This window comes from Homo sapiens, chromosome 1, assembly GCF_000001405.40.
Source record: "Homo sapiens chromosome 1, GRCh38.p14 Primary Assembly".
NCBI classification, from domain to species: domain Eukaryota; kingdom Metazoa; phylum Chordata; class Mammalia; order Primates; family Hominidae; genus Homo; species Homo sapiens.
The window spans coordinates 100,623,962-100,768,140 of record NC_000001.11 but is presented as its reverse complement, the minus strand read 5'-3'; the positions used below and the strand labels follow the sequence as shown (position 1 = coordinate 100,768,140).

At 37.9% G+C, this 144,179-nt stretch overlaps 1 protein-coding gene, 2 long non-coding RNA genes and 1 pseudogene across 5 annotated transcripts, besides 4 other annotated features; 1 reads left to right on the top strand and 3 right to left on the bottom strand.

The window, feature by feature from the left end:
* Positions 21,946–21,995: an enhancer, noted in NCBI's record as "active region_1386". NCBI's record gives its function as "activates an Ori minimal core promoter by ATAC-STARR-seq in GM12878 lymphoblastoid cells {active_cell/tissue: GM12878}" and the evidence as "EXISTENCE:reporter gene assay evidence [ECO:0000049][PMID:35858748]".
* Positions 22,086–22,175: an enhancer, noted in NCBI's record as "active region_1385". NCBI's record gives its function as "activates an Ori minimal core promoter by ATAC-STARR-seq in GM12878 lymphoblastoid cells {active_cell/tissue: GM12878}" and the evidence as "EXISTENCE:reporter gene assay evidence [ECO:0000049][PMID:35858748]".
* On the bottom strand, positions 29,096–48,399 carry VCAM1 (vascular cell adhesion molecule 1). 3 transcript variants are annotated; one of them, NM_001078.4, is made up of 9 exons: positions 48,217–48,399; positions 47,390–47,665; positions 44,801–45,121; positions 43,251–43,517; positions 38,759–39,034; positions 36,623–36,943; positions 35,457–35,723; positions 33,373–33,639; positions 29,096–30,018 (listed from the first exon to the last, which is right to left on the bottom strand). In NM_001078.4, the coding sequence occupies exons 1-9, from the start codon at positions 48,278–48,280 to the stop codon at positions 29,858–29,860; spliced, it is 2,220 nt and encodes a 739-aa protein (NP_001069.1). In that variant the 5' UTR covers positions 48,281–48,399; the 3' UTR covers positions 29,096–29,857. The 3 variants fall into 3 exon arrangements, with proteins under 3 accessions (NP_001069.1, NP_001186763.1, NP_542413.1); NM_001199834.2 differs by having other exon boundaries at positions 47,576–47,665; NM_080682.3 differs by lacking the exon at positions 38,759–39,034.
* Positions 54,673–55,872: an enhancer, noted in NCBI's record as "BRD4-independent group 4 enhancer chr1:101177825-101179024 (GRCh37/hg19 assembly coordinates)". NCBI's record gives its function as "activates an origin of replication core promoter dependent on BRD2, P300/CBP, MED14 and CDK7 cofactors, and independent of BRD4, by STARR-seq in HCT116 cells {active_cell/tissue: HCT116}" and the evidence as "EXISTENCE:reporter gene assay evidence [ECO:0000049][PMID:35650434]".
* On the bottom strand, positions 61,984–111,896 carry LOC124904231 (uncharacterized). Its single transcript, XR_007066256.1, has 2 exons — positions 111,337–111,896; positions 61,984–63,856 (listed from the first exon to the last, which is right to left on the bottom strand). It is a non-coding gene; the product is annotated as an uncharacterized LOC124904231 (long non-coding RNA).
* Positions 111,880–112,055: a silencer, noted in NCBI's record as "fragment chr1:101121642-101121817 (GRCh37/hg19 assembly coordinates)". NCBI's record gives its function as "represses an EF-1alpha promoter that drives an FKBP-Casp9 reporter gene in an ReSE screen in K562 erythroleukemia cells {active_cell/tissue: K562}" and the evidence as "EXISTENCE:reporter gene assay evidence [ECO:0000049][PMID:32094911]".
* Positions 115,824–116,227, bottom strand: RPL36AP12 (ribosomal protein L36a pseudogene 12; annotated as a pseudogene).
* LINC01349 (long intergenic non-protein coding RNA 1349) lies at positions 121,137–141,092 on the top strand. The gene is made up of 5 exons (NR_038914.1): positions 121,137–121,238; positions 122,906–122,971; positions 127,369–127,652; positions 139,199–139,316; positions 140,839–141,092. It is a non-coding gene; the product is annotated as a long intergenic non-protein coding RNA 1349 (long non-coding RNA).
* Positions 141,093–144,179: the final 3,087 nt, after the last annotated feature.

Here is a 144,179-nt window from a genome sequence, read left to right as displayed (position 1 = left end):
GTGAGTGAGACCATGTGGTGTTCAACTTTCTGTTTGTGGCTTATTTCATTTAATATGTCTTCCAGTTCCATCCATGTTGTTACAAATGGCAGAATTTCATTCTTTTTATGACTGAATAGTATTCCATTTTGTATATATACTACATTTTCTTCATCCATTCATCTACTTTTGGACACCTAGGTTGATTCCATATCTTGGCTATTGTGAATAGTGCTGCAATAAACATAGATGTGCAGATGTCTCTTTGATATAATGATTTCCTTTCCTTTGGATAAATGCCCAGTAGTAGAATGGCTGGATCATATGGTAGTTCTTTATATATTTATATATTTTTTGAGGAAACTCCATACTGTTCTACATAGTGGCTGTACTAATTTACATTCCCACCAACAGTATGTCAGAGTTCCTTTTTCTCTGCATACTCACAGTTTTATTTTTTTGTCTTTTTGATAATAGCCATCTTAACTGGGGTAAGATGATACCTCATTGTGGTTTTGATTTGCATTTCTCTGATGATTAATGATGTTGAGCATAGTCTCATATATTTGTTAGTCATTTTTATGTCTTCTCTTGAGGAACATCTGTTTAGATCATTTGCACATTTTTTAATCAGATTTTTTTTTTTGCTGTTGAGATAGTTCAGTTCCTCATATATTCTAGATATTCATATACTGTTGCATGAATAGCAAACAAATATTTTCTCCAATCTTTTAGGTTATCTTTTCACTCTGTTGATTATTTCTTTTACCATGCAGAAGCTTTTTAGTGTGACATAATCCCATTTGTTTACTTTTGCATGTGTTACCTATGCTTTTGAGGAAATGATTCATAAAATCATTTCCCAGACCAATGTTCCTGAATTATTTCCCCTATGTTTTCTTCCAGTAGTTTTATAGTTTGGGGTCTTACATTTAGGTATTTGATCCATTTTGAGTTGACTTTTGTATAGAGGGAGAGTTGGTGGTCTAGTTTCATTCTTCTGCATATAGATATCCAGTTTTCCTAGCATCATTTATTGAAGAACTTGTCCTTTTACCAGTGAGTGTTCCTGACATCCATCCTTTTTTCTTAAGTTAGAACTCCTGATTAGAGGAAGTTGGAATAACAATCAGCCATCTTTCGGGAATCAACCCAGATGTCACCACCTCTGCAACCCTTTGTCTAAAATCCCTGGTGGTTCCTTAACATCAGATACAATTTGCTGAATATATCAAGAGGTAATGAATGAATTGGTCTCATACCAGCTCCTTATATAATTAAGAATGCGTCAGGAGCTAACATTGCATTCATTAAATTAGTTACTATCCACTTTGTACTCATCCAAATATTCTCCATAATCTCTTCTGTCTTTAGGTCCATAGATATCTACTCAGCCATATATCTTCTTGGCAAGTTTCCCCTCTTCTTCCCTATTAATGAAGTTTTGCTTCCCTATTAAGTAGTCTCTTACAATGTTTAAAAATATCCTTCCTTTATTATATTCTAATTTTGAATTCTCTCTCTCCAAATCTCAGTAATGATTACAAGACTTTATTTACCACCATATATTAAAAAGTTTACATCATTTCCTATAATCTTGGTATTAATATATGAATCTGTAGGATGTGCCTTGAATCTAAATACGTGGCCACTTTTCAATTCTTGCATTACTACTCTGTAGCACCTGAAACAGTAGAACACTCCATCCTTGACACTCCCTCTTCCTTTAGCTTCTGTGAGAAAATGTTTTTCTCCCCCATTGCTTCTAGGCCTTCTTGTTTGTTAACTAACCTGATCAGCTCAGATTCAAGTAGAAGTTTAAATTTAACTTTCTTCTATCATCAACTTGAATGAAGAAAGAAACCATGAAAAGAACCAAAGCCTTACATTTCAAGTGCTTGAAATTTTATAGTTATTAAGGAGTTTCTCTTGGTTTCAGATCAGCTGGGGTGAGTTTAATGGGGTTAGTTGTTCTCAACCTGTTCTGTCATATCCTAAATAAGGATAACTACCTGATGTTCCATCTTTTATTTCCCATTTTGGCTCTATACACAGCCAGCTCCATGATTCGATTAGGTAATATGTCCTTAAGTTCCCACTTTGGGTTCTTACTCAGATCCCCTACTCCTAACCTACCACCACTCCCATTAAGGCCAACATTAATTCCTTTTTTATTTTTTCAAGAAGCCTTAACTAATGGCTTTCTTCCTCTCCTGTAATACCTATCTACTCTTCACAATGCTGAATGAATAATGCTTCTAAAGCATATCCCAACTCAAATAACTTCGTATGCTTCTTTTTACCTGCAGAATGACATCCATAATCCTTAGGGTGGCATTCAAGGCCCTTCATCATCTGGTCCTGACTGAGGTTGCCCCAGTCATTTTAAATACCTCATTTTAACTCAGCTGATCAGGACAAAAGTTACAAATAATAATAGCTTATGTTTCTTGAGTGATTACTCTGTGCCAAGCACAAATCATCCTTAATGTGGTGGCCACCAGATTTGACCTAAACTGACTCTTGCTATGTCACTCTGTCATCCCATCCCAACAACCAGCTTTATTATTTTATTTCCCTTCTGCTCCAGTCCCTCTGGTTGTGACAGCCTGATTTTTTTGCTTCTCCAGTTGCCTGTGCCACATTCTTTTTTGGAGTTCTGTCTTCCCATCATCGTGGCATTTCTCCAACCTTCCTGTTTGTTAACTAACCCTTTGGCTTGTCCCCTGGATGCCCTCCTTAGAATTACTACTGAAGGAAGTCCTGCTGGCAATGGACCCATTTGGGCTCTACTCTGTTCTTTGGCTTTGATACCCGAGGCCCTGGGTATCAAACATAGCCTTCCTGATTTATCATAAAATCATACTCTAGGTTTCCCAGAATCTCAAGTTTAAAAGGAATCCTGAAGTCCTTAACAGCACAACCCCTATCTCCGTAAAAAGTTCCATATTCTTCCTATTATTTTGCCATTTTTAATAATAGCAGTTCATATATTTGAAGGCAGATTTCATATCCTCAAGTCTTCTCTTTCTAATCTAAACATCCGAGTTCCTTACCTTAATCACTGTCTCCAGCCTGATTGATTTCCTCTTGATTAGCTTCATTTAATTACTGCCCCTTTTACAATGGTTGATGAACAGGATTTTAAAACAATGTTCCAATTATGCTCTGACCAGTTTGGACTAGAATCGGATTTTATATTATCTGCAATTAACTTTTTCCTATTCTTTTTCATGATGCTGGTTGGGATCTTTAAAAATCCTTGTTCAACTATTTCCAATTTCTGCCTCATCTCAGATCCAGATCATGACACTGGGATCACAGAAAGCCATGCTTCTAACCATGAAGCCAGCAGCTTTCTCTGTAGCAATGCACAGACACACAACACATTGCCGTGGGTACCCCCAGATGCTTTAAGGGCATTTGAGGGTTGTCTTCATTTTATCCTGCTGATTGCAAATCCCATACCTTGTATCTTATTCACCTAAACCATCTGAATGTCAATGAGTGAGACATTTATTAGAGGGAAAACTTTTAATATATGTTAATTTACTTTTCAACATTAGTAACAGATTCCTTATTACACACAACTGATTAACACACATCTGTGCGCCTGTCTACTCTAGCTGAGATTCCCCCACATAAGAAACTTAAGCAACTGACCCGTTCACCCAGGGCACATTGTGCAGACATTTACTCAGTCATTGTAACTGTTCCACATCTGCCCCAAAGATTCTGATTTCATCATGTCTACCACATTCCCCTTATTTAGAGACTTAATGAGAAATTAAAATTATTTAGTTTGCTAGAACTCTTTCACCTTTCAAAGCCTGGTTAGTACACATCAATTTTTATTTTAAAAGTGTTAGGATCTTAACAAAGGTCCATGCTAAGCTCCCTATTCTATGCTGTTTGGCAATCTGTCTCCACTCACTAGGACTGCTCAAGAATTAGCAATTATTTTTTTCTTAATATGCGGGATGTGATTCTCTTCTCTGGTGGGATCACTCACCATCCCCAGAACACACCGTATCTTTTCTGTCCCCTTTGCCTTTGCTTACAGGTCCTCTGTCTGAAATATCCTGCTTGGTACTGTTGCGTGTGTATGCCTTGACTTCTCAGCTATAACCAGGGTTCTCTAAGGTGGGAGCCCATTATTATACTTCATAGTATCTACTGCGGAACAAAACACCTCATGGAAGTTCAGTAAAGACATATTTCTTTTTTTGAGGCAGAGTCTCCCTCTGTCGCCCAGGCTGGATTGTAGTGGCGTGATCTCAGCTCACTGCAACCTCCGCCTCCTGGGTTCAAGCAATTCTCCTGCCTCAGCCTCCCCAGTAGTTGGGATTATGGGCATGCACCACCATGACTGGCTAATTTTTTTTATTTTTAGTAGAGATGGGGTTTTACCATGTTGGCTAGGCTGGTCTTGAACTCCTGGCCTCAAGTGATCCACCTGCCTCAGCCTCCCAAAGTGCTGGGATTACAGACGTGAGCCACTGCCTCTGGCCAAGACATACTTTCTTAATGAATGGATGAGAACACATTAAATTTATTTTAGTTTTTTCTGTCGTGAATGCTACCAAACAAATATCTTAGCATATATGCCCTATATACTGGTGCCTTCAGTTCTATGGTAGAGAGTCCCTAGAATGAAATTAATTGTATTTTAAATAATAGATGTTGCTAGATTCCTTTCCCAAAAGGCTATAATACACATTTCTCCTAATCAAATATGAGAATACTGCTTATCTCACATCTCCTCCAGCAGTAGGCATTTTGTGTCTCATTGTAATCTTTGACAGTCTATATATTTAAAGTAATACCACACTATTTCATAATTCATTATCCTTACTTTCATATATTTTAAAATCTTTTTAGTTTTCACTTCTGTGAATTTGCTCATGTGAATTTTCACACATCTTGCTCATTTTTCTGTTCAGTTGCTTATCTTTTCCTATCAGTTTATAAGATTTTTGTATATTATTCATGTTTATTATCTGACATTAGCATTGCAAATACTCTTGCCAAATGTAGTTTGTCCATTGACTTTGTTTATTGCATACTCTCTAATTTTACATATAAAATAAAATTATCATTAAAATTTAAATTACATTTACATACAAAATAAAATTTTTTGTCTTTCGATGAGATTTTATAATTTTCCTTTTAAATCTTATTGGCGAATTTATCTCTAATTATTTTGTAGTGTTTCTCATTATTGGGAAAAAGATACTTTTCTCATTTCCATTTCCTGGCCCTTATTACCATCATAAAGAAAAGCTATTGATGTTTCAAGGTTTTACTTGTATCGAACTATTTTACTATTACTGCTTTTTGTTGTTGTCACTCAAATTTGTTGATTTTACAGGTTTTCAGTCATACCATGAAAGCAAAAGGAGATAACTTGATTCATCTTTTTTCAAAAGTTTTTTCCTGTTCTATGTTCTCATTGTTTTGCATTCTCTAGAACTTCTAAGACAATATTTACTAATAATGATGACAATGCATATGCTTGCCTAGTCACTTAATGTTACTTACGGATGTTATAAAGTGCCTTTTCCACAACTATTTGATCATAATTTTTTCTCATTCAAAATGTTTGTGTAATAGATTATATTGATAGATTTCCTGATTTGAGCCACCCATCAATTCTCAAATTTTTGGGATACATCATATTTTGTTATGAAGTATTCTTTTCATTTTTTTGCTGAATTCTACATGACATTTTACTTAGACATTTTACATTTTAATAAATGAGATTAGCTTATAATTTTCTTTTTTGTAGTAATTATTAAGTTTTGTTATGAAACCACCTTTATTAGCTTTATAAAATGAACTAGAGGAGCCTTTTATATGTTTTTTTATAACCTGGAACAATTTAAATCGTGGTTCATGAACTCGGCCTTATATTAGAAAGACAGGAGAGATTTAACAACATATGCGTATTTGAGTTTCTATTATAGTTTAGCCTCGGTTAGAGCTTGGGAACTGAGTCACTTAAAAATTTCACAGATGGCCGGGCGCGGTGGCTCACGCTTGTAATCCCAGAACTTTGGGAGGCCGAGGCGGGCGGATCATAAGGTCAGGAGATCGAGACCATCCTGGCTAACACGGTGAAACCCCGCCTCTACTAAAAAAAAATACAAAAAATTAGCCAGGCGTGGTGGCGGGCGCCTGTAGTCCCAGCTACTCGGGAGGCTGAGGCAGGAGAATGGCGTGAACCCGGGAGGTGGGACTTGCAGTCAGCCGAGATTGTGCCACTGCACTCCAGCCTGGTCCACAGAGCAAGACTCCGCCTCAAAGAAAAAAAAAAAAAAATTTCACAGGTGATTCTCACTTGCAGTCAACTTGAGAACAACTGATTTAAATAACATCAGAATTAACTGTTTTTTACAAGTCCTTTGAACTCAGCCAAGAACCCATCCGATGCTAGTGACTTTCAGTTTTAGATCTTGAATCACATTTTCAATCTTGTCTTCTTGAGTCAAATTTATAATTTATATTTTGATACAAAATCATGTATTTCCTTCAGGTTTTAAGATTTGTTGCCTGTAATATTCTTTTCAAATGACTTTAACCTTTTCTATTATTATGCTGAAATCTTCATTCTTAATCTTTTATACTTTTGCAATATCTCTTTTCTCCTTAATCGGGCTCACAGGGGGCTTCTCTATTTTAATTGTTCTTTATAAATAAGTAGCTTTCTACATTTTTGTTTGCTCTTGCATCAATTTAAGCTTTTAAAAATTAATTTCATCTTTTTAATTTTTTCCTTTAAATTCTTAACATGTATATTAAATTCTTCATTTTCTCTCTGGTCTCTGTAACAATAAAGACATTTAAGACATTTTCCCCTGACAACAGTGTTTGCTATGCCCTATGGGTTTTGGTAGAATGTCTCTCTAGGTAGGTATTCTTTTCATTTGTGATTTCCAATTGATCCAAGAATTAGCTAAGAGCAGCATCCTTAATTTGTGCATAATTCCAAATTTTTGTTCATGTTTTAATATTTATTTCTAATTTATTGGATTATGTTCAGCGATTGTGCCCTATAAATCTGAAATTAAGATTTTCTTTGTGGCAAAATATACAGTCAATTTAGTAAATATTCTACTAAATATGTCCTCTCTATTTGAGGTATTCTAAGTTTATTTCTATCTTTTTCAACAAAATTATTCAATTTCTCTATTATGTTACAGATAACCAATTCTGAGAGTGGTATATTAATGTTTTCCACTGTAATTGTATTTTTATAGGGCTCATTTTGCATTTCTAGTTTAGCAGAGGTTGTAATAGTAGCACAGGCCTGGAGGCTGGACAGAATGGAGTGAATTGAAGGGTTATAGTTGTGTCATGGTTGAAGATGATAAGAAACTGGAAGGATAGAGGGTTTGGTATGTTATTGTGAAGAGCTGGGACTTTTTATCTTTAAGTAACATGTATCCAACAAAGGTTTTGGTAGAAACACTTATAAATGTGAAGCCAGGCAATGGGTGTGGGACACACTCTAATTAGCATGGAAGGAATGGGGACAATAACCAGGAGACAGCTGTTTGAAGTCACTCAAGTGTGAAAGATGAGGACCAGCAGAGACCAAGTGGGAAAGAAAGATGCTCAGGAAGGCAGGAAGAGTAGGTAGTTCTGGGGGATAGACTAGATATTAGAGTGAGGAATAAAATGACTAGAGGAGGTATTTTTTTGCATTGTGAATCCTTAGAATTCTCTGAACTGTATGTATTCCATTAGTTTCCTATTTTTGCTTTAGCAAATTATCACAAAATAAGTGGCTTGAAAAATATCTATTATCTTTCAGTTCTGGAGGTAAGAAGTATAAAATGAGTTTTATGAGGCTTAAGTCAAGGTGTCTGCATGGCTGCATTGCTTCTGGGGGTTCCAAAGGAGATTTCATTTCCCTGCTATTTTCAGCTTCTAGAGGCCACTTGCATTCCTTGACTCGCCTCCTGTCTCCATCTTTAAAATGTGTCACTTTGCTTCTGCTGTCACATCTCCTTTTCTGACTGTCCCTCCCAATTTCCTCTATTAAGTACCTTTTTGATTACGTTGGACCCACTTTAGTAATGCAATAGAATCTCCTCATCTCAAGATTCTTAATTTGATCACATTTGCAAAGTCAGTTTTACCACATAAATTAACGTAGCCCCAGGTTCCGGGGATAATTCTTTGAGGGGCCATTATTCAGCCTACCATGCATAAAATTTGAATGATCCTTCTCTTTTCTAAAGTGATTAATTTCAGCTAAGTTTTCTTTACTATCCTATGGCCTTCTCTCTTTGTTTGGTGTTAATACCGCTGATTTGGTGTCAGGCTGTGTCTATTTGGGCAGCTTTATTTTTTCTCTTTCTCTCACGAGTACAAAATACCACAAAACACTTGTTTTGCCTTTTAAGACAATCCCCCTTTTTTCTTTTTTTTCATTTTCTTTCTCACTCCCCTTTTTACCTCTTTCTTTCAAAGTTTCCAAATTGAAAAAGTACAAATATACACAAAGATCGAACGTATGTTGTACTTTAGGTCCCAAGCAATTTCCTCAAGAATTCGCTCATGATGGCAGATGGCTGTTTAAACATTGTAACTCATACGTTTCTTTTAATTCAACAGATATAAGGTAAGTGTCCAGTGCACAGTCCTGGATGTTTAGCATAAGTACTCTGGGATTCGTATGCTCTTCAGGCAAATACGAAGCAAAAACTTATCTGAGCAATATTATCAGCCCTTCTTCCTTCCCATAACAAACTGAGGACTTAAGATAAATTTCTTTTTTAGGACTACTTACCATCTGTCCTTCAAAGATGTCTAAGCCTGTGGAAGTTTATTTCATGTATATGAATTAAAGATAGCACAGCATAGAGAATAATAGTGCAGGCTTTGAAATCAGACAAACTGTGGTCAGCCATAGCTCTATCATGTCCCAACCTTGGAAAAATTACTTAAGAGCTAGAGTTTAGTTTTCCTATCAGTCAGATAAAGAAAATAATTCATGCAAAGCACTTAATCCAGGATAACTATGTAGCAGATTCTTAATAAATACCAGCTAACAGTTCTTTGTATCAAAACCATTAAAAATGTTCCAGATGCATCAAACAGAGATTTTTGTTCCTCAGCTTTGGTCAGCCCGAAGAACTATTGCAACAGGGTCAACCCCGGAGCAATGGGATCACTGAATGAAAGAAAACTTTCAAGGCCCTTATTCTCCCCACCTCTTTCATTATGTTGGTCACAACCTCATCTATTGATTGAAAAGAAACAAGTTGGCTTATGTTTTCATTATCCTAAGATGCTGACGATATCTTTCTTCAAGAGGAAATAGGAAAAAGAAAGATCTAGTTCTCTAGAATTCCCTTGCTACTGTTAGTCACATTTCTCCTTTCTTTTTCTGGGAAAGCTCTAAAAATACCTGTAAAAGCCTTCTAAAGTTTCTTGACTTGGTTTGGAGAATTTGAAAAACTAAGACTCCAGCTATTCAGCTAAGCCATCGAAGAGCCCGTGTTCCCTTGGGATGGCAGAAAGAGGGGTCAAAAAGCAGACCTCAGTTAGGAAGAGTAAATCTGGGAGAGACAGATAGGAGGACAATTTTCTCATGTCAAAGACATAGACAAAATTTCAGAGCTACTTGGTTGAAATTTCTGAGCAAATCAATGAATTAATAAATCTTGTTGTTCACATATGATGATTTAGAATAACTATATGACACTTTTTCTCCTTTCCCTGGATTTCCATAAGTCCTCCTTAATCTGCTTCTGTCTAAGCAGATTCGCATAGTATAATAATATACTATTCAAGACTGGAAAAGAGGGAACAAAAGATGCTTGAGGGATAAAAATCAAAATTTGCATAAGGTACCATTTCGAGGCTGGATAGCTGGTGAAATGATCGTGCCTGGCAGTTTCAACCTCCATATTTCCCTTCAGTGTAACATTTTTACCAAATGGTTATGGCTGGGTCGCCCAACTGCAAGCCTTATGAGAGTGCGGAGTGATGGTGTGCAGGCTCCTCATGTTATCTTCCCTCCACTCAAGGCTTTATTTAGAAATTCAGAGGCAGCTTGGTGGTGAAAGATTATTCAAGTACTTTCCTCTCCTTTCTATTCTCTTTGGAGCAAACATTCAAATACTCCATCAAAGCAGCTGTCTCACCCCATATCTGGATCTCAAAGCCCTGAATATTTATGGGTCTTTGAGGATTCCAATTCCCAGGTTCAGGTATGATGCTATTTTTACTTGGTTTCTGTTTGAAGACTTACTTGCTGTGATTAGTGCAAAAAAAAAAAAAAAAACCTTTTCTGACTATAACTGTAAATATATTCTAATACCCTTAATGCCACTATCAATTTTAACACTTTGATTTCTTCTTCTCTCTATATATGTACATGAAGTTTCTCAGCTTCAGATTTTTATGATGCATTCAAATTATATATATAATTTTAATCTGCTTTTTTTTCTTTTTTTTCCTGAGACTGAGTTTCGCTCTTGTTGCCCAGGCTGGAGTGCAATTGCGTGATCTCGGCTCACTGGCAACCTCTGCCTCTCAGGTTCAAGCGATTCACCTGCCTCAGCCTCCTGAGGAGCTGGGATTACAGGCATGCACCACCACGCCCGTCTAATTTTTTGTATTTTTAGTAGAGACGGGGTCTCTCCATGTTGGTCAGGCTGGTCTCAAACTCCCAACCTCAGGTGATCTGCCCGCCTCAGTCTCCCAAAGTGATTGGATTACAGGCATAAGCCACCACACCAGGACTTTTCTGCTTTTATTAATTTATTAACATAAGCATTTCCTGATGTCCATAAATAATTTTGGAGAATGTCATTTAATAGTTATATAATATCCTGTTGCATACATGTATAACATAAGAAAACTGGTTCTCCTGTTTCTCAGTAATGTGGCAGCCCTGGCATTAAATAACAAAAAGGTAATTACCAGTAGAGGGAGGAATCTGGGAGGAGAGTCTGTGGGAATAGTCAGGGAGTAGAGGTATGGATAGAAAATACAAGCCCAACATGAGGTGCCAGCCTCCTTAAGACTTGTTCTGATCTTGTTAGTCCCATTCAATGGCTTTCACTGCTGAACAAGGCCCAACCCTGAAGTCTGCCATTCAAGGCCTTCAATTCATTACCACTCAGTTTTCCAACCTTGGTTCTCACTGTACGCTTTTACGCACCCTCATGTTTTTGCCAAATAGACCAATATACTCTTCTCTACATAGACATCCAAGACTTTGCTACCTTCACACCTTTGCTGAATCTTTCCCCTTTACTTTGAATATCTCTGCCATTCCTCATATTAACTTGTCTAAATCTTATCCCTTGATTCATGACACAGATCAAATAACACCTCCTCCATGGACCCATGCTTGATTACTTCAGTCCCTCCTGGCCAGAGCTAGTGTTTGCCCCCCTTTCACTTTTTATCTCTACCTATTAATCAGTCTTTACTCGAATTATGGCAATCTTATCACTCCACTTAGATTATGAATCAGTGTTTGTGGACATTTTCATGTCACAGTACCCTTTTGAGTATAATTTGTATTAGCACACTCTAAGGAATAAATAGCATCCACAATGATACTACTCACTTGTCACATTGTGTCTTTGTTTGAATAGAACTGCCCTGACTCATCTCTCTGATATTCATCAAAGAAATGTTTTTGTGGTACCTGGCCAACAAACATGGTTCCCAACAATTCCTTTCCAATCTGTAGATGCATGCTCCCACACACATCAAGACGTGGAGCTACCTTCAGCCCCCAAAACTCAGAATCATTAGACATGGTAAACCGTCTGTTGTTTAAGCCACTGAATTTTGGGGTGGTTTGTTGCACAGCAGGTGACCCTAACACTAACATACAAGTCAAATCATGTGAATTACTGATATTGGACAGTTTCTGACTGGCAATTTCATGTAGTTCCACCTAACACAAACAATGCCTTGATATTACTCTGTCCTTCTAAGCTCTTATTCCAAGCAAGTTATAACCTTCTTGTCTTAGAACCCACTCAGCAAAGAGTGGTTGAAAGTCATCACTGTAACAGTAAGTAATAATAACAAATAAAAACAAAGAAATGTTATGTGTTGTTCAAAATTTAGCAGTCCAACAAAGAAGGAGAACCACTCTCAAGTTCAGCTTTTCCAAACTTTACTTCTTTACATACACCCTCATGACTTGGGGCACATCTTCACACACACTGCATGAGTATCTAAATTGTTTTTACTCAAACAAATTCATTCTAATGAAACACTTTATCTCTCTCCTAAATGGAAAGCCAGTGTACCTACCAAAAATATAAGGTAAAATAAAATATCTAACTATCGACATTAAAATTTTTTTCCTATGTCCACATTTTGAATGACAGTTTGGAGATCTTGACCTGTGTTTTTAATTTCCTGAGTCTAGATCAGTCGAGATTCTATCACATTTCTCATTCTTCACTGCATATACAAAGGTGCCTTAAATATAGAAGAATTGCATAATTACACATTATTAACGCTAGAAGAGATGTCAACAGTCATCAGCAAGAACTTGAATCCAGGACTCTGACTCTTAGCATGGTGTATTTCCAACTACTCTATGCCATGTCATTTTCTAGCTATGTGATCTTGTGCAGGCTACTTGGCTTCTCTGTACTTTAATTCCTTATCTGTGAAATGGAAACAATAATGGTATGCACATAATAATGTTAGGAGAATTAAATTTGAAAATGCTTAGAACAGTCCTCAATAAATGTTGGTTATTCTCAGAAGATATTGATTCATCATATTTACAGAATGACTGTTTATGAGAAGCCTGATGTCAGTCTGATGTCTATATGATTTTTCTTTCCCCATATAGATAATTTTGGGTTTGTCTTTGGTAATAGTGGAAGATTTTCCTCTCTATTAAGATATTCAAAATTTTGCTGCAATATATCTAGATTTGGGATTTTATAAATGTTTATCCTTATTGGTTCTGGTATTTCCTTCCATCTTCTGCAGCATCATTATAAGCATTATAGATTACGGAGTCTGTGTGTTTTTCATCTTTCATAAGCCTCCCAGAATTCTTATCCTGTTAATTATTAACCTTTATGTTTTTTATTGAAGCTATGCATATATTTGCAAACTTAATGTTTTTAACATTTCTGGGGATTTGTAGCATGAGTGAAGATATAGTACTAAACAACTAAAAATGGATGTTTACTCTATTTTCTTTGACCTATCCCTTATTAACATTTCAGAGAAAGAACCTATTTAAATTTTTAGTACTGTTGTGTTCAAAGTAAAAGAATGTTCCTGGCCCTCTTTGGAGCTTATGTATTAAGCTAGACACATTTATATATGCTCATATTCTAGTTAGACTGTCAGACATAGAGGCATCATAGCATGTATGATCCCACACAAAAGATCAGTGATTTTTCTTGGCAACATTGTGAACTAGACAAAGCTTGCCTTCAGCTCCAATTGCTCTTTTTTAGTATACTCAGCTCCCTCCAAACCCCGATCTGAAGTGCCCAGACCCTTCCACTGGCACACATGTTTTTGGTCTACACTATGACATTTTATCTAGGCCTCTATTCATTGGACAGCACTTAGGCTCTAGAGATTTCTTGTTGTCCTTTTCAACCACATTTATCTTATTCACCAACTCCGTGGGCCTTCTCTAAGATACAGCAGTGAGCTAATATAAAAACTTCATCTATACTATTTTATTTATGCTTATGCTTCCAAGGTACCATGTAAGTACAACTATTTTATTTGTTGGTTTACTTCTCTATATTCTGGCCTTTTCATAAAATGTTTGAAGTAACTAATAAAAATGTTTTTAATAAAATGTACACATAAAGAAAAAAACACATTGAGACAAAAAATGCAAATTCAAACTTGTATACAAATGTAAACAAGGGAGAAATAGTAAACAAACAAAATAGGCCGTAAAATAGTACACAGATGCTACAGTTAAGTTCTAAATTTGGCTAACAATATTTCGGTGATCAATGGAATTCAGAAAACAGTGGAACGTTTTCATAGGACTGAAAGGAAAAAAAACTGTCAACTTAGAATATATTTTGATACCAATAAAAGTACCGTTCAAAATGAAACACACACACAAAAGGCTTTCTCATACATAAAACACTGAAAGAATTAGTGATAAGCAAACATATACTGTGAGAAATGATAATGGAAGGTCTTCAGATGGAAAGAGATATCAGAGGAAAATTTAAATCTACAGAAAAGAATAATGAGTACTGAAAACGGTAAATATGTGGTTAACTATAAAGTTTTTCTTAATTTTCAGATACCTTTAAGAGACAATTGATTGCCTATAGTAAAAATGAAAACAATATATTTTTGGGTTGAATACATCTCTAGAATTAAAATGTCCTACAGCACAAAGGCTGAAAGGGAACAGGAAGTGTAAAGAAGTTCTGTTGTAAAGTTCTTCTATGTGAAGTGGCATAATATCATTTGAAGGTAAATTGTGATAAATTAAAGGCATGCACGATAACCCCTAAAGCAATTACTAAAAACCAAAACATAAAATAATAACAATTAAGCTAACAAAGAAGATAAAATAGAATTGTAAAAAATATACACTATCTATCCAAAAGAAGGCAGAGAAAAGAGGAAATATGGAGTAAAGAACAGATGGGATTCATCCTACACCATAAACAAAAATCAACTCAAAATGGATTAAAGACTTAAATGTAAGCCTTGAAAGTATAAAACTCCTAGAAGAAAAGATTGGGGAAAAAATTCATGGCATTGGTCCTGGCAATGAATTTATAATTATAACACCAAAAACACAAGCAGAAATTGAAAATAGACAAGTGGGACTATATCACATTAAAAGGTTTCCACACAGTAAAGAACACAAACAACAAAATGAAAAGGCACCTATGGAATTGGAGAAAATATTTGCAAACCAAATATCTGATAATGGGTTAATTTCCAAAAGATATTAGAAACTCTTACAACTCAATAGCAAAGGAAACTATCAACCCGGTTTAAAAACTAAGCTCTGGACTTGAACAGACATTTTTTCCAAAGAAGACATAGAAATGGACAACGCATATGTAAAAAGATGCTCAATGGCGCTAATCATCAAGGAAATGAAAATCAAAACCACAATGAGATATTGCCTCACTCCCGTTAGAATATATATGACAGTAAGTGTTGGCAAGGGTGCGGAGAAACTGGAATCTTTGCATACTGCTGATAAGAATGCAAAATGATACAGTCATTATGGAAAACAGTACAGAGGTTCCTCAAAAAATTAAAAATAGAATTCCCACATGATCCAGCAATTCTACTTCTGGGTATTTATTCAGAAGAATTGAAATCAGAATCTCAAGGAAAATTAGCACTCTCATGTTCATTGCAGCACTATTCAAAATAGCCAAGATGTAGGAACAACCTAAACGCCCACTGATGGATGAATGAATAAAGAAAATGTGACACATACATGTAACGGAATATTAGCCTTAAAAAAGAAGGAAATCCTGCAATATGTGACAGCATGGAGGACATTATGCTAAGTGAAAGAAATCAGTCCGATACAAATACCACATGACTCCACTATATAAGTATCTAAAATAGTCTGATAGAAGCAGAATAGAATGGTGGTTTTCAGGGGCTGGAGTAAAGGAGAAATGGGGAGTTGCTAATCAGTAGTATGATGCTTCAATAATGCAAAATAAATAAGCTCTAGAGATCTCCTTTACAAAATTGTACCTCTGGTTAACAATGTTGTATTGTACACTTAAAGATCTATTAAGAAGGTAGATTCATATTAACTGTTCTTGCCACAATAAAGTAAGAATAAAACAACAAAAGGACACATATAAAACAAATAACATAATGATAGATTTAAACTCAACTAACCATATCAATAACAATAAATACAAATGTCTAAAGATTTCAATTAAAAGGGAAAGATTGTCATGTTAGCAAGAAAAGCAAGTTCCAATTATATTATGTCGGCAATAAATCCACTCTAAATATAAATGCACAAATAGGTTGACACTCAATGGATAGAAAATTGTAACATGCTAATACTAACTAAAAGACAGCTTGAGTGACTATATTCATATGACACAAATTAGGTTTCAGAGCAAAAATTCTTACAAGGAAATAGGTTTTTACATAATTATGAAAATTAATCAATTTTCATAATTCATCAAGAGGATATAAAAATCATAAACAACTATTTACCTAATAAGAGAACTTAGAAGTACATGAAGCAAAATTGATAGAACAGAGAGGAGAAACAAATAAATCTAAAAATATAGTTGGAGATTTCAAGATCCCTCTCTAATTAATTGATATAAAAATTGGACAAAACTGTAAAGACTTGAACAATACTATCAACCAATTTAATACACATTTATGGGACAATCCACCCACAGCAGCAAACTACACATTCTTTTCATGCACATGGAACATTTATTAAGATATGTCATATTCTGGCCATAGAACAAGTCTCAATAAATGTAAAATGATTACATTCATACATTATATGTTCTCTGACAAAAACTGAATTAAACTGGATATCATTAATCAAAAGATATATAGAAAACCATAAAATGTACAATTACCAAGTAATACTTCTAAATAACCCATGAATAAAAAAGCAATTCAAATGGAAATCAGAAAGCACATTGAATTGAATGAAATATCATATCAAAATGTCTGGAATACAACTAAAGTAGTCTTCAGGGAGAACTATTTAGTACTAACAGCCTACATAAGAAAAGAAAGGTCTGAAACAAATGGCCTCCACGTTAAATTTAAGAAACTTAAAAAAAAAAAAAAAAAGCAAATCCAAAGAAAACAGAAAGGTAATAAAGGTAATAAAAATTAGAGCAGAAATCAATAAATTTGTCAACATATAAATAAAAGAGAAAATCAGTGAAATCAAAGCTGATTCTTTGGGAGCACTAATAATATTTGTAACTCTCTAGCCAATCTGGTCAGGCAAAAAGAAGAAACATCACTATAGACATTACAAACATTAAAATAGTAATAAGGGAATATCAGGAACAACTTAATGCCAATAAATGTTAAAACTTAGATGGGATAGACAATTGTCTTGAAAGTCACAACTACCAAAGCTCACTTAAAAAGAAATTGATAGACTAAATAGCCCTGTATATGTTTTTAAAATTAAATTTTTGGTTAATAATCTTCCACCAAAAAACTTTAGATCAAGATTGTTTACTGATAAATTCTACAAAGCATTTAAGGAAGAAATATTACTAATTCTCCAGAAAATGTTACAGAAAATTGAACAGGAAAGAACACTTTCCAGCTCATTCTGTGAACAACTAGGGGAACAGTTTGAGGCAGATGGAAATTGAGATGCTTATGAGATATCTATGGAGATGACCAATAGATCTCAGGAAGCAGAGAGGCTGAGTCTTAGAATGTATATTTGAAATTATGACCATTGAAACCGTAAGAAAGATGAGGTCATCAGGGGAGAGTATCTAAAATGAAAGGAGAACTGAGTATGGAATCCATGGTACAACATTCAAAGAATACATGAAAGAAGGTTGTGAGGGAAGTAAGAGCCAGAGAAACAAGAGAAAAACTAGTATAATGTGATGTAATAAAAATAGATTTAAGGATTACGGAGTGGTCAACTATCAACGCTGAAAACAGGACGAATAAAAACAGATTGCATTTGGTGCTATGACAGGCTGAAATTTTCACACTACAATTCAGATGTGCAAAAAAACCTTTATTACCTAGCATTGATTTGCTCTTGCCATGACTCATCATTTCTGTTGATACCAGAAAAAGTACTTCAATTAATTGAAAGCATTTCTTTCACTTTAAAAGCATTTTTTCATATTTACCGATCCTTTCAATATTCCTTCCCTGCCCTCCTTTCCTCCTCCCGGGTGCCATGGGGCATATGGAGGCAGTGGGAGTCTTGTGCTCCCCAAGCTGTTGCTGGCGCATTCTGACCTCTGCTGGATAACCATTGTCCTGTGCAGTGTTGCCAGTGTAGCTGGTCCCGCCTAATCTTGGCATCACATTATTAACTACTGAGAACTGTAGACCTTGCCATTTTGTCTGGTCATAATGTTCCCACACTTTGTGGTTTTCTAATTCCAGTTCCAGGTCACTTCTTGTCCGCTAACCTCCTCAGGCCTCTTTTCCTATGCTTCTCTATTGCTCCCATGCTGCATTAGAAAATGCAAGTCTTCTTTGAGAAGCTTCCACTTGTGGGGAAGGGGAGTACTAATTCCAATGCTTCTTTAGTTCCCTCAAAAATATTTAAATGATTCTACTCCATTGCCCCTCCCATATTTGATCCCAAAGCAGAGAGCAGCAAGGACATTTGTGTTTAATATCTTGTCACTTTTTTCTTTCTTGGCTTCTCTTCCCAGTAGTAGAAGAGCTTTCTCCCCATCTGTGTATCAGGGGCCTACTGTACATTTTTCATCTTCTCTATATTCTGGTTTATTACACTATATCTTGAAGCTCTTACTATATTAGAAGAATTTCTGGAATGTAGAAAAGTGTCTTACTTTCTATATAGTCTTCCTTATAAAGCCATTGTATTCCTGTGGATTTAAATAAATCTGGTTGAAATCTCAAACTGAGCAATGATTCTTTCTCACCTGGCTTCTCTCTGCCTCCATGAAACAATGAATGGCTGAGTGGAGAAACTGTGGGACAAGCAGAAATTAGAGATTATCAGAAATGAAAATAGCTTTACATTTCAAAATTATCCCCATTTTATTAGTTAAGAAAATATTACTAGTGAACTAGTCTTATAAGGGCTGGTAGAGATAGGGGTTGAAGACAGGAAAAAGTGTTTGAATGAGAGACTGTTTCCAGAAAATATAAGAAGAGGCAGTTGTAAATTTGAAAGAAAGTTTAATGGCTGAGTGTGGTGGCTCAAGCCTGTAATTCCAGCACTTTGGGAGGCTGAGGTGGGCGGATCACCTGAGGTCAGGAGTTTGAGACCAGCCTGGCCAACACAGTGAAACCCTGTCTCTACAAAAGATACAAAAAATAACTGGGTGTAGTGGTGGGCACCTGTAGTCCAGGCTACTCGGGAGGCTGAGGCAGGAGAATTGCTTGAACCCGGGAGTTGGAGGTTGCAGTGAGCCAAGATCGCACCACTGTACTCCAGTCTGGGCAACAGAGTGAGGTTCTCTCTCAAAAAAAAAAAAAAAAAAAAAAAAAAAGCTTAGCCTTAGACAGGAAAGGTCTTTTCAAAACTCAAGGTTCAATTAATACCTTCTAGGGTAAACACTTACTTTTATTAGAACAGTGTTTCCCAAATATAGGCATAAAAATCACTGCGGATATTTTTAAAAATTTAATTTCCAGGCCCCACCTAACGGAGTCTATAACAGTAGGTTTGGAATAGTGCACAAGACTCTCTATTTTTAATGAGTACCCCATGAAATTCTCATGATGAGGAGAGTTGGGAAATACTGCCAGGACACTAGTAAATGGCAAGTGTGTAACATTAAGAGTTAACTCAAAAATGACTAGACCATTTAAATAAGAGGAACTCAAACAAATAAGAAGCAAGGCTTTATGAGATTGTCACAAGGCAAAATAAACTGGCTTTTTCAGTTTTCTGCCTGGGAGCATGAAATTATTTTCACAAAAATGTCGAGTGTCCATAAAACTTGGCAAGACAACGACAGAAATCCCAGTGAAAAGCAACTCCTTGAGTCTGCTGCTTTTTAAGTAGGATTCATGTGAATATTTCTAAATTTCTAAGTACCAGATATGACCCCAAGCCAAAGTAATAATGTTCATTTTTATCATGCATTCAAGGTTCTATATTTAATAGTCCTTCTTGTTAGATTTAGCATAATAATATTCAATGTCCTGGTAATTGAATGAATTGTAATTGCATGCAGGCTGGATTAAAGAAAAGAAGAAAAGTAGTCATAACAGTCTTAATTACAAATTCTGATTTTAAAAATCTTTTTACATAGACTAAAACTTTCATTTGAGAAAGTTAGTTAAAATTCATCACAATACAATTCAATTTAGTGGTGATTCACCATGCCCGCCTTACCCACAAAATCAATGTCGTCTCCTCATTCTTCTTCTTTTCAAGACTGAAACATTGCCTTTGCAATGTTTTACTGCTCCATAATGCCCCCAAAGTCCCTTTCAATGAGAAAAGAACTAAAAACAATAAAATGCTCTCTCCTGATAGCATTGTTCTTCACTAAAAAACCCAGACATTTGGTTCCATTCAATTTGTTATACTCTTCTCAAGCAAGCCTTGCAGATTAGCCCCTTTTGAGAGAAACCATGCTCTTCAATAGCAGCAAAGCCTGAAAAGCCAGGGCACACTTTTTTTTTTCTTTTTTTTTTTTTTCAGAAGTGAAATTTTCACTATCATTGTGACTAAAACAAAAGCTTTTCCCAAGAGCATTACAAATGTTCCTTTTCTCTCTGCAGGGAAGCCTGGCCATTATGAATCCATAGCAGAAATTACTTGTTAGTGTTAGGATTAGTTTAAATATTTTATTTTTCTCCTCAAGACTCCATTGAAGTTGATTAAGCAAAGGATACAAAAAAGATTCCCTAGGCCTCTGTTTGGCTAAATGTAAGAAAACTTTATCTAAAATAAAGTGAGGGGAAAAAGTTACCCATTGGAAGGGATCTTAAAGTTTATCTGGCCAAAACTCTTAATTTTACACAAAAGAAAACTGAAGCTCCTTAATATATAAGATGATTGACCCCAGTTATTGCCTTCCCCAGTAATTTTAGTGGTCACTTTGATTGGTACTAGCATATTCCCCAAATCTGCAATTAGCAGAGCAAAAGAGACATTTCTGAGGATTCAATATGGGAAACAGACTTTAAAAAATTTCTTTGTTAGATCATTATTTGAACATGCATTTCCTCAAGAAATGTTTGTGAGCCTGTATAGACTTTTCTTTATTTGTAAGCAATCTTGATTTCTGTCTGATAATTTTCCTACATTATTCATCCAGAGCAGAAAAGGTGATGGTGATGGTTACATGATGTAGACTGCCATGAATTTTTTCAACCTGTTATTTAGTCATGGTTTGACTACCACAAAATCAGAATAAGAGATTGCAAGTTTCCCATAAATTCAGAAAATATTCTAGCAGCTGAGAACCAATACTATCAAAAGTCTACAGTGAGATTTGAATCCATTTCTAAGAAAACCAGACAATGAAATCTATGAGGTTACTAAAAGTTTACTGATATAATATTATAATATTATGAAAGTGCTAGTGTATCTCCACTGAAATCAACCATTTACTTCCTTCCCAGTAGAATATTGGACAAATAAATGAGATAGTTTCATATTCCGATTTATAAACAATATCTGCTGCAGAGGGAAAGCCCTGGCAAGTATCTTCTATGCTTCACTTTAATGGCAGTCAGCCAGAGAAGGTGATTGCATCCAACAGCAATCACTCCCACTTCAGAGACCAGGAGAGTCAGGGAAAAAAGTTTTCTTCTTCCCCAAAGTTGTCAGCTACCATCCAGGTCTAAGACTTGCCTGCCTTCCTTTACCCATCTCATTTCTGTGACGTCCCTTTAAAGGCTCGCTTTCTTTCTTTCCCTCCCTTCCTTCCTTCCTCCCTCCCTCTTTCTTTCTCTTTCTTTCCTTCTTTCTTTCTTTCTTTCTTTCTTTCTCTTTCTTTCCTTCTTTTCTTTCCTTTTTCTTTCTTTCTAGACAGGGTCTCACTCTGTCACCCAGGCTGAAGTGCAGTGGTGTGATCACAGCTTACCACAGCCTCGACTTCCTGGGCTCATGTGGTTCTCCCACCTCAGCCTCTTGGGTAGCTGCGAGTACAGGTATGAGCCATCACTCCTTGCAAATTTTTTGGTACTTTTTGGTAGAGATGGGGTTTCGTCATGTTGCCCAGGCTGGTCTCAAACGCCTGGGCTCAAGTGATCTGCCTGCCTTGGCCTCCTAAAGTGCTGAGATTACAGGTGGTGAGCCACCGCGCCCAGCCTAAAGCCCCTCCTAACCAAAATCAGCAAGAATAAAGAATCTAACCCTGTCCTTAAGGGGACTTTATAGTGCCCTGGGTTATTGACAAGGGCTAGGACTCAGCAAAACTTCAGGTCATGTACAGCATCTTACTCGAAAATGAAAAGGGTTTATAGGCAGCTGTTTACTAGGCATCCATCTCTAGGCAGTGATGAGCACAGCTGACTTGGCTTCCCTGCAAAGATGTGATGGTTTCTAGTGTAAGGCAAGTATGGTCTCTCTGAATGCCTTGGCTCAGCTTGCAGGAGTCTTCCTCGTGTTTGCCATTCTCTCTGTGTTGAAATCTCTCCTTTATCTGAGGCCTCTCTATGCCACGTTATCCCTTTGAACACAAGTTATACTGTCTCCTATAAAGTCTTATCACATAACTCTCCTTCTCATTACCCAGGATAGATGAAAAGTGGGAGGGAGGTGGGCAAGGTAATTTGCTTCTCTCTTTGCTCTCTTTCCAATGCATACACTCTAATCCCCCCATCCGTCTAGGCTCTTGATTTTCAAGAATTTGCCTATGAAATGTAAATTTTTATTAAAAATTCCACCACCCAGATCAAGCAACAGAACAAAAACAGAACCCAAAAGGAGCTCTTCTACTCCTTCTAGTCACTGTAACCAAAGGAGTAACTAATATCCTGACTTTTAACACCATGTATTAGTTTTGCCTGCTTTTGAGCTACATATAAATGAAATTATATAGTATGGTCTCTTTTACCAATTGTTTCTTTTACTTCTTTTTGTGAGAGTCACCCATGTTGTTGTATGTAGTCATAGTTCAAGAAACTACCTTTGAAGTCTAAAAAGAGTTCATTAACTGTTCTATTTGCATTTTTTGTACCGATCTGAAATCTTCCATAGCAATGTGGATATTTGTGGTAAAGAGGGGACAGATTGGAAAAGTCAAAGAAATAAAAGAACAAAACTTAACATTTCCAGATCTTATTGTCAAAAAAGGTACAATTTTTAAAATACTAGTTTAATGTATTTGGGGATATATCCACAGTATACATAATTCTATTTTATGTATTAAATGTGTATATATGATATCATAGATTCTTTTTTTTTTTTTTTTTGAGACGGAGTCTCGTTCTGTCACCCAGCCTGGATTGTAGTGACACGATCTCAGCTCACTACAAGCTCTGCCTCCCGGGTTCACGCCATTCTTCCGCCTCAGCCTCCTGAGTAGCTGGGACTACAAGCGCCCGCCACCACGCCCAGATAATTTTGTTTTTGTATTTTTAGTAGAGACGGGGTTTCACCGTGTTAGCCAGGATGGTCTCGATCTTCTGACCTCGTGATCTGCCCGCCTTGGCTTCCCAAAGTGCGGGGATTACAGGTGTAAGCCACCGCACCTGGCGATTCTTTTTAAATATTTTATTTTTTACAGCTTTATAGAGGTATGATTGATATATAATAAACAGCACATACTAAACTATACGATTTGATGTCTGACATATGTGAAATCCATGAAACTATCACCACAATTAGTATTATAAAATATCCATCATTCAAAAATTTTCTTTGTGCTCCTTTGCAATTTATCCCTCGCTACCTCCCATCCTGCCCCAAAGCAACCACTGATCTGTTGCCTTTTGTTACTCCGGATTAGTTTGTAGGTGGGCTTCATTTAATCAGTTGAAGTCCTGATATTAAAAAAAGGCCCTCGTTTTCCATTTTCAGGAAGAATTTATGTAAGATTGGTAATATTTCATCTTTAAATGTTTGGTAGAATTCACCAATGAAGTCACCTGGGCCTGGAGTTTTCTTTTGAGACCACACATTTAACTTCTTTATTAGATATAGAGCTATTCACATTGTCTATTCCATTTCAATGAGCTTTGATAATTTGTTTCTTTCAAGGAATCTGTCCATTGTTGTCAAATTTATTGGCATAAACTTGTTTATAATTTTCTTATTTTCCTGCAAATGTCTACATGATCTGGAGTGATGTGTTCTCTCTCATTCCCAATATCAGTCTGGCTAGAGGTTTATGAATTTTGCTATTTTTCTCAAATAACCAGTTTTGGGTTTTATTGAATCACTGTTTGCCTGTTTATTATTTTTAATGTTATCTTTAAATTTTCCTTTTCCCTGATTACTTTGAGTTTTATTTTATCTCCTTTCTCTAGTTTCCTATGTACAACTATAGATCATTGATTTGAGACCTTGTTTACAATGTAGACATTTAGTGCTATACATTACACTCTAAGCATTGCTTTAGCTGTATATCACAGATTTTTAATGGGATGTGTTCCCCCTTTCCTTTAGATCAAAATGCTTTGTAAAGATCTTTCAGTTATTAAAGGCATAATAATGTTTTATATTATAAACAACTTAATGGCAGTAAACCCAACTGAAATGAAATGGATAAATTTCCTGAAAGACACCAACTACCACAACTTGCTCAACAAGAATAGGAAACTGAAATAGTCAGTGGTCAAGCGAAAAAAAATTTGAATTTTTTTTTTTTTTTTTTTTTTTGAGACAGTCTTGCTCTGTTGCCCAGGCTGGAGTGCAGTGGCGCAATCTTGGCTCACTGCAAGCTCCACCTCCTGGATTCACGCCATGCTCCTGCCTCAGCCTCCCGAGTAGCTGGGACTACAGGCACCTGCCACCACACCTGGCTAATTTTTTTTTAGTAGAAACAAGGTTTCACCACATTAGCCAGGATGATCTCAATCTCTTGACCTCGTGATCCGCCCACCTCAGCCTCCCAAAGTGCTGGGATTACAGGCGTAAGCCACCGCGCCCAGCCAAAAAATTGGATTTGTAGCTAATATCTTTCCCAGGAAGAATACTCCAGGCCCAGATGGCTTCACTAGTGAATCCTATTAAATGTTTAAGGAAGCAATAAGGCCAATTTTACAGAAAATGTCCCTAAAAATGAAATAGGAGGAAATATTTTCCAACTCATTCTATGAGGCTAGCATTACTTATACCAAAACTAGACAAAAGATATTACAAGAAAAAAAAACTGCAGATCAACTTTCTTCATTAACACAGGTGCAACCAAATGAGCTAACCTCAGTAATGAAAAAAAGTTCATTCAATATTTAACAGTTAATGCCGTTTTCTATATTAACAGACACAAAAAGAAACAAGAAAAACCACATGATCATCTCAATAGATGTATACCAAGTATTTGACAAAATTCAATATCTATTTATTATAAAAATCTCTCAACAACAAAGAATAGAAGGGAATTTTCAACCTGATATAGCATCTAAGATAATTCACAGTTAACATCACAGTTAAAATACATTTTACATCATAACATTTACATCATACATGTAAATGACCTAATGCCTTTTTTCCTAAGATTAGGACTAAAGCACAAATATCTGCTTTATCTACCTTTATTCAACGTATTACTGGAAGTTCTAGCCAGTGAAATAAATAAAGGTAACAGAATATAAGTTGAAAAGAAAGAAGTAAAACTGTCTATATTCTCAGAAGATATGATCATCTATGTAGAAAATCTTAAAGAATCTACGAAAAACTACTAGAACTGAAGTAGGGAGTTTAGCAAGGTTGAAGAATACCCAATCAGTATACAAAATTGATTGCATATTCATATATTAGGAACAAACAACTGGAAATTGAAATTTAAAAACCAATATCATTTATAACCACATCAAAAACAATGATATACTTAAAGATAAATTTAGCCAAGAATGTATAAGACTTGCACACTGAAAACAGTAAGACATTGGTGAAAAAAAACTAAAGAAGACCTAAGAAGATGAAATTATACATATGTGTGTTGGAAGACTCAATATTTTTAAGATGATAATTCTTCCCAAATTAACGTATAGATTCAATGAATCCTAATCAAAAATACTTGCAGGATTTTTTACAGAAGTTGACAAGCAGATTCTAAAATTCATATGGAAAGGCAAAGGATCTAATCTAGCCAAAAATTTTTGAAGAAGTTTAAAATTGGAAATCTCACACTATCTGATTTCAAGGCTTATAATATAATGCTACAGTAGTCATGATAGTGTCATATTGTGTATGAAGAGATATATCAATCTATGGAACACAAAAGAAAGTTCAGAAATAGCCCCACACACACTGCCTGTAGTCCCAGCTACTCAGGAGGCTGAGGCAGGAGAATTGCTTGAACCCGGGAGGCAGAGGTTGCAGTGAGCCAAGATCATGCCACTGCACTCCAGATCATGCCACTGCACTCCAGCCTGGTGACAGCGCAAGACTCTGTCTCAAAAAAAAAAAAAAAAAGCCCCACATAAATATGGCCAATCGATTCTTTGCAAAAATGTCAAGGTAATTCATGAGAGAAAAAGTCCTTTCAACAAAATGTGCTATAATGGTTGAATACACATATGCAAAAATGACTTTCACCATGGCCTCACATCATACACAAAATTAATTTGGATTGGGTCATAGACATAAATGTAAAACTAAAAGTATGATGCCTCTAGAAAAAAATGAATGAGAAAATCTTTGTTGCCTTGGGATAGGCAAAGCCACTGTTAAAAAAAAAAATGAAAACGCAAGCCACTGCAATTACTGAAAGAAAACATTTGCTAAATGTATATTCCATAAAGAATTTCTATTCAGAATATATAAGAGAACTCTTAGAATTCAATAAGAAGACAAACAACCTGATAAAAATTTGGGTGATGGGTTTTAATAGATGTTTCCCCAAATAAGATATATAAAAATGATAAATATATGAAAAGATGATCAATCTAGTTATTGGGAAATTAAAACTACAGTAAGATACCATGACCCAACACTAGAATGGCAAAAATTTAAAATACAAATGCCAAGTGTTTATGTAGATGTAGAGTAACTGGGACCAAAATCCTAGGTCTCTCTCTTTCTTTCTCTCCCTCTCTCCATATATATATATATATATATATATATATATATTCACATATCCACATAAATATCTGCATTTAAATATTTATACCAGACTTATTAACAATAGCCAAAAATCATAAACAACCCAATTGTCTACTGATGACTAGATAAATAAGCTTTACCATAAGCATTCAGTGGTATGCTCTAACAATAAAAAATAACAAACCGTTGATATACATAATGACATAAATAAACCTCAGGAGAGTCAAGCTAAGTGAAGGAAGACAGACATAAAAGACTATATACTGTACAATCTCATTTATATAAAATTCTAGAATAGGCAAGAGTATAGTGACAGAAAACAGATTGATTTTTGCCAAGGGCCAGAGGAGGTGGTGGGTGGGGAGATTCACTGCAGTGGAGCCTGATGGAAATCTTAAAGTGATAAAAAAAAAGTTGCATTTCTTGATTGTGGTGGTAGTTAATGAATTTTATTGTATGAAAGTTATACCCCAAATAAATATAATTTTAAAGATACTGTGAATAATAGTATAAAAATCCAAACTCCATAGAAATAAATTTTTAAAAGGAATAAGGCGTTTATGAAATTAAAAAAAACATTTCTGTAAGACATCAAAGATAGTCTAAAAATAATAACTATGTTCATGGATTAGAAGACTCAATGCTTTAAAAATATCAGTTCTATTCAAAGTGATCTATATATTCAATATAAGTTGAGTTAAAAATCCTAATTTTTTGTTCTATATCTTAACAAAATGACTTTAAAATTTATATGGAAGTTCAAAAACTAGAATAATCAAGAGACATTTATAAAAAGAAATATATATTAATTTATGAATATAAATATATATATTCATATATATAATTAGCTTTTCAATAAATGGTATAGGGACAATTGTTTCATACCCACCCTGCGTTGTATAAAAAAATCCATTCCAACTATACAGCCATAAAAAAGAATGAGATCATGTTCTTTGCAGAGATATGGATGAAGCTGGAGGCCATTATCCTTAGCAAACTAACACAGAAAACCAAATGCCACATGTTCTCACTCATGAGTGGGAGCTAAATGATGAGAACACATGGACACATACAGGGGAACACACACACTGGAGCCTTTTGGAGGAAGGAGGGTGGGAAGAGGGAGAGGATCAAGAAAATCAGCTAATGGGTACTAGGGTTAATACTTGGGTAATAAAATAATCTGTACAACACAGACCCCCATGACACAAGTTTACCCATGTAACAAACTTAAACTTGTACCCCTTAACTTAAAAGTTAAAAAAAATCCATTCCAAGTGGAGAAAAATGAATGACCTATAACTACACAAATGTATTATGAAAAACATAACTTTGAGTGAAAGAATAGTTACAAGGCAAATGTATAATTGGATTGTATTTATATAAAATGCAAAATCTGGCAAAACTAAGTAATGTACTACTTAGGGATACATAGACAGGTATAAAACCTCCAAAGGGGCGAGGCGCGGTGGCTCACACCTGTAATCCCAGCACTTTGGGAGGCCGAGGCGGGCGGATCACGAGGTCAGGAGATCGAGGCCATCCTGGCTAACACAGTGAAACCCCGTCTCTACTAAAAATACAAAAAAATTAGCCAGGCGTGGTGGCGGGCGCCTGTAGTCCCAGCTACTAGGGAGACTGAGGCAGGAGAATGGCGTGAACCCAGGAGGCGGAGCTTGCAGCCAGCCGAGATGCGAGGTGGCGCCACTGCACTCCAGCCTGGGCGACAGAGCGAGACTCCGTCTCAAAAAAAAAAAAAAAAAAAAAAACTCCAAAGGAAGCATGGAAATGATCAATGTATGATTCACAATATTTATGGGTTACTGCTCAGTGAGGGAAGAGTGCTGCCATCACTATGTGGTATATAAAAGGCTCTGAAGAATAGTTTTACTATCTCTTGCTCTTAATGTTCTGTACACAGGTGTTCATTTGTTGCCCATTAACATGTGCATGTTCATCTGCATTAAATCTTTTTATGTATATTTTTCTAAATTAAAAAATTGCAGATTCCAAGGACCAAAAACTAGACACTTCTATTCAATATCTTAGTCTGGCACCAAGAAATCTACATTTTTATCAAGTTCCTACAGTAATTTTAATAATAGTAGTCTAAGGGTCACATTTTGAGTATCCGTATTATTTCCATAGTTTGAATATTTTACTCTTATAACTTAGCACTTCAGAAAGAGCTACAATGTGACTAAAGGAGGCAGTTTATAATAAATAAACATACAACCATTCTAATTCCAGAAATTATCACTTTACTATACAAAAAAACCTAAACATTTACAAAAGAAAATAAAAAGAAGTTGCATTTTTAGGCCACATTGGGAAAGTTGCACAGGAGTCTGATGAACAAACTTCGTGAAACATCTCCGTACCATGCCAGTACTATACAGAGAAACCCAGTCAACCATTATACCATAGGTTGAGGTATTTAGTACCTGAAAGTCAACCCAGTGCTCCCTTTGCTTATTATTTGTCTATAAAAATATAAAACCCGGCATCTTTACAAAACCTGAAATTATTGTCAATAAACTATATAGGAATAAAATTTTGTGAAAGGGAATAAAATAGAAGAAAGATGACAAAGGTCAGCTGTCAGCAAATATTAATGTGAAATTTTCCTAACATGCATTAAATTATAATAGTCCAAGCAACACTAGTTATTTTAACAATCTAAATATAGAGTGTTGCTATTTTAAGCAATCTTGCTATGGCATAATTTTATTTTACATATGTACAAATTATGTTATTGTATATACAGATCAAGGAACTCCTCCAGTTCTCTCATCTTGATGGCAGTTACTGTTCTTCAGGCAGCAAGTTTTACTTTGACTTCTTGCTCACAGCAAGGGACATAGATGGGCATTTCTTTCCAAGTTCAATACATTCAGGGAAGTCTGCCTCTCAGCTCATTGTTTTTCTCAAGGAATGATGAGCAGTATCAAGGATTTGCACAGATAAATAGTGTCTCCAGTTGAACATATCAAGCATTAGCTACACTTTTGACTTCTGTGCTTCTACAAGACTATATGACCCCTTCATGTTGGCTTTTCTTGCAAAGTAAATTATCATTCCAATGGCAGGTATTATTAAGGAGGATGCAAAATAGAGCACGAGAAGCTCAGGAGAAAAATAGTCTTTGTTGTTTTCTCTTCCTGGAAAATAACAAAATGGATGCAATTAATGTCTAGTACAAAAAGATAGCATTTAATAACAACAGTTACATGTTTATTATAACAGTACAACTAGTTCTCCAAAGAGAAGGGAATCAAAGCAGTGATAAGGACCATCAGGACCCAAGATGCATGTTTGTCTGAATTATCCAAATAATCAGTTGGTGGTTGCTATGGTCATGATGGATCTAAAGATGATAGTTGTTGGCTTCCACAAACTTGGATTCAAATAGATTCAGGTTCAGTTGTAAAATGGAAGGGAGGGTACAAGTTTTTAACAAGAACAGGAATTGGAGAGAGGCAAGAACAGGAATTGGAGAGAGGCACTTGCTTGGGGAAATAAAAATATCTACTAAAGAACTGGGACTCTGATGACCATGAATTGAAATGACTAACCAGTTCTCTAAGAAAATCCTTATAATATTCAGAGTGTGACCATTATAGCTAAATGCCACAAATAAGATCGTAAGAGAAAAAAAAAATCTTGCCAATGGCTTTCTCAGAGATATACAGAAGTTTCTATGTTTTTTATGTCAGAAATAGGGCATATTAATACATTTTTCCTCTTCAGCATTTATATCATCTTTTGATAAACTAGAGTTCTTTGGACAGTGTTATGTTACAGCTTAAATGTTTCTTAGAGGCATTCTCTAATCTATATCTCCCTCATTCTAAATTAAGAACCTCAATATATTTTCAAAACCCACTCGTTTTCCCTTCAAAACCCTTATTACAGCTTTTAATTAAACATTTATCCATGTAATTACTTATTAAGTTTAGTTTCCTCCCCTAAGCTAAAAATTACATCAAGACATGTATATCTATTTTCTTTTTAGTCCATCACTGAACAGCCAGCACCTGACTCACTGCTTGGCCTAGTTGGCACCAAAAACAATATTTTTTAAACACTAATAACATTTTTTTCTCTCTACATTTTGCTTTTGCCACTTAGTTGTAAATGGAGTACAGTAGGTAACAGCATACAAAAACTTTAAAATTAGTATTCTTTCTAATCTGCTAAAAAATCATCTGACAGCTGCTATACTGCTTAACATCTTAACTTTATAAGAGCAGCTGAAGAAGATAGTGTGTCATTTACTGAAGACTCACTCCTGTTTATACTTTGCACAGCATCATGTGACCACACAAGTATTAAGTTTCACTAAGTGGCATATACATTGTCTCAGTCCTGGCAGAAACTAGAGATCTGACTTTGGTGATTACTACATTCTTTCCAGAGCTTTCTAATCACTGGAGGTCAACCAAGTAAAAAGAATCACGAGCATCAGATAATGTGAAGTCACTTTTTCAAATTATTGAAGAAAAACAGTTCACCCTAAGCATAATGATAATTGTCTCACTTTTTGACTTTCCCTTGCTAGAGCTGAGCTAGTCAAAGTATAAAGGTAATATTTGAATGGGATGTCCATCAACATGATTATGGATAGGCATCAATATTGATGACATGCTGAGAAACAGAAATACTATTTCTATTTCTTTTCTTTCTTTCTTTTCAATGTAATATACATTATCTTTTGCCTTTCAGTCTTCCCCACAGGCATTGGCAGAAAAATACAAATTTGCTGCCAAGGTAGTTGCCAGGGCAACCTTCAAATACAATTTTCTATTTGTCATATAAACACTGAATATCTTTTAAAAATCCTGATGATTTCTATTAATGGAATACGTTCAAGCTAAGACAAAATGAAACAAATAAAAAATCCAGCCAAATGCAAAAGAAATCTAGTTCAAAATACCCAGAAAAATATCCATTTTTTGGTCTTCATTAAAATTTAGCTAGTTTAAACTATATTCAGTTTGGGGGCATGAGTTTCTAGCTGAGCGCTTAATATTCTTTGATTGTTCATTTAAATAATGAGTAAAAAGTAGCAACTGTGTAAGTGGCTAATTTGATAAAGCAATTAGAAAATAAAGCAATGTGTGTGAGACAGAGTCAAAAAGTAGAGAAGCAGGTTTGATGTGTCTTTAAAAGGTCACAATTAATTAACAAAAGAATTACAGAAATGTTAGGGGACCAATTTCCCAGGGCTAGGCTTAATTAAAGGTGGCCCAGAGGCATTAAGGATTAAAGAAAATAGGGATGAGTAAATTCAACCTACTCATAACTGAGATTGCAATCTGTCCAGAATCATCCCCAACCTCATTGGAAGCACTGATTACATATACCCCTGAATCATTTTGAGTGACATGATACAAAGTAAATGTTCCCTTCTTTGAACACATAGTAACTTCATTGGCTAGATCAATTCTTTTCAGGATAATCACTGCAGGTGGATGACTAGAAGTTTCATATATAATCGTGATGTTTTCCCCTTCTTTAACATTTCTAGATGGATGTATAGCTATACAGCTATTCTCATGTTTTGAGGAGGTACTGTGAAGATGGAAAACATACATACGGTAAGGCTTGCCATTTTGAGAAATTTGGGTAGACGAACAAAAATTTTACCTGTTTCTGATGTAGATTCAAATTTTCTCTGCATTGACAAGTGATTGCTCACTCCAATAGCCAAGTGCCAGACCTCTTAAGACTTGGCATTTGTTTGCAGTCCTGTTTGCACTCCACCGCCAAGTATGGCCTCCATTACACAATAGCAGCTAATTGGTGTGCAAGGGGTGTGATACTGATCAGCCAAGGCTGATGTATTTTGTTTACACCAATAAGATCAGCAGATCCTACCTACTGTGCATTCACAAGAGGGCTTAGGAGATTAAGGGGCCCCTGAAGTTTCTCCAATGAGGATACTGCTCCTCTCTTTCTCTGTCCACCAGAATAGAGTAGGATGGCAAGTGGGTTGGAATTTTAATGAGGCTTTTCGATAGTCGAGAGATTTTTTTATGTTGTTCAGGATCAAGTTTACTATTCCCAATTATTATCCTGAAAAGAGTCAATCCAGAAAATTGCAGTTACTCCATGTTCAGAAAATAGTGTTTCCTTCTGGTAGAAAGGAAGAGGGTCTGGATAGAACCCTTCTTTTTCAATGTGCCAATCCTACTTCTTTAGTTTCCTTATAACCTCCCGGGAAAAGGTTTGAAAATATGGTTAAACATTTAGCAACTGCAAGACCTCAGAGACAAATGATAAATTGTAAACTGAAAAAAGCAAGCAGGAATTCCTCAGTCACGAATGATTAATGTCAACTTCCTGGCTAAACTTTATAGGATAAAGCAGCTGTGCTTGATTTTTCCAAGAATCCTTAAGAAATAAACCACAGCTCCATTTTGCCAACTCATTCATCAAATATTGGAAACTCTTAGTAATCCTTGGAACCTCTGAACTATTACCAAGAAAACAAAAACTCAAAACAAACTCACCTTGAACATCAAGTGTTAAACTTCTTAATTGTGAGCCAACTTTGTTTTTAGATTCACATTCATATACTCCCGCATCCTTCAACTGGGCCTTTCGGATGGTATAGGCGCCATCTATAGATTTTAGTACTGTGTCTCCTGTCTCCGCTTTTTTCTTCAGGATTATCCATGTTTCTGGAACATTTCCACATGTACAAGAGATGATGACAGTGTCTCCTTCTTTGACACTCTCAGAAGGAAAAGCTGTAAGTTTTATGTCTTTTGGAGTAACTGTAAAGAGAATTTAAAAGACATCCCTGATTGAGTGAAATATAAACCAACTCCATATTAATTTAGCGACATCAACAATAGCTTCCCTGGAGCTATTTGTGCTTAGCGTTTGCATTAAATGTTAAGAAGGGCAAGTAAAGAAGTCAAGCATTGCTGGATTGTTGGAAATGATCATGTTTTAACTAAGAGAGTACATGGCTTATGCTTCTTTCATGTTCCTTAATATAATTATTTACCCAGCCTAGCACAAAGAATAGGTGTTTGATATGGTTTGGCTCTGTGTCCCCATCCAGGTCTCAACTTGAATTGTAATCCTCACGTTTTGAGGGAGGAACCTGGTGAGAGGTGACTGGATCATGGGGGCTGTTTCCCCCATGCTGTTCTCATGATAGTTAATGAGTTTTTACGAGAACTTTTGGTTTTAAAGTGTGGCACTTCCTCACTCTCTCTTGCCTGCCGCCATGTTAAGGTGTGCCTTGCTTCCCTTTCTCCTCTGCCATGATTGCACATTTTGTGAGGTCTTCCCAGCCATGTGGAACTGTATTAAACCTCTTTTATAAATTACCAATCTCAAGTAGTATCTTTATAGCAGTGTGAAAATTGACAAATACAGTGTTTGATAAAGAGCTATAGAATTCAGATGTGAAATAGAAACTTAATTTTTTGTAATACTGTTTTGAAAAAATTTCCTTGAAGTACAAAGGCCTTTACAGGTTTCTGAGTTTTGAGTTGGATTCTTCAATCAAGAAGTTAAGCTGTACAGATGTGGCTTTTTCACTATCCTTAACAATACTACTGCCATTTATTAAGTTCCAAGCACTGAGCTAAGTACTTGACATATAACATCTCTATTAATGCAACAACCACTGGAGGCAGGTACCATATCACCAATTTTTAATCCCTATTAAGGTCTTCTATTTTGTAAGTTGATTTGAAATTCTTTCCCCATCCAAGGTCATGACAACCATCCAAAAGGTTTTTTTGTTTGTTTGTCTGTTTTTTAAGGATGTGTATTGTCTTTCCAATATTCTTCTTCTAAAATACAAATCTTATTGAGTTGAGATAACAAGAAAGTCACTAATATCTTAGTGGGAATAATGCCAAGGGGTAATAGACAAAATGACAACCCTGGCAAAGAAAAGAACCCTGATACCCAAAAGGGATGGGATAGAGGAAATCCACATTGATCACCTGATGATTTTGCTCATAACTCCGTATGGCTTCAACCTGCGAACTAATAATTGTCTTGTTCTCAATCTTGGGTCTCCATCCTAAAGAGAAGGGGCCTAGATCTGTTGACTTAATCTACTTTAGTGCTTCCATGCTCTCAGGCTGATGAACCAAAGGACGGAGTCATGGCTACTCATAATCTCAGAATTTGCAAAAGACTTAAGTGCCAGCTTAGGCTTCTAAGCAAATACTACTGGCCATCTTGTGAGATTGCCACTCAGAGTTCAATTCAGCCAGATATGGTAGCTTTAATCCTACATAATCCCAAATGCAGATATTCCTCTTCCTATTCTTATTTCAATACCATAACCATTGCCTCATAAGTGTAACTGGAACTTCTGACACAGGTCCTGAAGGCTTGCATTTCACTTGAGTTTAAAAGAATCTCAGGATAAGAAACTTGTAACAATTCATGAGAAAAGACAATTTCAGGAGATTTCTCCATACATTGGAAACATCATAAACTCTTCAAAACCCTCATCACACTTTTGTAGTAAAAATTTTGTTTTCAAAGACTTTACTCATAATCAGTAACATAACCAAAAACATTACTAGCAAGGATAACTCATTACTCACACTCTGCTCACCTTGGATAATTAATTCCACTTCCTTTCTGCTTCTTCCAGCCTGGTTAATTCCTTCACATAAATAAACCCCAGAATCTTCCATTTTTGTAGAAATTAAGGTGAGAGTTGCATTCTCAGAAAGAGGCTGTAGCTCCCCGTTAGGGAGCTGCCTGCTCCACAGGATTTTCGGAGCAGGAAAGCCCTGGCTCAAGCATGTCATATTCACAGAACTGCCTTCCTCCAGGATGGAGGAAGGGCTGACCAAGACGGTTGTATCTCTGGGGGCAACTGAAAAGGCAGAGACGCTTGTTAGCTTGACCTATTATGCCCTGAGTTCCAAAGAGTTTTAATAATGTTGCAAAACTGGGCTATGGATTCAGCAGACTCAAAGAGTTTGTAAACCTTGATAATTCACCACAAGAGGTTTTGGTCCTCATTTACTTTAGCTGATACCAAATGATAGAGTAGAACATGGACACGTCATGGTGTTTTCTAATGGAAGTAAGTTCAGTATACACTTCCTTGCAACCAAAGAATGACGAGGGTCAATGATAGTGTGTACTGCCATTTATGGTAGAGTCAACATGACTGTGAATTATTTGAATCTCCTTCTGTGAAAAGATGTGGTCTATTTTTCCACCCCTTGAATCTCTAGGCTGGCCTCATGACTCACTTTGACCAATTGAATGTGGAAGAAGAAGTAACACTGTAGGACTTCCAAACCCAGGCCTTGAAGAGGCTGCTTTCATTTACACCTTCTTGAAACACTGAGCTCTGGAGAGTAAATCTAGGCTACTGTTCCTCAGGGTGACACCACATAAAGAAAGAGAGGCCAAGTCATCCAAGATATGGCTCCAGACATGTGGGTGAAGTCATCTGAGACCAGCCAGCCCTGCTAACCTTACTGAAAATGCACGAGTGAGCTCAGCTAATACCATATTGAACAGAATAACTGCCTAGCTGGTCCCTTCCTAAATTGCCTACTCAAAGCATCATAAGCCAGTAAATAGTTACTATTTTAAGTTTAGGGAGGGTGATTTGTTACAATCATCATTATTTTGAAATTTCTTTTCAGTAACGTTTTTTCTCCACAGAGGTTTTAACGATTAACCTTATGTTAACTATTGCCTGGCAAACACGATAAAGAGACAGGTATTAAACTGTAGATACCTCACATATGTACTTACCATTGACATAAAGTGTTTGCGTACTCTGCCTTTGTTTGGGTTCGAATTCCATGTCATCAATATGTAACTTAGCCTGACAAACAAGAGCTTTTCCAGTATCTTCAATGGTAGGGATGAAGGTCATTTCCAAACTTTTGTTCTCTAGAGATTTCATATCCGTATCCTCCAAAAACTCTATATTCTCCAGAATAGTCTCCCCCTTAAGTAATTCAATCTCCAGCCGGTCAAGGGGGTACACGCTAGGAACCTTGCAGCTTACAGTGACAGAGCTCCCATTCACGAGGCCACCACTCATCTCGATTTCTGGATCTCTAGGGAATGCTGCAAATCGCAAGCAAAAACGATTTTTATTCTTGATATTCAAGGAAAAATTGAGCTAAGCTTTATTAAATGTAAAGGCCTAAAAATGACAGCTTTAAGTCACCTGGGATAGAATGACTGTCAATATATAAGTAATGACAGTATTTATAAATGACATATTTATGATATTATATATGAATAATGTTAGAAACAAAAACTACTTAGTATATCCAGTCATTGAGTAATAAATTTTCACTTATTTCTTTTCTTCTTAATATGCAATCTTGCTGTGTGCCATGGCTTGACCTTTTCTAAGTATACATCAGTTTCCACCATCTTATTTAGTAAGTATATATTTCACATTTTAAAATTTGCCATGTTATGTTGAATACTTATTGTAAACTAGTCCCCTAATATTCATTATCTCAGTCTTCAAAGCAGCTGTGTAAAATGAGTATTACTTATTTTACAGCCAGGAATACTGAAACATATAGAGGCTAAGAGACTTTCTTCACACATTATACCTAGTAAGTCACTGAGATGGGCTGCAAATCCATATTTCTCTGACCTCAGAGCCCAGCTTTGGTTTTACAGAGCTGTGCAGTCTCTCAGTATCAAATAAGACAAACAAGGAAGTTCTCAACTTAGTTTAAATTTTAATGACCAAATTTAGGCAGCAAGTTTTAAATATTTCTCAGATAATACTTGTAATCAAGAACTGCCTTAACTGTATTCTTTATAATACAGTACAAATCAGTAAAATGAGACTAAGATAGCTATCAAGGGCAAGAATAATGCTTAAACATTTTTTTCCTTAACCAAAATGTTGTTAAAGTGATACATGCTCAAATATTTCTATGTTGCAATAAGACCCCACTGCTGGTTCTCATTTCTGCTGGGAATGTGCCTATCTCAGCAGATCATGGACTCTGGGTAATATGATAATGCAAATAAAATTTATCTTTCTTTGGAGAGACCCAAATCCCTTTACAGGCATACTCTAACTCATTCTGAACAAAATCCTGAAGGGTAACACAAGTTTGGGCAGGGTTTCTGGTAGAAAATCTCTACGATATGTTCTCTTGAGTTCTACTGAATAAAACAAGGCAGAGTGACCCCCTCAAAAAAAAATAACTTTATGGTCACTTTGCATATTTTGTTCTTCATTCAATATGGACTGAGGAACTCCAGCAATGTCAAGTTCATAGAGATTTGAGGTTGCAAAGAATGTTTATTAAGACAAAAGAAGAGTGAGAGAAAGTGTAGTATATGTAGGTGGCATAAATCAACATTAAGATCTAGCGCTGCTTCCTGATTCTGCTTTTCACCTGAGCCACTGACACTGACCATCCCCATCCCCAATCTAACTTCTTATCTTTAATTTTGGCTTCCTTCTGCTTCCTATTCCCTTATTTTTTTCCCATCCTGCAGACAGCTCATCAAATGTGCCTTTAAAACAGTGCCTTAAAACAGTTTAAAACTACTCATTCCCAACTGGAGTAGCTGAACAGTAGTCACCTCCACCCAGTCCTCTGAATGGGCACTGACCCCAATGCACTCACCTCCAGCATGGAGTGTGTTCAAGTGCATGATGAGAGAGTATTGACAAGGCATAAACCAAGGATTGTGGGTGCTGTGTACATATGTAATATATATTTAAGATTTAAGCTAATTATATTGCATCAAACCATTCTGATTCAGATTTAGGAACAAAATTCACAAGGCTAAATTCCTTTTCTAAACATAAGGATTTCATTGCACTTCACAGACTTGCATTCTTTTTCTTCCAATAGAACTGAAAAAAAAAAACAGTAAACAATTCTGAAAACCACTTACAGTAGAGCTCCACCTGGATTCCCTTTTCCAGTTTCTTATGTCCACAAGTCACTGTGCACAGATAAGAGTGTTCGTTCTCAAAACTCACAGGGCTCAGGGTCAGCGTGGAATTGGTCCCCTCACTCCTCACCTTCCCGCTCAGAGGGCTGTCTATCTGGGTTCTCCAGGAGAAAGATGGGGATTCACAGCCCATGACACTACATGTCAACATGACTGAGTCTCCAATCTGAGCAGCAATCCGGGGTCCAGGGGAGATCTCAACAGTAAATGGTTTCTCTGGGACACAGGTGGAAAACAAGATGAAAAGAACATAAGATTCTTTTCTTTTTTCATCACATTCTGACATATGATCTTTATTTTTCCTGATCTCCTTTCAGCTAATATCCATGCCAAGAAGAAATTACTCTTTTCCACCTTGGGACCATCAGAAATGAGCCCACATCTTTTAAGAATGAAACCACGATAGTTTGTTGATTCATTCATTTAACAAATTGAATAGATAAAAATTTGTCAAGAGAGGTTGCTATCTCTTCACAGCAATAATAGAGTATCTGCTCAAATGTAGTTTATCAAATCACTGTAAGAGTGGACAATCACTCAAATAATTTAAGTGGTTCTTGTGTGTCAAGCACTATCTAAATTACTATATATATATATATATATATATTCTCATTTAATCCTCACAACAATTTTGTACACTAGTACTATTCTTTCTTCTTTGCCTTCTCTTTCTGCTTCTACTCTTTCTCTTCCTCCTTTTCCCCCTCCTTTTTCTTCTTGAGGAAATTTAGGCTCAGAAATGCTAAATAACTTTGCCCAGTTTGCAAGTAGCAAAATTAGGACTTGATGCCAGGTGGGTCTGATTCAAGATCCCAGCTTTTCAGTTGCTACAACAACTAAATCAAGTCATCCTCATATGGTGATAAAATGGTCTAAAAGAGGTACTGGAAAAAGCTACAAAAAATGTCTTCTAATTAGATATAATGCCCACAGTGGACAAGCATTTAGAGCTTCTGTTCCAATAATACAGTTATACCACTGAAAGTCACATAGCATCATCCTGAAATCAAAGTCAAAATCTAAGCATTAAAATGATACATAAGTCACCTCCAAAATTTGCCTGATGCAATATAAAAATACTTTACAATTAATTCAGGGTCTGAAAGCCGAGATGTGAGGGCAAACTCCTAAGACTCAAATATCCAGGAATGCTCTTTGGCCATCAGCGCTATCCCGGCTGGGTGCATGGGCTTCTTTTGGATGACTGCTATTTAGGGAGAAAGGGAACACCACATCTTGGCTCTGTTTCCCTGAAGAAACTGGGAGTGTTTGGGCAACTTTTAAAGCAACAGATAAGACCCCCCCATAAAAATCACTGAAATCTTACTTGTAAATTACAGGCTTAAGGTAAAAGAAAGAAATCTCAATATATAAATAATCCAAACATATTATATTTTGCATGGTTCTCATCTATGCCATAAGTTATTTTTCTCAATAGGTTTGTCTAATTATGACATCTTAGTATTTTCTGAAGAAGATTCTCCTCAATAAACTGATATGCTATTAGATTTTGAAAGAGAGCTCATTCACAAAAACAACCAGAGCTTCTGAATTTTTTATATGCTAGTGTGAGAATGAGGAACTTTAAAAAACAGATCGACTGCCTGTCTGTGAACATTTCTCAAGTCATTCTTTACAGTGGCCACATGTATTGCCATGTGAACTTGGAACCATTGGAGGAGTAACTCTTTTAGGTAGCTGAAGGTTTCTCTGAAAGTACTTTCAGTACTTTAGGCCAGTAGTATCCCATGTGATGCAAAGTGCAAAACAACTCTCCCCAGCCCCAAAATACATGTCCTTTGTACATTTAAATAGGATACAGTTTATTATGGAGTGACATTATTCCAGGGTGAATGATTAGCTTTACACACTTTTATTAGTATAATATCTTTCCTGGTCACTTGAGAATGCTAACCTAACATCCAACCGAGATAATCCACTTAGGGTGAGTTTGATTTTTATTTTAATCATCCAAGTTTAAATACCATGTTTTCACATTTTAAAAATTTGTGTTGAGCTGGGTGTAGTGGCACGTGCCTATAATCCCAGCTACTCAGGCAGCTAGGGTGGGAGGATCACTTGAGCCTAGGAGTTTGACTTCAGTGTGGGCAACATAGCAAGATCTCATTTCCTAAAACAAACAAAAGACTATGCTGCCCATGTTTATAATCTATTCATTAATTCAGCAAATATTTACTGAACATTTATTATGTGTTAGGTACTGTGCTAAGAATCCAAACATTCACACACACACACACACACACACACACACACACACAGAATTCCTGATTTTAAGGAGTTTACAGATTTTTTAAAAATTAAATAGAAACAGGAGGTCTCACTATATTGCCGAGGCTGGTCTTGTACTCCTGGCCTCAAGCAATCCTTCCACCTAAGCCTCCCAAAGTGCTGGGATTATAGGCTTGAGCCATTGTGCCCGGAGCAGGAATTTACAGTTTAGTGGAAAGACACATTTAAAAAGATATATTATTTTGGCTCTTACTAAGGAATATTTGCGTTACCTATTTATATGCCTGTCCTTCCTTCCTAGTTTGTATGCTCCCCTAGGGCAGTTGTCATATCTTTTTCATATCTGTACCCCCAGTACCAAGTACAATTCTTGGATTCTTGGACAAGGGCTCTTAATATTTGTTGAACTGAACAGAATAGCATACATGACTATAAGGAGTGTTGAGTGTACACGAAAGAAAGAATATGTAGTTTGGTCTGACACAGTCTGGAACTGGGAGGCTGACATGAGCTTCATATTGGAGAATGGCTAAGATTTTGCCAGATGAAGGAAGGAGAAAGGCCATTTCAGGCAGAAGGAACAGCGTAAGCAGAGGCACTGAGTCATCAACAGATCTGCAAAGGTAGTTTCTGACCAGATCATAAAGAGTTCTGTGTGACAGTTTTAAGAAATGTGATGGAAGTTATAGAAAATGAGCACCTTTTTGTTTAAGGTAATAAACCCTGGGAGCAGTGCATAAGATTGATTATATTAGGGACAGAATCTTAGCAGGGAGACTATTTAAAGATAATTAGCCATAAAATATGTGAAATATTATTCAGCCTTAAAAAACAAAAGAGGAAATTCTGTCATTTGCAACAAAAGGGATGAACCCAGAGGACACTATGCTAAGTGAAACAAGCCAGGCACAGAGAAGCCAGTACCTCCTGATCTCACTTATATGTGGGATCTACTTCTAAAGTCATAGAAGTAGAGAGTAGAATGGTGGTTACCAGAGGCTGGGGCGAGGAGTGGAAGGGAACAAGGAGATGTTGGTCAATGGATACAAAGGTTCAGTTAGACAGGAGAGTAAGTTGTTTAGATCTATTGTACATCATGATGACTATAGTTAATGATAATATATTGTATATTTAAAAATAGCTAAGAAAGTGAATTTCAAATGTATCACCACAAAAGAGCAAGTGAGGCAATGGATTTGTTGACTTGACTTAATCATTCTACATTGTATACCTATACCAAACATCACATTGTAATCTATAAATGTATACAATCATGATTTATCAATTAAAAATATTTTAAAAAAGAAATAATAAAGACAATTAGCTATAAAATTAAAAAGGCAAAGGGGTTTTCATTAAAATGAACCTGCATCAAAATCATAGTAAATGCAACTAAAGAGCTATTTAGCCCCAGGAAAAGTATGAACTATGCTGAGCCTGGGTTTTTAATAGTGTTGTGGTAAAGATTAATGAGATAAAATATATAAAGCAGAATACAGAATTCCTGGGAAATATTAGGTGTACAATCAATAGGTGGTGTCATTATTAATCTCTGGGAGATTCCACTCTCTCATCTGTAAAATGAATACAAAATACTTACTTTTTAGTTATTTCTTGAGGATGGCATATGGAAAGTGCCAGAAACCTATCTGGTGTTTAGCGAATGCTGTTATGTAAGAATATCTTGCAGGAGCCCAAGTGAGAGATGATAAACTAAGGCAATGGCAAGTGGGGTGAAGAAGAGGTCATATTCCAGGGAGCATTTTGAGGTAGAACTGACAGGATTTAACAGCATGGAATTGGAACATGAATTTGGGAGTAATCAACATATTGTAGTCCAATTCCTGGGAATCTAGTGTGAGAACAGAAGAGGACCCAGGGGTGTAAACTTGAAAATACCAATATCCAAGGGGAAGGAGGAAGAGAGAAAGTGAGGGAATGAAGCAGAGAAAAAGTGATATGAGATGAAAAAGAATCAGAAAAGCAGAGCCATGGAAACTCTGGGAGGGAAGACTTCCACAGAGTACTAGTAAGATAAACATATATTTGTGCTAAAGGATATGGCAATCAGATAGGTCATCAGTGAAACTAAGGGAAGCAATTTCAGCATTGAAGCTGTGTTGACTATTGCTCAAATCCCACTGACAGCACCTTTATCATTCCTTTTTCACATTCTACTCACCTTGAACAATTAATTCCACCTCTTTTCTGTTTTTCCCAATCAAATTAACTCCTTCACACACATAAATTCCAGAATCTTCCATCCTCATAGCAATTAAGGTGAGAGTTGCATTTCCAGAAAGGTGCTGTAGATTCCCATTATCTAATTTCTTACTCCAGAAAATCTCTGGAGCTGGTAGACCCTCGCTGGAACAGGTCATGGTCACAGAGCCACCTTCTTGCAGCTTTGTGGATGGATTCACAGAAATAACTGTATTCTTGGGTGATACTGAAAGGGCAAAAAATAATATTAGCAATTGCTAAGCATCATCCCAGTGCAACAGAGGTAATGTATTTCTCTTAGTATTTATGTGCTTCCACCAATTTGATGAAATTACTCTGCCAAATTAGTATAAAGAACTGCTGAATCATTCAAAATAGTCTATCCAGTTTCTGACTAAACTGATCAAGTTTAGTTGATGTTTCATATTTTTCAGATGGTTGTAGATACTCAGAAATTAAGAAAAACCATGTGGCTTAACCTCCCACTTAAGGGTAAGAGTCCCATTTAAGCATTCTTGCCAAGTGCCCATTCAAGTCAGCTTCAACATTTACTGAGAGAATCAACCCACTGCTTTCCAAAAGAGTCAATTTGATTTTTGGACAGCTCTACATATTAGCACATTTCTCCCTATTGAGCTGAAATCTTCTCTCTATACTATTTTAAACATATTGGCCATAATTCAGCCCTGTGCTGTTACAGAATAAGGTAAATCACTCTTTCATATAACTGTCTTTCAAATGCTTAATTAGATGTCTTTTCCAGCCAGGTTTTGTTTTCTCTTCAGAAAAATATCCTCTATCTTGACTATTCTTCTCAAAATATTGTTAAAAGCCTTCCCAGCTCATTCTCTTTCAGCTAAACATGCCGTAGTTGGCAATACTCCCTTTAAATGTGGTACCCAGTGCAGAACATAGCATTTTAGTCCAGAACAGAGCACAGTGAGGCCACTCCTACACAACGCTGGGACTACAAGACTCCCACAAATCCCCTGGCAGTATCAGGGAGATTGGAGGCAATCAAACCCCGTCATTTTTCCCCTGTCCAGTGCACCTATGTATGTATGTGCATATGCATACACACACACACATACACACACAGAATAAGTGATCACCTTGTCAAGTTTCTGTACCTGTGCAACTAATAGTTCAAGGCATACTATAAGAGTTTACAAAACAATATTAAAATGTTTTATCATTTGAGCCTATTTCCCACTACCCAATCAGGTGGTATTACTATTCCCCTTTTATACACTGGGAAATAGAGAAATTAAGTAACCCAAACTCACACAGTTAATAGAGCCAGAAATTAAGCTCAAGCCTTCTCAGTCCAAATCCAGTGTTCTTTTCACTGAATTATACTATTGACAAACATTATGTTGTGAATGAATACAAATGGAATACAAACTATATACAAGTTTTTTTTTTTTTTACTTTTCTGCTAAGTTTATTGCTATACACAACCAAGGTGGGATTCCCACAAAGACTGGAACACATCGCACAAGTACTTACTGTAGACTTGCAATTCTTTTACAGCCTGCCTTACTGTGGGCACAGAATCCATTTCATCAATGTGTAATTTAGCTCGGCAAACAAGAACTTTTCCAATATCCTCAATGACAGGAGTAAAGGTTACTTCCAAACTCTTGGTTTCCAGGGACTTCCTGTCTGCATCCTCCAGAAATTCCTGACTCTTCATGAGATGATCTCCTTTCAGTAAGTCTATCTCCAGCCTGTCAAATGGGTATACATCAGCAACTGAACACTTGACTGTGATCGGCTTCCCAGCCTCCAGAGGGCCACTCAAATGAATCTCTGGATCCTTAGGAAAAGCTGAAAAGGCCAAACAAATACATGGATGGGCTTTTTGCTAATGTGATATAAGGTCTCTTACCACTTTAACACAATACAAATCAAGTCTAGCGTTTTTGTTAATACAGTCTTAATACGACAGAACTGTTTGAATAGCCTTTCATGATTTGGGGTGAGTTCAAGGCACAAGAATTGGAAGCAAACATTTTTTACAACATTATTCAATTCTGATCCTGTATATATTAAGAGTTGCATGTTATTACAGTAAAAGAAAGAAGAAAAAATAATGTTTATATTGAACCTTACATGTGGCTGTCACTGTGCTATAGATTTAACATGAATGATTTCATTTTATCCTCACAATAACTCTAGGAGATAGAGATCACATTTCACAGAAAAGAAGACCTGGACTTAGTACATTTACATAACTTGTCTAAGGTCACACACCTAGTAAATGGTAAAGCTGGGATTTAAACTCAGGATTTCCATTATTGTGTTTTGCTACTACAGATTTACATTATGTTACATCACATTTTCTTATTATAGTCAGGGCAGATATATTTCCATTTTACAGATAATGACTGTAAGCCTTGGAATGTCATTGCAAAGAATAGTTATTGTCAAGATATTCTAAGAAATGAGAAGACCAACTTTAAGTAATTAGCTTCTGAAAATGGTGCCTCTGACAGGAATTCATCCACCAGAAAGATACATTTGTGCAATCTTTATGTTCTGGAACACATATTTGCCTCCTGAAATGCCTAACTCACTATCCCAACAAGTGTTCCATTGAAGCTTCTAGTACAAGGAAATACACTACTTCACGTGGCCATTGCCTCCTTTGCAAGAGTTACCTTTTTCATTATGCATTATGATGAAGTAACATATTGGTGGATTCAAAACTGTGTAGCAAAAAGAATACAAAGGTCTCAACTCTAACCACTATTACAATCAAATGCGGAAAGGAGACAGAACTGTTATACATAATGAGAAACAGACACTCTTGGAGAAAAACCTCAGGCAAGATAATTAAAACCAGAAGCGTCTTCATTTCTCTTTCTTAAATCTTCAACTATTTGGTACTAGTGGGCAAAAGACAAAGGAGCTGGAAATTCTTTCCTATGTGAAGAAACATGGTATTTTTCATTTTTCCAGCAATAATTTCTGTCCCTCATATTCTGTAAGAAATGTTCCTCTAATCCACACAGTTCGATGTCAGGTAACATAAGAACTTGCTACTTTTCCCTGTATTTACATAAGGGAAGCTTTCAAGGAGCTCGGGAGGCTGCACAGACATAAACTATGCACATACAACCAGCATAATTGAAAGCAGCCGGCCAAGCACAGTTTCTTGGGAAGCTTGAGCAACACATGCGGTTTGTTGCAGAATCAATTAAGGTTACTGGGAAAAGTTGAGCTCCGGTACAATAAAACGAAACCAAAGTAATTATAATCAAATGAGGTCTTCATGAAGACATGACCGTAAATGGGTTCAGTTTTTTAGAAAGAGAGGCCATCAGTAACAAAAGGCAAATGATTTATGTCTGGTTAGTTTTTTACTCCTCTTGCTAACTTTGTTTGCTGAATGGAGAATGGAGTGGGATGCATTTTGTCAGGCTGGTAAACTAGGGACATCCACTCACTTTCATGAGGCAAATCTAGTTCATTATATAAATATCTTTGAAGTTGAGCGGTTGAGCACCAAGGCTTCATGGCACCAAAAAAACCAAAAAAAAATCCTAAATGTGTCAACACCAAAGTCAAATGATTGAAATGTTTCCAGATATTAACAATTATGTCTAAGAAGAACACTTTTATACTAATACATATTACTAATTATAGATCTACTTAATGTTTAAACTAATTTTAAGCATCAAATTGCATAAGAATAAATGAATAGAAAATCCCTGAAGGATGGAATTCATAAATCAATCAGACACATAAGCAAGTAAACATGTAAGGATGTAATCAAATGGAAATATTTTTTAATAAAACAAAAAGAAACTTAGAAATGATCATTTTACAGCTAAGGAAACCAGAGCCCAGAGAGGTTGAGTCTTATACATGGTCACTGTGTTTGTGGCAGAGGTAGAAATAGAAGCCAAGATTTGGATTCCTGCTCTCTCTCATGTTGGCCTTAGCTGTCCCTAGCTTTCCTGATGTTGTATGTTCTTTAGCCAAGAATCTGTACATGAATATCCATTTTAAAACTTTTTTTAAAATATCATTTTTAAAAAGTGATTTTAAAGTAAAATTGAGAGAAAAACAAAGATTTTCTAAAGCACTCACAGTAGATCTCCACCTGGATTCCTTTTTCCAATTTCCTAGATTCACAAGTTGCTGTGCACAGGTAAGAGTGTTCGTTCCCAAAACTAACAGGATTCATTGTCAGCGTAGATGTGGTCCCCTCATTCGTCACCTTCCCATTCAGTGGACTATCTATCTGGGTTCTCCAAGAGAAAAATGGGGACTCACAGCCTGTGGTGCTGCAAGTCAATGAGACGGAGTCACCAATCTGAGCAAGATATCTAGATTCTGGGGTGGTCTCGATTTTAAAAGCTTGAGCTGCAAAAGCAAAAAAAGACAGAAGCAAATTTACCACTAGTTTGTCTAGTATTCTCCTCCTTCTTCTCTGTATAATGTCTAAAATATGATCAGACTGATCTCTTTCCTAAGCTGCTTCAAACTAACTGCAAGGTAGCCAAAAAGCACCGAAGTCACTGCCAAAAAAGTTTATGGAATCATCTTCAGTAGAGAGAATTCTCAGTTCCAACCTTGATGCCCATTTATCAAAGCTGTTTTGTTATTTGCTAAGTTTGACCTCATTGTCAAGTATAGGAAACTAAAGAGACAGACCGACTAGAGACAGAATCCAAATTACTCAATTGCCTTTGGAAAAAAAGATACCAAAAACATCAATTTTCAGCTCTAACTATGACAGTACAATGGTATATAGCAAAACTCAATTGCATATTAAAAGTTAGACTAAATTAACTTTTCCTACTGTTTAAAATCCTAGTGTCTTTACTTCACTACTATCGCAAAACTGACTGAAGCCAAAACCAGGGCTAAAATTGAATGCTAACATTTGAAACAGATGAAGGGAAATAACTTACAAGCTGCAAACATTATCCAAAGTATATTTGAGGCTCCAAGGATCACGACCATCTTCCCAGGCATTTTAAGTTGCTGTCGTGATGAGAAAATAGTGGTTCCAAAACCCTTATTTGTGTCCCACCTGTGTGTGCCTGGGAGGGTATTCAGCTCCTGAAGCCAGTGAGGCCCGATGCAGATACCGCGGAGTGAAATAGAAAGTCTGTGCTTTATAAAGGGTCTTGTTGCAGAGGCGGAGGGAAATCCCTTCAAGGGGAAACCCAGGGCAGAGCCAGGGAAAAAAGTTTAACAGACACCCAGCCAAGTTCCACTATTAACCCCTTCAGTTGCTCTCACTGCTGAAGCTCCTCTCTCTGTCCTGGCAAAAGAAGACACTTCCAAGACTATAAAATACAGGCTTTTCCTCATCTTCGACTCCAAAAGGCTATCTTTACTGGAAAGATAAAGGACAATGCTGATTGCAGAATGAAGCTTTCTGAATCCAATGTGGGTTAAGGGGGTGGGGAGAGAAAAAATGGAGACAGAGTAGTAAATTCTACTCTGGTTTTTGAACTGGATAAATAACGACTATGCCATGTGAATTGATTTTCTCCATCAAGGAAATATGTTTGCAATTCTAAAAGAGATTAATTTTTTTCTCTTACAAGAGAAAGGAAAAAGTTATTTCTTTTGATGAGTCATTTTTTAAAAAAGGGACACCATAACTTCTTAGTTTTATATTTATTCATAAAAATAGTTCTTTTAGCAACAAACATCAACTTTTTGAAACTATTTTCTTGAGTAGAAAGTAAAGGACTGTAACTGAAATTGCTGCCAAAACAAGGGAAACAATTTTTTTTTGTTTTAGAAAAGTTACCAATAATTTGGTTAAATTGCTGGATAATTGGAATTTTTTTGCATACTTAAATGCAAGTGTATGGAATCCATCTGAAGTGGCAAATCTCTTGGGCTGTGAGATTTAACCGCAAACCCAGTTAAAAAATTAAAAATAATAGGTTTTTATTATAGGCAAGGGGACAATAACCAACTCTATGTTCCTTTTCCCCCCAGTGAAGTGCCTTTTTAAAAAAATCCCAATTAACTAACTGGCTTAGCCTTGCACACACATAGCCCAAGGCCTTGCAAAATGCTTGCCCATCAAAAAGAAACCGGAATAGCCACTTCCTTTTATTAAACACGTGCAGGTCTATCTCCCCCATTGGATCATCAGTTCCTCTCATGGTCAGGACCAGTTCTTGTTCATTGTTGTATCTACTTCTACAATATCTAATGCATGATTTTCCACTTAGTGGATACAAAAAATGCAATAATAAACGTTATACATTTGGAGAAGAAAATTCTAAATACTAGCAATAATATGTAAATACGGCATGAAAAAACTGTTAAATTCTACAAGAAAATTCTAAAGCTCAGAGACTCAATGGGATGTGTACAATAAACTTGTACTATATAACATTTGTACTCTGTAACAAAGGCCATAGCTGAGGTCTGGAATCTATAACTGTCCCTACCTGGTTGGAGAGGCTTCTGGATCTCCTCTTGGATACTGATGTGGCTCCCACTAAAAGACAAGGAGGGAAAAATAAGTTGGAGATGCTGTTCTAGGGTGTGGGGATATATAGGTATGACTTCACCTACCAAATATCTAGGGATCAGAAAAATTGATTCAGGAAATACTAGCTTATAAACAAGTAACCCAGAGGTCCTTTACAGTGTTTGTGTCATCATCATGTAAATTCACTACTTAACTTCAGAATAGATCAAAAGGGTATTATGGAGTTTTAATATGTTCCTTTGAGGCTCAAAGACAATGGCCAATAGGATCCTTGGGATCATTATGACCAAGCTATGTTGTTCTGAGTTTGGATATGATTCGAAGCTTGCAACATTGGAGAAATGCCTAATCTATTCATTTAACTCATAGTGGTCTTGGCAAATGTTTGATCAAGTCCCTCACTATATCTTTGAGTTGGATGACATCTGAAGTCCTACCTGCTCCTCCCAGGTTGAGAGGATTGCACCCTCCTCGGTGGCCTCACTACAACAAGTGCATATTGATGGAGCATTTATCATTCTGCATTTACTGATTAATATGCCTATATTTTCTACTTTGCTAACTCATATGGTTTCATTTTTTCATCTCAGCATTTAGCTTAAAATAAAGCATTTATTAAAATTTGCAGAATTAATGAATGATCAGAGTTGCAAGTATAAGGTTAACAGATTTAGACTAACCTGTCTGAATAAAGTACTACTGAGTTTTGTCTTTGAACTTGTTCGGTTTAACCTTTTTATTAGTAGCATAAAGCACATAATATGGTTTGGCCTTGTCCCCACTGAAATATCATTTTGAATTCCCATGTGTTGTGGGAGGGACCCTGTGGGAGGTAACTGAATCATGGAGGCAAATCTTTCCCGTGCTGTTCTCATGATCGTGAGTAAGTCTCACAAGAGCTGACGGTTTTAAAAAGAGCAGTTCCCCATACAGAAGCTCTCTCTCTTTGCCTGCCACCATCCATGTAAGACGTGACTTGCTCCTCCTTGCCTTCCACCATGACTGTGAGGCTTCCCCAGCCAGGTGGAACTATAAGTCCATTAAACCTCTTTTTCTTCCTGGTTTTGGGTATGTCTTTATCAGCGTGTGAAAACAAACTAATACAGCACGTGATTATCTAACCTATTAATAATGCAAAACTGGGAAAGACAACCTTAGAGATGAGAGAAGCAAGATAAAGAAGACCTCAAGGTATGTAATAATATTCCAGATGACGAAGTAAAATTTAATAGGAATGCATTAAAGGTCAGCATTTAAATGTTTCCAATGTTTGAGTACAGTATGGGAGAGATCTGACTTGGTCACAATTCACAGAAAGAAGGTCTTGTGATTTTACGAACCATAAAAATGAACACTGCCATGAGAAATCAAAATAGCTGTGATGAGTCCAGGTTGCACTCCTAGTAATTCAACCTTCAAGTCTTCTGAGGCCACAGTCTCTGAGCACTACACACCCACCAGATCATACTGGGAGCCTGGGTGTCTAATTCAGAATGCCACTCCTTAAGAAAGATGCTGACGAAATTAAGGGTGTCCAGAGAAAAGTAATAGCTCCTATGTTGAAGAAAAAGGACATATTTTGTCTAGAGAAGAGGCACCCATGAAGCAATGTGATAACTGAATGATTAATGCACAGGGGAAGGAATTTACTTATTACTCTGTGCTATACCAAAAGCTAAAAGTACAACTCATATGTAGGCAATTACCAGATTATTAGCTCTAGAGGAACCAAGAATGTCTATGTCTTGTTCACCATTAGTGCTTCAGCACTTTTAACATAGTAACCAGTAGATACTAGGAGCTCAGTAAATCCCTACTGATTGAATATATAACAATTTAAAGGAGATCTGGACTCAGAGTCTAATAGTCTTGTCTTCAAGTCCAGGTATTCTACCTAGGAATTGTGAAACCTTGTACAACTATATGTAGCCTCTCAGAGCAGATTTACAAATGCTCAGATAGTATTATTTCAAGTGATTCATATCATTTTATGACTATCAATCAACACTGATCATATGAAATCTCTTAAAATAAATATAGTAAAATGCTATATAAATGGTATATGGTAATAATTAGAGTAGGGGGCTGGGGGAGGGATAGCATTAGGAGAAATGCCTAATGTAAATGACAAGTTGATGGGTGTAGCAAACCAACATGGCACATGTATACCTATGTAACAAACCTGCACATTGTGCACATGTACCCTAGAACTTAAAGTATAATAATTAAAAAAAGATACAATCATATTAAGTTGATTGTAAAAAGGACTTTCCAGTTAAATCTTTTCAATAATGCAATAGATCACCTTTTGAATTCACTAGCTATTAATCACTGGAGTATTCAAGCAAAGGTTGGATGACATCTGTGAACAATATGGTAGAAGTCAAGTTTTGCCTTGAGACATAGAACTGGATGGCCATTAAGTTGCCCTCCAATGCTAAGATTCTGTTATCAGGGTCAGCACTCTCCATTGTTTCTAGTCTAGCTTCACCAACCCCTTCACTGTCCACATCAAAATTATAATCATCTTCTGATGCTGCTGTATCAGTTGGTATCTCAATCGGGCTCTGAGATACTTCAGGCATACTTCTTTCCACTTATTTAATAACTACTGAATGCATTGCAACTCCAACACTTTCAGGACTTCCAATTAGTCAATTTATTATGAGCCTCCCTGAAGCAGAGATGATTCTGAACCTTTTTTCTTGGGTGGCCTAACACATCTTAGGGAAGTGACATTCTTAGCAGTAACTGTGGCTCACTGTGGAAGCAATTCTTTCTTTTATTTTTTTATTTTTTATTTTTATCCTTGCAAGAATATGGCAGCAATTCTTACCCAGATGAGAGGAGTATTTTTTTTTGCAGGGCATTATCAGAATGGGGTAGAAAAAGTGAAAAACCATCTCAGTAGATTCTATAATGTCAACTACTTCCCCACTAAGCTAGACAGAGTCAAAGGATCTATATCTATGACTCCATTTGCCTTTATGTAACAGAAACCTTTCACAGTGGCTTAATTAAATAGAGGTCTACGGGTACACAGTTCAAGGCTGGACCAACTACCAGAGAGAAACATCAAGGACCAAGATTGATTTCAGATCCAGTTTTATCATCTTTTACGTGTAACAAACCCTCATAATTCTAAGATGGCTTTGTCATCAAACAGTACATCTGCATTTCAGTCAGCAAAGCAAGGAAAAAAGTGAGGGGCAAGAAGTCAAAGCCAGTGGAGTTTGTCTCCTTTTAAATAACTTTCTAAGAAGTCAAAGGCAGTGATTTCCACTCATATCTCACTGAAAAAGTAGGAGATTCAATATTTTAGCTGAATACATGGTGGCCTCCAAATAAATTAGGATTCTGTTTATAAGAAAAAAGGAAGAGTGGATGATGAGTAGGCAGGCAATTAGCAGCATCTGTCACAATTTCCTAATTCAGTTCAATTCATAGAATGTTTATTGAGAGACTGCTATGCTGACACCTTTCTAGCACTGAAATATACAGATGAGGACATGCACACAGTTCCTATATCAGAATGGAAAAGATCTGTGTGGTATTAGTAAAGAACTTTCACATAGTTCAACTCAGAAGAGTTGAACTTTGTGACTCAGAAGTGTCACTTTATTTCCTGATTGCAGATAAATAAATGGCACCTATTCCGAGTCACCAGAATAGGTGCCATTTATTTATCTGCAATCAGGAAATAAAATATATTTGAGTAAGCTGATAGAAGTGTGAGATTTTTCTGGAAAGTAAACTACAGGAAAGATCATTATCTGGTAGGAATCTTGCTTAACCATAAATTTATTGTGACCTTTTGTAATTTTGAAAAAAAAGATTATTTCTTATTAAGAGTAAAACTTCTATTTAATAAAACGTACACACAAGATGTGAGAGATTTACTGAATTTTAATATCACACTAAATGATTACATAAAATAATAATAGGAAGAAGACTGCCAATATGAAAATTATTACTCCCTTCCCTCTTCTAAATTTACTTAATGGAATTCAGAATTTGATTATTTATGCTTTTACTATCCCATGTGTTTAAATTTGGCATTTCAGGTGGACAGAGGATCCTTTGTATATTCCAGTTCTCCTGTTTGGGATGAACTTCCCTCTTTGCAAATCTGTCTCTGGCCTTCTTAAAAAGCATTTTGCCTTGTATTTGTTTTATTACTTACTATGTCCAGATGGGGCTTTATTTTCTCGACATATTTAACCTCTTTAAGTAGAGAAGTCTTACTCATTTTTACATATTACCTGATCTGATGCTCTGTCCACCCCAAGTGCCTATGAATTTATATGAAATAAATAAACATGTTTTTGAGGCAATAACTCAGTACACTTCTTTCAGTTACTAATAACACTTCACATTTGTGAAACTCTCTGTTGTTTTTTGTTTGCTTGCCTTTTGTTTTGAGACAAAGTCTTGCCCTTTCACCCAGGCTGGAATGTGGTGGCACGATCATGACTCACTGCAGCTTTAGGACTACAGGCGCAGGCCACCATGCCCAGCTAATTTTTATATATGCGTGTAAAGACAGAGTCTTACCATGTTACCCAGACTGGTCTCAAACTCCCACCCCAAGAGATCCTCCCACATCAGCCTCTCAAAGCACTGGGATTACAGGCATGAGACACTGTGCCCAGCCTCACATTTGTGTAACTCTTTATCTAAAGCAAGCTTGTCCAATCTGTGGCCCAGAACAGCTTGGAATGTGGCCCAACATAAATTTGTAAACTTTCTTAAAACATTTTGACATGTTTTGGCAATTTTTTAAGCTCATCAGCTATCATTAGTGTTAGTGTCTTTTATGTGTGGCTCAAGACAATTCTTCTTCTTCCAATGTGGCCCAGGGAAGCCAAAAGATTGGACACCCTTGATCTAAAGAGTTGTCCAAATGTGTCCGGAAGTGGTTCCTTCTGGTGGGTTCTTGGTCTCACTGACTTCAAGAATGAAGCCACAGACCCTCGTGGTGAGTGTTACAGTTCTTAAAGATGGTGTGTCTGGAGTTTCTTTTTTCTGGTGGGTTCGTGGTCTTGCTGACTTCAGAAGTGAAGCTGCAGACCTTCGCAGTGAGTGTTACAGCTCTCAAAGGTGGTGCGTCCAGAGTTGTTCGTTCCTCGCAGTGGGTTTGTGGTCTCGCTGACGTCATCTCGCTGACTTCAGGGGTGAAGCCACAGACCTTTGCAGTGAGTGTTAACAGCTCTTAAAGGTGGCGCGTCCGGAGTTGTGTGTTCCTCCTCGTGGGTTCGTGGTCATTCTGGCTTCAGGAGTGAAGCTGCAGACCTTCGCAGTGAGTGTTAAAGGTAGTGCAGACCCAAAGAGTGAGTAGCAAGATTTATTGCAAAGAGTGAAACAACAAAGCTTCCACAGGTGGAAGCAGACCCAAGCAGGTTGCTGCTGCTGGCTCTGGTGGTCAGCTTTTATTACCTTATTTGGCCCTGCCGACATTCTGCTGATTGATCCATTTTACAGAGTGCTGATTGGTCCGTTTTTACAGAGTGCTGATTGGTGCTTTTACAAACCTTTAGCTAGACAGAGTGCTGATTGGTACGTTTTTACAGAGTGCTGATTGGTGTGTTTACAAACCTTTAGCTAGACACAGAGCACTGATTGGTGTGTTTACAATCCTTTAGCTAGACAGAAAAGTTCTCCAAGTCCCCACCCAACCCAGAAGCCCAGCCTCTTCACCTCTTACAAAGTGCCTCAGGATTATGGCCTGTGAGCCTCACAGCAACCCTATGCGAGAGGTAATGTGGATGCTCTTATCTTCACAGTGTTGATCAGGAAACAGAGGCCCAAAGAAATTTGGTTACTTGAGCAAGCTCACGCAGCTAGTGGCAAGAATTGGATCTTTACCCCAGCTCATCTCATTCTCACTTCTCTACTTGGTGCACTATGCCAAATCACCTCAGTGTTTGTGGGAGAGATGCACCTTCCCTTCAAGTATTAATGCTGTCACTTAGAGAACCCAGATGCCCATAAGGTCTCATTCCAATCTGACACTTTGAATATGACAATGACCCAGGAGACTGCATCCACTTCTCCTCAACTTGATGACTATAAGCTTCTTATCACAACTTTCAGGGCGATTTTTGAATATTAAATACCGGGACATTTTATGATGAGCGTTCAGAATCTGCTTTAGGAGTCCAAGAAGGAAAGGGATGAGTAGACAATATGGAAACACCTTGTCCAAATTCACTCTAGGGGCCTAAGACTGTAACTCCAAAAAGGGAATTCCCTGTGCCACTCGCTGGTGCTTAGAAGGAACATTAATGGAGCCTGATATGGTCTGGCTTTGTGTCCCCACTCAAATCTCATCTTAAATTGTAATCGTAATTGTAATCCCCACATGTTGGGGGAGGGACCTTGTGAGAGGTGATTAGATCATGGGGGTGGTCCTCCCATGCTGTTCTCATGACACTGTTTTTACAAGATCTGACGGTTTTATAAGGAACTTTTACCCCCTTCACTCTGCACTTCTCCTTCCTGCCACCATGCAAAGAAGCATGTGTTTGCTTCCCCTTCTGCCATGATTGTAAATTTCCTGAGGCCTCCCCAGCCTTGTAAAACTGAGTCAATTAAACCTCTTTTCTTTATAAATTACCCAGTTTCAGGTATTTCTTCATAGCGGTGTGAAAATGGACTAATACAGAGCCCTGAGTACCAAAACATTCCTCCTCTTCATGTTCTTATGGATGCCTTCATTCAGTCCAAGTGCAATATCCTTGGAAAACAGCCCTATATGCCCATCCCACCATACTTTCTGGCCCCACATGGATTCACCTCTATAACTCATTTGCAACACAAAAGAGCTGAGGAGGTTAAAAAGTATTCAGGCCCCTCCCATTCTAAAATGATTGCAAAACATCTGTTTACATTTTTGAGAGAAGACTTGGACATTTCATGAGCTTTTGGTAGATAGGGAACAAGTAAATACATGAGGAAGAAAAGGAGCAAAGAACATGATAGAAAATTACTCTAAACAAATGTATTATATTTATTTATAAATGACTCGTAATTTGGGAATTATCTCATAATGTACAAAGCTCAGAGTTTGGTATGTCAAACAAGTAAAATAAATACTTTTCCCATTTGACTATAACATAAACATGATGATTTTTTAGTTATATGTTAAATTAAAATTACAATTTTCATAAGCAACACATAAGATTTCCTTTTGGAACCTAGAAGCCTTTCAAGAATTGTAGGTCAGCATTGTACTGTTAAACTGTTTAAGACATTTTGACACTTGCAGGGTACCATTAAGAAAGCAGAAGTAGGCCAGACATGGTGGCTCATGACTGTAATCCTAGTACTTTGGGAGGCTGAAGCAGGCAGATCACTTGAGGTCAGGAATTCAACACCAGCCTGGTGAAACCCTGTCTCTTGTATACACACAGACACACACACACACACACACAAAATTAGCTGGGCATGGTGGTGTGCACCTGTAGTACCAGCTACTCAGGTGGCTGAGTCATGAGAATCACTTGAACCCAAGAAGCGGAGGTTGCAGTGAGCTGAAATCATGTCACTACACTCCAGCCTGAGTGACAGAGTAAGGCTCTGTCTCAAAAAAAATGAAAAGAAAAAGAAAACAGAAGTAGTCAGAAGTAAAGGAACCTAGGTTCTTATCTCTATTCTGTAAATAAAAGGGTAATCTGAGGTAAAACTCTTTACTTTTAGGGTTTAAGTTTTCTCACCTGCAAAGCAGAAGAAGGCAGGCTAGATGGTCACTAAAGTCCTTCCCTTGAATCAGTATTATTTCTGAGCTAATAATGAGTAATTGAAGAACCATAGACAAATTGGCCAAATATCTGTGAAGCCAGGTATTATAACTACAAGAAAACGAACACAGGTGTTCTAACAAAGCACCTGTTCTTAGTAGGAGCTTCATGGAAATCTTATTTCATGTCTTCAGGTCATTGCTATTTGCTTTTTTATGCTTTAGACAGACTTTCTGCTGTTGGCTGCAGGATCTAGCCTCTTGAATTTACTTTGTATGTTCCAGTGTTTCTATCTGAGTCCCTAGACATGGACATGTCTATTTCCCTCTATGTTAAGGTTGGTGACAAAATGAATATTTTTTTAGTACCTCCTGTGTGCCAACCACTGCTAGGTGCTCAGGAATACAATGATGACAAAGCAAACAATATTCCAGCTTTCATGGAGTTCACATTCTAGTGAAACTGAACAGAGAAACATTGGGAGCAAAGGAACTAGCAGAGGGAGGGTAAATTGGAAAGGAGAGGGAAACAAACCCCGGGTGGAAGTACAAAATGGTTGAACAAGAAGACGACAAGCCTCTTTCAGAACCTCCCCCTCCTCAGTCTATTAAAAGAAAGAGGCAGGACGTAGTTAGTAGCCTACAATAAACAATATGGATGGTGCGAAATAAATAGTCATTAAAGAATGATGTAGTGTCACCAGAAGATACCAGGAGGCTAACGGAGATAAGATTTGGACAGCAGTGGAGCGGGAAAATGTTTTGGAAGTGGCCACAAGAAGAAGGATTCCTAATCTGACTTCCAGGCTCTGTGGCATGTAGGGTCACCATCTGACGAGTCTCAGATATAGTGTTATTTACCAACCCAGTCTTCCATTAGGATAAAAAGATAAAGGCTTAATGAAGGTAGACAATATCAGGGATTTTGCAGACGATTCTAGAGGGCACAATGAAAGTCTTGAGAGACCCAGAATTGGCTCAGAATAAGGAACGTATGGAGATATATTGATAATGAATCCAGAAGTTTGGACTTATTGAGAGAGATGTGAAGAAAGATGGGATTAGTCCTGATCATCTGTTAGAGAATGATCTGAGAGCAGATCACCATCTTCTGGGTATGGCTTCATAGGCAAATTCACAGGCAATTTGCAGTGGTAAGACCAGCAGTGGAGGGGTGATCTTTCCAGGAGCTCACTGAGCTTTGGAAGAAGAGCAGAAGACAGGAGGGTAGTCTTAACAGAAATAACAGGAACTCAGTAAGCTCCTCTTACATCCTATAGCAGAACCTACTCCAAAAAGCTAGTAAGATAGACTTATTAGAGTATAAATAAATTGTTATGATATAAACACCACCATGTCCTGACAAAGAAAAATGTCCCAGTTAATCTTGCCATTATATCCAATTTAAACATTGGGTGTTCAAAGATTAACTGAATTATAGAAAGATGTTATAAAGATATCTCACATCAGTAATGTGCTTCATAACTTTAAAAATTATTTAATATAGTTTATCGTATGTGAGCCTTTTAACAATCCTAGGAAATATGCCAGGTGAGTATTTTTTTTAATTGTCATTAAAAGGATGAGGAAACTGAGGGTCAGAAAGGTTAATTGACCTACTCGAAGCCACACAGCTAGGTAATAAGAAAACTAGGACTAGAGGTTAAGTTTCCTGATTCTACATTGAGTGCTCTTTCCATTCTAGCACACTGACTACTTTCAAAACAGTCTCAACTCAGCTCAACCCCAGACCTTTTTGAGTCTTCCTGTACTGGTGGTTGTCCAGGAAAGCTTTGTACTTAACTTAGGCATCGTCATTTCCTTTGATATGGTATCATCAATGCAAACTATTTTTACCATTTTTTCCTCTGAATTTATAAAAACCAACTTTCCATTCCCAAATCATACTTAAAATTCATTGCCCTGTTAAGCAAATATATCTGCAAAAAAAGTAATGTTGTGAAGTAAGCCAACTAGATTCAAAAATTCCCTGCTTTCTATCTCTGTATATTTTTGTTGGCTCAGAACATAAGCTGTGGAAATTCCAAGACTTCCATATAAAAAATTCTAAAAGCTTGCTTGCAATTTGCCACTTTACAGTTAAAATGGGACTTAAGGAAAATATCCTGTTTTTGAAGCCTTTGAGCCAGGATAAATAGGATAAATACTAAGTGATTAAAATGCTCAAAAAGGAAATTGTAACACAAATATTGCGTTGTACTTATGGACATTCCAAATATTTTCTAAAATTTCCCCAGGCAGGCTTTTTAAAATCCGAAAGGAAAAAAATAAATAAGGAGAAGTGCTGGATGTTAACATGTAAGTAAACAGTTTAACTTAAAAGATTTCCCCATTTGATGGATTCAGGCATCTACCATTCAGGGGGTTCTATTGTCTTCTCCATCCCAGGGCTGAGGTCATCTTTGTTTGAGATGACAATGATCTTCACAAGCCAGCAGGTACCACACAGCCTGACATTTTCCATGTCTCTTGAGATTCTGCAGGAGAAATGACGGAGTCTAGTCATTTTGTTTTCTTCTCATTGTTGCTCTCAAGTGTTTTCAAATAATAACCACTGCACCTTGTTTTCAGATTAGCACACTGGACAAAAACTGAGAAATAATTGCACCATGTAACTCATCTTCCAAGCAGTGAATCCGGAAAGACTATCATGAGGTCTGCTGGGTAAAAGTCCAAGGCTGTAAATGAGATGTTTGTGTAGGAAGGGATCTGAAAAATCACTGTCTTGTAATTCCAACCACAGAGTGGTAATCAGGTGTGAGTACTATCATCAATAACTTTTTGTTAATAATAGTGTGCTGCCTTTTGGAAATGTTCTTGATCCAGAGAATTAGAAAATGAGGGCAATCAGGGGCGTCATATTGTAGGGTCTCATTGTAGTTTGTTTATTTCCTCTAGGTTTAATAGGCTAATAGTTTTTGAACTGGGCAATATCTTGGCCTTTGTCTATCCATCTAAAGCCCAGAGTAGTTATCATGTTCCCAAATATGTATGGTTATTTGCAGCAGAGAGGGCAGCTTGAGCCCAGGCCTCTGGCCTACAATTAGCTCACTGTTTTTCCAGTAAACTAATATACTCTCCTACTTTTTGAAAAATAAAAATATCATGGCAATTGAGGGAACCTACAAGAATTTTTTTTTCTAAAATCCTAATCTGTCCCCTCAGTTAAGTCAGTTTCCTAATACTTGTTTTACAAAGTCTGTAAAGACATTTGCTCAAGTAGCTGGTGACATTGCCATTGTCTGTAAGGCTGATTGTCCTAAAAGTCACAGGATGAGGTGGAGGGCAGTTGTAACAAAATTCACTGGGGGAGGGGATCAGTATCTTTTAGGTAAAAGCTTACAGTATGAAAATCTCCCACTTCCCAAACACACATACTTTAAGAAGAGTTTTCTTTCCCTTTTCCTAAGTTAAGATCAATCATTGCTCTTTACGAAACTAGTTTCCATCCTGATTAACAGGATGCATTCTCCCTTGTAAGCAGATTCTTTGATTCAGCATCAAAGTTCAAGGCCCTTGTAAAAGACAGAAATGTCTGTATGAGAATGTCTGGAATGACTGTATCAGGTTTTCTCAAGGACTGAGAACCTTGTGTTGATAAGAGAGATATCACAATGTGGCCCTGAGGCTGCTATGTGACAGTATCAGAAGAATGTAGGGGCTTTATCTGGAATAATATTAAAAACAAACAAAACAAAGCTTATATGATGATTATGTGAACTACAAAATATGATTGTTTTAGTTCTCATATTGGTTATCATTGAATGTTTATCGAATATTTTTGAGGAATCATTATAAGGTGTCTTTACCTCATTTTCTTTTCCCAGCAGATTGAAACCTACTCTCCCCTTTCAGAAGCCCATAGTCATTTTTTCAGGCCTCCATATGTCAGACATACAAGAGATATGAATTAAAAAGCTGTATTGCCCTTGCTTTAATGGACCTGCAGGAACCAGTCATCTTGGAAATATACCTGTATGTCCTGTGCTAATAGGTTGCAGGCATTTGCTTGCCCTTGATTTCAATGCAGAGGTACTATTTCTGGTTCACCAGAAAACAGTTAAATGAGGCCACCAGAGTTGCTGTCAGCCAACAGGGAACTTGTATCTCCCACATCATTAGCTTAGCTCTGTGAGTAGCTACTTATACCATATTCCCAAAGGCGAATGTTAGCCCCCAGGAAAACAATGCAATTAATCTAATCTCAACATTTCTCAATTTCAGGGTAAGACAAGTTTGTGGAGACAATGTGATGTGGTATAAACAGTGAAGAATGCTGTAGTCAGAAAAGTAAAGTATATACCTAGGGTCTACTCTGTATTCACTGAGTGACTGTAGTATCTCACTTAATGTGTGACCCTTCCGTTTATTCACTTACAAAATGTGATGATAATAATAATAATGACAGCCTCACATATATTTCATCTATAAGAAAAAGTGGAACAAAAACTAGAATAGTTTAAGTGTATTTTAACTTTATTAACAGCAATTTTGCTCTTGCACATAGAGTTCAAAGTAATTCTCACACAGTTCCATAAGGGTCATGTACATGTATATTGGTTTCAGCATCATTTGGGGTGCGATAACTGGAGGTAATATTGGTCAACATCACTGGGAGAGTATGTAGGGAAAATGTGCACATTGTGTAGTGGTTAGAGGCAAGGGATTATATGTACACACAGCAACATGCATGGCTCTTAAAATATGGTCCAAGGAAAATAAAATCTAAAATGGATTGAATTTTATGATGTGATATTATTTATGTAAATTTGATGTACACAAAAATATGCATTTTGCAAGAACACATGCAAACAAAAAGGTACACATTTAATATATTAGAAGAGCTACCTGTGGGGAGGTGGAATGGGAATGAGGAACGGAAATAAAATGGAAAAAAATTTTTACAAATAAAGCCTTGCTGCGGCCAGTGATGATAATGACCCACGAATTGAATCACGAACTCAATTATCTGCATCTGATGTCCAGAAGGGAAAAAGAATTATAATATAAAAATGTTTGTTAAGATAATTGTTTTCTCTCACTACAAATTCTTCAGCTTTCTTTCAATGTTTCATTGAAGGATTTTCCTTCCTCTGATCCTTAATCAACTATTGCATTTCCTCTAGTAGAGAAACTGATATGAATAATTAATTTGTGTTACGTTATTTCGAATCCCACTATCTTATTTCCTCTATCTTTTATTATTAGATAAAAAGAAATGCTTAAAATAAAAGACTCCCCCTTCATGGTGGAATTTAAGGCCAAGGCAAATGGGGGGACTATTTGGAAGAATGGAAGGTACTCCACTAGAGCCAGGTCAAAGGCATCAAAGGTCCTCAGAGGTCAGTGACAGTGGATTGAAAATTTGGATAGGATCTCATATAATTAAGGAAAGAAGATCACAAGTGGCTGATTATTTTCTTATCTTCTTGAAAATTGGCTCCTGATAGAGGGTTTCAGGCCAAGGTGATCCCCCTATCACTCTTCCTCAGTACATATGAGGAATATGTCTGCCCTAATCAGTAAATATGTCTAATCTATTTACTCCTATGAGATTTTATGAGTGGGACAATAAAAGGAGAGATGAGGTGGAGTTGGAAGACTTCAATAACCAGGATTTAGGGGGTACAAATAAAAGACTGATGAAGGTTAAATACAGCTTGCTGGATGTGTTGCCCAGTTAAGTCTTTCACACCAGGCACCACCACACTTTCTAGCCATCTGATTTCCCTCCACCAAGGAAGTTAAGGAGTTACAGTGAGAGGCTCTCTTTTATCTATTAACAAAAGGGCAGGTGTTTGTAGGTGTACTGCGGAGGAGGCTTCTGACGTTTCTTATTCCGTGGATTATGTTTAACTTGTCACCCTGTCATCTTTCTTTTGTGTTTCTTGTATTCCTCCTTTAACATTTTCACCTTGCTCTACTGACTTCTTTGTTCTATGAGATGTTAAGGGTCATCAAGACTTCATAGCCATTGTCAAGACACTGTCATTTTGTCAGGAAAATCAGTCACTGCAATTGTCCCCTTCTGCCTGGTAACTTCTTTGTGAAGTTAAAAGTGTTGCAGACACTCTTCTTGCTCTTTGCTCCATCTTGATTACTCAGTCTCTTGGATCATCTAAGGCAATGAAGGAGCCTAGTACCTGGCCTTCCCACAAAAGGTTTATCTTCCAAAAAGTAGTTTACAATAAGAGCATTAACAAACAACAGCATTATCAGCTCCTGTTCTTTTCCTTGTTTACTTGATTTAGGAGCATTTTTGCAGTAACTCTTTGGCCAGCATGCTCTGTTACTTCCAAGAAGGATCCACATATTGAATTGTCAGGTGCTGAAAAAATAAATAATTTTAAGACATCATTATTTCTTGTATACTGAATTAGTGATTGAATTTCTTTGCAGTTATTTGTAGGAGTTTAAGTTCTGTTGTGATGTCAAAATAAGAATAAAATTTAGTCTATATCATTTGCCTGGATTTCCTGTGTCTTAGTATCGCAGGGCCCTGGAAAATTTATCTCCGAGACACACAGAAAAGTGTTGGCCAGGCTGGATGCTGCCAGTTGTTCTAACCAGCCACAAGTCAGCATTACAAGAAGGATGTTTTTTCCTTTGAGTTTCTAAGGAAATATTGCTGCAATTTATAGAGTCAAAGGGAAGAATTGGGCAGACAAATTACATTCCAAAATAATAAGAGCAGCTGTTAGTCATGCTATAGCCTTCCCTTGTCACTTTTAGGAACAATTGAGACAACCAGGTTTCCTTAAATGCATTCCGATTCTGGTATATGGGCCAAAAATACACAATTCTTCAGAATCCTGTGTTTCAAAGTATAATCTTGCTTGACCCTTACCCCTCAGGCAGATTTGTCAGAAAAGAACTGTGCCAAACAAATCTCCAGAAAAGCTAAGCGACATAATCGAAAATGTCATTCATTTCTTTCATTATTTTCTTTATATCACTTTAATAATTTCTTACAATGAAATACAAAATCTACATTTACAATGTTATTACAACTGACATGACAGCAAGTATGTGGGCTGCTAGCTTTTTCCCACCAACTTTAATGTCACCGCACATGTGATGGGGAAGAAGATGGAGCCGAAACATCAGCATAAGAATTAGAGGCCCCAGTTGAAAGGCAGTTGTGTAGCAGCTAATGGAGATGACTGGGGTTGGGTAAGATTGGGAAAGCACCAATAAAGAGTAGAAGAAAGCTGGATAATATGGCCGAGAAATAAGCAGAGGAAGAAATTTGCAGTTATTTTCTTTTCCTCTTTATTGCATTAGAAGAGCTTTCCCTATTTGCCGTGTTACCACTGCAGGACAGAAAAACCAGGCCAAGGCAGTGCTAGCCAGAAACAACAGGATAACAGTGTGCTAGTGCCAGAACCCAGCTGGGGGAGAAGCAGGTAATAACAGATGCAGGCAGAACAGCAGCCCCCTAAGAGTTCCTTCTTCCCCTTCCCTCTCCTCTCCTTTTATATGCTGAGGTTGTGGTGGCTTTGTAATATGTCAACTTGGCTAGGCTGAGCTGAATTTCCAAGGATTCCTTTCCTTGTATTTCTAGTTAGGGTTAAAGACTTTTTTTGTGCAATATTGGAGAATGAAAGTGAAGTAGCACTCAGGCTGGTTTTGTTTGTTTGTTTGTTTGTTTGCTTGCTTGCTTGCTTTTTGAGACAGAGTCTCTCTCTGTCAGCCAGGCTGGAGTGCAGTGGCATGACCTCGGCTCACTGCAACCTCTGCCTCCTGGGTTCATGCAATTCTCCTGCCTCAGCCTCTTGAGTAACTGGGATTACAGGTGTGCGCCACCACACCCAGCTAATTTTTGTGTTTTTAGTAGAGACAGGGTTTCACCATGTTGGCCAGGCTGATCTCAAACTCCTGACCTCCTCGTGATCTGCCTGCCTCAGCCTCCCAAAGTGCTGGGATTAAAGGTGTGAGCCACAGTGCCCGGTTTCTTTTTGTTCTGTGTGTGTTTGTATTTAATCCCCAGTAACACAGGGCATGATAACCAGGAACTTCTGAAACTCATGCACATTGTCATTTTGCTGGCTTATTTCATGGAGATGCAAAAGGTCCAACTTGACCTGCACCCTCCTTCACCTTCTCTGACTCATGGTCCAAATGCGTTTAGCTCCATGATGAAGGGTTTCAGCTTCTTCCTACTTCAAGGTTGAAGGCAGTGAGAACTGGTGTGAGTTCCAGTCCATCACTGTGGGTTACCACTCATGCTCATGTGTTCTAGTTTTTCCTCGCTCTCCCTAACTTTACATCCATTTTTCCTTTCTGATTGCCTTCCCTGCAAACTTCAAACTCAGGCATCAGACAGGAAGACAGCTGCCCTACAGAGACTGTTTAACCAGCTCATTCAACGTGTAGGTTTGAATCCCCTAACAAATCTCTTAATATAAAGAAATAGATGGATTTTTCTTCTAGTGATTCTTCTTAAACTGATACAGAGATCTAACATTTCACTAAGCGAAAGAAAAAGCTTTTAGAGAGCACAGTCCCCTAGAGGAAGACAGGACAGCATTTGCTGGAGAACAAGATAAACTGTTTTGGGGGAAAGAGGGATAGCAAAGAAGTAATAGAAGCATCTCAATTCCCCTCTTGTGCTGACTTCCTGACCCTACCCCTATTCCTTAAACTTACCAAAAAGTTCAGAGTTACAGCCTGGAATTTAACCCCTTCTTAAAAGTTAACTGATACATGCAGGTGAATATGAGCTCATAGGCAAACTAATAAGACATCTGACTTCCATACCAGCATTAAAAAACAAACTGGAAAAGCTATACCTGGAAAATCTGGCCTAATAAACCAGAGAGAAAGTGATTTAAAATGATTAACACTGGGCAAAATATAATGAACAATGGTTTTCAAGACTTTGGAATCAGATAATGAGTGGCAGTGACTACTGAGATACAGAATGCAAACATAGTAAACCCTGAGATTTATAACCATCAAAAAGATGAGGGAGATATTGGTGACGTAAAGGGAGAACAAGCAATTCCATAGCATAACCAAGTAGAAATAATGTAGTGGAAACATAAAATTTGAAATAAAGAACCCAGTACATTCTATGACAGAAGAATAGATATGGCTAAAGAACAATTAGTGAGCTGGAAGATGAGAGTAAAATCTCTCTGTGAAGGCACCAGAAAGATAAAGTTGTGGAAAATGTAAAATGTAAGAGATGTGAAGGATAAAATCAGAAGAAAAACATTCATATGGGAGTCACAATAAAAAATAAAAGTAAAGAAAATTTTGGAGGAATAAAAGACCAAGAAGTTCCAAGAATTAGAGAAAGATGTAAGACCTTGGAATTAAAGGCTCATAAAGTACAAAAATAGTACAAATAAGAAAAATCCTTTACTTATATATCCTATGATAAAATACTTTTAAAACTAAAATGCAAAAAAAAAATCATTTAATGTTATCGGGATAAACAACAGATCACCTCTAAAGAAACAGGTATTAAACCAATATCAAATTTTACAACAGCAACTTGGACACAAGAAAACAATAGATATTGATTTGAAGGAAAAGATATTTTACTGCCAACTAAGCTATAATTTAAATGTGATAGAAAAATAAATGCATTTTAGGTGTAAAATATCTCAGAAGTTGGCTTCACAAGAATCTCTTTAAAAAACTCTTGGAGAAAGTGCTCTACCAAGAAGAGCAAGAAATCCAGAGGATGCTATTAAATACATGGTGTTTCAGGTATCTAGGACTGTATAATAAATCACCCCAAAATGTAGTGGCTTAAAATAACCACAGCATTTATTTTGCCCACTAATCTGCAAATGAGGCAGGGTTAAGAGGACGACTCATCTCTGCTCCCCTTCGCAGTGTGGCTCAAAGGCTTGTATTTAGAATGAACTGAAAGCCCATTTCCTCATGGGCTGAGAAGACTCCATCAGCTGGTGATTGGAAGAGCCAGGGTTCCCTAAGTATCCCAAATATACTCTCCATAGGATCTCTACAACCCAGCAACTTTAAGCTAGCCGAACGTGTAACATATTGACTTAGTACTGCCAAGGCACATGCTTCAAGGCAGAAAGCCAGGCATACGTTGTACTGCTTTTTAATCTATCTTACTCTGTCTTGACTGTTAAGAACTATGAAGGATATGAGATTTTACCCTACTTGCAAGCTAACATGTTAGCCTGTCACAGGTTCATGGATGTTAGCAGAAAACTCAAGGTTCCTGGGTCAGAGACAAAGGATAGTTTATGATTCACAGAAACAGCCACAGATGAGAAATAATTATTTTATTCCATCAATTCCTTGAGCCCAAATTCTGACAGGGTGATGCAAACAGGACCAAGTGATAACTTCCTACACACTGGGTTGCATTATAGGAGAGGCGCGTTGAGCTTAGGAAGCCCAAATATATGATACTGGAAAGTAAGCATGCTTGTCCTTTGCTCTGGAGAGAGACACTATATTTTCCAATCTTTAAGCAAGCCTGCCCTTTGTTACAGAGGGAAACACTATTGTATCTTTTAAGTCATTGGTTATACAAATATTCTTCAAAAGATAGTCCAAAACAACGGTGTTCAGTTTCTCTGCTTGAAAGACATACTGAAATGCAATGAAACCCATGGATATTTAACTCTCAAGAGTCTCATTTCTACTGCATTCTGTCAGAAGTATAAATATTTATTCTTTTAGAAAGGTTGAGTCATTGGGACTTCTATTTCTAACCAAGATGAAGTAACAAGGGCCAGATTTAACTTCCTGTCTTGAGACCAAAATCTGGAAAAAAAAGTGTATGAAACAATGGTTTTCAGGACATTGGAATCAGATAATGAGTGACAGTGATCCCTAAGATATGGGAAACAAACCTGGTAAACCCTGAGATTGCCCCAGCTGCTGAGTTGAAAGAGTTTTCAGGCCTTGGCACAGGGAAAGGGAACCCAAGCAGAGCTCAGAAAATTTCCTAGACAGAGGTGAGAGTCCTGGGAGAGCAAGGTGTTTAGAGTTCCTATAGCAGAGTACCAGAGGAGAGAGCTCTGTCCAAAGAAAGAACCTAGATGTCTGAAGAGGGACCCTATTGAGTATTCATCACAGTACTGATCAGTACACGTGTGTGAGTAAGTTACCTGAGGTGAGAAAGGAAGCACCTGAAAAAATTAAAGAGACCAATAACCAGAGATTACACAAATATGGGATGAGTGCTGCCATGCTGAAAAGTTTTTTACTTAATGGGACATTAGGAAGAGTATTCAGACATGTCTTGCCTTAGTAGTGATGAGTAATTACTCTAGAAAAGATGCTCTGGTCCTGCCTAGCAAATGTTAAAAAAATTGTTATAATCATATTCTGTATGTTTAAAAGTTAGGAAAAATAATGGACCTGTTAAATAAAGACCTGGAAGGGATAAAAATGAACCAAAAGAAACTTCTAGAGAGAAAAATTATAATGTGTGGGATGCAAAATGCACTGGATGGAATTAATGACAAATTAGACAATGCAGAAGAAAAGGTTAGTAGATTTGAAGACAAATAAGTAGAAGTTTTCCAAAGAGAAACAGGGGGCAGAGAGGACTAAAAAATGAGAATGAAGAACTAGTAGGTAGTAAGGATAACTTCAAGCAGCCTAGTATATACATGTTAATGGAATACCTCTCCTTTGGAAAAGGAGACAGAAGGATGCAACATAAAAAATATTTGAAAAAAATGGCTAATTTATTCCAAATTTGATTAAAACTGTAAAAATCACAGATCCAAAGTTAATTTCTTAATTTTAATAAATGATGTACAGTTATATAATATGTTAACATATGGGAAACTGAAGGGTATATTAAAACTCTGTATTATTTTTGCAAGTCTTTTGTAGAATTGCTATAGAAAAAAAAGAAAAATTGCTGTAGAATATAGAAAAAAGACCAAAACATATGCCACCATTGAGGAATCTATTTTAAATATAAACCCAAAAATAAGTGAAGAGTAAAATAATACAAAAAAGGCAATTGCAACAAAAATAAAAATTGACGAGTGGGACCTAATTAAACTAAATATCTTTTTTGTTTGTTTTTTGTTTTTTAAGATGGGCTTTCACCATGTTGTCCAGGCTGGTCTCGAACTCCTGGGGTCAAATGATCCCCCTGCCTCTGCCTCCACCTCCCAAAGGGCTGGAATTACAGGCATGAGCCACCACACCCAGCATAATTAAATTAAAGATCTTTTGTGCAGTGAAATAAACTATCAATAGACTAAACAAACAGCCTATAGGATGGGAGAAAATATTCACAAACTATATATCCAACAAAGGTCAAATATCCAGAATCTACAAGAAACTTAATTCAACAAGCAAAAAACAAAAAATTCCATTAGAAGTGGGCAAAGGACATGAACAGACACCTCAAAAGAAGACATACAAGTGACCAAAAAAACCTGAAAAAATGCCCATCATCACTGATCATCAGAGAAATGCATATCAAAAGCACAATGAAATATCATCTTACACCAGTCAGAATGGCTATTATTAAAAAGTCAAAAAATAACTGATGCTGATGAGGCTGTGGAGAAAAAAGAATGTTTGTACACTGTTGATGGAAAGGCAAATTAGTTCAGCCATTGTGGAAAGCAGTTTGGAGATTTCTCAAGGAACTGAAAAAAGAACTACCATTTGACCCAGCAATCCCATTACTGGGTATATATCCAAAAGAAAATCATTCTACCATAAAGACACACGCTCTCATATGTTCATCCTTACACCATAACAAAGACATGGAACCAACCTAGGTACCCGTCAATGGTGGATTGATTTTTTTAAAATGTGATACATAGACACTAAAGAATATTACACAGCCATAAAAAAGAATGAAATCATGTCCTTTGCAACAACATGGATACTGCTGGAGGCCATTATCCTAAATTAATGAAGGAACAGAAAACCAAATAGCACATGTTCTCGCATGTAAGCGTAAGTACCCAATGGGTACTTGTGAACATAAAGATGGCAACAGTAGACACTGAGGACTACTAGAGTGAAGAGGGAAGGAGGGTGGCAAGGGTTGAAAAACTAACTGTTGGGTACTATGCTTACTGTCTGGTTGATGGAATCATTTGTATCTCAAACCTCTACATCATGGAATTTGCTGCACATGTAACCCCTGAATCTAAAATAAAAGTTGAAATTATTTTATAAAAGGATACAGAAACAATACTATGTGAACATAAATAGAAATTAAGAGTAGTTATACTAAATTAGTCAAAGTAGGTTTCAGAGAAAAGAATATTACAATGAGTAAAGAAATTCATTCCTAATGATAAAAAAGCAATTCATGAAGAGAACATAACATTCCTAAATGTCTATGCACATAATAACAGAGCTTCAAAATTACATGTAGCAAAATCTGTTAGAACTGCAAGGGAGAAACTATATCCAAGCATTTGATAATATTCAATATCCCTTCATGATTTAAAAAAAACCGTCAAAAAACTTGGTATACAAGGAACACACCTCAACACAATAAATGCCATATACATCAGACCCACAGCTAGTATCATACTGAATGGGGAACAACTGATAGCCTTCCCTCTGAGATCCAGAACATGACAGGAATACCCACTTTCACCACTGTTATTCAACATAGTACTGGAAGTCCTAGCTAAAGCAATTAGACAAGAGAAAAAAAATAAAGGGCATCCAAATTGGAAAGGAAAAAAGTTATCCTTGTTTGAAGATGATATGATCTTATATTTGGAAAAACCTAAACCTAAAGACTCCACCAAAAAAATCTACGAGACCTGATGAATTTGGTAAAGTTGCAGCATACAAAATCAACATATAAAAATCAGTAGCATGTCTATATGCCAAAAGTAAACAATCTGAAAAAGAAATTAAGAAAATAATCTCATTTACAATAGTTAGAACTATAATAAAATACCTAGGAATCAACTTAACCAAAGTAGTGAAATATCTCTACAGTGAAAACTATAATACACTGCTGCAAGAAATTGAAGAGGACACAAAAAAATGGAAAGATATTCCATGTTCAGGAATTGGAAGAATAAATATTGTTAAAATGTTCATACTACCTAAAGCAATCTACAGATTCAATTCAATCCCTATCAAAATACCAAAGACATTCTTCACAGAAGTAGAAAAAAAATCCTAAGATTTATATGGAAGCAAAAAAGGCACACAATAGCCAAATCTGTCCTAACCACAATTAACAAAACTGGAGGCATCACATTACCTGACTTCAAATTATACTACAAAGCTATAGCAACCAAAATAGCATGGTAGTGGCATAAAAACAGACAAATACACCAATGGAACAGAATAGACAACCCAGAAAAAAATCTACACATCCACAGTGAACTCATTTTTGACAAAGGTGCCGAAAACATATTTTGGGGAAAGGACAGTGTCTTCAATAAATGGTGCTGGGAAAACTGTATGTATATTCGTAAGCAGAAGAATGAAATTACACCCTTATCTTTCACCATATATAAAAATCAAATAAAAACAGAAGTCTTAAATCTAAGACCTCAAACTATGAAACTGCTAAAAGAAAACACTAGGGAAACTCTTTAGGACATTGGATGTGCAAAGATTTCTTGAGTAATACCCCACAAGCACAGACAATGAAAGGAAAAATGGACAAATGGAATCACATCAAGTTAAAAATCTTCTGTATAGGAAAGGAATCAATTAACAAAGTGAAGAAACAACCCACAGAATAGGAGAAAACATTTGCAAACTACCCATCTGACAAGGGACTAATAACCACAATATATAAGGAGCTCAAACAACTCTATAGGGAAAGAAATCTAATAATCTGATTTAAAAATAGATAAAAATCTGAATAGATGTTTCTCAAAAGAAGACATACAAATGGCAAACAAGCATATGAAAAGGTGCTCAATGTCATTGATAATCAGATAAATGCAAATCAAAACTACAGTGAGATATCAATTCACCTCCGTTAAAATGGCTTTTATCCAAAAGACAGGGAATAACAAATGATGAAGAGGATGTGAAGAAAGGAGAACCCTGTTATATTGTTGGTGTGGTGAAGGTCTTAGATATTAAATTTGGCAATAAAAAAGGAGAAGAAGGATTCCCTTCCAAGATGGCAGGTAGGAGACATGGCTACCATGCATCTTCCACTTAGACAGACCGAACAGCATGAGGAGATTCACACTGTGAACTTTTGCTCCAAGAACCACTGCAGAAATGTACCAGGAAAACAAAAGAATTCACAGATCCTTTGAAAGAAGTGTCATGCCACTGCAAACTCCATGAGACAGATGAAAAACTGTGAGTTCACAGTGTAAGGTGGGGGAGAACCTGCCTCAGAACACACATCCCCACTAGGGAATGTGAAAATCCAGTTCACGGGAGAAGGCTTTAGCCTTACCTAGAGCTTGAATGGATTTAGGGGGTGGTGTGAAATATAAAAGTAAAAGCAGCAGCAGGAAGAGTCTCTGTAATTGAGAGCTCCCCTAGCCACCCTCATCAAGGCTGGGACCTCGGCCCACCTTTGGATATTACATCTACCCACCTGCCTTAGCCACAACCAATGCCTACCCGGAGATACCTCCCCTATTGGCCTGAAGCCTGAATCATCAACTTTGTAAATAAAATACTGGGAGAGAATCACACAAATAAAGTGTACACCACAAGAGAATGAGATAAGCTTCAAGAGATCTCTGCCATTCCAACTCTATAGGAGACAATGAACTCACCCACATATCAAGAACATAACTACTACAACCAGCATCAGGGAAAGCCAGTGCACAAAGACTGTCTATAACTAAGAAACTCATACAAAGTCTTAACCCCTATAAGCACCAAGAATCAAATTAGGCTAAAATAAACATTAAAGTCCAGTCCTTAAGGAGGGGGCAAAGAAACTTAAATTTAAAAAAGCACAGTCAAATCAAAAATAAATTCAAGAATAATCTGAAGAAATAGTCTACCCAAATGACAAGGAACCAGAAAAGTAATTCTGTTAATATAACAAAACAGGATTCTATAATGCCTGTAAAATGCCACACTAACTCCCCAGCAATGGATCCAACCAAAGGAGAAATCTCTGAATTGCCAGATAAAGAATTCAGAAGGTTGATCATTAAGCTACTCAAGAAGATACCAGAAAAAGATGAAAACCAACTTAAAGAAATTACAAAAACAATACAGGATATGGATGAAAAATTTCCAGAGAAATAGATATTATAAAAAAAAACTTCTGGAAATGAAAGACACACTAAGGAAATAAAAATGCAGTGAAAAATTTTAACAATAGACTAGAACAAGTAGAAGAAAGAACATCAGAGCTCAAAGACAAGGCTTTTGAATTAACCCAAACAGAGAAAGACAAAGAACAAAGAATTTTAAAAAATGAACAAAGTATCCAAAAAATTAGGGATTATGTTAAATGGCCAAACCTAGTGTTCCTGAGGAAGAAGAGAAATCTAAAAGTTTGGAAAATTTATTTGAGAGAATGATTGAGATGAACTTTCCTGGCCTTGCTAGAGATCTAGACATCCAAATACAAGAAGCTCAAAAAACTCCTGATAAATCCGTCATAAAAATGGTTATTACCTAGGCACATAGTTATCAGGTTAACTAAAGTCAAGATGAAGAAAATAATCTTAAGAGCTGTGAGACAAAAGCATCAAGTAACCCATAAAAGAAAATCTATCAGATTAACAGCTGATTTCTCAGCAGAAATTTTACCAACCAGAGGAATCAGAGTCCTATCTCTAGCCTCTTAAACAAAATAATTGTCAGCTAAGAATTTTATATTCAGCAAAACTAAGCTTCATAAATGAAGAAGGGATAAAGACTTTGTTAGATAAACAAATGCTGAGAAAATTTGCCACTACCAAACCAACGCTATGGGAAATACTACAATAAGTTCTAAATCTTGGAGCAAAACTTCAAAATACACCAAAATAGAACCTCCTTAAGCACAAATCTCACAGGCCTATAAAATACTAATACAATGGAAAAAATAAGGTATTTAGTCAACAACTAACATGATGAATAGAACAATACCTCAAATCTCAATACTAACCTAAATGCTCCACTTAAAAGATACAGAATGGCAGAATGAATAAAAATCCACCAACCAAGTATTTGCTGTCTTCAAAAAACTCACCTAATACATGGCTCACATAAACTTAAGGTAAAGGTGTGGACAAATACTCTATGTGAATGGAAACCAAAAGCAAGTAGGAGTAGCTATTCTATTATATCAAACAAAACAGACTTCAAAACAACAGCAGCAAAAAAAAAAAAAAGACAAAGAAGGACATTATACAATGATAAAAGGAGTAGTCCCACAGGAAGATATCACAATCCTAAATATATACGCATCTAACACTGGAGCTCCCAAATTTATAAAACTAGACCTAAGAAATTAGATAGACACCAATACAATAATAGTGGGAGACTTCAATACTCCACTGACAGCACTAGATAGGTCATCAAGACAGAAAGTCAACAAAGAAACAATGGACTTAAACTATACCCTAGAACAAATGTACTCCACGGATATTTACAGAACATTCCAGCCAACAACTCCAGAATATACATTCTTCTCGTCAGCACATGGAATATTCTTCTCCAAGATAGACCATATAATAGGTCACAAGACAAGTCTCAATACATTTAAGAAAATCAAAATTATATCAGTTATCTTCTCAAACCACAGTAGAATAAAACTTGAAATGAACTCCAAAGGGAACCCTCAAAACTATACAAATACATGGAAATTAAATAATCTGCTCTTGAATGATCTTTTGGATTAACAGTGAAATCAAGATGGAAATTTTAAAATTCTTTGAATGGAACAATGATAGTGACACCAACTAATCAAAGCCTCTGGGATACAGCAAAAGCAGTGCTAAGAGGAAAGTTCATAGCATTAAATGCATACATCAAAAAGTCTGAAAGAATACAAATGGAAAACCTAATGTCACACCTCAAGGAACTAGAGAAACAAGAACAAACCAAACCAAAATCCAGCAGAAGAAAAGACATAAAAAAGATCAGACCAGTAAAGAGAATTGGGATTATGGAGGGTAGGAGACAGAACCAGCTTGCAGCTCTGACTTGGATGGACAGAGCAGCATGTGAAAGTTTGCATCATGAATTTTAGCTCCAGATCAACTGCAAGAACAAACCAGGAACCCCAAGAGGACCCACAGACCCTCTTAAGGAAGTAGACTGCTCCTGCAGGAACTGGGAGATACCCCAAATACTATGAGTGCCCCACCTGCAGAAGTGGAAAAGGAAGATCCTCCTCTCCCAAACACACAACCTCACTGGGGAAACTGAAAATCTGTTTGCAGGACAAGTTTCCGACCTTACCTGGAACTGAGTCAATTTAGAGAGCTGAGTGAAATACAGGGATAGAGGAAGCAGCAGGAAAGGCCCTGGGAGTTCACTGGGTCCCCAAGCTGGCCATTCCTGCCTGGTACCACACGGATTCATTGGGAGGGTGGTCAGAGGAGCAGGGGAAAATGTCACAGAGAGAAGGAAGTCTCCAGCTGAACTTTGTAACAATTTGAACTGGGCAAGAAGCCTCTTGGCCAGAACTCAGGGAAGAACATGAATCCAGTGGGCAGACTCCACAAGTGGGGGAAGAACCAAGCCATTTTCTTTAGCAGCTGGGAGGCAGGTAGCCTGGGGCAAGTTCTCAAGCCCCGTTCACCCACAGCCTGGAAATAAACTTGGTACTGTTATAGCGGATATGGTGGAAGTGAGACCAGCTCTTCGGTTCGTGTGGGAGCTGGGTGAGGCCAGTGACTGTTGGCTTTCCCCCACTTCCCTGACAACCTGCATGACTCAGCAGATGCATCCATAATTCTCCCAGGTACACAACTCCATTGACGTGGGAAGCTCACCTCTATCCCTCAAAGCAGCTGCTGCAAGCCCTGCCCAAGGAGAGTCTGAGCTCAGACATGCCTAGCCCTGCTCCCACCTGATGGGCCTTTCCTATCCACCCTGGTAGTTGAAGACAAAGGGCATATAATCTTGGGAGTTCTAGAGCTCCACCCACCACTGGTTCCTCTCCATACTACCACAGCTGATGCTCTCTGTTAAGTATCACCTACTGGCAAGAGGCCAACCAGCACAAAAATAGAGCATTAAACCACCAAAGCTAAGAACCCTCACAGAGTCTCCATTTCACCCCACTGCCACCTCCACTGGAACAGGTGCTGGTATCCATGGCTAAGAGACCCATAGACAGTTCACATCACAGGACTCTGTGCAGACAACCCCCAGTACCAGCCTGGAGCCAGGTAGACTTGCTAGGTGGCTAGACCCAGGAGAGACAACAATCACTGCAGCTCGGCTCACAGGAAGCCACAACCATAGGACAAGGAGGAGAGTACTACATCAAGGGAACATCCCATGAGACAAAAGAATCTGAACAACAGCCTTCAGCCCTAGACCTTCCCTCTGACAGAGGCTACCCAAATGAGAAGAAACTAGAAAACCAACTCTGGTAATATGACAAAACAAGGCTCTTTAACACCCCAAAAAATCACACTAGTTCACCAGCAGTGGATTCTAACCAAGAAGAAATCCCTGGTTTACCAGAAAGAAAGTTCAGGGGGTTATTAAGCTGATCAGGGAGGCACCAAAGAAAGGCAAAGCCCAATGCAAAGAAATCCAAAAAACAATATAAGAAGTGAAGGAGAAATATTCAAGGAAATAGCATAAAGAAAAACAAAACTTCAGGAAATATTGGACATACTTATAGAATTGCAAAATTATCTGGAAAGTCTCAGTAATAGAATTGAACAAGTAGAAGAAAGAAATTCAGAGCTCAAAGACAAGGTCTTCGAAGTAGCCCAAACCAACAAAGACAAAGAAAAAAGAATAAGAAAATATGAACGAAGCCTCCAAGAAGTCTGGGATTATGTTAAATGACCAAACCTTAGAATAACCAGTGTTCCTGAGGAAGAAGAGAAATCTAAAAGTTTGGAGAACATATTTGGGGGAATAATCAAAGAAAACTTCCCTGGCCTTGCTAGTCACCTAGACATCCAAATACAAGAAGCACAAAGAACACCTGGGAAATGCATCACAAAAAGGTTGCAATAGGCACATTGTCATCAGGTTATCTAAAGTTAAGATGAAGGAAAGAATCTTAAGAGCTGTGAGACAAAAGCACCAGGTAACCTACAAAGGAAAACCTCAGGTTAATGGCAGATTTCTCAGCAGAAGCCATGTAAGATAGAAGGGATTGGGCCCTATCTTGAGCCTCCTGAAACAAAATAATTATCAGCTGAGAATTTTGTATCCAGCAAAATTGAGCATCATATATGAAGGAAAGATACAGTCATTTTCAGACAAACAAATGCTGAGAGAATTCACCACTACAAATCCACCACTACAAGATCTGCTAAAAGGAGCTCTAAATCTTGAAATAAATCCTGGAAACACATCAGACCAGAACCTCTTCAAAGCATAAATCACACATGGCCTATAAAACAAAAATACAATTTAAAAAGCAAAAACTAAAATAAAAAAACAAGGTACACAGGCAACAGATAACATGATGAATGCAATGGTAGTTCACATCTCAATACTAACATTGAATGTAAATGGCCTAAATGCTCCACTTAAAAGATACAGAACTGCAGAATGGATAAGAACTCACCAACTATCTGCTGCCTTCAGGAGACCCACCTAATGTATAAGGACTCACATAAACTTAAAGTAGAAAGGTGGAAAAAGGCATTTCATGCAAATGGACACCAAAAGCGAGCAGGGTTAGCTATTCTTACATCAGACAAAACAAACTCTAAAGCAACAGTGGTTAAAAGAGACAAGGACATTATATAATGGTAAAAGGCCTTGTCCAACAGGAAAATATCACAATCCTAAACATGTATGTACCTAACACTGGAGCTCCCAAATTTATAAAACAATTACTAATAGATCTAAGAAATGAGGTAGACAACAACACGATAATAGTGGGGGACTTCAATACTCCACTGACAACACTAGACAAGTCATCAAGACAGAAAGGCAACAAAGAAACAATGGATTTAAACTATACCTTGGAACAATTGGACTTAACAGATATAGAATTCTACCAGACATTCAAAGAAGAATTGGTACCAATCCTTTTGACACTATTTCACAAGATAGAGAAAGAGGAAACCCTCCCTAATTTATTCTATGAAGCCAGCATCACCCTAATACCAAAACCAGGAAAGGACATAACCAAAAAAGAAAACTACAGACCAATATCCATGATGAACACAGATGCTAAAATCCTTAAATAAATACTAGCTAACTAAATCCAACAACATATCAAAAAGATAATCCACCATGATAAAGTGGGTTTCATACCAGGGATGCAGGGATGTTTTAACACATGCAAGTCAATAAATGTGTACACCGCATAAGCAGAATTAAAAACAAAAATCACATGATCATCTCAATAGATGCAGAGAAAGCATTCGACAAAATCCAGCAACACTTTATGATTACAACTGTCAGAAAAATCAGCATACAAGGGACATACCTCAATATAATAAAAGCCACCTATGACAAATCCACAGCCAACATAATACTGAATGGGGAAAAGTTGAAAGCATTCCCTCTGAGAACTGGAACAAGACAAGGATACCTACTTCCACCACTCCTTTTTGACATAGTGCTGGAAGTCCTAGCTAAAGCAATCAGACAAGAGAAAGAAATAAAGTGCATCCACATCGGTAAAGAGGAAGTCAAACTGTCACTGTTGGCTGATGATATGATTGTTTACCTAGAAAACCCTAAAGACTACTCCAGAAAGCTCCTAGAACTGGTAAAAGAATTCAGCAAAGTTTCTGGATACAAGATTAATGTACACAAATTAGTAGCCCTTCTATACACCAACAGCGACCAAGTGGAGAATCAAATCAAGAACTCAACCACTTTTACAAAGCTGCAAAAAAAAAAAAAAAAAGAAAGAAAAGAAAGAAAAGTAGTAATATACCTAACCAAGGAGGTGAAAAAGTTCTACAAGGAAAACTACAAAACACTGCCGAAAGAAATCATAGATGACACAAAGAAATGGAAACACATCCCATACATCCCATGCTGACAGATGGATAGAATAAATATTGTGAACATACTGCCAAAAGCAATCTACGAATTCAATGCAATCACCATCAAAATATCATCATCATTCTTTACGGAATTAGAAAAAACAATTCTAAAATTTATATGGAACCAAAAAGGAGCCTGCATAGCCAAAGCAAGACTAAACAAAAAGAACAAATCTGGAGGCTTCACACTACCTGATTTCAAACTATACTATAAGGCCATAGTCACAAAAACAGCATGGTACTCGTATAAAAATAGACACATAGACCAATGGAACAGAATAGAGAACCCAGAAATAAACCCAAATACTTAAAGCCAACTGATCTTTGACAAAGCAAACAAAAACATAAAGTGGGAAAAGGATGCCCTTTTCAACAAATGGTGCTGAAATATTTGGCTAGCCACATGTAGGACAATGAAACTGGATTCTCATCTTTCACCTTATACAAGAATCAACTCAAGATGAATTAAGGATTTAAATTGAAGACCTGAGACTATAAACATTCTTGAAGATAACATTAGAAAAACCCTTCTAGACATTGGCTTGGGCAAGGATTTCATGATCAAGAACCCAAAAGCAAATGCAGTAAAAACAAAGATAAATAGTTGGGACTTAATTAAACTAAAGAACTTTTGCACAGCAAAAGGAACAGTCTGCATAGTAAAAAGACAATGCACAGAGTGGGAGAAAATCTTCTCAATCTATACATTTGACAAAGCACTACTATCCAGAATCTACAACTAACCCAAACAAGCCAGTAAGAAAAAAAACAAATAATCCCATCAAAAAGTGGTCTAAGGACATGAATAGGCAATTCTCAAAAGAAGATTTACAAATGGCCAACAAACATATGAAAAAATGCTCAACATCACTAACAGTCAGGAAAATGCAAATCAAAACCACATTGCAATACCACCTTAGTCCTGCAAGAATAGCCATAATCAAAAAATCAAAAAACAGTAGATGTTTGTGTGAGTGTGGTGATCAGGGAACACTTCTACAGTGCTGGTGGGAATGCAAACTAATACAGCCACTATGGAGAACAGTGTGGAGATTCCTTAAAGAACTAAAAGTAGAACTACCATTTGATCCAGCTATCCCACTACCCAGAGGAAAATAAATCCTTAAGTGAAAAAGATACTTGCACATGCATGTTTATAGCAGCACCATTCACAATTGCAAAATCGTGGAACCAGCCCAAATGCCCATCAATCAATGAGTGGATAAAAAAACTGGTGTGTGCATATATCTATGCATGTATATACACACATATACATATAGTATATATATACATATGCATATACATATAGTATATATGCACATGCATATGCATATACATATAGTATATATATGCATATGCATATAGTATATATGAATATGCATATAGTATATATACGCATATGCATATAGTATATATACGCATACGCATATAGTATATATACGCATATGCATATACATATGCATATAGTATATATACGCATATGCATATAGTATATATACACATATGCATATACATATGCATATAGTATATATATGCATATACATGTATATATATATAATCATATATGTGTGTATAGATACACATACACGCATATATGATGTATATATGTGTGTATATATATGTATATATACAAATACATATGTGGGATATTTGGCTAGCCACATGTAGGAGAATGAAACTGGATTCTCATCTTTCACCTTATACAAAAATCAACTCAAGATGAATTAAGGATTTAAATCGAAGACCTGAAACTACAAATATATGTGTATATATATAAATATATATATATGTGTGTGTGTGTGTACATATACACACACATATATACATACATATGTATATGTATGCACATATATATGTGTATACATACATATATATGTATACACACATATATATGATGAAATACTACTCAGCCATAAAAAGGAATGAATTAACAGCATTCGCAGCGACCTGGAAGAGATTGGAGACTACTATTCTAAGTGAAGTAACTTAGGAATGGAAAACCAAACATCGTATGTTCTCACTGATATGTGGGAGCTAAGCTATGAGGATTCAAAGGCATAAGAATGATACAATGGACTTTGGGGACTTGGCGGGAAGGGTGGGAGGGGGGTGAGGGATGAAAGACCACAAATAAGGTGCTGTATATACTGCTCTGTGATGGGTGCACCAAAATCTCACAAATCACCACTAAATAACTTACTCATGTAACCAAATACCACCTGTACCCCAATATCCTATGGAAAAAATTTTTAAAAATATTTGAAAAAGATCAGAGCAGAACTAAATGAAATTGAAACAAAAAAATACAAAAGATAAATGAAACAAAAAGCTGGTTCTTTGAAAAGATAAACAAAATTGATAGACCATTAGTGAGATTAATAAATTTGTTCTCTGATTCTCATTTCCCAATTTTTGAAATAAATATTTAAAAATACCTGCTGTGTCAATTTCACCAGACTGGTAACTCTCAAATAAGAAAATGTATGTAAAAGTGTTTGATAAAAGGTGTTTAAAGTATTATTGTTGTTCTTATCATTATATCAGCAATTTGCTCACTGTTTAGCTGTACTTCTCTAAAAATTGCAACACAAAGATGTCCTTTAGTAGGTGAATGGATAACTGTGGTATATCTAGACAATGAAATATTATTCAACACTAAAAATAAATGAGTTATCAAGCCATGAAAAGACCTGGAAGCAACTTAAATGCATATTACTAAGTGAAAGAAGCCAGTCTGAAAGGGCTATGTACTGTCTGATTCTAAATGTATGACATTCTGGAAATGGCACAACTATGGAGACAAGAAAAAGATCAGCAGTTACCGGGGGTTAGTGGGCAGGGATAATGAACAAGCAGAACACAGAGAACTTTCAGGGCAGTGAAAGAGTGAATCTTAATGTAAACTATGAATTTGGGGTAATAATGAAGTATCAATGTAGGTTCATCAATTGTAACAAAGGGGCTACTTTGATAGCGGATATTGATAATGGGAAAGATTATGCATATGTGGGGTATATAGGATATCTCTATACCTTCCTCTCAATTTTGCTGTGAACTTAACACTGCTCTAAAAAGGGTTTTTTTAGAAAAGAACAATTTCATTATTTGCTCAGTAGTCATTCAGGAGCAGGTTGTTCAGTTTCCATGTAGTTGTGCAGTACTATTCACAATAGCAAAGACTTGGAACCAACCTAAATGTCCATCAATGATAGACTAGATAAAGAAAATGTGGCACATATACACCATGGAATACTATGCAACCATAAAAAAGGATGAGTTCATGTCCTTTGCAGCGACATGGATGAAGCTGGAAACCATCATTCTCAGCAAACTAACACAGGAACAGAAAAACAATCACCACACGTTCTCACTCATAAGTGGGAGTTGAACAATGAGAACACATGGACACAAGGAGGGGAACATCACACACTGGGGCCTGTTGGGGACTAGGGGGCTAGGGGAGGGATAGCATTAGGAGAAATACCTAATGTAGATTACTGGTTGATGGATGCAGCAAACCACCATGGCACATGTATACCTATGTAACAAACCTGCACGTTCTGCACATGTATTCCAGAACTTAAAGTATAATGACAAATAAAGAACACTTTAATATAATAAAACTATCATATACATATATTGAATACGTATATTTTCCCATTATTTTTCACCACGTGAAAAGTTAGGTATTAATATTTCCAGTTTAAAGATAATGATGCTGTGGTTCGTAGAGACCACAGAACTTCACCAGGAGTGCCCAGTTTGAAAATTAGATCTAGTGTTGAACTCATATATTCCTGACACTGATACTAAAATACACTATATTCACTAAGTGAAATATATGTAATATACTATATTCACTAAGTGAAATATATATAGTAAATATTCTAACCAAATAATGAGTAAACACACTGAAAAGAGTTAAAGCTAGCAAAGGAAATGGCCCCTTAGTCCTTAAGGAGGAGTGTAGGGTGTAAGGAAGTAATTAGAGAAGCAGTCAGCTTTCATTGCACCTCAGAACCTGAGAGAAACTGCAGAGTCTTAAACAGTAATGAGGCATCTGGTTCCAAGTCCTTAGCCAGTGGTCACTAAGCATGGCACAGAAAGCCCATGTACCATCAGCCATCCCATACAATGATCTATTTCAGAAGAAATGTATGCAGATAACTTTTTCTTCCTCACATGGAGATTTCTAAGAAAGCACAAAATGAAGCCAGATGCTGAAATGAAGGAACAGCCTTTCTCAGCAAGATTGGAACCAGCTCAATCTTCTAGGCCCTGGGCTCTGTTCACTGGGTTTATCAAGAGCATCCAGGAACCTGTGCCTTTCTCAGCAGGGAAGAGCAATCAATCCATGTGCAATGGAGACAAGATGATCAGAAGAGTCTCAGTGGTCCCCTTGCTTTAAAGATAACCCAAGACATCAGTCAAGTACTTTCACTCAGTGTCAGCGAAAGGCAAGACTTAGTTAAAATTGTGAGGAAGCCACTGTAGATCCTCCGTGTGCCCCTCATCCCATGTTTCAGATTCTTCTTGCTGGGAAAGTCCCATTTCCCCTTCCCCTTGCTGGCCAGCTTTCTCCAGCTTCCTCTTTGCTCCAGAAGCATATATTTTTTTAACCATTTACACCTCAGGGTAAAAACAAAAGGCTTTGTTCTGGGGTACACTTGCTTTTGAATCTTCATCTCTAATTGGTGACTGAGAGACACAGTCACCTCCTCAAGGCAACTGTGGGAAGAGAGAGGAGGAGATTTGTGCAGAAGAAGCTAAAGGTCCTTCCCAGGCCTATGAAGTCTCAGGGCTGAGGCCACTTACTCCTAAGCTGCAGGACAAAGTGGGCAATTCCCCTTTCACTCATCAGCTGTCAGCTCCAAATTACACCATTTACTAGCTGAGGATTTTGAGGAAGGAAATTTTTTGGCTACCTGGTCAGTGGGGGAAAAAAAGTCCCATTGAAGTAGGTGGGTTGTTTACTAGCCACAAGAGGAAATTAAAATCTGTTGCTACTGAAACATGAAGCTGTGCTATTTTTAGGCCAGAATTAATGAAAGCAGAAGTAGAAGAAAAACCAACACAAATTATTAGATTTTATAATTAAATAAAATATTTCAACCTTAGACCTTTCTGCAGAAGCTAAGACTTGAGAATAAAAGCAGTCTGAGCCCTTTTTTTTTAAACTTTTAACCATAAAAGTAGAAATTATTTGGTTAATGGATTCCTCAAGAACAGAAAGTGCAGTAGGGGTAAGGAGGGAGATGAGGGACTCTTTCTTTTACCTACTAGCATGCAGTGGCCTTGAATGCAAAGATTGTGTATTATTCACCTTCGTATAATCAGTGTTTGGCATATAGGGGCTCATGGATATTGCAAAGGTTTTAACTTGGTTGTCAACTACAGTCTATTCATAGTTACTACGGGGTGTTCTGTGTTGAGGATTCCAAGGCTCAGAGGAAAACAATGCTGCAATCTATTAGTGCCGTCTTCCATGGAACGGGGGGCAGAGGGTGGAGGATGGGGCTGCAGAATTTACCATCCCTTTAGTGAAGAGTGAATAAATTTGCTTTTGGTAGGGAAGGATGTGAAGAAAATTTTAGCAATGTAAGAATTTATGTTTAGGGGACTTCTCTGCAGAAATAAATAATCATCTGGCAATGCTATCTCAGCGTCTGACCAATTCTTGTCCCCACCTCCAAAAAAGAAAAACCTCAGGCAGGGGAGTCAACATTTCTGTTCATTAGTGAGCCACAGGACCAAAGCTAAGTGTCATCTGCACAGGTGTTTATTTGATAACCAGGGAGTACGGCTAGAAGACCAGAGCTAGTAGCGGGACCTAAAGTGAATAAAGAGCGCAGAAAGGTTTTATTCATAGCTATCTTGTTTTGGTTATAAATCCTCAATAAGACCATAGTGTTATAATGAAAGTTTAGTGGAATTAAACTTCGGCATCTCAAAATTATGTTATAGAGCCAAGATGGCCAAATAGGAACAGCTCTGGTCTACGGCTCCCAGCGTGAGCGACGCAGAAGACGGGTGAGCGACGCAGAAGACGGGTGACTTCCGCATTTCCATCTGAGCTTTGAAGAGAGCAGTGGTTCTCCCAGCACGCAGCTGGAGATCTGAGAACGGGCAGACTGCCTCCTGAAGTGGGTCCCTGACCCCTGACCCCAGAGAAGCCTAACTGGGAGGCACCCCCAGTAAGGACAGACTGACACCTCACATGGCCAGGTACTCCTCTGAGACAAAACTTCCAGAGGAATGATCAGACAGCAGCATTCGTGGTTCATGAAAATCCGCAGTTCTGCAGCCACCACTGCTGTTACCCATGCAAACAGGGTCTGGAGTGGTCCTCTAGCAAACTCCAACAGACCTGCAGCTGAGGGTGCTGTCTGTTAGAAGGAAAACTAACAAACAGAAAGGACATCCACACCAAAAACCCATCTGTACATCACCATCATCAAAGACCAAAAGTAGATAAAACCACAAAGACAGGGAAAAAAACAGAGCAGAAAAACTGGAAACTCTAAAAAGCAGAGTGGCTCTCCTCCTCCAAAGGAACGCAGTTCCTCACCAGCAACGGAACAAAGCTGGATGGAGAATGACTTTGATGAGTTGAGAGAAGAAGTCTTCAGACGATCAAACTACTCCGAGCTACAGGAGGAAATTCAAACCAAAGGCAAAGAAGTTGAAAACTTTGAAAAAAATTTAGACGAATGTATAACTAGAATAACCAATACAGAGAAGTGCTTAAAGGAGCTGATGGAGCTGAAAGCCAAGGCTCGAGAACTACGTGAAGAATGCAGAAGCCTCAGGAGCCGATGCGATCAACTGGAAGAAAGGGTATCAGTGATGGAAGATGAAATGAATGAAATGAAGTGAGAAGGGAAGTTTAGAGAAAAAAGAATACAAAGAAATGAACAAAGCCTCCAAGAAATATGGGACTATGTGAAAAGATCAAATCTACGTCTGATTGGTGTACCTGAAAGTGACGGGGAGAATGGAACCAAGTTGGAAAACACTCTGCAGGATATTATCCAGGAGAACTTCCCCAGTCTAGCAAGGCAGGCCAACATTCAGATTCAGGAAATACAGAGAACGCCACAAAGATACTCCTCGAGAAAAGCAACTCCAAGACACATAATTGTCAGATTCACCAAAGTTGAAATGAAGGAAAAAATGTTAAGGGCAGCCAGAGAGAAAGGTCGGGTTACCCACAAAGGGAAGCCCATCAGACTAACAGCAGATCTCTCAGCAAAAACCCTGCAAGCCAGAAGAGAGTGGGGGCCAATATTCAACATTCTTAAAGAAAAGAATTTTCAACTCAGAATTTCATTTCCAGCCAAACTAAGCTTCATAAGTGAAGGAGAAATAAAATCCTTTACAGACAAGCAAATGCTGAGAGATTTTGTCACCACCAGGCCTGCCCTAAAAGAGCTTCTGAAGGAAGCGCTAAACATGGAAAGGAACAACTGGTACCAGCCACTGCAAAATCATGCCAAATTGTAAAGACCATCAAGGCTAGGAAGAAACTGCATCAACTAATGAGCAAAATAACCAGCTAACATCATAATGACAGGATCAAATTCACACATAACAATATTAACTTTAAATGTAAATGGACTAAATGCTCCAATTAAAAGACACAGACTGGCAAATTGGATAAAGAGTCAAGACCCATCAGTGTGCTGTATTCAGGAAACCCATCTCACGTGCAGAGACACACATAGGCTCGAAATAAAGGGATGGAGGAAGATCTACCAAGCAAATGGAAAACAAAAAAAGGCAGAGGTTGCAATCCTAGTCTCTGATTAAACAGACTTTAAACCAACAAAGATCAAAAGAGACAAAGAAGGCCATTCCATAATGGTAAAGGGATCAACTCAACAAGAAGAGCTAACTATCCTAAATATATATGCACACAATACAGGAGCACCCAGTTTCATAAAGCAAGTCCTGAGTGACCTACAAAGAGACTTAGACTCCCACACAATAATAATGGGAGACTTTAACACCCCACTGTCAACATTAAACAGATCAACGAGACAGAAAGTTAATAAGGATACCCAGGAATTGAACTCAGCTCTGTACCAAGTGGACCTAATAGACATCTACAGAACTCTCCACCCCAAATCAACAGAATATACATTTTTTTCAGCACCACACCACACCTATTCCAAAATTGACCACATACTTGGAAGTAAAGCTCTCCTCAGCAAATGGAAAAGAACAGAAATTATAACAAACTGTCTCTCAGACGACCATGCAATCAAACTAGAACTCAGGATTAAGAAACTCACTCAAAACCGCTCAGTTACATGGAAACTGAACAACCTGCTCCTGAATGACTACTGGGTACGTAACGAAATGAAGCAGAAATAAAGATGTTCTTTGAAACCACGAGAACTAAGACACAACATACCAGAATCTCTGGGACACATTCAAAGCAGTGTGTAGAGGGAAATTTATAGCACTAAATGCCCACAAGAGAAAGCAGGAAAGATCCAAAATTGACACCCTAACATCACAATTAAAAGAACTAGAAAAGCAAGAGCAAACACATTCAAAAGCTAGCAGAAGGCAAGAACTAATTAAAAACAGAGCAGAACTGAAGGAAATAGAGACACAAAAAACCCTTCAAAAAATTAATGAATCCAGGAGCTGGTTTTTTGAAAGGATCAACAAAATTGATAGACCGCTAGCAAAACTAATAAAGAAGAAAAGAGAGAAGAATCAAATAGACGCAATAAAAAATGATAAAGGGGATATCACCACTGATCCCACAGAAATACAAACTACCATCAGAGAATATTACAAACACCTCTATGCAAATAAACTAGAAAATCTAGAAGAAATGGATACATTCCTCGACACATACACATTTCCAAGACTAAACCAGGAAGAATTTGACTCTCTGAATAGACCAATAACAGGCTCTGAAATTGTGGCAATAATCAATAGCTTACCAACCAAAAAGAGTCCAGGACCAGACGGATTCACAGCCAAATTCTACCAGAGGTACAAGGAGGAATTGTTACCATTCCTTCTGAAACTATTCCAATCAATAGAAAAAGAGGGAATCCTCCCTAACTCATTTTATGAGCCCAGCATCATCCTGATACCAAAGCTGGGCAGAGACACAACCAAAAAAGAGAATTTTAGACCAATATCCTTGATGAACATTAATGCAAAAATCCTCAATAAAATACTGGCAAACCAAATCCAGCAGCACATCAAAAACTTATCCACCATGATCAAGTGGACTTCATCCCTGGCATGCAAGGCTGGTTCAATATATGCAAATCAATAAATATAATCCAGCATATAAACAGAACCAAAGACAAAAACCACATGATTATCTCAATAGATGCAGAAAAGGCCTTTGACAAAATTCAACAACTCTTCATGCTAAAAACTCTCAATAAATTAGGTATTGATGGGACATATCTCAAAATAATAGGAGCTATCTATGACAAACACACAGCCAATATCATACTGAATGGGCAAAAACTGGAAGCATTCCCTTTGAAAACGGGCACAAGACAGGGATGCCCTCTCTCACCACTCCTATTCAACATAGTGTTGGAAGTTCTGGCCAGGGCCATTAGGCAGGAGAAGGAAATAAAGGGTATTCAATTAGGAAAAGAGGAAGTCAAATTGTCCCTGTTTGCAGATGACATGATTGTATTATCTAGAAAACCCCATTGTCTCAGCCCAAAATCTCCTTAAGCTGATAAGCAACTTCAGCAAAGGCTCAGGATACAAAATTGATGTGCAAAAATCACAAGCATTCTTATACACCAATAGCAGACAAACAGAGAGCCAAATCATGAGGGAACTCCCATTCAAAATTGCTTCAAAGAGAATAAAATACCTAGAAATCCAACTTACAAGGGATGTGAAGGACCTCTTCAAGAAGAACTACAAAACACTGCTCAATGAAATAAAAAAGGATACAAACAAATGGAAGAACATTCCATGCTCATGGTTAGGAAGAATCAATATCGTGAAAATGGCCATACTGCCCAAGGTAATTTATAGATTCAATGCCATCCCCATCAAGCTACCAATGACTTTTTTCACAGAATTGGAAAAAACTACTTTAAAGTTCATATGGAACCAAAAAAGAGCCCATATCGCCAAGTCAATCCTAAACCAAAAGAACAAAGCTGGAGGCATCAGGCTACCTGACTTCAAACTATACTACAAGGCTACAGTAACCAAAACAGCATGGTACTTGTACCAAAACAGAGATATAGACCAATGGAACAGAACAGAGCCCTCAGAAATAACGTCGCATATCTACAACTGTCTGATCTTTGACAAACCTGACAGAAACAAGAAATGGGGAAAGGATTCCCTATTTAATAAATGGTGCTGGGAAAACTGACTAGCCATATGTAGAAAGCTGAAACTGGATCCCTTCCTTACACCTTATACAAAAATTAATTCAAGATGAATTAAAGACTTAAACGTTAGACCTAAAACCATAAAAACCCTAGAAGAAAACCTAGGCAATACCATTCAGGACATAGGCATGGGCAAGGACTTCATGTCTAAAACACCAAAAGCAATGGCAACAAAAGCCAAAATTGACAAATGGGATCGAATTAAACTAAAGAGCTTCTGCACAGCAAAAGAAACTACCATCAGAGTGAACAGGCAACCTACAGAATGGGAGAAAATGTTTACAATCTATCCATCTGACAAAGGGCTAATATCCAGAATCTACAATGAACTCAAACAGATTTACAAGAAAAAAACAAACAACCCCATCAAAAAGTGGGCGAAGGACATGAACAGACACTTCTCAAAAGAAGACATTTATGCAGCCAAAAAACACATGAAAAAATGCTCACCATCACTGGCTGTCAGAGAAATGCAAATCAAAACCACAATGAAATGCCATCTCACACCAGTTAGAATGGCAATCATTAAAAAATCAGGTAACAACAGGTGCTGGAGAGCATGTGGAGAAATAGGAACACTTTGACACTGTTGGTGGGACTGTAAACTAGTTCAACCATTGTGGAAGTCGGTGTGGTGATTCCTCAGGGATCTAGAACTAGAAATACCATTTGACCCAGCCATCCCATTACTGGATATATACCCAAAGGACTATAAATCATGCTGCTATAAAGACACATGCACACGTATGTTTATTGCGGCACTATTCACAAGAGCAAAGACTTGGAACCAACCCAAATGTCCGACAATGATAGACTGGATTAAGAAAATGTGGCACATATACATCATGGAATACTATGCAGCCATAAAAAAGGGTGAGTTCATGTCCTTTGTAGGGACATGGATGAAACTGGAAATCATCATTCTCAGTAAACTATCACAAGAACAAAAAACCAAACACTGCATATTCTCACTCATAGGTGGGAATTGAACAATGAGAACACATGGACACAGGAAGGGGAACATCACACTCTGGGGACTGTTGTGGGGTGGGGGGAGGGGGGAGGGATAGCATTAGGAGATATACCTAATGCTAAATGATGAGTCAATGGGTGCAGCACACCATCATGGCACTTGTATACATATGTAACTAACCTGCACATTGTGCACATGTACCCTAAAACTTAAAGTATAATAATAATAAAATAAAATAAAAATTTAAAAAAAGAAAATAACAAAAAAAAATATGTTATAAATTGCATTCACCTTCAATCAAAAGGGCCTGACAACTGAAGGCTGTCAATTAAACAATAGCAGTGGCAGCAGATAATGGTGCACGTCAAGTGTGCGGACCAAAAATTTTGAATGGCAAAGAGATTTCCAAGACAAGAACAACTTGGTTTATTCTTCTTCTAAGATCACTCCAGTTACAAAGTAAACTCACTGTAAGACATTTAATTTCTTTTTCCTAACAAAAGGATGATTGATAGCACCCAAATGAACAAGGGAATTCAGGAAGAGGAAACGATAAATGAGCCTTCCTCTGCTCAAAGGAGATATTTAAACTCTTGAGTTTAGCCCACAGGATGGGCCTGTTTCCCATCTCTATACACATACTGCAGTCTTGGAGTCCAGTAGGGAGCAATTGCCAATGATCTCCATATGCATTAGACATGAAGCACTGTGAAGCTGCCAAACACTTTCAGTGTAACAGGCATATACACCTTCCTTCAAAATGATAGTGCTATAAAAACCATTCTCACACGGTCATGGAGCCTTTGTTAAATGCTAGAAAACCGTAAACTTTTCTGCCTCTCAACCACTTTCTAGATTTGGAGAGGAAGAAAAAACAAAAAGAAACAGATAATGAGGAGTAGGAAACTTGTCAGGAAAGATTTCATAGAAGGGATAACCCTTGAGCTGAGACTTGCAAGGTGAGTAAATATTCTCCTGGAATTTTGGAAGAAAGGACAATCTGAGCAAAGATTTGGAGGTGAGAAACAGCCAGACATATAAGATTCACATCTTCCACATTATTTTCATTCTCTGGCATAAGCTTATAATTTGGGATGAAGGCATTATAACCTGCTCTATTTAAATGGTTTTTCTCACCTACTTGCTTCCCAGTGGCTGGTCAGACAGATCGATTCTAAGAATATCCACCCTCAGCAAAGAGAAGCCTCAGAGTTTTAATGGAAGAGATAACATGATCAGAGTTGTGCTTTAGAAAGATCACTCGGGCAGCAGTGAGGAGGATGAAGGGGAGAAAGACAATTTGGAGTGAAATGAAATAGCCCAAAACATAGCAAGAAAAGTTGGTAGCCTGAACTAAGATTATGCAGGGAACTTGAGTAGGCTGATTATTCCTCTTTCCTGCAAACTGATGTTTTTAAAATATTTGCTCAACATTTGTTCATAGAAGGAGCTGGTTGCTAGTCCCCACACACAAAATCAGAGCTCTACATTATCCAGAACCCATTTGCTTCCTAATGCAGTTTAGTAACTGTTGGCTGCAACTGAAGCAGGCCCCATGAAGGTTTCAGCCCTCACCCAAAGGCTTTTCAGTGTACTTCTTTCAATCAATGCAGTATCCTCCTTTGAAGGCTATTGGTATATACAAGAGGTACAATGGTCTGTAAGCACCACTTATAGATTAGCATCCCAAGCTCCTAGCTGGCACGACCTTACCCCTTGGTCTGCCTTTGCTTGAATTAAAGCATAAAGAACATTTGGCCAGGTGCGGTGGCTCACGCCTGTAATCCCAGCACTTTGGGAGGCCAAGGCGAGCGGATCACAAGGTCAGGAGATTGAGGCCATCTTGGCCAACATGGTGAAACCCCATCTCTACTAAAAATACAAAAATTAGCTGGGCGTGGTGGTGCATGCCTATAGTCCCAGCTACTTGGGAGGCTGAGGCAGGAGAATCGCTTGAACCCAAGAGGCAGAGGTTGCAGCAAGACGAGATCACACCAGTGCACTCCAGCCTGGGGACAGAATGAGACTCTGTCTCAAAAAAAAAAGAAAAAAAGAAAAAAAAAGAACATTTAGGTAGGAGAAAATTGATACAGGCACTATTTTAAAAAGTATGATCTATATGGCCCAGTGACTATAAAGCAGGAGATAAGGCAGAGGAAAGCAAAGTCAGCAATGGACACTGAGAAAGAAGAATTGGAAAATAGAAGAAACTTGAAACAGATGGACTTGAAAGTTGCATTAGACAGGATTGATTAATCGCTCCCAAATCTCAATGGCTTAACATATAAAATTCTCACTTATACAAAATCCAATGTAATTCCTAGTAGGAAGGGCTTCTTGAGAGGCTCCCCTCAAAGTGATGACTCATAGACCCAGACTCCTTCCACCTTGTGGCTCTGCCATCTCATGGTTTCAAAGTTGTCCAGGTACCACCCTGTCAGCAGATGTTTAGAGTATCATGCATACTCAGATACAATGCACACACTTCCTCTCACATTCCATGGGCAGCTGCTTGTCATGAAACCCACCTAGACATACGAGGGAGTCAGAAAGTTAGTCCCTGTCTGGGCACTGCTGTCCAACAACTCTACACCGTGGAGGGGATCACAAATTTGGTCATCACCCAGCCGACTCTGTCACAGAGTCGAGGGAAGAGAAAGTTTCAACACATGAGTGACTATTACATTTAAAATTTTATAATTCAACAAATGAATGGATAAACAAAATGCAGTCTACACACAATATGCAATATTATTCAGCCTTAAAAAGGAAGGAAATTCTGACACATACTAAAACATGAATGAATCTTGAAGAATTGTGCTAAATGAAACAAGCTAGTCACAAAAAGACAAATATTGTATGATTTCACTTATATAAGGTACATAGAGTAGTCAAATTTAGGGAGACAGAAAGTAGAATGGTGGTCAACAGGGGAAAGGGGGTGAGGGAATAGGGAGTTATTGTTTAATAAGTACAGAGTTTCAGTTGAGGAATATGAAAAAGTTCTGGAGATGGATGGTGGGGATGGTTGCACAACCAAGTGAACGCACTTAATGTCACAGAACTGTACATTAAGATGGTAGAAATGGTAAACTTCACATGTATATTTATCATAATGAATTTTTAAAAACTTTTTATGAAAATGTTTAGCCCTCTGTTACAATATCTACTATCTAATATTTATTGGCCATAAATCCTTCCAGGATAGGGTCATACCTAAATAGATAATACCTAACTTTTTAATTTTTTCATATGTTATCTGCTTTAACTAAATGAATAGTCACAGAATAATTTGTCTCCAACTTGATTTCCAACTCTTGTGGAGACTAAATACCACAGGTTTTCAGGTCTAGATGTAAAAGACAACTGGATTTCTTTAAAGCTTTGCCTTGTTCCGTCATGCCTGGATTAAATACCCCAAATTCTTGACAAGTTGGTCCAGCACAAAAAAAGTAGATCAGAATGTCAGTGGAAGAAAAGCATGGGAGCAGATCATATATACACAATATCACACTTCTTTTTCTCATATATATGATATATATTTACTTAATACATGTATCACTTAAAAAGTTAACTGTAATCTACTGTAAGCATTGTGATTACAAGAGCTGGTTGCTTTATTCTGTATATTTGCCTTCTATTTCCAAAATGTATTTCATATGTGTATATTACCTTTCCAATCCACTTGTCTAAAAAGCTGTTAGGTTGCTGCAAAAGTAATTATGGGTTTTGCCATTAAAAGTAATAGCAAAAACTGCAATTACTTTTGTACCAACCTAATGTATAGTGCTCAGGCTTTCAGACTGTTGGTATTGTTAATGCTGGGGAAAAACTTTTAGCATATACATAAGGGTTGATCTCTGAGATACATCTTTCCTCCAGAGATTTTCTATCTAAAAAAATTTTAAGTATATTTGATGCCTTCTAACCTGTGCCTGCTTAATCCTTCTATAGGCTTAGTTGACCACTGTAATTTAACATTTTTCAGAGGAATAGAAGACCTCTTACTAAGAAACATGCCACATAAACAACTTTTTTAGTGATTTTAACCTTTCTAACAAATATTTCTGTTATAGAGGGGACAGAGGAAGTGACAGGATGTCCAAGTAAAATATGCAACGATGGCAAGAAATACATTTATGAAACTCTCCCCAAAGTCCTGACAAACACAATATTTGTATTCTTCAACATTTTCGCCCTTCATTCCTCTGACTCTTTTGTTTTGATTTCCTTATTTGTCTGTTCTTCTTTAGCCATCTCTGCAGCATCTTTTCAGAGAGTCATTGGGCAAAAGGGAACATGAACTCAATGCTCCTCTCCTAAAAACAAAAGTGCCTGGTATTAAGTAAGCACTTAATAACTCAAAAAAACACAAAAAACAAAAACAAAAACAGAGCCAAGACTGAAGACTACAAAGGCAGCCATTACAGTAGCAATGTAGAGATTAGCTGTTCAGTAGACTCCTCTTTCAGAGAGACTTCAATGGGACCAAATTTGTAGAACCTTAAGGAGGAGCTGAAACAGAGTAATTCATTTTTATTACCATCCTTTGAGTAAGGGAAAAAAATTATAAATTTAATAAGACTTTTTGTTTTATACATTTTTTAAACACTAAAGTTCATATAATTGGAATACAAAACTTCTTTGGGTTCTTGTCGGATTTGATCACAACTTTTTCTTTAATTGTTTCTTACATAAGCATTGTAGCTTATATAATCCAAAGTGACTTATAGTCCTGGAGTAGCAGAATCATGTTTTGTCACTTTTCTTATATCATGGTCAGAGTTAAGCACTTTTCCAGGTACTGGTAGTTGCTTTATACATACATATCAATTCATTTTTAATCAAAGAAATAAATGTGCTTGTAAAAGAAAAACAAAAATATTTTTAAAGCCTAAAAGACTTTTGTAGAAAAATAACACAGTTCTGTTTGAACATCCCCTATTCCCTACCCACCCTTGACTGAGGCAACTACTTTGAGTTCTTACAGCCATTTCTTCTAGTATTTCTTTCTATATTACTTTCCAATATGTGTGTTATTTCTTGATTTATTAAATATACATCTTCTCTATTGATTTTTTTTGCATTTAATGCCCTTACACCATCATTGCTCACACACTCAGTTCCCCTGTCCCCTTATCCCAATAAAGCCATATCATGATTTATGGTAAAGTAAATAATCAATAGTTGTACTACAATAATGATGTAAGTGTTATTCACTGCTGAGCCAAACAGTATGTAAGAATTATACTTTCCTTTATCAACAGCCTGTTTTGTTTTTTTTTATTTTCAAAGTTTTCTCCATGACTAATTATTCCATCACATCTGGGATGTGTTTGTCCATATTATTTTTCAAGAGCCTTTTTCTTTCTTTCCCCTAGAGCTCTCCCTTCTGGGCTTTTGCATGCTGTAGCAGTTTTCATTCTGATACTTCCTTCCCTTGGCTACTGTTCCTTAGCTAGCCATTTCCCAAGCCTTGTCTTTCTCTTCCTTGTTTTACATATTCCCCAAAAGCTTTCTGTGACAGGATGCATGGGAGTTACATTTTTTTTAGCTCTTGTATGTGCAAAAATGGATTGTTTTCCACACTTGATACCTGAGTATGAATGAACCAATGAATGGATATGGACATAGCATGTGTAAAGGCCCAGAGGAAAGAAAGCATTGGACATTTGTGGAATGGCGAAAGAGAAGAATAACAGGCTTGTATCAACTGAACAAACAATAAGAAAGTGGACTGCACCATTATTTTCATAAGAAGGCTATTTAAAAATGAGAGCAAAAGAAATAACTTTGCTTGAATATTATTTCAATAAATTACAAAAGCTAAGGATCCTCTAGAAGAGCACAGGGTTGTCTTATCTACATAGCTGCACTGAGTTACAGACAATATCATCAATGATTTTATAATCTATATTTTAAAATTCTAACAGCAGCAAGATGTTGCGAGGAAAAATTATTCACAGATACCTTTTCCTTCTGGCTTCTAGCAATTTCTCCTATAATATCTATGTGAGGTCATTGAGGCTATTAGGTCATATGGTAGTTTCCAAACTTGACTGGGCATCAGAATTACCAGGGGGAGCTTTAAAAAAAAAAAAAGAAAAGAAAAAAAAATCAAGTTCCAGTTCTTACTCCAGATCTACAGACTGAGAAGCTCATTTGGCTAGAGTTTGGGAGTAGGAATAGGGGATAAGTGGGAAAGGATCTGAGATGTTTGTGGGATTGCCAGTGAATGGAAGCTCACCTCTCTTGCACAGTCTCAGAGTCCAGCAACCCTGAATACGTTATTCAGGGGCAGAGGCTATGCCTTGTACAGCACTGTATCCAATGCCCAGAACTCTCTCTGGCCAAAGGCACACACTCAATAAACTTATGCTAAATTAAAAAAGGGTTGACACTCTTCACCTTAAACTGTAAATGCTGATTATATACCTGCTCCCACATCCTGCCATCCCTAACGAGCCTGCAAGATGCTTAAGTTCCTGAACAATATCCTTTATATTAGCACACCAAAGTAAAATACAAAAAGTGTAAATACATGCAAGCAATAAATATAATAAGGAAGTTATTGAAATATATAAGAAATATAGTACATAAACTATCAATTTTAACTAGATTTATTTCTGATATCAAAGCCATAAGCCAAGGCCTGTTGTGTTTTTGTTTGTTTGTTTGTTTTAAGAAAATGTAAGAGAAAATAAAATGTCAAGACTGGAGATAAGATTGAGAGGTCGAGAGAAAGAATCAAAGACCTCCAGAAAACTGCTCCATGCTGAAGCACTATTGCATTGGACAGAGGAAGAGTCCTGTTAAAAGGAGATTTTGCAATGTTTTTATTATACAACTGTTCCATAGCAGCATATAGTCTCTGTTGGATTTTTGAATAAATAAATGTTTATATGATGTGAACTGTATCCAACTATTATTTGCAAGAGATAATAAATAAAGAGCTGACTAATACCATCTTTAGCAAGGACATGAAAACTTCCTCATCCAGGAAGACAATGCTTAAGAGGGCAAATTTAACCAATGAGGTGCTGTGTTTTTTAAAAAAAGAGTCAAATGATAATAATTAATAACAAGCTTCAAAGCAATTTTCCCCAAAATGTAAAATTCAAGAACTAAAATTTAAGAATGTTAAGTTTCCTACGTCTAACAAAATGAAATATTTTATTTTGTGCATCATGCTATGCAAATATATAAAAGCTCCCACACACATAATTTTTAGTGTGTAAGTCTCATATGAAGGCAGATTTTTGTGGTAAGTAATTTTTCATCTATTTCTTTGGAAAGGAAATGGAAACTGTCAAAATAGCCTATGGTCATTTTTTTCCTTTCAGTTTCTAAATTTTTTTCTGATTATTAAAATAATATGTTTATTCATAAAGTACATACAAGTGTAAAAGAACAGGAAAAAAATTAGCCATTAATATCTTGCCATATTTTATCTTTTTTAATTCTTTACATAACTGAAATCTAGTATATAAATTTAGTATCTTGACTTTTTTCCACTTACCATCTTTGTGAATATATTTAGACCTGTTTCTGATTGCTGTCTCATTATACATTCCTAGAAGAATAAATAGGGTGTAAACATTTGAAAGACTTTAAAGTATACTGCCAAATTGCTTTCCAGAAATTTTGTACCCATTTGATAAGGATGCTCATTCTGTCTCACTCTGCTTAGCACCTGATTTAAAGAAAACTGTTTTTTGCTAATGTAAAAGACAAAAATGTAATTTTCTTTTTGTTTTAATTTGCACTTCTTTGAGTCCTAGTGAGATCATTTACATTTACTGGATTGTTATATTTTTATTATGTGAATGGAAGATTCACATCCTTTGCCCATTTACCTCCCAAGGTCTTGCTGCTTTAAAAAAATCATTTTGTATGAGTTATTAATAAATTAAAATTATACATCCGTCTATCATACTTCTTGCAAAAACCACTTTCTTCATTCTAAGTTACACTGACGGGAAGTTGAACTGATGAGAAAACATTACTTTTATAACAGCTTTTAAAAAAATAAAGAAGGGAGCCAAGATGGCCGAATAGGAACAGCTCCAGTCTACAGCTGCAAGCATGAGCAATGCAGAAGATGGGTGATTTCTGCATTTCCAACTGAGGTACCTGGTTCATCTCACTGGGGAGTGTCATACTGTGGGTGCAGGACAGTGGGTACAGTGCACCGTGCATGAGCCAAAGCAGGGCGAGGCATCGCCTCACCCAGGAAGCACAAGGGGTCAGGGAATTCCCTTTCCTAGTCAAAGAAAGGGGTGACAGACGGCACCTGGAAAATCAGTTCACTCCCAACCTAATACTGCGCTTTTCCAATGGTCTTAGCAAAGGGCACACCAGGAGATTATATCCTGCACTGGCTCAGAAGGTCCTACGCCCACAGAGCCTCGCTCATTGCTAGCACAGCAGTCTGAAATCAAACTGCAAGGTGGCAGCAAGGCTGGGGGAGGGGTGCCTGCCTTTGCTGAGGCTTGAGTAGGTAAACAAAGAGGCTGGGAAGCTCGAACTGGGTGGAGCCCACGGCAGCTCAAGGAGGCCTGCCGGCCTGTGTAGACTCCACCTCTGGATGCAGGGCATAGCCAAACAAAAGGCAGCAGAAACCACTGCAGACTTAAATGTCCCTGTCTGACAGCTTTGAAGAGAGTAGTGGTTCTGCCAGCACACAGCTGGAGATCTGAGAACAGACAGACTGCCTCCTCAAGTGCGTCCCGGACCCCCCAAGTAGCCTAACTGGGAGGCACCCCCCAGTGGGGGCAGTCTGACACCTCACACTGCTGTGTACTCCTCTGAGACAAAACTTCCAGAGGAACGATCAGGCAGCAACATTTGCTGTTCACCAATATCCACTGTTCTGCAGCCTCCGCTGGTGATACCCAGGCAAACAGGGTATGGAGTGGACCTCCAGCAAGCTCCAACAGACCTGCAGCTGAGGGTTCTGACTGTTAGAAGGAAAACTAACAAACAGAAAGGACATCCACACCAAAACCCCATCTGTACGTCACCATCATCAAAGACCAAAGGTAGATAAAACCACAAAGGTGGGGAAAAAACAGAGCAGAAAAACTGGAAACTCTAAAAATCAGAGCACCTCTCCTCCTCCAAAGGAATGCAGCTCCTCACCAGCAACAGAACAAAGCTGGACGGAGAATGATTTTGACGAGTTGAGAGAAGAAGGCTTCAGATGATCAAGCTACTCCGAGCTAAAGGAGGAAGTTCAAACCCAAGGCAAAGAAGATAAAAACCTTGCAAAAAAATTAGACGAATGGCAAACTAGAATAACAAATGCAGAGAAGTCCTTAAAGGACCTGATGGAGCTGAAAACCATGGCATGAGAACTACGTGACAAATGCACAAGCCTCAGTAGTCGATTCGATCAACTGCAATAAAGGGTATCAGTGATGGAAGATCAAATGAATGAAATGAAGCGAGAAGGGAAGTTTAGAGAAAAAAGAATGAAAAGAAATGAACAAAGCCTCCAAGAAATATAGGACTATGTGAAAAGACCAAATCTACGTCTGATTGGTGTACCTGAAAGTGACGGGGAGAATGGAACCAAATTGGAAAACACTCTGCAGGATATTATCCAGGAGAACTTCCCCAGTCTAGCAAGGCAGGCCAACATTCAAATTCAGGAAATACAGAGAATGCCACAAAGATATTCCTTGAGAAGAGCAACTCCAAGACACATAATTGTCAGATTCACCAAAGTTGAAATGAAGGAAAAATGTTAAGGGCAGCCAGAGAGAAAGGTCTGGCTACCCACAAAGGGAAGCCCATCAGACTAACAGCAGATCTCTTGGCAAAAACTCTGCAAGCCAGAAGAGAGTGGGGGCCAATATTCAACATTCTTAAAGAAAAGAATTTTCAACCCAGAATTTCATTTCCAGCCAAACTAAGCTTCATAAGTGAAGGAGAAATAAAATCCTTTACAGACAAGCAAATGCTGAGAGATTTTGTCACCACCAGGCCTGCCTGAAAAGAGCTCCTGAAGGAAGCACTAAATATGGAAAGGAAAAACCGCTACCAGCCACTGCAAAAACATGCCAAATTGTAAAGGCCATCGAGGCTAGGAAGAAACTGCATCAACTAATGAGCAAAATAACCAGCTAACATCATAATGACAGGATCAAATTCACACATAACAATATTAACCTTAAATGTAAATGGGCTAAGTGCTCCAATTAAAAGACACAGACTGGCAAATTGGATAAAGAGTCAAGACCCATCAGTGTGCTGTATTCAGGAAACCCATCTCACGTGCAGAGACACACAAAGGTTCAAAATAAAGGGATGGAGGAAGATTTACCAAGCAAATGGAAAACAAAAAAAGGCAGGGGTTGCAATCCTAGTCTCTGATTAAACAGACTTTAAACCAACAAAGATCAAAAGAGACAAAGAAGGCCATCACATAATGGTAAAGGGATCAATTCAACAAGAAGAGCTAATTATCCTAAATATACATGCACCCAATACAGGAGCACCCAGATTCATAAATCAAGTCCTGAGTGACCTACAAAGAGACTTAGACTCCCACACAATAATAATGGGAGACTTTAACACCCCACTGTCAACATTAAACAGATCCATGAGACAGAAAGTTAACAAGGATATCCAGGAATTGAACTCAGCTCTGCACCAAGAAGACCTAATAGACATCTACAGAACTCTCCACCCCAAATCAACAGAATATACATTCTTTTCAGCACCACACAGCACCTATTCCAAAATTGACCACATAGTTGGAAGTAAAGCACTCCTCAGCAAATGTAAAGGAACGGAAATAATAAAAAACTGTCTCTCAGACCACAGTGCAATCAAACTACGACTCAGGATTAAGAAACTCACTCAAAACCGCTCAACTACATGGAAACTGAGCAACCTGCTCCTGAATGACTACTGGGTACATAATGAAATGAAGGCAGAAATAAAGATGTTCTTTGAAACCAACGAGAACAAAAACAGAACATACCAGAATCTCTGGGACACATTCAAAGCAATGTGTAGAGGGAAATTTATAGCACTAAAGGCCCACAAGAGAAAGCAGGAAAGATCTAAAATTGACACCCTAACATCACAATTAAAAGAACTAGAGAAGCAAGAGCAAACACATTCAAAACCTAGCAGAAGGCAAGAAATAACTAAGATCAGAGCAGAACTGAAGGAAATAGAGACATAAAAAACCCTTCAAAAAGTCATTGAATCCAGGAGCTGGTTTTTTGAAAAGATCAACAAAATTGATAGACTGCTAGCAAGACTAATAAAGAAGAAAAGAGAGAAGAATCAAATAGATGCAATAAAAAACGATAAAGGGGATATCACCACCAATCCCACAGAAATACAAACTACCATCAGAGAATACTACAAACACCTCTATGCAAATAAACTAGAAAATCTAGAAGAAATGGATACATTCCTCGACACATACACATTTCCAAGACTAAACCAGGAAGAAGTTGAATCTCTGAATAGACCAATAACAGGCTCTGAAATTGAGGCAATAATTAATAGCTTACCAACCAAAAAGAGTCCAGGACCAGACGGATTCACAGCCAAATTCTACCAGAGGTACAAGGAGGAGCTGGTACCATTCCTTCTGAAACTATTCCAATCAATAGAAAAAGAGGGAATCCTCCCTAACTCATTTTATGAGGCCAGCATCATCCTGATACCAAAGCCTGGCAGAGACACAACGAAAAAAGAGAATTTTAGACCAATATCCCTGATGAACATCGATGCAAAAATCCTCAATAAAATACTGGCAAACAGAATCCAGCAGCACATCAAAAAGCTTATCCACCATGATCAAGTGGGCTTCATCCCTGGGATGCAAGGCTGGTTCAATATACGCAAATCAATAAACGTAATCCAGCATATAAACAGAACCAAAGACAAAAACCACATGATTATCTCAATAGATGCAGAAAAGGCCTTTGACAAAATTCAACAACTCTTCATGCTAAAAACTCTCAATAAGTTAGGTATTGATGGGATGCATCTCAAAATAATAAGAGCTATCTCTGACAAACCCACAGCCAATATCATACTGAATGGGCAAAAACTGGAAGCATTCCCTTTGAAAACGGGCACAAGACAGGGATGCCCTCTCTCACCACTCCTATTCAACATAGTGTTGGAAGTTCTGGGCAGGACAATCAGGCAGGAGAAGGAAATAAATGGTATTCAATTAGGAAGAGAAAGTCAAATTGTTCCTGTTTGCAGATGACATGATTGTATTATCTAGGAAACCCCATTGTCTCAGCCCAAAACCTCCTTAAGCTGATAGGCAACTTCAGCAAAGGCTCAGGATACAAAATCAATGTGCAAAAATCACAAGTATTCTTATACACCAATAACAGACAAACAGAGAGCCAAATCATGAGGGAACTCCCATTCACAATTGCTTCAAAGAAAATAAAATACCTAGGAATTCAACTTACAAGGGACGTGAAGGACCTCTTCAAGGAGAACTACAAACCACTGCTCAATGAAATAAAAGAGGATACAAACAAATGGAAGAACATTTCATGCTCATGGTTAGGAAGAATCAATATCAAGAAAATGGCCATACTGCCCAAGGTAATTTATAGATTCAATGCCATCCCCATCAAGCTACCAATGACTTTTTTCACAGAATTGGAAAAAACTACTTTAAAGTTCATATGGAACCAAAAAAGAGCCCGCATTGCCAAGTCAATCCTAAGCCAAAAGAACAAAGCTGGAGGCATCAGGCTACCTGACTTCAAACTATACTACAAGGCTACAGTAACCAAAACAGCATGGTGCTGGTACCAAAACAGAGATATAGACCAATGGAACAGAACAGAGCCCTCAGAAATAATGCCACATATCTACAACTATCTGATCTTTGATAAACCTGACAAAAACAAGAAATGGGGAAAGGATTCCCTATTTAATAAATGGTGCTGGGAAAACTGACTAGCCATATGTAGAAAGCTGAAACTGGATCCCTTCCTTACACCTTATACAAAAATTAATTCAAGATGGATTAAAGACTTACATGTTAGACCTAAAACCATAAAAACCCTAGAAGAAAACCTAGGCATTACCATTCAGGACATAGGCATGGGCAAGGACTTCATGTCTAAAACACCAAAAGCAATGGCAAAGAAGGCCAAAATTGACAAATGGGATCTAATTAAACTAAAGAGCTTCTGCACAACAAAAGAAACTACCATCAGAGTGAACAGGCAACCTACAGAATGGGAAAAAATTTTCGCAATCTACTCATCTGACAAAGGGCTAATATCCAGAATCTACAATGAACTCAAACAAGTTTACAAGAAAAAAACAACCCCATCAGCAAGTGAGTGAAAGATATGAACAGACATTTCTCAAAAGAAGACATTTATGCAGCCAAAAGACACATGAAAAAATGCTCATCATCACTGGCCATCAGAGAAACACAAATCAAAACCACAATGAGATACCATCTCACACCAGTTAGAATGACGATCATTAAAAAGTCAGGAAACAACAGGTGCTGGAGAGGATGTGGAGAAATAGGAAAACTTTTACACTGTTGGTGGGACTGTAAACTAGTTCAACCATTGTGGAAGTCAGTGTGGCGATTCCTCAAGGATCTAGAACTAGAAATACCATTTGACCCAGCCATCCCATTACTGGGTATACACTCAAAGGATATAAAACATGCTGCTATAAAGACACATGCACACGTATGTTTATTGTGGCACTATTTGCAATAGCAAAGACTTGGAACCAACCCAAATGTCCAACAACGATAGACTGGATTAAGAAAATGTGGCACATATGCACCATGGAATACTATGCAGCCATAAAAAAGGATGAGTTCATGTCCTTTGTAAGGACATGGATGAAGCTGGAAACCATCATTCTCAGCAAACTATTGCAAGGACAAAAAACCAGACACCGCATGTTCTCACTCATAGGTGGGAATTGAACAATGAGAACACATGGACACAGGAAGGGGAACATCACACACCAGGTCCTGTTGTGGGGTGGGGGGAGGGGGGAGGGTTAGCATTAGGAGATATACTTCATGTTAAATGACGAGTCAATGGGTGCAGCACACCAACATGGCACATGTATACATATGTAACAAACCTGCACATTGTGCACATGTACCCTAAAACTTAAAGTATAACAAAAAAATAAATAAATAAAAATAAAATAAAATAAAATAATTTTAAAAAAGAAATATTCATAAGATGTTGATTATAAGACATCAATACTAGCAATGTTAAAATGTATATAATGCTACAATATTAAAATATGGAGAATGTTAAAATGCAGAGTTGGCTCTGAATAGGTACAGCATGATTTTATTGTGGATTCTTGTAATTGATTATATCGTGTGATGAGTATTGTTACTAGAGAGAGTAATATGACCCAATATCTCAAAGTATACCCGGTTTGATAAAATGCACGAATTTTAATATAGCTCGTAAAATGTTGAATCAGTGGCAGTTACTTGGCCTTGGATCATAAATTACTCTAAGCCTTTAGTTGATAAGTGCTGCTTGATGATGTAGTAACTGATGGACAAGAATTCTGTTGTGAATGTTAATGCCATCTGTTGAGTTATGATGTGCTAGTTCATTCTAGTTATTGTCAGGAAACTTACACAGATCTATCTGTCTATACCTATACCCATATATCTATACATGTATATGTCTATCACTCTATCTATCTATCCTGTGTGTGTTTTTGTGTATGAAATGAGTCATTAATGTTGAATGTTTAACATCTACAAAAGCTGCCACCACAGGGCCACTTTTCCAGAACCCTTTTCATGTCCATTGTCTATCAAGAATCATAGAAAGGCCTAGAAAATGTGGTCATTTTGAAACATGAGGTTTATTGACCTGGAGTTATATATATGTAACTTATTACAGTGGAATAATCTAAATTGGGTTTCCCTTATTGGATAAAAAAGTATTTCTTGTATCTAAAGCCTGAACATGGTACTGTAATTATTCCTCCTTACTACTCACTGGTCCAGGGATATTTTGTAACCCCTCACAATAACAACAAACACAGCTATCAACTGAGGGTATTAATGTGCTAATCACTTCAGAAATTTTGTGAAGAAAGAATAGTCCACATGGAACCAATAAATTGACTTCAACTTATTTATGTATTCATTCCAACATTTTTTGAGCACCTTCTGTGTGCCAGGCACTGTTCTGTGTACTGGGGCAAACAAGAAAGACAAGGTCTCTGATTTCATGGTATTTACAATGCAATGGGTTTGGGGTGAGGAACAGACAATAAACAAGTGAACAAATAAGAAAATGTCAGAATGTGAATACATGCCACGAAGAAAATAAAAATATAAAAAAATAAAAATATGTGGTAGTGACTGGTGGGTGTTACTTTAGTCGATATTGTCAGGCAAGACCTGTCTAAGTAAATGTGTACTGATAGGGTGCCCAGGACGATTCTCTCTTGAGTCCAGAGCTCATCTGCACCTGCCACTATATAATAAAGTTTTATCTCTATGACCACAAGACAATGGTTTAAATTAATTGAAGTCTGTTGGTCTTGTATTAAAAGTAGCTTGATGCAACTCATCTGTAACGTGAGTTTATAATTAGGTATAAATATGATTTGAAATGTAAGATAACAGTTGGTTTTGGGCAATATAATTTAAAATAGTTACAAGATACCTCATACACAAGCAGTCTGGCTGACTTCCATGAGAACAACTATCTCAGGTAGCCCCTTAAACAAAAGACTGTTTGTGGTTATTTTTCCAGGGCAGCTGCTGACCTAGGACTGCTAATGGAATAACTGTTTCTCTGTGTCTGAATGAGCAAACCCAGTTCCTTTAGAATCCCATGGTTGCCAAAGCAAAGCTAATTCAGTCCCTACATCCTTGTGCTCCATCTCTTGGAATGATGGGAAAATGTAACATTTGCTCCCCTGCTGGTCTAGGAACCCTCCTTTTCTTCCCCTTTACCATGCGTCCAGGCATGGTGGGAGAGGACAATAATCCATGCTTTTGTTTTACACATTTTCTGAGTACAGGTCATTCTACTTTTAGTTAGATTTTTTAAATTAGTCTGTAATTAGCCAACACAACTCAGTCTCACCTCCCTGTTAATCCAGCCCTGCTGGATCTTGTCTTTATTTAAAATTTAGACACTTTGTTCAGTATGGATTTTTTGCATTAACTTTGAGTCTCAAAATATTGTATTAAAATATTATTTGTCTTGATCACTAAGATCTTTGGCACCCCCTAAAATTTTGCCTGACTTATGTCATACTAGTCCCAACCCTGTCTTGAATGATGTTAGAGCAGAGCCCACCAACTGACCACAATGAACTGTGAGAAATACATGTTTGTTGTGCTAAGCCACTGAGATATGAGTGCACTTGTTATAGCAGCTGATGTCATTTACCCTAACGAATACAACTCATTAATCGCTCCTGAAATCTTACTCAGTGGATATTTCTTAAGCTTTTCCTTTATTTCGTAAAGAGCTAGATTGCTGTATTATCCAAAACTTCTTTTGTGGATAACTCAGGAGAAAAGCCAACAGTTAGCTTCTATTACCATTTTGGAATCCATTAAAGACCTTATATATCTCCCATTCTAATAGCATACATATACAATTCTTGAGAAGCAGGATTGCAGAGGGATTCTATGTGTAGACTGTGGAGTCAGATATTCCACATCTGAATTTCAGTTTGGTAGAATGTGAAATCTTAGACTAGATACTAACTTCCGTAAACCTCAATTACTTCTTCTATAAAATGGGGCGCATAATAATACCTCCTGTTACGTGAGGAATAAATGAGATAAAACTTAGCATAGAGTAAGCACATGATAATTATTAGCAGTTACTATTCTAATTTTCTTTTGGTTGGAGCCACTTCTTACCTCTCTGCCTTTGTTATTTGATGGAAATTTGAATTGGGAGGATAATTATCAAACAAAATTACTTGATTTCTTTTTGCAGAATCATTGATGTTAAATGGAAATTTGAACTGCATATTAAACAAGCTGTACTATGGAGAAGTCCTGTGGCAGTCCTGTAGCTGGAGAAGGAAATAATACCGACAGGAAAGGTGACAGGAGCCTTTTGGATTGCCACATCCAGAGACTCAGGTGCCAAGGCTGGCTCCAGAGAGCCTGGTCTCCCACCCATATGGGAGCCATCAGCAGGGGAATTGTAAATAAGGATGGAGTCTCCTCACCCATTGGATTAAATTCAAAATTTGCAATGGCAGTGAGAATTAAGATATCTTTGCCAAAAAGATATCAAGAGAAACAATGGATGTTGGAATTTTCTTTTGAAGTCAATTTCCCAATGGGAACTTTTTTTCCTTGCTTGTTACCTGTAAGTGTCTCAATTCACAGAAAGGATTACTAACACAAAGAAAAATGTTACAACATTCCCCAATGTTTTAATGACTATTTATAGGAAAGATTCTCCTTTGGCTGATGAGAGAAGATGAGACGGGATAAGAGAATTAATTTCGTTTCAATTTACAGAAAATATTTGCTTCCTGGATTATAGACTCATAGAAGCTTAAAGCCAAGAGGGACCTTAGAAATCACAAAATCACTCAAACATTAATTTATTCCTTTTTTGTTGTTGCAAAAATGAAGGCCTCAAAAGGAAGTAGAAGCCAGGTCCCCTGGTTCTTGTCTAATGTTTATTCATTATGATATGATTTTTTGCCCGGTATGTTAGTCAGCTGTTTTTAAAGTTCTGCAGTTACACAAAAGCCTTCCAATGACCTTCATGCCACCCAGACTTTGCAGCAGGATATTGATATCATCTTCATAGTTGTAAGTTCTAATTCTTCTTATACTTAAAATATTTGAAGTGGAAGGGATCAACCAAGGGTTTAAAAATTAATACCAATATCTATTCAAAAGGACAAGCAATAAATTTTAGCTGCTTAGCGCTGGGACTGAGACATTCATCTGCTCTTGTTATTTAGAGCCTGAAATAAAATGATCCATGCTTTTGTAGAATACAGAAAGAAGGAGGAGCAGCTGTGGAAGGGCTAATGGCCAAAGAGATTATCTTTGGAGGCACTTGCGAGAGTCTAAGTGGCACAAAATCGAGAGAAATTATGCTGTTACACTACTTTACACATTAACTCAACAAATATAAATATGTGCCACATGCTGCATGGGAAATGGTGAACCAAAGGCTGGGCTTTAAAGGGAGGCAAGCATGTCAGAGTAAGTAATGCAATCTGCTAAGCACAGTAACTAACTTGGATCTGAGGGGTCAGGCAGGGCTATAGGGATGAAGACTGGCTTTGCAGGGTGAGTAATCACAGGTGGACAAGACAGAAGAGGTGTTCTTAAGCAGAGGAAACAGTAAATTGTAAATGTCTTTCATAGGAGATGGTGCCTCATGAGCTAAATTCTGAAGGATGAGTAAGACTAGGTGGACAAGATAGGAAAGAACAATTCTGGCAGAGGAAGAAAAGCAAAGCAAACTACTAAGCTTCATTACAGATTTCATAAGCTCCAGAAGGTCAGGGGCCGTGAGCTGCTCAACTTGGTAATCCTGACTCTAGCACAAAGCCTGGCCAAGGGTACGATATTGGAATGAATGATGGGTGAGTAAATCAATGAATGCATCTGGGAGGCAGGTATTCTCATTTTCAGTCCTCAGACTTTGGCACTGTGCCCCCAAATAGTGCCTGGGAATTTCCATATTTTTCCAAACTCCCCTGAACTTCTAGCATGAGGCATCCGTCATGCCTCTGTGACCAAGGGTAACATTTGGCAACAACTGCAGCTGCCCAAGTCTCATCGGTTTGAAGCGGAGGAAGGCACTGTTTTCTTAGCTTTGGGCTCTGCTGGGAAATGGAGTAAACCTTAATACAGAGATAAAACATTCCTGCAGGATAAATCAAGTTGTCCCTTTATAAAAACATGGACTAGGGGGTGTGGGTGTGAGTGGTAAGCATATTAAACTCTCCCCTACAGAGTGGGCAATCTTCCTTTGAAGTTACTCTTTAAATAAAGTATCGTTGATTGTAGCTGGATAAGGTTCGCTGTCCCTCTGGCTACAGAGGTGACATGAGTTCAAGAGCAAAGTGGCTAACACTCTCCAGACCCCTCATCCCCGAAGCTTTCTTGCGTGCACTAAAGGTTAAGCTAGCAAACTGTGGTTGCAAGGGCATGGGGAAATGTTACTTTCATTATGTCGGGTTTTTTTAGGTATAAAAGCAAGACATGTAAGTGGTAAATGTTTTTTCAAACAGAACAAAAGGATAGCATAATCAAGTAATATGAGTTACTGTTGAACTTAAGTGATAAGTAAATGGGAGAAAGGTCAATATATCAATCTTTCCATCTTGTGTATGCTTGTAATTTTCCATTATAAAACATTATAAAAGAGTTACCATTCCTCCTCATGGTCTGTATTCCCTTAGACTCCCTATCCCACTCTCCAGTTAGATATGATAATGATTTCTTCTATATTCTTCCCCAAATTTTCTGACCATTTACAAGCTCACTTATGCATATACAGAGCCTATACTTTTTGTAAATAGTATTTTACAAAGTATATTATTCTGTACCTTGAGTTTTTTCTTCTTTACAATATAATGAGATTTTCCACGGCAGAATATGTAGTTCTACTTCATACTTTTAATGGCTGTTTAGCATTCCATCAGAAGTAGATAACAGTCTGTAGTATTAACTTTATTTACATCTTTGCAAATATAATAGGTGAAGAAGTATTTCATTAATTCTAAGTGAGGTTCAGTCTTTTTTTCATATGTTTATTGGTCATTGACATTTCTTTTTCTGTTAATTGCCCATTTGGGTCTTTTGCTCATTTCTCTTTAGGGATGGATTTTTGGGGGATTTTTTTCCTTTTTTGTAATATCTCTCTAATAACAAGGCAATTTTTCTTTTTTCTGATGTGTGCTGCAGATATGTGGGGCGCAGTATAGTGATGTGGTTGAGAGTGACCCTCTGGAGCCAGATGACCAGCTGCCTGAACACTTGTAACTTTGTCTTGGTCTCAATTGTGACAATATGGCCATCCTACTCCATTGAAATATACTATTGGTAGATAATGTTATAAGACTTGTCACAATTGAGACCAAGAACGCCAGAGGGGAAAAACTTTTCTCAGCACACAAAGAATTATAAACCTTCCTACAAGCCTTTCCCAAGAGCTTTCACAGATGGATCCAGAACACAGTGACTGCTGTCAGAGGCTGAAAGCTTCCCATTTTGCAGACTGATGGCTCATTTGGAAGTGCAACCCCTCCAGGAGTCCCTGACTACTGAATCATCTCTGCCTCCCACCACTTCCTTCTCTTCTCTTCTCACCCACTTACTTACCTACTCCCCCAACCAGGAGATCAACTTCTTGGTGTACTCTCAGCCAGGGAAACTCTCCAAACACAGTAGAAAAAACCTTGTTATCCTTGATCCCCACCCAAGACCTAAGCCCAACTGGTATCCCGTTCTCTTCCTTCTCAACCCAATCCCCATTCCTCTCCTCCCTTCCAGATCTTCACTCTGAGCCCTCTGTAACTCTCATCCCATGATCCAGCCCCCTACAGCCTGGACCTCTTCATTGAGCCTTCCCTCCTTGACTTGATTGAAACCTGGCTCCCCCAGAAACACTCAGCAGCCATGTCTCAAGTGAAAGCTGCTCTTTTCCCCACATTCCATATAAAACCTTTGGATCAAAAGGTTAGGTCATGATCTTCTTTACTCCCTACTTCTGCTTCCAGGCCATTTCTCCCTTACCACTTGTGAAATTTTTTCTATTTCTTGCCACTAAACTTACACATTTACCTTTTCTTTCAATCCTCTTTTCCTCCCATTTCAATATTCCTCCCTGTCTAGGGTTAACATCTCCACTTGTTCTCTTGATCTTATTCCCCTCCCACCACTTATCCTACTGTTTTTTCTCCCCCTCTTGTACCTTCATCCTCTTCTCCATGGATGACCCCTTCCCATCAGCATAGTTGGCAGAACAACATGAGTGGACCCAGTGGGTAATGGTTAACAGCACAGACTCTGGAGCCAGGTAGCCTAGAGACAGATGCTGACACCACTCTTTCCTAGCTGCATGGCTATATGGTACTTTTTTTATCTGTAAAATGGAGACAATAAGAATATCTCTCTTTATGAGGATTAAATCAGTGAACATGTGTAAAGCATTTAGAACAGTGCCAGCCCATTCGCAGGTATTATGTAAGCATTTGTTAAGTAATTCAGCATTTTAAGACATCTCTCCCTTTCCACATGAACCTAACACACAAACAATATGCTCTTCCTAGTTCCCAGTGTCTTCTGCACTCAACACCCTATTGTCTTTCCTTCCCTGGACCAGCCAGCTGTACTTTTTGAGTCTCCTACATTTATTTCACCACTTTGTCACTTTATGTTTATAACCCAACTTCCAATTGACCTCCTGCAATTGGAATTCAATAAATCTAGTCTTACCAAGGGCATGACTTGCAACCTCCTACTTGAATCCATAGTCACTTTTTAGTCTTCATTCACTTGTCATAGGTGTTTAGTGTCACCAATTATTCCCTCCTTAAAAGGCTCACTAGAGCTAGAAGACTAGCTCCATGCCACCATCTCTTCTGTTTCTCAACCCAGCAATGCAGCCACTCCTCTTCCTCCTTTTTATGCTCCTTTTGTTGGCAAAATCCCTTAAACAGGGGTGTACTTAGGTTTCTCTTCTAGGTTCTTCCTGTGATCTCAGGCTTACCATCCATATGCAGTTGGTTTTCAAATCTCTGTATCTATCCAGCCAGCTGCCTCTTGGAGATCAGCATTTGGATGAGGCACTAAACTCAGTAAGTTCAAATGTGTAAATTAGTGTGCCTCCTTCCAAACATTTCCTACTATCTGAGTTCCTGCTCTTAGAGAATGGTGCCAGCATTCACCCTGTTGCCCAAGTTTGAAATCCAGACTCACTTCCTGGATGTGCCCCCTACCTAAGTCTCCACATCTTACAAATCATCTATTGGCTCTAATATCTTCTAAGTCGAATTTCTTCTCCAAAAACTGCCACTACCTTCACTAAGTTTATTTTAATTTCTGGCCTAGATTACTGTCTCCAGACTTGCCCTGTCTCCTCCTCACTAAAGCCCGGGTGATCCTTCCAAAACTGATTGGATTCCCTGTCTCCCTGGCTAAAAGCATGTTAATGACTATCCATTGCCCTAGAGTCAATCCAAATTCTTAACCCAGTAACTAGGGTATCTTGGAGGTCACTTGCACCTGCCACAGAGGTGATTTTTAAGAGGAGGAATTTTGTGACCCAATTGTTAAATTGTTGGTAGCTGAAATTCATGCCATGGAAATCAGCACATGTCCCCAGTGCTAGTTAATTAGCATACTTCATCTACCCAGCCTCATCTCTTAACACTCCCCTGCTGGAATTCTGCTGTTCAGCCAGACTGAACTACTGTCAATTGTCTCTCACTTCTGCACCCTTATACCACCACTTTCTCTGGAGGGAATCTTCTCCGCTCGCTCCTGGCTGTTTCCCAGTCATCATTTAGGTCTTACATTAGCAGCCACCTTCTCAAAGAGGACTTTTCAGAGGCTCTGCTCTCAGGTTGACCAATGCAACCCTTCTATGTACTCTCACAACATCCTGTGCTACATTAGCCACTGTCTACATCTGTGACTACTTACACATTGAGGGCTTGCTACTTTCTACACAATGTAAAAAGGGTTGAAATTCATAACCTTATTTAATCCTCACAGCAATCATATGAGATGGTTACTATCTTAGATGAAGACACGACCTAAGATCAGCTGTCATTTGTACACAGTAACACATCATTTATCAAACGCCTGGTACTTATCTGAGTACATAATACTTACCCATTCATTTGTCTGAATCACTTACTAGCCTGTAAGCTCCATGAGGTTAGGGTCTGCCTTTTATACCCAATACTGGCACTTGGTAGATGTTCAACATATGTAGATATTAAATAAATTAACTGTAAAATACCAAAATAACTGCTTGCTATATTCTTATTTTTATTTCCAACTTTTATTTTAAGGTTAGGAGTACACGTGCAGGATGTGCAGGTTTGTAACATAGGTAAACATGTGCCATGATGGTTTGCTGCACAGATCATCCCATCACCCAATTATTAAGCCCAGCATCCATTAACTATTCTTCCTGATCCTCTCCCCTGTCGCCCCCGCAATGCCCTCCAGTAGGCTCCAGTGTGTGTTGTTCTCTGCCATGTGTCCATGCGTTCTCATCATTTAGCTCCCACTTATATGTAAGAACATGTCATATTTGGTTTTCTCTTCCTGTGTTAGTTTGCTAAGGATAATGGCCTCCAGCTCCATCCACGTCCCTGCAAATGACATGATCTTGTTCCTTTTTATGGCTGCATAGTATTCCATGGTGTATATGTACCACATTTTCTGTGTCTAGCCTATCATTGATGGACATTCAGGTTGATTCCATGTCTTTGCTGTTGCGAATAATGCTGCAATGAACATACCTGTGCATGCATCTTTATAATAGAATGATTTATATTCCTTTGGGTGTATATACCCAGTAATGGGATTGCTTGGTCAAATGGTATTTCTGCCTATAGGTCTTTGAGGAATTGCCACACTGTCTTCCACAATGGCTGAACTAATTTGCACCCTCATCAGCAGTGTAAAAACATTCCTTTTTCTCCCAACTTCACCAGCACCTGTTGTTTTTTGACTTTTTAACAGTAGTCATCCTGACTGGTGTAAAATGGTATCTCATTGTGGTTTTGATTTGCATTTATTTAATGATCAGTGATGTTGAGCTTTTTCTCATATGGTTTTTGGCCACATGTATGTCTTCTTTGGAGAAATATCTATTCATGTCCTTTGCCCACTTTCTAATGGGATTGTTTGTTTTTTTCTTGTAAATTTAAGTTCCTTATAGATGCTAGATATTAGACATTTGTCAGATGGATAGATTGCAAAAATTTTCTCCCATTCTGTAGGTTGTCTGTTTACTCTGTTGATAGTTTATTTTGCTGTGCAGAAGCTCTTTAGTTTGTTTATTTATTTATTCATTTATTTATTTATTTATTTAGATGAAGTCTTGCTCTCTCACCCAGGCTGGAGTGTAGTGGCACGATCTTGGCTCACTGCAACCTCTGCCTCCTCTGTTCAAGTGATTCTTGTGCCTGAGCCTCCCAAGTATCTGGGACTATAGGCGCATGCCAACATCCCTGTGTAATTTTTATATTTTTAGTAGAGATGGGGTTTCACCATGTTGGCCGGGCTGATCTTGAACTCACATGATCTTGAACTCACATGATCTTGAACTCAGACCTCAGATGATCTGCCTGACTTGGTCTCCCAAAGTGCTGGGATTACAGGTGTGAGCCATCACACCTGGCCTCTTTAGTTTAATTAAATCCCATTTGTCAATGTTTACTTTTGTTGCAATTACTTTTGGCATCTTTGTCATGGAATCTTTGCCCATGCCTAAGTCCTGAATGGTATTGCCTAGGTTTTCTTCTAGGATTGTTATAGTTTGAGGTTTTACATGTAAGTCTTTAATTCCTCTTGACTTGATTTCTGTCAAGGATGGTGTAAGGAAGGGGTCCAGCTCAAATTTTCTGCATATGGCTAGCCATTTCTTCCAGCAGCATTTATTAAATAGGGAATCATTTCCCCATTGCTTGTTTTGTCAGGTTTGTCAAAGATCAGATGGTTATAAGTGTGTAGTCCTATATTTAAGTTCTCTATTCTGCTCCATTGGTCTATGTGTCTGTTCTTGTACCAGTATTCTGCTGTTTTGGTTACTGTAGCCCAGTATTATAGGTTTTTTTTTTTTTCTTTTTAACATAAACTCAAGATTTTATTGTCTTCATAATAAAACAAAAGATGATACTTAGAACTGGATCACTTGATCCTTTTTCTTTTTATCTCCTCATAGTTCAAAATGTTTGCATCTTTTAGTAGCCAGTATTCACTTAGATCTGCAGTTGGGCTGAACACACTCAAGCCTTAGCACAATCTTCTTTGTAGTTTTAGCCTTTTTCTGGGAAATCAGCTTAGTCTGCCCACCATAGCCACTCTGCTTCCTGTCATAATACCACTTTTCCTGGGCATACAGAAAATCCTTGCCCTTCTTGCACTGCATTACTTTGTGAGATTGGTGCTTGCCACACTTTTTACAGGAAGTCCGGCGGGTCTTAGAAATATTCACCATGTTTGCACTAGCACTATCACCACAGAAAGAAAGAGGATGGGCCAGAAATGGAAGTATATAGGTGTAGTATAGTTTGAAGTCGGGTAGTGTAATGCCTTCAGCCTTGGTCTTTTTACTTAGGATTGCCTTGGCTATTCAGGCTCTTTTTTGGTTCCATATGAATTTTGAAACAGTTTTTTTTTTAATTCTGTGAAGAATGTCAATGGTAGTTTCATGGGGATAGCATTGAATCTATAAATTGCTTTGGGCAGTATGGCCATTTTCACAATACTGATTCTTCCTATCCACGAGCATGGACTGTTTTTTTTTTGTGTGTGTGTGTGTGTGTGTCCTCTGATTTCTTTGAGCACTGGTTTGTAGTTATCCTTATAGAGGTCCATCACTTCCCTTGTTAGCGTATTTCTGGGTATTTTATTCTTTTTTGTGGCAATTGTGAATGGGAGTTCATTCATGATTTGGCTCTTGGCTTGCCTGTTGTTGGTGTGTAGGAATGCTAACAATTTTTGCACGTTGATTTTATATCTGGAGACTGCTGAAGTTGCTTATCAGCTTAAGAAGCTTTTAGGCTGCGATGATGGGGTTTTCTAGATACAGGATCTCATCTGCAAACAAAGATAGTTTGACTTCCTCTCTTTCTATTTTAATATCCTTTATTTATTTCTCTTGCCTGATTTCCCTGACCAGAACTTCCAATACTATGTTGAATCGGTGAGAGAGGGCAAACTTATCTTCTGCCAGTTTTCAAGGGGAATGCCTCCAGCTGTTGCCCATTTGGTATGATATTTGCTGTGGGTTTGTCATAGATGGCTCTTATTAATTTGGGGTATGTTCCTTAAATACCTACTTTATTGAGAGTTTTTAAGATGAAGGATGTTGAATTTTATTGAAAGCCTTTGCTGCATCTATTGAGATAATCATGTGGTTTTTGTCTTTAGCACTGTTTATGTGAGGAACCACATTGATTGACTTGCACATATTAAACCTGTCTTGCATCCTGGGGATAAAGCCTGCTTGATTCTGATAGATAAGCTTTTTGATATGCTGCTGAATTCAGTTTGCCAATATTTTGTTCAGGATTTTTGCATTGATGTTAATCAAGGATATTGGCCTGAAATTTTGTTGTTGTTGTATCTCTGCCAGGTTTTTGTATCAGGGTGATGCTGGCCTCATAGAATGAGTTTGGGAGGAGTCCCTCCTTTTCAATCTTTTGGAATAGGTTTAGTAGAAAGGTGCCAGGTCTCCTTTTTACCTCTGGTAGAATTCAGTTGTGAATCTATCTGGTCCTTGGTTTTTTTGGTTGATAGGCTATTTATTACTGCCTCAGTTTCAAAACTTATTATTGGTCCATTCAGGGATTCAATTTCTTCCTAGTTCAGTCTTGGAATGTTGTATGTGTCTAGGAATTCATTCATTTTTTTCTAGATTTTCTAGTTTATGTGCATAAAGGTGTTTACAGTATTCTCTGATGGTTGTTTGTATGTCTGCAGAGTCAGTGGTAATATCCCCTTGATCATTTCTGATTGTGTTTACTTGAATTTTCTCTCTTTTCTTCTTTATTTTTCTACCTAGCGGTCTATTTATTTTATTAGTTTTTTTCAAAAAACCACCTCCTGTATTCATTGATCTTTGGACAGATTTTTCATGTCTGTATCTCCTTCAGTTTACTTCTGATCTTGGTTATTTCTTGCTTTCTGCTAGCTTTGGGGTTTGTTTGCTCTTGATTCTCCAGTTCTCTTAATTGTGATATTAGGTTGCTAACTTGACATCTTTCTAGCTTTATGCTTTGGGTATTTAGTGCTATAAATTTCCCTCTTAACACTGCTTTATCTGCATCCCAGAGATTCTGGTATGTTGTGTCTTTGTTCTCATTCGTTTCAAAGAACTTCTTGATTTCTGCCTTAATTTCATTATTTTCCCAAAGTCATTCAGGAGCAGGTTGTTCAATTTCCATGTACTTGTGTGGTTTTGAGTGAATTTCTTAATATTGAGTTCTAATTTGATTGTGCTGTAGTCCAAGAGACTGTTTATTATGATTTCAGTTATTTTGCATTTGCTAAGAAGTATTTTACCTCTGATTATGTGATCAATTCTAGAGTAAGGGTCACATGGCAATGAGAATGTATATTCTGTTGCTATTGCGTGGAGTTCTGTAGATATCTATCAGGTCCCCTTGATCCAGAGCGGAGTTCAGGTCCTAAATATTTTGTTAACTTTCTGTCTTTATGATCTGTCTACTATTGTCAGTGGGGTATTAAAGTCTTCCACTATTATTGTGTGGGAGTCTCTCTCTTTGAAGGTCTCTAAGAACTTGCTTTATGAATCTGGTTGCCTCTGTATTAAGTGCTTATATTTAGGTATATCTAGGATAGTTAGCTCTTCTTATTGAACTGAACCCTTTACCATTATGTAATGCCCTTTTTTGTCTTTTTCTATTTTTCTTTTTGGTTTAAAGTCTGTTTTGTCAGAAACTAAGATTGCAACCCCTGCTTTTTTCTGTTTTCCATTTGCTGGGTAAATTTTCCTCCATCCCTTTATTTTGAGCCTATGTGTGTCTTTGCATATGAGATGGCTCTCTTAAAGACAGCATATCAGTGGGTCTTGGTTCTTAATCCAGCTTCCCATTTTGTGTCTTTTAATTGGTGCATTTAGCCCATTATATTTAAGGTTAGTATTTTTATGTGTCAATTTGATTCTGTCATCATGATATTAGCTGGTTATTTTACAGACTTACTTATGTGGTTGCTTCATATTGTCACTGGTCCGTGTACTTTTTGTACAGACCAGGGTGCATATTGTCACTGGTCTGTGTGTTTTTGTTGTGGCTGCTAATGGTTTTTCCTTTCCATATTTAGTGCTTCCTTCAGGAGCTCTTGTAAGGCAGGTCTGGTGGTAACAAATTCCCACAGCATTTGCTTGTCTGAAAAGGGTCTTATTTCTCCATGGCTTATGAATTAGTTTGGCCAGATATGAAGTTCTGGGTTGGAAATTCTTTTTCTTTAAGAATTTTGAATATTGGTCCCCAACCTCTTCATCAAGCTTGTAGGGTTTCCACTATTAGTCTGATGGGCTTCCCTTTGTAGGTGACCTTGCCTTTCTCTCTGGCTGCCTTTAACATTTTTTTTTTTTTCATTTTGATCTTGGAGAGTCTAAAGATTAAGTGTCTTGGGGATGATCCTGTGGAGTATCTTACTGGGGTTCTCTGCATTTCCTGAGTTTGAATGTTGGCCTGTCTAGCTAAGTTGGGGAAGTTCTCCCGGATGATATCCTGAAATGTGTTTCCAAATTGGTTCCATTCTCCCTATCTCTTTCACATAGCCCAATCAGGCATAGATTTGGTCTCTTTACATAATCCCATATTTCTTGGAGGTTTCATTCATTCCTTTTTATTCTTTTCTCTCTATGCTTATCTGTCTGTCTTATTTCAGAAAGACAGTCTTCAAGCTCTGAGATTCTTTCCTCTGCTTGGTCTGTTCTGCTATTAATACTCGTGATTGCATTGTGAAGTTCTTGCAGTGTGTTTTTCAGCTCTATCATGTCAGTTATGTTCCTTACTATACTAGCTATTTTGGCTGTCAGCTCCTGCATTGTTGTATCATGTTTCTTAGCTTCTTTGCATTGGGTTACAACATGCTCCTTTAGCTCAACAAAGTTTGTTTTTATCCAGATTCTGAAGCCTAACTCTGTCATTTCAGCCAGGTCAGCCTCAGCCCAGTTCTGAGCCCCTGCTGGAGAAGTGTTGTGATCATTTGGAGGAAAGGAGAAACTCTGGTTTTTTGAGTTTTCAGTGGTTTTGTGCTGGCTTTTTCTCATCTTTGTGGATTTCTCTACCTTTGATCTTTGAGGTTGCTGACTTTGGATGGGGTTTTTGTGGGGTTTGTTGTTGTTTTGGCTTTTTTCTTTTAACAGTCTGGCCACTCTTCTGTAGGACTGCTGCGATTTTGCTAAGGGTCTGCTTCAGACCCTAATTGTCTCAGTTTTTCCAGTACCTGGAGGTATCACCAGTGAAGGCTGTGAAACAGTAAATATGGTAGCCTGCCCCTTCCTCTGAATGCTCCATCCCAGGAGGGTACTGACTTGTTGCCTGCCTGAATGTGCCTGTAGGAGGTGGCTGGAGACCCCAGTTGGAAGATCTCACCCCATCAGGAGGAACAGGACCAGGAACCTACTTAAAAGAGCAGTCTCAGTCTGGTAGTCTCAGTTTGGTGGAGCAGCTATGCTGTGTTGAGGATCTCTTCAGCCCCTGACTGGTTTGGGCTCTCCAAGGCCTGCAGGCTGGACTGGCTGAGATGCCCAAACAGCCAAGGTGTTGGCCTGCCCCACCCCCCAGGACCTCCATCCCAGGGGGATATTAGAACTCTGTCAGTGGTAGAACATGGGTGGGGTTGCTGGGGGTCCTCTGACTGGGAGGACCCACCCAGTGAGAAGGAGTGAATCCAGATCCTGTTTATAGATGCAGTTTGGCCATGCCTCAGCAACATAGCCATGTTGTGCTGGGGAACTGCCTCTGCCCCATTATTGGCTTGAACTAAAACCATAGGCTGGAACGACTGAGTCATCCAAACAAACAAGGTTGCAACTCCCCACCCTGGCACTCCATCCCAGGGAGAGAGCAGAGCTCTGTCCATAGAATAAGGGCAGGCAGGGGTAGCTGAAGGTCCCAACTGGGAGGTCCTGCCCAGTGAGGAGGAACAAATCAGGGTTCTGATCAAAGAAGCAATCTTGTCACATTCTGTGCTGTGCTGGGACCCTTCCTCATCAGGACCATTCGGACTCTCTAAAGCCTGCAGGCTGGAATGGCTGAGTCTACCAAACAGCAGAGATGGTGGCCTACCTCTACCCACCAGGCCTCCATTCTGTCTCAGGCAGGCTCCACCCTGTTGCCGGTGGCTAGCTGGAATTCCAAGCCAGTGGAATTCCAGCCTCTTATCTTGTGAGGTACCATGGAAATGGGGCCCACAGACCAATGCTTCTCAGCCCCCTGGATTCAGCCCCCTTCCTAGGGGTATGTACGGACCTCCCGTCTTGCTGAAGATCCTGAGCCAAAGTATGTAAAGCTCCTGGGTTTCTGTGTGCGCCTGAGCAGCTACTCTGCTAAAATTTCACACAGTTCTGTGTGTTGGACCCAAGGCCCTGGTGGTGTGGACTCACGAAGGGATTGTGATTGGAGGGTTGCAAAGATCTGTGGGAGGAGCGTGGTTCCCCAGGGTCACACATTTACTCACTGCTTCTCTCAGCTAGGAGTAGGGATTCCCTCGACTCTATGTCACTCCCAGGTGGGCCATCATCCCACCCTGCTTTTCTTTCTTCTCAGTAAGTTGAGTTGTTTTCCTCATCAGTACCAATGCGAGAACCTGGATATTTCAATAGAAGGTGCTGTATTCACTTGGCCCTTTCATTCCTCTCCTTGAGAGCCACACACCACAGCTGCTTCTACTCAGCCATCCTGGACCCCTCCCCACCCCAATTTTACATTATAACATTCACAGCTTTTTTCCCAACATCATATTAATGTTCATAAATTTACCCACTAATTTCCGCAAGTAGCTGGTACAAGACTCCTTTTTCAGGAAACAGCAATCAAGAGTACACTCTAAATAGCTGTTAGACAGATCTCCCTTGATGACTTCCATCCACCCCCATCAAGCCTTAGGGGCTGGGACTTCTAAAAGCTTTGGCTTCTTGAGGCTCCATAAGACACTGAAGCTCTTTTTCAGTGTTTTGGGTTAAGTTGTGATTTCTCCATGACTACTGCTGAGACTCAATTGACGTTTTCTCATAATTCCGAACAGCAGAAATGGTTTTGAAACTAAATCAGGGACAAGGGTTATGAACCAGAGGCCTTTCACTTTGCTTTTCCAGTCTTTGGGTTGCACTGTGGATTAATAGGGTACAGCTTTAAAGAAGTCGAGTTTTATCCCATGAAGAATGTCCCCCAACGAAATTATATTCATTTGAAAATGAAATTGCCCCCAACAGACTTTACCTCTTGAATTTCTTCAGCATTCATGATTAATGTCTACAACACCCCAGTGACACATCGTCTATCAATAGCCTCCTCAGTGCTATTGTTTCACTATCTTAGTTCCCTAAACAGATCTGAAACTCCCTAGATGGCAAGAGAGTTTATACTTTTGGGAATGGGTCTGTTTACTTTCTGTAAGCATAGAAATTGTTTATTTAATTCATTAAGAAAAATCATCCAGCATAAGATAAAAGATTGTTTTCAAGTTAGTCCATTAAAAATTGCTTCTTTTTAAATGACATCTCGAACTAATTATCAAACTAATTACTCCTGAAGACTGGTTACCAGAAGCAAAGAAGCAATAATGGGAAAGCATTCTATTTTTTAAAAATTGAAGTAAAACCATTATAGTAGAAAGGCTTATTCCCCCTTTTCTTTAATCTCCCTTGGTAATGCACTTGGAACATCCAGACTGAAATAAATTTTTTTATGACAATCTCATAATGGGCTGTTTGCTTTGTTCAGGTTACTGTACTTGAAGAAGATTCTTTAACTCAGGACTATAAGAAAAGACAAAAATATTTGTTGAAAGTAAATGAAACCATATTGTATACTGTATATCATATGTATAATGAACAGTAGCTTATATTATTACTATTGATACCAATAAGTATGGAAAAGTTATTTTGATTACAATTTCCTGTTATGCTCATTTTTCTAAAATTGTGTGCCAAAAACTATATTTGCAGGGAATTATTGGCTGCAGCATCATCAAATCACTAATGTATTACCAATGAAGAGCCGGCATCTTGGGCGTAAGCTTAAATTTTGAATCTCCAAATATAAACTTCTGAACAGGATTTTTTCTTCTTGTTTTAAAAATTTGAGATATAATATACATTCAGTAAAGTGCTCAAATCTTAAGTGCACAGCTTAATCACTCTTTACATGTAAATACACCCATAGAACTACCACACAGATAAAACAGTGAGTATTTCTAGCCTCCCAGAAGGCTTCCTGATGACCACCCTGAGTTAGTATCCTCCGAAGATAGCCACTATTCTTCTATCACCATAGATTAATTTTAATTATCCTTGAACTTCATATAAATGGATTCATAGTGGTATTCTTTTGTGTCTAGCTTCTTTTCACTCAACATTATGTCTGTGAGATTTATCTTCTTGTTGCACATAGCAATAGCTTGCTCTTTTTCACTGTTTTGAAATATTCTACTGTTTTTGATGAATATTCAGATGGATTTTAGTCTTTGGTTATTATGAATAAAGCAACTGTGAACATTCCTATACATGTTTGAGGATGACATATTTCTCCTGGGTATATACCCAAAAGTGGAATTTATGGATTATAGAGGAGGCGATGTTCGGAATCTTTATCTATAGCTAATTATTTTTAAAGTAGTGGTGGGAGGAAGGAAAATTATTTTCTACTGGTGTCTATTGTATACTTGATATTCTGAGAGAGTAGTTATAGCTGAAGTTGGTCAAGTTGAACAGAAATGTTTCTAGGTAAAATCTCAAGGAGTGAGTGAATAAGGTCAGAGGGCACTTGAACTACATCAATGCTAAAGTACCAAAGATTATGGTCATTAAGAATTCTTGGAAAGATGAGAGGGCTTTAATTAGAGTCAACTTCAAGACTCGTGCTACAACACAAAGCTGCCTATGGATCCCTTGTAATTACTGAGGGATACTTTTTCACCAAGGAATAAATGATGCTCTCATCTAACTTTACCTTTTCCATTGGCCACTGTAGGATTTGCAACTTCCACATGGAAATAATCAGTGAGAATAAACAGATTTCCACTTACCATTTCATCTACAGCACACATGTTCAAATAAAATGTCTCCTCTTCTCTCTTAGAGTTATTTCTAGGTTTGATTTAAAGTTTTTCTGTGGGGAATAAATCTGGTGCCAAGAACAAGTTAATAATTAAATTTTGCTTATCCTCTGGGGAAGCTGAAGTCTGACCAACTTCCTCCACATTGTAAAACTGTTTCTTCATTCCCTTGAATGCTCCCCTGCCCTCCCCAACTCTCCTCCAATCACCACACACAAATGATATGTGTTTACCTTTTCTACCTTAGTCTCGTTTTGCAAATCACTTTATTTTTTGTAAAACCCCTTTGATAATGCAAACCTATAACTACCTTCTCACATCCCATTGATGTTAGATCAATTTTACAAGGGTTATCTTGAGGTTTTTTTTCTAGATTTAAAAAAAAAATCCCGGGAATAGTTCCAGACTTTTTGATTAACTGGGCAGTTCTGGAAAGTAAGGCTGTTCCTCACTTGAATTACAGTATTTGTTATCGGCCCTTCATACTAGGGTGTGCTGCTGAAAGTTTCTGCTAATACCGGATGTAACAGCTTGGATTCTCATGACATTGTTCATTCTGAGGTCATTTTACCTTCATTTATATATCTTTATTTAGAATTCTTACAAATGAGTCAATCAAACTTTTTCTGCAAAACTCTATCAAGTCCTTATCATAGTGACTAGTGTAGCCCTCTAATCTTTTCCTTTCTGATGAACTTAACTTCTGTTGCACCAATTTAACTTTGTTTCAAAGGAACTTGGATCAGAGCAGACTATTTTATACACTATGTAGGCAACTACTCTTCAGTGACTATCAACTTTGTTCCTAAGTTGGAATTTACATACACACTTTAGAAAACAGTGATGACTATTAATTTTCTTCAAATTAATTAGTAGCATGTGGCTACACGAGGGACCCAAATGAGTAGAGAGTCATCAACATGTTGATGACAAAGCCAGGTCAGCTCCACCTTCACGAGATGGGGTCAGGAGTCGCTTCTTGCTAAATGGCCTTTTGCATACCTTGAAACTAGAAAGGAAGGAACTAATGTTCACTGAGAATGCCACATGCCAAACACTCTGCAGGCACATTACATGGGTTAACTGAATATTTATGACCACAGGAGAGTAGTGATATAACTTTTCCTACCAAGAATGGGGAATTCCTTAACCCATGGGTGTTATGAATTTGACAGATCCTTGTCCAAGCTGGAGCTTTCTTTAGGGATGACTAGAAGGAGCTGAGCAGTTAAGTTTAAAGACTTTCCTGTCTTGAATAATTATTGGCTCATCTCATTAATGTATTTTCTCAATTGTTACTTTCTGCACACTTTGGCCTTGCATAGCTCTGGCTCATTAAGTATTTAAAGACTTTTTTTTTTTTTTTTTTTTTGAGATGGAGTCTCGCTCTGTCGCCCAGGCTGGAGTGCAGTGGCGCAATCTTGGCTCACTGCAAGCTCCGCCTCCCCAGTTCACGCCATTCTCCTGCTCAGTCTCCCAAGTAGCTGGGACTACAGGCTCCCACCACCACACCCGGCTAATTTTTTTGTATTTTTAGTAGAGATGAGGTTTCACCGTGTTAGCCAGGCTGGTCTCGATCTCCTGACCTCGTGATCTGCCCGCCTCGGCCTCCCAAAGTGCTGGGATTACAGGCGTGAGCCACTGCACCCGGCCTAAAGCCACTTATTAATAATGTGTTTATCTGCTTTCATACTGCTGTTTATTTGCTGTTCTCTGGATAGGGTTTCTCCTGGGTTACTGATCAGTTCTTATGTCCTGCTTGGGCTGCCTGACCTTCCCACTTTTCAAGAAACTCCTAGCAATAGGCTTGGATAGCTCCTGATTTTATACCTGCCAACTTTTTTGCTGATCCCTCCCAAATATCACCTCAACTCCCAGTCAGTTCTGGACTTGTACCACCTTATTTGGCTTCCACTCTTGTGTAACCTCACTCTGTGTCCGATACATAGGACATGATTGATTAGGGCTCATAGGATTGTCCATACCTACCTACTACACTTCTGTGCAGTTAATTGAAATGGGTCACGTTGACCAAAAGTTATCAGCAGAATGATGTTGCAATTATTCTTTCCATTAGCATATAGATCTAGGCTTAAAAATAAAATCAAATAGTATTCAAATAGCTCATCCTGAAAACCAACAAAAAGTTACAGGAGAATCCAGATCTGCTTATCTATTTTTGGAAGAACAGCATCTAATGATTTGCTAACATCTATGAAGTAAGGATCTATATGTCAACATCTTTTTCTGATGTTGGATACGTTTTGTAAGATGCAAAACAATTATAAGCCTCTGATTTTATAATATAGAATGGACTTAATATAATGCCAGTTATCAGATATTTAGTTTATATTTATTTACTGATTTACTCAAAAGATGAAATAAGACACACATAGCACAAAATTCACCATCTTAACCATTTTTAAGTGTCCAGTTCAGTTGTTAAATACATTCATAGTGAGTACAACCATCACCAAGATCCATATTCATAACTCTTTTCATCTTCCCCAAGTAAAACTCTATACCTGCTAAACAGTAACTCCCCATTCATCCACCAAACCCCTGGCAATTACCATTCTACTTTCTGTCTCTATGAATTTGGCTACTCTAAGTAGTCGTATAAGTGAAATCATACAGTATGAGTCTTTTTGTGCCTTGCTTATTTCACTTAGCATAATATCTTCACAGCTCATCCATGTTATAACACTTGTTAGATTCTTCTTCCTTTTTAGGGCTGAATAATATTCCATATTTATATACCACATTTTGCATATTATTCATCCATCAATGGACACTTGAGTTGCTTTCACGTTTTAACAATTATGCATAATTGAGTAATGCTGCTATGAACACAGGTATACAAATATCTCTTTGAAACTCTGCATTCAATTCTTTTGGGCATATACTCAGTAGTAGAATTGTTGAATCATATGGCAATTTTTAATTTTTTTGAGAGCCACTGTAGTGTTTCCCACAGTGACTGTCTGTTGAACGTTCCCACCAACCATGCACAACAAAGGTTCCAATTACTCCACGTCCTCGTGAACAGTTGTTATTTTCTGTTGTTTCTTTCTTTCTTTTTGACAATAACCATCCTAAAAAGTGATCAGAGGATTCATGTTTAAAAAATAGATTTTCGTAAAAGGCACGGTAATTTCTGTGCGAGATGAGAATGGTTACCTGCTTATTAAATGTAGCTCATCTTTCAAATGACTGTGATTAATTCCTTCCCTCCTTCTATATGCATGCCACACCCCCATCTGGAGATGGATTTTATTCCTCACCAACTGTGAATCTAGGCTGACCTCTGACCACTTCAACCAATAGAATATGGTGAATGTTGCATTGTGTCAGTTCCAGGCCTTGCGTTTGTGAGTATAGGAAGTTCCTGCTGCAATGTCAGAAGTCCAGGCTCCTTTTCTTGGAAGAAAGACCATGTGAAGAAGCGTGTTGTCAGATGTGATGAAGAAGCCATTGCGGATACTCAGCCCTGTTGAGACTTCACATGGCTCCAGCCTCAGCAGCTATATGACCACAACAGCACGAGAGACCCCAAATGAGGACTGCCCAGATGAGTTCATTTACCCTGCAAAACTAAGAGGGATAATACTAATGAAGCGTTGCCTCAAGCCACTAAGGTATGGTCAGTTACACAGCAGCAGATAACTCAGACAAATGAGTCCCAAGGTTCAGAATAAGGCAAGAATCCAGACCAAGTACTTCCCGTTAGTAAATATTGTCTCCAGATTTCCCTGTCCATATTCAACTTACTTGGCTTTTCTCCAGTTGTTTTATCTGTAACTTTAGTAATGAATGTGAAATATTACTGTTAAGCCTGAGTCTTATATATGTGTGTGTGTCTTTATATATAAATCTTAAAGTTTGTTTGTAAGTTTACTATACAAATACACACAATTCAGAAAAGCAATTGGCACATAACATCAGGCTTGTGGAATTAATGGTGGGGAATCCCAATGGAGATCACCAAATTTTACATATCAATGATTTATTGGGCAAGAAGGATCACCATCTGGTATATACTCTTATTCTTCTTCCGTAAGAGGACACTAACAGAGATCATTCTATGGCCCTCTAAAAATATTCAATGTGATAATCTGTTCTCTGGCTTCCTAGAGAAAATATCTTGCAAGATAATTTGCTATATGGCTTACAGGAGAAATTTATCTTTGGCCATAACTGAGAGAGAGTCAGCACCAAGGAAGAAGAAATAGAAAGCTTCCTCAATCCATAGCATGGTTTCTGAACATCAAATCAAATCCAAACATTAACCTCTCTGACTCTATATCCTGATTTCAATAACTGTACCTTTGACTTACTTATTGTGTTTAAAAATAGAGAGGATGTGTAATGTGGGGAAAAGAATAGCCAAAAATATATTTTACATTTACAACACACTAGACATCCTCCTGTGTGCTTACAGGTCATCTCCTAGTCAAGTGATATAGTTGCTTTTCTTCTCCCCAGTGCTCTACGGCTCAGCAAATGCCACTCAGTTTCTTAATCCATAATCCAAGTGACATCCTTGATGCCTCTCTCTTCCTCTCACACTTTGTATCTACCTCATCATGGAGTCCTGTCATATTCCTAAAGCCACTTAATTGTGTATTTTTAAAGAATGCAATTAAATAAAATGTTATTCTATGTAAATTATATCTCAGTAAAACTGTTATTAAAAACTTTTAAATATATCTAGAATCTTTCCACCTCTCCTCATCACCATTGCTGCATCCTCATTCAAACTTCTGTTCTTCTCTTGCCTGGATTACTGCACCAGCTTCCTAACTGGTCTCCCTGCCTCAGGTCCTGTCCAATTATAGTCTATTTCCATGTAGTAGTCAGAGTGATCTTCTAAAAACATAATCCCTAGCATGTTCTTCTCTTGCTCAAAACCCACCCAAGGAGTTTCCACCACAGTGAAAATAAAAGCCTTCAAGGTCTCAGATGATCTGGCCTCTCTTTCTGAGTTCATATCTACCTCCATATCTCTCCATTTGCTCCTTTTATTCCACCACACTGACCTTCTTGCACTTCGTAAAATGTGTCAAGTTCATTCCTTCCTTGGTAATGAATAGACTTAGCATTGGCTGTGCTCTCTGTCTGGGCCCTGCTTCCTCCAGATCATTCAGACCTCTGTTTAGTGTTTTTTTCATCAGAGACCTTTCAAGGCCATTCTATATGAAAGAGAAGTCTGCCCCACCCCCCATTTGGTCTTGATTCCTTTAACCTGCTTTCTTTTTTCTTTATAGCACTCATCACTATATGACCTTCCATTCTTACTTGTTCATTTCAATGTGATCTCCTTGAGTGGAGAGGCTCATCTTCTCCAGTGCTTAGAATAGTAGCTGGCATGTGCTCAGTGAATATGCAGAATGTTGAATGAATGTGAATGATTAGTGAAGAAATAAATGAATAAATATCAGTAAACATCACCTTTTTGCTAAGTTCACCAGTTCTTCCTGCCCAAGGACACTCTCCTCATGTCACAGACAGCAACCTAACATAACATAATTATGCTATGGTTGGTTCTTATTTCCCCACAGAGTTCTGTGGGTTGCACATATCCTAGTCACTTTGAAGAGACTCCAGCAACCTCAATCTGATGGAAAGAAAAGGTCTTGACTACACCCCAAAAAAGGCCTAAACTGCCCTCCTCTCACTAAAGTGACACTTTGATTAACAACCTCCAGGTCACAGAAATATTTTTCTGATAATCTGGAGGGAGGAGCCAAGATGGCCGAATAGGAACAGCTCCGGTCTACAGCTCCCAGCAAGAGCAATGCAGAAGACGGGTGATTTCTGCATTTCCATCTGAGGTACCAGGTTCATCTCACTAGGGAGTTCCAGACAGTGGGTGCAGGACAGTGGGTGCAGTGCACTGTGCGGGAGCTGAAGCAGGGTGAGGCATTGCCTCACTCGGGAAGCGCAAGGGGTCAGGGAGTTCCCTTTCCTGGTCAACGAAAGGGGTGACAGACGGCACCTGGAAAATCGGGTCACTCCCACCCGAATACTGCGCTTTTCCAACGGGCTTAAAAAACGGCGCACCAGGAGATTATATCCCGCACCTGCCACAGAGGGTCCTACGCCCACAGAGTCTCACTGATTGCTAGCACAGCAGTCTGAGATCAAACTGCAAGACTGCAGCGAGGATGGGGGTGGGGCGCCCGCCATTGCCCAGGCTTGCTTAGGTAAACAAAGCAGCCAGGAAGCTCGAACTAGGTGGAGCCCACCACGGCTCAAGGAGGCCTGCCTGCCTCTGTAGGCTCCACCTCTGGGGGCAGGGCACAGACAAACAAAAAACAGCAGTAACCTCTGCAGACTTAAATGTCCCTGTCTGACAGCTTTGAAGAGAGCAGTGGTAATCCCAGCACCCAGCTGGAGATCTGAGAACAGGCAGACTGCCTCCTCAAGTGGGTCCCTGACCCCTGACCCCAGAGAAGCCTAACTGGGAGGCACCCCCCAGTAGGGGCAGACTGACACCTCACACGGCCGGGTACTCCTCTGAGACAAAACTTCCAGAGGAACGATCAGACAACAGCATTCGCAGTTCACGAAAATCCGCGGTTCTGCAGACACTGCTGCTATTACACAGGCAAACAGGCTCTGGAGTGGACCTCTAGCAAACTCCAACAGACCTGCAGCTGAGGGTCTTGTCTGTTAGAAGGAAAACTAACACAGAAAGGACATCCACACCAAAAACCCATCTGTACATCACCATCATCAAAGACCAAAAGTAGATAAAACCACAAAGATGGGGAAAAAACAGAGCAGAAAAACTGGAAACTCTAAAAAGCAAAGTGCCTCTCCTCCTCCAAAGGAACACAGTTCCTCACCAGCAACGGAACAAAGCTGGATGGAGAATGACTTTGACGAGTTGAGAGAAGAAGGCTTCAGATGATCAAATTACTCTGAGCTACAGGAGGAAATTCAAACCAAAGGCAAAGAAGTTGAAAACTTTGAAAAAAAATTAGACAAATGTATAACTAGAATAACCAATATAGAAAAGTGCTTAAAGGAGCTGATGGAGCTGAAAGCCAAGGCTCGAGAACTACGTGAAGAATGCAGAAGCCTCAGGAGCTGATGTGATCAACTGGAAGAAAGGGTATCAGTGATGGAAGATGAAATGAATGAAATGAAGCGAGAAGGGAAGTTTAGAGAAAAAAGAATACAAAGAAATGAACAAAGCCTCCAAGAAATATGGGACTATGTGAAAAGATCAAATCTACGTCTGATTGGTGTACCTGAAAGTGACGGGGAGAATGGAACCAAGTTGGAAAACACTCTGCAGGATATTATCCAGGAGAACTTCCCCAGTCTAGCAAGGCAGGCCAACATTCAGATTCAGGAAATACAGAGAACGCCACAAAGATACTCCTCGAGAAAAGCAACTCCAAGACACATAATTGTCAGATTCATCAAAGTTGAAATGAAGGAAAAAATATTAAGGGCAGCCAGAGAGAAAGGTCGGGTTACGCACAAAGGGAAGCCCATCAGACTAACAGCAGATCTCTCGGCAAAAACTCTGCAAGCCAGAAGAGAGTGGGGGCCAATATTCAACATTCTTAAAGAAAGAATTTTCAACCCAGAATTTCATCTCCAGCCAAACTAAGCTTCATAAGTGAAGGAGAAATAAAATCCTTTACAGACAAGCAAATGCTGAGAGATTTTGTCACCACCAGGCCTGCCCTAAAAGAGCTCCTGAAGGAAGCACTAAACATGGAAAGGAACAACCGGTACCAGCCACTGCAAAATCATGCCAAAATGTAATGACCATCAAGACTAGGAAGAAACTGCATCAACGAGCAAAATAACCAGCTATCATCATAATAACAGGATATAATTCACACATAACAATATTAACTTTAAATGTAAATGGACTAAATGCTCCAATTAAAAGACACAGACTGGCAGATTGGATAAAGAGTCAAGACTCATCAGTGTGCTGTATTCAGGAAACCCATCTCATGTGCAGAGACACACATAGGTTCAAAATAAAAGGATGGAGGAAGATCAACCAAGCAAATGGAAAACAAAAAAAGGCAGGGGTTGCAATCCTAGTCTCTGATTAAACAGACTTTAAACCAACTAAGATCAAAAGAGACAAAGAAGGCCATTACATAATGGTACACGGATCAATTCAACAAGAAGTACTAACTATCCTAAATATATATGCACCCAATACAGGAGCATCCAGATTCATAAAGCAAGTCCTGAGTGACCTACAAAGAGACTTAGACTCCCACACAATAATAATGGGAGACTTTAACACCCCACTGTCAACATTAAACAGATCAATGAGACAGAAAGTTAATAAGGATACCCAGGAATTGAACTCAGCTCTGCACCAAGTGGACCTAATAGACATCTACAGAACTCTCCACCCCAAATCAACAGAATATACTTTTTTTTCAATACTGCACCACACCTATTCCAAAATTGACCACATAGTTGGAAGTATAGCTCTCCTCAGCAAATGTAAAAGAACAGAAATTATAACAAACTGTCTCTCAGACCACACTGCAATCAAACTAGAACTCAGGATTAAGAAACTCACTCAAAAACGCTCAACTACATGGAAACTGAGCAACCTGCTCCTCAATGACTACTGGGTACATAACAAAATGAAGGCAGAAATAAAGATGTTCTTTGAAACCAATGACAACAAAAACACAACATACCAGAATCTCTGGGACACATTCAAAGCAGTGTGTAGAGGGAAATTTATAGCACTAAATGCCCACAAGAGAAAGCAGGAAATTTCCAAAATTGACACCCTAACATCACAATTAAAAGAACCAGAAAAGCAAGAGCAAACACATTCAAAAGCTAGCAGAAGGCAAGAAATAACTAAAATTGAGCAGAACTGAAGGAAATAGAGACACAAAAAACCCCTCAAAAAATTAATGAATCCAGGAGCTGGTTTTTTGAAAGGATCAACAAAATTGATAGACCACTAGCAAGACTAATAAAGAAAAAAAAGAGAGAATAATCAAATAGACACAATAAAAAATGATAAAGGGGATATCACCACCAATCCCACAGAAATACAAACTACCATCAAGAGAATACTACAAACACCTCTACGCAAATAAACTAGAAAATCTAGAAGAAATGGATAAATTCCTTGACACATACACTCTCCCAAGACTAAACCAGGAAGAAGTTGAATCTCTGAATAGACCAATAACAGGATCTGAAATTCTGGCAATAATCAATAGCTTACCTACCAAAAAGAGTCCAGGACCAGATGGATTCACAGCCGAATTCTACCAGAGGTACAAGGAGGAGCTGGTACCATTCCTTCTGAAACTATTCCAATCAATAGAAAAAGAGGGAATCCTCCCTAACTCATTTTATGAGGCCAGCATCATCCTGATACCAAAGCCGGGCAGAAACACAACGAAAAAAGAGAATTTTAGACCAATATCCTTGACGAACATTGATGCAAAAATCCTCAATAAAATACTGGCAAACTGAATCCAGCAGCACATCAAAAAGCTTATCCACCATGATCAAGTGGGCTTCATCCCTGGGATGCAAGGCTGGTTCAATATATGCAAATCAATAAATGTAATCCAGCATATAAACAGAACCAAAGACAAAAACCACATGATTATCTCAATAGATGCAGAAAAGGCCTTTGACAAAATTCAACAACTCTTCATGCTAAAAACTCTCAATAAATTAGGTATTGATGGGACGTATCTCAAAATAATAAGAGCTATCTCTGACAAACCCACAGCCAATATCATACTGAATGGGCAAAAACTGGAAGCATTCCCTTTGAAAACTGGCACAAGACAGGGATGCCCTCTCTCACCACTCCTATTCAACATAGTGTTGGAAGTTCTGGCTAGGGCAATTAGTCAGGAGAAGGAAATAAGGGTATTCAATTAGGAAAAGAGGAAGTCAAATTGTCCCTGTTTGCAGACGACATGATTGTATATCTAGAAAACCCCATTGTCTCAGCCCAAAATCTCCTTAAGCTGATAAGCAACTTCAGCAAAGTCTCAGGATACAAAATCAATGTACAAAAATCACAAGCATTCTTATACACCAATAACAAACAAACAGAGAGCCAAATGATGAGCGAACTCCCATTCACAATTGCTTCAAAGAGAATAAAATACTTAGGAATCCAACTTACAAGGGATGTGAAGGACCTCTTCAAGGAGAACTACAAACCACTGCTCAATGAAATAAAAGAGGATACAAACAGATGGAAGAACATTTCATGCTCATGGGTAGGAAGAATCAATATCATGAAAATGGCCATACTGCCCAAGGTAATTTACAGATTCAATGCCATCCCCATCAAGCTACCAATGACTTTCTTCACAGAATTGGAAAAAACTACTTTAAAGTTCATATGGACCCAAAAAAGAGCCCACATCGCCAAGTCAATCCTAAGCCAAAAGAACAAAGCTGGAGGGATCACACTACCTGACTTCAAACTATGCTACAAGGCTACAGTAACCAAAACAACATGGTACTGGTACCAAAACAGAGATATAGATCAGTGGAATAGAATAGAGCCCTCAGAAATAACACCGCGTATCTACAACCATCTGATCTTTTACACACCTGACAAAAACAAGCAATGGGGAAAGGATTCCCTATTTAATAAATGGTGCTGGGAAAACTGGCTAGCCATATGGAGAAAGCTGAAACTGGATCCCTTCCTTACACCTTATACAAAAATCAATTCAAGATGGATTAAAGACTTACATGTTAGACCTAAAACCATAAAAACCCTAGAAGAAAACCTAGGCATTACCATTCAGGACACAGGCATGGGCAAGGACTTCATGACTAAAACACCAAAAGCAATGGCAACAAAAGCCAAAATTGACAAATGGGATCTAATTAAACTAAAGAGCTTCTGCACAGCAAAAGAAACTACCATCAGAGTGAACAGGCAACCTACAAAATGGGAGAAAATTTTTGCTACTCATCTGACAAAGGGTTAATATCCAGAATCTACAATGAACTCAAACAAATTTACAAGAAACAAACAAGAACCCCATCAAAAAGTGGGCAAAGGATATGAATAGACACTTCTCAGAAGAAGACATTTATGCAGCCAAAAGACACATGAAAAAATGCTCACCATCACTGGCCATCAGAGAAATGCAAATCAAAACCACAATGAGATACCATCTCACACCAGTTAGAATGGTGATCATTAAAAAGTCAGGAAACAACAGGTGCTGGAGAGGATGTGGAGAAATAGGAACACTTTTACACTGTTGGTGGAACTGTAAACTAGTTCAACCATTGTGGAAGTCAGTGTGGCGATTCCTCAGGGATCTAGAACTAGAAATACCATTTGACCCAGCCATCCCATTACTGGGTATATACCCAAAGGACTATAAATCATGCTGCTATAAAGACACATGCACACGTATGTTTATTGAGGCACTATTCACAATAGCAAAGACTTGGAACCAACCCAAATGTCCAACAATGATAGACTGGATTAAGAAAATGTGGCACATATACACCATGGAATACTATGCAGCCATAAAAAAGGATGAGTTCATGTCCTTTGTAGGGACATGGATGAAACTGGAAATCATCATTCTCAGTAAACTATCGCAAGAACAAAAAACCAAACACTGCATATTCTCACTCATAGGTGGGAATTGAACAATGAGAACACATGGACACAGGAAGGGGAACATCACACTCTGGGGACTGTTGTGGGGTGGGGGGAGGGGGGAGTGATAGCATTAGGAGATATACCTAATGCTAGACGACGAGTTAATGGGTGCAGCGCACCAGCATGGCACATGTATACATATGTAACTAACCTGCACATTATGCACATGTACCCTAAAACTTTAAGTATAATAATAATTTTAAAAAAATTTTTTTCTCTTTCTTTTTCTTTTTTTTTTTTTTTTTGAGATGGAGTCTCCCACTGTTGCCAGTCTAAAGTGCAGTAGCACGATCTCGGCTCACTGCAACCTCCAACTCCCGGGTTCAAGAGATTCTCCTGCCTCAGCCTCCCTCGTAGCTGAGACTACAGGCACGCGCCACCACGCCCGGCTAATTTTTGTATATTTAGTAGAGACGGGGTTTCACCATGTTGGCCAGGATGCTGTCGATCTCCTGACCTTCTGATCCACTCTCCTTGGCCTCCCAAAGTGCTGGGATTACAGGAGTGAGCCACCACGCCCAGCCACAAAAAACATTTTTCTAAAATTATGAGTCCTAATGCCCAATAATACATTCTTTAATATCTATTTATTACCTGTGAATATTTGACTGCCCAGTGCCAGATGTGGAATATATGCAAGTGAATACAGTACAGTTTGGAAGGTCTCCTCAGCTTCCCCTGACTTGTTACACATGCATGGTTTTTTTTTCTTTTTTTGTCTTATTTTTCTCTTTTTTTTTTTTTAATAGCTAACCTGGGTTTTCAATAATAAGCAATTGCTTTTTAATTTCAAAGAGTGAATACATTCCCTAAACTCTACTTTGTTAAGAAGCACCTTAAAAATCACTCCTTCTCATGGACAAGTTCTCTCTTAGTGCATAGTTTTCTCCTGCCTTCCCCAAATGGAATAGGTTCCTCTTCTTTTCAAAGGTTATCGCACTAAGCGTACTCTCAGTTCCACCAGTTCCAACTAATCCTCCATTATGCAATCTCTGTAATTTTTGTTATCAGATATCTCACAAGAACATCTCCAGTCCTCACTGAAGTTGTTTCCTTACTCATCGCCAATGATCTCCTACTCTAACCTCAATACCACTTCCTACATTCTCATCTTCTTAGCACTTTCTAAAGCATTTGACACCGCTGACCTCTCCCTGCTCCTCAGCCTCTCTCCTGCCTCAGCTCACTTGATCCCACACTATAGTGTTCTCCTCTCTGCCTTGTCAAGGTTCTTCAGCTTCCCTCCCTGGTTTGTCTTCATCTTCCCACATCCTACATGTTGGCAGCCCTCCAAGACTCTGCCTTTTGGCCACTAGTTTCCTTTGGGATTCTCATCTGCACTCATGGCTTCAACTGTCACCTCTTCAGGGGTCCCTCAGGACTACATCTTCAATCACAACCACAATCCCACAAACTCTATTCCCAGAGTTCCATACGCCTACTAAACATTTCTCTCTGAAATTCCTCGAAATCAGAATACCTCAAACAAAACTTATTTTCTCTTCCTATGAGTCAGTCCTCTTCTTATTTTTTGAATTCCATTAATGGCACCACCATTAATGGAATAATCATCTGCAACTTCTTTCACTGCCTCTCTCCTTTGCTTTCCAAACCAATCGGTTTTCAACCTTTGTACATTTCCTTTGCATCTTGCCTCTGTATGTTCTGTCCTGTTCATACTTTTCACTATTCTGATTCTGTCTTTAGTCCCTGTTTCCTGAACTCTTTGCATAGCCTCAAAAATATTTTCAGCTTCTCTCCATTGCATCCTTTAGTTAGCTTTCCAAATCTCTAGTGGTTTATAATTTCCTGCTTAATAGACTCTAAATTCCCAACTTTGAAATGTGGACCTAATTATCCACCAAAAGTGGACTTTTCACTCTTTTTTTTAGTACATTTTTTGTTTGAGTACCTTCATATCTTTTTAAATACTCTTCTATTCACCTCTTGTCCAGTTCCACTTGGCAAAATCTTACTTTTCATGTCCAATTTAAAGAACACATCTTTTATTAATCCTTCTGTGACTAATCTTAGTCCAAAGAAATCTCTCCTCCCTCACCTCTATAACATGTTGCTTGCACCTTTTTTTTATTGTATTTCTTTGTGTATAGCTTACTTCCTCAACTAAATTTTAAGTTCTTTAAAAAATAAGGATGACTTCTCTGGTAAATTATATTATTATTCCCAAAGATTCATGGCCTTTCTCATGGGAGAATTATCCTTGTCTGCCCTCCACGGCAGGCGTGGCTACATGACTAGTTTGGGCCAACGAAATTTGAGCAGAAGTGATGTTGTTTGTTTGTTTGTTTGTTTTTTGACAGAGTCTCGCTCTGCTGCTCAGGTGGAGGGTGGTAGCGCAATCTTAGCTCACTGCAACCTCCACCTCCCGGGTTCAAGCAATTCTCTTGCCTCAGCCTTCCAAGTAGCTGAGATACAGGTGCCTGCCACCGTGCTTGGCTAATTTTTGTATTTTTAGTAGAGATGGGGTTTCACCATTGTTGGCCAGGCTGATCTTGGGCTCCTGAGCTCAGGTGATCCACCTGCCTATGCCTCCCAAAGTGCTGGGATTACAGGCGTGAGCCACCGTGCCCAGCCAATGAATGCCACTTCTGATCTATCATGTGTTTCTGCCATCTCTCTTGTTCCCCAACACAAGAAAATCCCAACTAATGGCTATTTCTACCCAGATCCCCAAATCCAGAAGATGGGGAGCAGAGCTGCACCTAACTCACTATGGGCATTAACATAGATGAGAAATAAATCATTGTGTTCTGAGCTATTGAAATTTGGGAGCTGTTTGTTACAGCAGCATAACAGCCAAAGCTGAAGCAACTTCTTACCTAATTCAACAAATATTCATTTAGTCATTTATTCCACAACACTGACAACATACTCTGTGCCAGCACTACTTTAAATATCATGGTACAGACAAATACTTGTAAAGCAATTGTCTTAGTTCTAAATAGTAAGACATGTTCTCAAGCTGCTACAATACAAGGCAACATGGCATAAATCTATTGGAGAACTATAAACAAAGAACTACTAAGTTTCAGGAAAGGGAGAGAGAATTTACACTAGAGGGATTAGAAAAACTGTCACGGAGGAAGTGTTACTTGTTTCTTCCTCCACATCTAGCACACAGTAGGCTTTAAAGATTTGTTGAATAGGTAAATAAATTATTAATAAAACAGAAATAATATGAACACCTAATTGTCATCAATAAAGGCTGACATTTCTGTATTAATTCAATCACTTAATTTGCCGCATCAGGGCAGGTGAAATGTTCCAGGACAAAAAGAAAATGGGAATTAAGAACTAGTGAGTGGGTGAGTTTGCCTTACCTAAATCCCATGGTGAAAGAAATCTTACTCATAGACCCTAGCATCTTTTAAGCTCCAATTATTTCTGGTTGGTCATGTGGCTTTTCATATGACCCACTGCTTTTGGCACACTACTTAAACAAATTTATCTTACAATCAGCAACCAACGGCTTCCTATTTTCAGTTTTACCCTGATGGGAACCATCAAGCAGAACCTTCTGGACCTGTACTTCCGAGTTCACTAGGGCTGGGAGAACTCAGCCCAGGGATCAGCAACGCATGTACGAGTCTCTCCAGAAGAGGCAAGTAGAGTGACCTTAAATAGCCTAGAACAGAATTTTTAGAAAAAAAAATAATTCCCTCCTTAACTCTGACACAGGCTGCTGGGATGATTCAAGTGATAAATGCCCTTTTCCTGGCTTCATAAATTACAAATTCAGAAACTGGTTAAATAGCTTAATCATGGACCCAATGTTACAGACAGGAAAATACTGAATACAGGAAGAAGGGAGGGCCATAAGTGAATTCTTGCCCTAGCTTCCCGTTAACCTAGACTGAGCAGTGCGGCAAAATGTCTATCTGAAGGTCTATCTGAAAAATATCTATCTGAAGGTCTCTTCAGCTCTGAAGTTCTGTGAGTCTGTGAAACTATGTAGATTCAGAAAGATTTGCCTCTAGGAAGTGGACAGCCTACTCTCATCTGGACATTTTTCCAAATGACAGTGGGACTGGGGACCCTCACTCCCACTCCCCCACCTCTAGGGTTTTCCTAACTAAACAGGGTAAGTAGGTTTTGTGAAATGCTGACCCCAGTAGTTACCACAGGGTGACTACAGAAACATATACCTTGGCCTAAGTTCAAGTGCCTTTGCTTTGGTAACATCGTCTGACAACTCTAACAGTCCCAAGTGTATGGAAGCAGGTTCTCTCCTTTGCAAATAGAGACTGTTCTTTAAAGATAAAGTGAGTTTGCCCAGCATGTTGAGTCTGTGATGGAGTTGCTAAGAGGAAATAACTTCATACCCTCCATAGCTCAAACCTGAGCTCAACAACATAGTCATTCCCAGAAGCTGCTTACTGTCTCTGGGCCTTAGTTTTCAGATCTGTATGAGAACAGCTTTTCAAGACAAGAATAAGGTTATTTCATGGATATGACAGTGCCCGGGGCCCAGAAACAATTCACACGAACTCAATGAATGTGAGTTCTCTTTCTCTCAGGACTCCCCTAAAGCCCATTTCCGTCCTGTCTTGGATACTATTTGATTAACTTTCTGTTGCTTCTCTTTTAGTTAAATATTCCTTTTATCTATGTTTAATATATCTCACAGTCCACTAAGAAACCATACACACACACACACACACACACACACACACACACACACACGCACAATATGAACATTCTAGGGTGAAGAAAAGTGGCAAATCTTTCAGTGTAGAACCATCACCTACTTGTAGGCGCATCCACAAAATTTGATATCTCTCATCATCCCCAAAAAATGCCTTTGGCCCATGACAAAATTAGCTTTAAAATTTCATAACTATTTACACAGAACTATTTCCTGACTCATTCCCCGTAACTACCGCAGAAGCTTCCAGTCTGGAAGCTGGCAGTCTTAGCTTGCCCCAACTCTCTTCTCTACTTCCCTGCCCACACAAATTCCACATCCACCCAATGCTCAGCGTGGCATCCTCAAACAAACCACTCTCTCCACTGCCCACGCTCATAACTCCCAAAAGTAACAATCATCATCCCTCTTACAGTCTAATGGAAAGGGGTTTCATACCCTTCTTTTTCACTTTGTCTCTGTATTTCAATATTTTCAGACATAACACTGACTGTATGCTCTACAACTAACTAATCTTCAGTTTGCAGAAGAGGAAACTAAAGGACAGGAAGTTGGCTGATTCCTACAATGAGCAGAAGTTACAGCAAAGGTCAATGCCAGGACTGAGTTCCCTGTTTTTCTCACTCACATTCTTTAAGTTGGTACCTGGGCCCCTGGTGCAGGATGGGTTCTTCATAAACCTTTATTAAATAAGTGTTCAATAAATCAATACTCAGTTTTCTCCATTGTAAAGCAAGGGTGATGCTACTCATTTCTGAAATAGGTCCAACCTTAGAGAATATCTTTTCTTCTCTAACAATGTTGTCTTCACGATTAAGTGGTGGATTTTTAGGAGTCCAGATATCTGTGTTTAGTTCTGCTGCTTTGGCTTGATTAGACTTGATAATGTGCACACAATACACACACACACATAATGATATAACTTGCAGATATTTCATAAGCTGAGACAGAAAATAAAACAGTTTATGAGAGTCTCAGTCTATGAGGAGGCAGAGGAAGGAAAATGATCACACCAAGGAATAGCACCGAAGTGCTGTAATTTATTATGTGTTTTCGTAAACCTTAGCTCATTTGAACCTCACAGCAACCTTATGGGAATGGTAGGGCAAATATCGTCATCTCCATTTCCTTTGAAAAACTGAAAGTTCAAAGGATTGAAGTGAATTTCCCTAGGTTACAAACTTGACAAGTGGTGGAACCAAAACTAGAGCCCAGGCCTTCTCTTTCTAGATGAGAATTAGTCACTCTTCTGCTATCAATCATCAGTTAGTTATAAGGCATTTAACCTTCCATGCCAAGGATTACTTTTTTTTTAATGGCATATTCTATCTTCCCACTTAAAACCCCTGAGGGTAGAACTATGTCACAATCATATTTGATTCCCTATAGCTAAGTACAGTTTCTGTCGCAGGATTGAACCTCAATGATACTTAATAACAGTAATATTATTTTGATAGATAAAAATAACATTTTTAAGAAATAGTACCTGCATATAGCAAGTTGGCTTTCCCGGGATATTTACTCGTTCCCTGGTTGCATTACCCAAGCGAGGATGAAAAGTTTATTTCTTAATGAATGTCCCATCAACTTAGTCTAAGCAAAAATTCTATGAGAGAGATTTGTTTACTCTAAGGAAATCATTTTAACTCTTTCAGAAAGTGCCTTCTTCTGGTGTCCCTAAAAGATCTCTAATTTACCAAGTGAATTAAAAAATGTATTTTCTCTTAAACTCTAAGATTAGAAACATTACTTTATCCCCCAGCTTTTTTCTCAACCCTGTTGAAACAGCTTTCTCTGTTGCCATTCAGGGGTTGGTTTCAGCCAGAAAGTTACTTCTCATTTTTAGAATGCAGGGCACGTTTAAATAAGGATCGTTATCATTAATATTTATGAAGTGCTCAAAATGTGCCATGATTTTTATCCATTATCTCATTTAACTCTTAAATAATTTAACTCAATTAAGATGTTATTATCTCACAGGATCCCTTTGGCATAGGGAATATTATTATTCTTATAATATAGTTAAGGAGACTGAGTCTTCAAGGCACCATGTGGCTTTCCCAAGGTCACATAGCTAGAAAGTAGCAGAGTGAGATTTGATCCTAAGTCTCTCTGAATTTGAGACTTAACAACTACACCATAAAGTTTCACTCACTATAGATGGTGGCAGATGAACCTCATCATCAGTGAGGTCATCAGTGGAAGACAGTCCCCGTTTCCTTTTGAATACCTGAAGGATCAAGCTATGGACTGAGATGACAAAAGGCCTAACTCATCCACTTGCTCATCCATACACCCAATCTGTGATTATGGAAATGCTTTTAACGTCAACATTTTCTGTTTATAGTATGTACAATTAGATTAAAGTTGAGTGTTTGGCAATTTATGCTCAGTGTGAACAACAAATCCAAATGCACTAGGCTAAGAAGCAGAATCACATTCGCACAATAAAATGTAAACAAGAAACACAAGAGAGTCAGAGAGTCATATTCAGAGAGGGTGGGCTTGTTATTGTTTTTTGTTTTTTATTTAGAACCTGCTGATTAAAAAAAAGACCCAGATGCACAGGATCTCTGACTAAACAATTGCTGTGTGGTAGCGGGAGGTCTGGGTGGCTCATTCATCACAGCACGGAAGGCACCCTCTCAAGAACATGTAAACGGGATGAAGAGCTCTCCCGGAATGTTACAGCAAACATGTGCCAGCCCTCTTTGTTCTCTGTCTAGGGTCATTTCACTTGTAATGATTCATCTTAATCTTTCAGGTTCTGGAAAGCATAGGATACATCAGGCAGGAGGTACCCCATTTCTAAGCCTAGAGCGGAGAAGAAATCCTTTCTGGATGACCACACCATGGGGTTGAAAAAGCAGAGCAGAGTCCACAGTTCTGCGTAGATTATTTATTCAAAAAATCCCCAATAACTAACAGAGCAGAAACTGGATTTAGGAATCTAAATTAAAACTTATTTTGATGACCTTTGAGAAAGATACTTCAAAACAAAGATTTATTGCAAGTGTTAGCTTCTTTGCTCCTTGAAATAACATTCATTACTTCAGATTAAACACTGCTTGCTATTTAGTCTTCAGTTCTACAGCCATATTTCCGGAATACGTTTTCTGTTTTTGCCACAGATTTTGGTCTGATTTTCAATGAAAAAGGAATTTAATGGGTCATGTGTCTTTAGAATTCTTCTTGTAGCTTATTCTAAGTTTCTCATATCCCGTCTCCTAGTCTGTCTGAACTATTTGCCCACCATAGTGAGTGATACATAGTTTCAAAACATCTAATCTAGATACTGCTCAATTTAAGGCAGAGATTTCCAGATAAGAAGCCATTTGGCCTCGATATAGGGATCAAGACTATGGCTTTCCTATCAGTAACATTATACCCTTCTGCAACAAGCACTAAATTTAACAAGTGACTGAGGCATTTAAAAAGAATATAATATTGCAACAAATTTATACTATATATAACCCCACAGAAAGAAGATCCATAAAATACCTAGGAAGTTATAGCACAAAGTAAACAATACACGAAAATTTTACTCAAATGTTGGTTCTGCCATTCAGCCGTTCATTCATGCATTCAGCAAGTATTTATTGAATGGCTGCTACATGCTAGCCAATATAATGGTGAACAAAACAGATATATCCCTGCAGTCACAGAAGTTACAATGTAGCAGGCAGGAGGGATACAGAGAAGTTAAACAGAAATCATAATACCTTGTAATAAATGCTATCATAATGGAGAAATTATAGTGTGCTGTTGGTACCTCAATGGAAGGACAACGCAGTGTGTGTGTGTGTGTGTGTGTGTGTG

Excerpts from the sequence above, each read along its gene's own strand:
- VCAM1 (NM_001078.4), bottom strand. The coding sequence starts at position 48,280 with ATGCCTGGGAAGATGGTCGTGATCCTTGGAGCCTCAAATATACTTTGG. Across the intron at positions 39,035-43,250 it reads GGTGGAATTAATTGTTCAAG|AGAAACCATTTACTGTTGAG; the intron begins GTGAGTAGAATG and ends CCTGTGTCCCAG. Across the intron at positions 33,640-35,456 it reads AGTGGAATTAATTATCCAAG|TTACTCCAAAAGACATAAAA; the intron begins GTGAGCAGAGTG and ends TTCTCTTTACAG.